This window comes from Pygocentrus nattereri, chromosome 11, assembly GCF_015220715.1.
Source record: "Pygocentrus nattereri isolate fPygNat1 chromosome 11, fPygNat1.pri, whole genome shotgun sequence".
Taxonomy (NCBI): Eukaryota; Metazoa; Chordata; class Actinopteri; order Characiformes; family Serrasalmidae; genus Pygocentrus; species Pygocentrus nattereri.
Window position 1 is genome coordinate 20777907 of NC_051221.1, and position 131354 is coordinate 20909260.

The 131354-nt window shown below is 38.3% G+C and overlaps 2 protein-coding genes across 20 annotated transcripts; both read right to left on the reverse strand.

The window, feature by feature from the left end:
• Positions 1 to 20123: 20123 nt before the first annotated feature.
• osbpl5 (oxysterol binding protein-like 5) lies at positions 20124 to 58203 on the reverse strand. Of its 2 annotated transcripts, none has more exons than XM_017717534.2 (22): positions 57508 to 58203; positions 38439 to 38592; positions 36853 to 36923; positions 35973 to 36053; positions 35609 to 35710; positions 35289 to 35492; positions 35003 to 35087; positions 34265 to 34427; positions 32075 to 32285; positions 31475 to 31659; positions 31177 to 31258; positions 30596 to 30694; positions 29657 to 29753; positions 29450 to 29548; positions 29268 to 29365; positions 29070 to 29159; positions 28604 to 28740; positions 26428 to 26607; positions 26097 to 26226; positions 25874 to 25988; positions 21845 to 21947; positions 20124 to 21677 (listed from the first exon to the last, which is right to left on the reverse strand). In XM_017717534.2, exons 2-22 carry the CDS (start codon positions 38572 to 38574, stop codon positions 21548 to 21550), a joined length of 2598 nt encoding a protein of 865 aa, XP_017573023.1. In that variant the 5' UTR covers positions 38575 to 38592; positions 57508 to 58203; the 3' UTR covers positions 20124 to 21547. The 2 variants fall into 2 exon arrangements, with proteins under 2 accessions (XP_017573023.1, XP_037398736.1); XM_037542839.1 differs by having other exon boundaries at positions 36853 to 36962.
• A 1410-nt stretch (positions 58204 to 59613) lies between these two features.
• LOC108439259 (receptor-type tyrosine-protein phosphatase eta-like) lies at positions 59614 to 117022 on the reverse strand. Of its 18 annotated transcripts, none has more exons than XM_037542546.1 (50): positions 116642 to 117022; positions 101699 to 101831; positions 96032 to 96247; positions 95208 to 95252; positions 94764 to 95024; positions 94031 to 94291; positions 92981 to 93241; positions 92248 to 92508; positions 91779 to 92039; positions 91046 to 91306; positions 89996 to 90256; positions 89263 to 89523; positions 88794 to 89054; positions 83996 to 84256; positions 83615 to 83878; positions 83262 to 83522; positions 82884 to 83144; positions 82531 to 82791; positions 82150 to 82413; positions 81797 to 82057; positions 81416 to 81679; positions 81063 to 81323; positions 80685 to 80945; positions 80332 to 80592; positions 79951 to 80214; positions 79598 to 79858; positions 79220 to 79480; positions 78867 to 79127; positions 78487 to 78750; positions 78134 to 78394; positions 77688 to 77948; positions 77317 to 77577; positions 76964 to 77224; positions 76590 to 76850; positions 75141 to 75401; positions 73171 to 73437; positions 72523 to 72672; positions 72244 to 72439; positions 71848 to 71960; positions 71529 to 71619; positions 68504 to 68548; positions 68173 to 68181; positions 67947 to 68034; positions 67520 to 67610; positions 67150 to 67223; positions 65446 to 65580; positions 64923 to 65039; positions 64451 to 64611; positions 62968 to 63103; positions 59614 to 62784 (listed from the first exon to the last, which is right to left on the reverse strand). In XM_037542546.1, exons 1-50 carry the CDS (start codon positions 116705 to 116707, stop codon positions 62653 to 62655), a joined length of 10371 nt encoding a protein of 3456 aa, XP_037398443.1. In that variant the 5' UTR covers positions 116708 to 117022; the 3' UTR covers positions 59614 to 62652. The 18 variants fall into 18 exon arrangements, with proteins under 18 accessions (XP_037398443.1, XP_037398442.1, XP_037398444.1 ...); XM_037542545.1 differs by lacking the exon at positions 95208 to 95252 and adding an exon at positions 95310 to 95468 and having other exon boundaries at positions 94764 to 94865; positions 95987 to 96247; XM_037542547.1 differs by having other exon boundaries at positions 94031 to 94075; positions 94809 to 95024; positions 95208 to 95468; positions 95987 to 96247.
• Between the last annotated feature and the right edge of the window lie 14332 nt (positions 117023 to 131354).

Sequence of the window (131354 nt, forward strand, 5' to 3'; positions counted from 1 at the left end):
CCCATTAAGCTGGGTTGGGAGCAGAGTTGATTGTCAATATTGAATGAAAGGGGCAATCATAGATCAGTAACTGTCAATGAAACCATATCACATGAATAGAAATGGTATATTTGACATTGTGTGACTTTCATGTTTACTTTCTGGGCCTTCAACAACGGTATTTAGAGAAGTGGCCTGGGAATATATGACTCCAAGGCCACTCATGTGTGAGAAACAGGAGAGAGTGTGTGTCTGAGTGTGTGTGTGTGTGTGTGTGTGTGCTAAAGGTTGGGTCCTGAGCGGAAATGTCTCCCTTAGTCCATATCTCTGTAGATAAGCCTCACCCACAAGGCTGCTCTCAGATCCTGGGAGTCATAATTGTACATGCCCTCATGACTCACCACTAACAGGTGAAAGCATTTGATTTCATGTATAATTTTGCAGTTAATGGCAAATAGTGTAATAAATATCAATAGGTAGTTTAAAAAAAGGTAAAAACTCTTTGGGTTTCCTTTGGGTGTAGATCAGTAATAAGACAAGCCTCATCTCATGTATTTCATTTTTTCCCCAGCTTTTCCAGTTTGTGAGTACTGTGCAAAAGTCAGAGATCCTCTTTCCTTTATTTTTGATTTGTCACAATGGTCATTAAGTAAAATTATAGTTTTTTAGTGTCAGGACAAAAACAGCAAACATATTTATCAGATATTTATCAGAAAATAATAGCAATAGTTTCAGTGTTTAATGTATCCACACTTTACCTTTTAAACTCCAGGGATATTTTTCACACACCCAAAGTTTGGTCTTAGAAGCTTGTTGTATTTTTTGGTACTTACAATCCAAACAATCCCAAACACATTCATTTATGTTGAGATCTGGACTCTGGGGTGGTCAGTCAGTTGTTTTTTTGCCTATTTGTGTTGGTCATGGCTTCCTGACAGCTACAGAGCTTGTTATGTGAGAATGGACAGATGTGGAATTTTTAAGATCTCAGAGACAAAAGCTTTGAGTAGTGTTTTGCTCCAGCTTTGGAAATTGTTCTCTCTTCAGAAATAACTCCCAATTAATGAATAGCATGTAATTAATGACTGTAAATTACATAAATGAAGGGTGATCTCTGATTTTTGAACAGTTCTGTATATTCTGAGGATCCACAAAAGTAAATTTATGAAACAGAGGGGAAAGAATTGCTTGATGTATTGGGCCTGTATTGGGATGTAGTGGGCCTCTTAGGGACTGTGTTCAAAAGTTTAAAAATAAAATGATTTTGGAATTTTTTTTGCCTAATGAAATTTCAGATTTCCCATGTTGTTCTTTATAATCAACAGTTAGGTGTAATTTGGTTATAACAAGATTTGTGGTCACATCAAACAGAGCACAAGTAGGATGAGTGAAACATAAGCGAATGTGATGCATCATCCTGTACGCAGTAAAAAGTGGGTGAATCTACTTTACTCACCAGAATCGTGTGAGTCATGAAGGGCCTTCTGGTCTCCAGTAAACCAGGCCGCCACACTTCTAGGCAACAGTGCTGACGTAAAAACCAAAGAGCTTCATAAATTTGCTAAACTATTAGCATTCCCACATGGGGCTAGGCTACCAGGAGTAAACACAACCTCCAAATGTTCAACAGACAAAATGCGTGACAGACATTCAACATAGTAAACATCCTGCACAGTGTATTTGATTATCTGCCCTGTGTGCTGAACAGAGTTTATTTCGAGGCAGACCTAGACATCTGATGTTCACTGATGTTTCTCTTTTAGATTACACTGTAAACATTTTTCAGATTTCTTGTATGATTAAGTTAGTCCTAAACTGTCTTAGAAAGTGCTTTGGGTTACTGCTGATTAAACAGGGGGTCTCCAGGGAAGGTAGTTTTAGCTTGGTTAAGTGGTGCATATCATTAATTTTAAGGGACACGAGAGAAACCTGCCCACACGGTCTGGTGACCTCATAGCAGTCACACCTGAACACATTCTTCTCCTCTTAGCTCACACATAGAGGCCTGACAAAGAAATGTGACCTGTGAAGAACTGTAATCTATATATGCCTCTTTTTGAAGGGAGGATAAAGTAAGTACTATTCTGCATTGCATCAGCATTGTTGAGATTACAGGCATTATCAGTATGTCACCTAATATTATTTTCCCTCATTTCACTCTCTCAGTAGCTAGTCTAGCTACACTGAGAATATTTATTTTCTCATAGGTTTTTACACCATGCATTAAGAGACTGAGGAACTGGAATAGCAAAGTGTGGACCCATATGGAAGGACTACCCAGGGAGACCAGATGAAATCTGATTTCACTTCCCTGCCTAAAAAGCACACCAAAGCTTACGTTGTTTATTTACTTTTCCCCCTGTTACGATACAAATGAACAAGCTTGGTTTGGACATTTTCGTTGGCACATGGTTTGGGGATAACTTTAGCCTCGTGTATCGTTCATCTTTCATTTCTTTGTTTATCCTCTCATCTGCTGGTCAGCACTTGCCAGGCTCATTTCCACTTTGACATAATTATATGCAGATACAAAAAACACATTCTGTTTACACTTGTGTTAAATGTGGTTGAGATCCATCTTTGACAACCTCAGAAAGTGGTTTGAGTGATCTGATTGTAATCTGATGAGAATGTGTACTGGGTGGTGTACACCTGGATTTTCATGCAGTGAAATGAAATCCGACCCATCGCCAAAAATGCATGTTGATGCAAGCTGTACACATTCTCTCAGATTTGGCACGTCTTATTTTCTTCGAAAAAAATGTATTCAGAATTTAGTTTTTCTCTTGCATAATTGCCGTTTTGCCATTGTTACACTTTAGCTCAGGGGTGCAGAACTCCAGTCCTGCAAGTGTCCAGCACACTTTTCTAGCCTCCTTACTCAAGCATGCCCACTTAATCTGGCAATTAAGATGAGTGTAATCAGGTGTGTTTGAGCAGGTAAATGACCAAACTATGCTGGAACACTCCAGGACAGATGTTGTGGACCCCTGCTTTAGCTGTTTTGTTTCTCCATTTACTTGAATTGACAGCCCTGGAGAGCCCCAGATTGGACACATCCTGTGCATAAGAGCCACATTTTAGCTGAAATTACACACTGGAATCCAGTGAATGGGGCAGCTTTCAGTCTTTGTTCACTGAGTGAGGGTGAAGCTAAACCCTCGCGCTGCAACAGATAAAGATCTGAACCTTGCAATATGAAGAATGAAGCCTTTACTGCAGCTGTCAGGAGACGTCACGAGAGAGAGAGAGAGAGAGGCAGAGAGAGAAAGAGAGCAAACAGGAAGGCCTGTATATTAAAACATGTCTGTTAAGGTCTATGGGTCAGTGTTAGCTGACAGAGATGTCCACTGATGTGACCGAATGTCTGGCTTCTTCCTGTCTGTTTTTAATAGTAAAAGAGAGAAGCAGAGAAAGATAGAAAGAGGGAAAGAGATCATGCTTCAGCCCAAGTGGGTGTGAGATTAGTTGACGGAGTCTGATGTCTCCAGGAGATCTCTACAGCTCTCCTCTGTGGAATTTTTCTGGAACTAAACACAAGCTGGAGAAATGAAATCATAACACACCCACGGCGTAAATGGAGCAATGACAGACAAGTTCATCTGCCAAGGAAATTTATATCTTCATTAGTTGTATGATGAAAGGATAGCTCACAGAGGACAGAGAAACGAATATTGCAGTGGGTTGTAATATAAATTTATACATGTAGGTAATAACGCTCTGGCTAATATTGCGGTGTAAATACTGGGCATGTCATTTTTAGTATATGACCATGGACCCATGCACAATATGTGAGATAAATGACTGCAGTAAGCAGCAGCTGTAGATGCTCCTGCAGGATGGACGCTCACTTTAATGCCAAGGCTGCTTTGGTGGAGACTCAGGAGAAGACAAGCTTTGACATATTTGCATATTTCAGATAATAACTATTTCACCTTATTAGACACTTATGAAATGGGGAGACACAAAAAGGCAGACAGCAGCCAGAATGATCTGGAAAATTACATTCATATGCAAGGTACAGAAAGATAACACACAGAAGAACCAATAATATGTAATACAGATGACAGATATTGTAAATATTATTGCCACTGTCATACATAAATCCATTGTTCTCATTGTTTATTACTTATTTTTACACTATTTGAAAATGCCAGCTGTTATTTACATTGTATGAACATTACATGATGAATGGACCAATGAAAATGAGCTTAATATGTCAGAATTAAGTCTTGTTACAATAATGAACATAAAAGATAAGAGTCTATTTTTCCTTCTGCTGCCTTTGCATTTATTTTTTCTGAGAAACAATATCTACTGAGGTCTTCCTAAAGGTGAATTCTACCAACGTTTCAAAATTTCTTTCATTTCTCCAGTCTTTGACATGTAAAAGCCATTCAGTGTGATTTGATGACTTTTTAGCTTAGATTTCTTTCCAGTGGTGGTGTTAAGTATCTGGTGTTGTGATGTCTACCATGCAAATATAGCTATTTTATTTATTATCCAAAACCATCAGTGAACCTCAACCTGTCTTCATATGTAATATTGATCATGCTAAATTTCTGTTGTCAGACAAAAACCTCCAATATAGTAACTTGAGGATCAGAAAAAGATCATCTTAACTTTTAACGTAAGTTGATGTAAATAGATTTATTCCAAGTAATTTTGAACCATTCCTATTGGTGCATACATCATGACATTTTCACACAATATAAAGTCTGCTAAAGCCTGAGTAGACTGATAAATCAATGTGATAAGTTATTAATCTGTTACTAAACCCTGCTAAAACCTGAGTAGACTAATAAATCAATGTGATAAGTTATTAATCTGTTACTAAACTCTGCTAAAGAAACCCTGCTGATACATTGACTTCTACATACTTTTTTGGCAAATTACATACATTATTAACTGAAAGTAACATAGCTGCTTTATAGTCTATAGTCTAGATCAGTTCATAGTCATATTTGTAATTTTGTTATTGGGATATGATGAATTATTATCTTAGTTCACAGTACAGCAGTGTGATTATCAACTAGGCAAACAGTTTGACAGCAGTGGATTGAAGCAGACAATGAGAGCCAAAGTAATGCTGAGGGTCTTCTAATGTCATTTAAATAAGTGATTTTTACATGAAAAACATTAACAAAAGAGTCAGATGAGAAAAACCTGTAACAGTGAGGAACAGTGTGAATCCTGCCCATCCCTGTATGTCGTCACTGTTCAGTAGGTGTTTGAATGGAGGAAAGAGGAAAGAACAGGAGTTATGGTTCAGCTGGACTTTCACTGTAGAAAAAGCATTGGAGAACAAGCTGTCCAGTGTGTGTTATGATGGCAAGAACAATGTGAAGGCTTGTGCTCAGGGCTTGCTTAGCAGTAGCATGTGGTTGATGATTTTGAATGTGAAGCTGAAGATTTACAAACTCTCATTTATAATTTAATAATCTTCTGCATTATATTGGCCACCTTTTATGCAGTGTTCGCCAAGAAGCACAGGAAATGTTCTATCCATCCATCCATCCATCCATCCATCCATCCATCCATCCATTTTCTAAGCCGCTTCTCCGTCAGGGTCACGGGGAGGAAATGTTCTATTTGAATGGAATTTAACATCGCATAATTGATTTTGATTTGATTGAATGTAATCTAATTAAATTTAACGTCATTCAACAGTTATAATTAGACCAATCAGCCCAAACAGCTTTCCATGATGAGCCAGTGGCTTCCTAGGACAGAAGATTCTTTGGAATAGTTTTAAATAATGTTCAGCTTTCAAATCTACTTAGAATGTATTTCAAATCAGTTTGGACAATGAGTAGCTTCTCATGTAGTATACTCAATTAAGTCAGCTACACAGCTGTGGTGGGTGCTGATATCTTTCACAGGCTGGCTGGAGACCTGTGAGAAAGCATTAGAGTGGAAAGTCCCTGACACAAGTTTTCTTTTTATGAGCTACTTGACCTCTTGTCCATTAAGCACAAATCATTCTAACAGCATTGAGCACCAGCATCCAGCTCACAGTGAATTGATTTAGAAAACACTCATCGGTGTTTCTCCAGCCTCTTGTCCTCATAGAGCTGCTGATCAATGGTTTGGCTGGTCAATACTAATGGGGCTGATGGCAGGAAGTATTTGCCAAATTACTTCACCAGCAAATACAAGCTGGACCTTGAAGAAAATGATGGTCTAGAGACTTCAGGCTGGAGAACAGAGATTACAGGGTTTCCAGTAGTGTGTCTGGGGAAGACAATACACCCACAAAATGAGCACAACTAGAGCAATATGGGAAACTCATTGCTGTTCTTCATTCTTGTTAAATGAGTAATGTTGACCCTTGATGAAACTATAACACTTACTTACTCTCTCTTTCTTTTACATATATTGTGTATTCATATCTCAGCAGTGCTAATTGTAGAAGAGAATGAAAAAATCTTTTAACTTTTTAATGTTTATTCACAGAATAATTTTTCTGTCATTTCATTTTGGGGCTATTTCTGTTGGTCCATTTTTCATGAAATGTTCTTACAAAGTAAAGGAATATATATACAAATAAAATAGCATGAAAAACAATAAAACTGAAAAGAGGGCAAGAGTTGAGAAGTTTCAATATGGATCATTTTGCTGAATTGGTTCAAAGTCAGAATTAAAAACACATTTTGGACGTTTAACTGATCTGGACATCCTTGAAAGTCCTTTTGCTCTAAGTGACCCCATACCTTAAATATGTTTAGTTAACTAAAACAAATGATTGAATGGTCCATTTTATCACTTACAAAACAAACATTATACTATTGAAACTTTAGCAGTGTCTGTTTCGGTGGTGAAAATTCTAGCTAATTATAATTAAAAAACACTAGCAATTACATGACTGGCAAACGCAGCTCTGAGCCACTGCACACATATAAAATCATGTTTTTATCAAAATAAATAAAGTTGACTTCTTTACAGAAAATGTGTTTCAGTAGTGGCAATTCTTGATGTAAGTGATTTGCAGACCTTGAGACACTTTTACTTCAAAAGAGTGAGATCTAACTACTCATCATGTGGCCATGAGCCAGAGGTTTACTTCCTGATCCAAAATGCAAGGGTGTGGCTAGAATACAATCCCACCTATGCACTAATACTTTATATGGTTCAGTAGTGACATGAAAACATGTGACAGCATTTTTTGAATAAAGTTTTTTTTTTTTTACGCATGAGAAATATAAACCTTTCAATGTCACTTTAAAGAATTCAAAAAGATTTAACTTATTACCTAATATGATATCTCAGTTAATGCCCTGGGTTTAAATAAATCCTAACATAATCCTTGTAAACGTCTAAGGTCCGAACACTTATTTGTTTTTCTTTTCTTTCTTTGCTGTGCGTCTGCAATTTGAACTAATTCATTAATTCATTCATTTATTACAGCTTACATTCCTTTCATGAGACTTGCCTTTGAATTTTTAAAGAAATCTGCAGGCATATTTTCCCACACCTGCAAAGTCCAGTCTTAGAATTTGCATTTTCTGCTTCTCACAATCCAAGTAATACCAAACACATTCAGACTTGTAGAGGTCTGGACACTGGAGTGGTCAATCCATTCTTCTGAGAACACCAGCAGCTTCTTTGATTTTCAGATGTTTATATATTTCCTTTTCTCACTGAGGGCTTCTCAACAGCTACAGATTCTTGCAGACTCATAGTGTTGAGTTGTCTTCTCACAGTGGAAGGATGGACAGAAACACCTGTGGATTTTTCCAGATTTGAAGCAAAGCGGAGCTTGATTTATTTCTACCTCTCAAAGGTCTTGCATGGTTGTTGGGAGTCCTATTTTCTCTATATTCGACTTGTTGACTTTCCCCTTTATTATGCAAGTGGATAATCTCTTCAGAAATGACTGGTTGTTAAATAACTCAAGGGTGGTTTCTGACTTTTACATAGCACTTACATATAGAAGTATGCTTACATATAGAAGCATGCAAAACGACCCCTCTTCAATTCTCTATTGTTTCATTATTTCTTTTTGTTCAGCACTCTGGCAGTGAAACTCCTGCACCTGTGCTCCGCTGCTGTGTTTTTCCCAGGAATATACGATTTACAAGGTCGCTGTTTAACAGAGGCTCTGCTTTGGCCTTAATGACTGTGGAAGCGTAGGTGGTGCATTACAGGTCCAGTCACTGAGGATGTAGTCTATTGTATTCTTGACACAATGGCTAGCCCATTTTCTCCCCTTCTCCACAGCTGAATAATTATGAGACACAGAGCGGAAGTCAAATGTAACATGGCTATGATGGATATCCGAGGCTGTAAAAGTCCAGACGTCTCTTTTCCATATGAATGGCCATCTGTATACCATCTGTATGGATTTGACTGTAACTCAATGTTCTGCTCAGCAACAGTATTTAACTCTGCAGATAAGATCACGGCTTATTGTAGACACCAGAACTTCCCTCATGGGTGAGTTTTGCATAATAGTGTAACCCAATACAGGTGTTTTCATGGGAAAGACATGAGCCAGGCCTCTACCAGTCCATAGAAAACGTCTCGCCTTTGGCTTTTTTTGAAAGCCCATTTATACCTTCACTTAGGCTAAATGGAGACAAATGCAGCCCTTCAGACAAACTAACACAGTTAACACACACAGAGGGCTCTTTCACAGGGGGATCGGTCCAGCCAATTCCGGTTCTGTTGAGCTTGTAACAAAATCTTTGTTCACTGAACCGTAGGTTTTGTGTGTGTGTGTGTCTTATGTATGTGTCCATGTGTGTGTATGTGTGTGTGTATGTGAGAATGGGTGTGTCACATTATGCTTGAGTCACTGGAGCCCTCTTCAAAGCCGGCCGCTGCCCTTCTAGGCTCTGTGGAATCCTGAGGGAGCAAGGGACAGACGGGCAGACAGCACTCAAGCTGGACGCCAGGCTCCAGACACACTCCACACAACAGCACTGATAGGAACAGTGAGCTGAGAGGGTGAGGGATGGGGAGACTCCACACCATTCAGATAAATCATATTTGATTACATTTACTCGTATAATGTCAAATTCAACATAACATTTTTTGGCTAAATCCATTCACAACTGTCCATTGAACGCAAATTATTTGTTTATATATATATATATTTATATTTATATATACTGTGGAAAATACAGTATCTATTATGAACTACTACATAAGGTAAGTATTTATAGTGAGAAATTTAAGTCTGAACCAGAGAAACGGTCTTTAGAGTTTAAGGTGTCAACTAAAACATATATCCATGTTCACCCCTTAATCTTCACTGATGTCTATATGCTAATGCTTATTCACTAACTCCAGGGACAGCAATGAAAAATGTTTGCGTTATTTAGAAGGAGGAACTGAAAGCTGTAAAAATTGAGGGTTAATGTGATTAGATGGGATTAGCTAGGTATTGTTCTGTAATTATAGGGGTGACTGACTGTGAATCGCAGGGAATACCCCTGTCACCTCACACATAGCCCAATAACACAAGAGTATTGTTGGTGCTCAGCTCAGCATCCAACCAAACAGATACAAAATGACTTCAGTGTGAGCAGCATGCTCAATTCATTAGGTGGTGAGGGGTTGTAGAATGTGTTATATAAGAAAGTAGAGCCCAAAGTAGTTCATTAAGTCATACAACACACTGGAATCTATATTTGGAGTTGCTCTTATCATGTTCAGGGTGTGATACTCCATCTCCTTGCTGTAAAAGGAATGGTTGTTCATGAATGTAATGCAGATGTTCAGAAAAGACAGATATACTATGAAAAAATACAGAATTTAAGGCTTCAATGTGTTAATGTATTCAATGTGTCAAGGCATTTAATGTGTTAAAATCAATTTAAAGGTTTAATTATTTTTGTAATTGCTTTAAAGATCATGAGAGTAAATTATGCTAGCTCATGCACATATTGTCTATCATTATTCAAGTCATCAAGTCAAGGTTTTTTATATAGCGCTTTTTACAACAGGCATCGTCAAAAAAATAAGAGCAGAAAATGAGCTTTTCACATTAACATAAAATGTTAGTATTAAAAGAGAAAGGTTCATTAGCTGTTAGTTAGGTGAGGTTGCTGGCCAATTTCCTTCTGCAAATACTAACTAATTATGTTAACTTGCTAGATCAGGCTGCTTATTTGATCAGTTAAGCAAGCACCTAGTGATCCTTTACAACATACACACACAATGAAGCCATAGAAACTATGGGTCACACTGTATTATAGACTTCAAGGGCAAGAAAGGAGTTTCATTTTCATTTTTAAACCAGAAATGCCTCTGAACTGTCACATATCTTGCAGGAAAAGACCTTTTAAAATAATTGCGGATTGAGAACCACTGTCACAATCCAACGCATGAAGGGCTTAGTGATCAGTAAAAGTGCATAAGGGACGGCAGACCCTAAACTGTGTCAGGCAAAGGGCTCCCAGTACTGAGAATCACTGATGTAACATCTGGTTGTTAGGATGGCAATCCATTTCCCGACATGTTATCTCAGAGTGAACATATCAAATCCTCTCCATCTGCCAAGAGCTGGTGTCTCTAAGCCCTTCTGGAGCTGAGAGGAGCTCCAGAAGGCGCTCAGGGATAAGGGGCTCATGGCCCTCCCCCCAGGCTAGTAGTACCAGGGTCAGACTCTACTTTACCTTATAAGAAATGCAATGTAATAATAATGTATAGGAGTATGTAGTTGTTCTCATGCCAAAACTTCAAAATTCTAATTTCTTCTTTCTTTTTTACACCATTTTTCCAAACACCAGCTGTCCTTGACATTGTATCACAAATGGACCATTAAAATTGACATAGAATGATTATTTGGAAAAAAATATTAAAATGGTCTATTTTGGCATAAAAATAGATACAACTGTTTCATATTTTTGCTTTTTTGCTAAAATGCAAATCTTAATTAAATGTAATATTTTTTCTTTCTCCCATAAGGTTACCATTTCAGAGATAGTGATAATATTCTATTTATATTTTGGAATATACTGACATCATCCAACAATGTGTTACATTTTAATAGGGGACCTCGTTCCTCCCCCCTCATGCCCACTCTGATCCTTATTTCCAGAGAAGCACACACACATGGATATTCACTCTCTTTCTCCTGCGTGCATGCACGTGTGTGCACACAGGCACACCACATGTATATTTATATACATCCATGTCCACCCTAGACCCCTCAGCTGTGCTGCCATTCCAAAGGCTGAACGGTCTTGTTTATCAAGCTCACAGCAGCTGTCCTCCAGAGCAACTGCCGAGAACGGACAGCACAGAGAGAGGAGATGGGTGGAGAGGAGCTCAATGGAGGAAAAATGAAGTGTGAAGAAAAATGAGCTTGAAAAGTTGAGGCTACTGCTGATAAAAGAGAGTTTGGTAATGTACAGTTTGGTAACTGAAGTTCTTCTTAAATACAGTATTCAAGTCACATGCACCCTGATTTTTTCAATTCCAGCTTGTAACACGTTGTTTCAGCCATTTAAACAAATAAGCACTTTACCACGAGCTTCTCTAAAAATGACATATCAATTAAACAAAGACAAATAACCTGGACAATTTAGACTTAAATTAAATAAAAAATCAATGTATCAAATTTCCCTCTTACCTCATGTAGTAAGCCAAGACACTTTTGTCTGGAGTTTGGTTCATTAGTTTTGCATTTGAGATACATGTACTTGTTAATGTAACTAACAAGTAATAGAAGCTTATATCATTAAGCATCAAGCAAACTTTGTCTAAATCATCAAGTAGATTATATATCATCTCAAACAGATGTTCATATGTGGTTTCTGACACTGTTCGACATACAGTTATCTATTACAATGGACAAAAAGGACATAGCATTGCTAAAAACGCTACCTGGAGTCATCTTGAAGTCTGAAATTTGCCTGCACTTTTGTCCATTATTATTAATAACAGTTTTTCAAGCAAGTCTATGTGAGGTTACCTGACAGTTCAATGTAGTTTGAGGCAAGTGTTTCATGATTTAAACATAACGTTTGTGTAATATTAGCCTGAAATGGTATACGCTTCCATTACCTGTTAGGTACTTAGCTTCATAGGTCTATTGCAATAAAACAAACTCCAAACATCACAAACTGGCTGTTTGACCACCTTTGGTCAAACAGTTGTAAGGGGGGAAACTGTGGAAATGACTTTAACAAAATATCACTTCAGTTACATCTAGCTCATTACACTGTCTGCGTAAAAGGTTGAGTCAAAAACGACCTCATCAGTATCACAATATTACTGAAAAAAAGAAAACATAATAAGACGGTGTCCTTTTCTTTTACCCATAATCTTCAGTGAATTCAGATGATGTAAGTTCCTGTTGTATATGTGACTTCAGAGGGGTGAATGTGTTCAGGTAACAGGGCTGAGTGAAAGTTGAGGGATAAAAATAAAGCTGTAATGGATGACTCATGAAAAAGTTTCAAGCATGAAATGCTAAATAAAATCACACGTAAAGTATAGAATCTAATTAAAAATAAGACCATTTTTGAGTATATTTATTTCAAAGTAAAGCGAGCTAGGACCACCAAAATCACTTCTCTGTAGGTGCTGTGGAGAAGTTTTATTAATGTTTTATATTATTTGTCTAAAACATGCACACAGGTTGCTGTGAAGATTAAGTCTATGTTTAAAATGTCTTTTATCTGTTCTTTTACACACATAATTATAAATGTAACATTAGTTGAGCACAATTGACCACCTATTTGTGGAATCACCTGTATTCTGCTATGACTCTAGCTGTCATGATGGTGACACAATGTGGTTGATCTGAATAACCTGTAGTTTCCAGGTAACCATGGATGGATGTGTCATGTCTCTATTTAAGCGGGTGTGGGTGTCTGTATGTGTGTGCATGTGTGCACTGGCAGCCTTTGATTCTCTCCATGTATAAAGGCGTCTTGGTCCATAACAAGACCTGACAGGCACACCACAGCCCAGTCACGCTCTGCCCCGCAGCATGCCAGGGCTCAAAGCACACGCTGCCATAGAGACGGTCAAATCAGTCCACCGGCAGCAGTCAGACATGTGTGTGTGTGTGTGTCAGGGGAGAGCAGATGTGTGAAGCACTGGTGTGTTTTTGGACCCTGTCTCCCCTGCTAAAGTGCCCTTTTGAAGTGAGAAAAGCTGACACACTCAAGCCCTGGAGCCAAATTCACTCAACACAGGAGATGTGTGTCAGGAGAAGGCTGATTTTACACATGGAGGTGAAGTGCAGGTGCTGCGACAGAGCACACAGACCCTCTTTCACCATAACTTTATCACCCAGCCTGAAAGACAGAAATATCTAGGACAATCAATCAGCCAGCTGCAGCCTGCAAACCCAATCAATAAATCATCCAGCTACAAATGAACTGCTTTATTTCTTTAGATGGATCATTTCATGTTTCATAGAACACACACACTTTTTCATTTATCATTTCCTTTAATAATTCATGCTGAAAACTAGATATACTGCACAGTTTCTTAAAGGAATCGTTTATCAAAAAATATAATTGATATGATTTCCAACTTATCCCAAATGCAGTTAATCAGCCAAGATGTTTAGTGTCCAAATTTTGCTTCTTTGATTTAGAACTAAAGGTGCTAGTTTAATGTTTAATACTACTAAATACACATTTTATCTCTACCTGCCACCACGGCTAGATTTTAAATCAGGTTCTGCAGACGAGTCAATGTGGTTTGAAACACAAGATAACTCATTATGAACTCTGTAGGTGAAAGAAGGGGCAGCCCTAGACAGCTTTACTGAACTGCTCATTTGTGCACAGTTTGCATGCAGCTGCATCAGCATGAAATCAGTAATGAAATCAGATTTCCTCGTTCTGTTTCTTGCAAAAAAGGGACAACACCTAATTTTCACTTCTAACTCTCTTATATTATCCAAGCTTTAGGTATTACCATGCTTTACCTACATAATGAGATTTACAGCACACCTCTGTGCTCCAGCCTCTCAGAGTTTGAAGGCAGAATAATACCCAAAAGTAAGACATTTGTGGTTAATAATGTAATTCTTATCTCTTAATATCTCTGTAAAAAATAATGTCATTTTATCAAATTCCTTTTTTATGAACATGTTTATGACTTGGCCGATCAACTGTAATTAGGGTAGTAGGAAATAATTGCTAATTAGATTTTCTGCCAAACTGTTCCTTTAATTCTCAGTACATCATGCTAACATTTGTTTGTTAACATGAACAAACGCGTAGAAAGAATTATTGTTAATATTATTGGCACCCTTGATAAACTTGGGGTAAAATGGACCTGGAAAAAATGTCTCACACCAAATATATGAGATATATGATATATGACAATTACTAATCTCTCCAGAGTCCTGGGCCCCCTCTTTTGGAATCTCCTCTTCGGCTCATATCACAGATTTTATACCAGATGGGGTTTTGGTCCAGGGAATCAAAAGCTTGATTCTGTGCCCACTGTACAGTGTATTTTGGACATGTTTTGGATAAGTGTCCTGCTGGAAGTTTTGCAGAGGCATTAAAAATCCCATTTATAAAGAGTTCATGCTGCCATGCATCCTAACAATGTTTGCAGGGCCTTTGGAGGAAAAAACATCACAGATCCTCCACTATGCTTAACAGTGGGAATGAAGCTTTTCTACATGTTAAATAAACTTCCATGTTCTCTGAAATAATTATAAGGGGAGAGTGGTTTTAAACATGGTCAAGAATAGTAATGAGAAAGGAGAAATCGATTGTAGATTGTTTGTTTTTTCTTGCAAATATGTAGATAACACTGGTTTTATTTAATTAATCGATCTACATCCTGACTTCTACAGTGTCTCAGTCAGTCAGTGTTTGGCTTGACTATGAGTGTAACCTGTGATTATCACCACATAGTAAATATCTCTGTCTGACTAATATTACACAGAAAATGTTTCATCCACTGTCTCTGTAGAAGAAAAGAAAAGAGTGTGTGGAACAGAAACTGTGGCTCTTGTTCTCCTCAGTTGTGTGTGTGTGTGTGTGAGGGAGAGAGAGAGGGAGAGCTCTTGTCTACTGTGCATGCCCAGGCATGTCTGTCTCACGTCTGTCAGTACTGCGGATACTAAAAAGGCTTTAGAATGGCAGTAATTACTGAGCAAACATCCGCACGAGGAACCCAACCCAGCCAGCCCTGACACACCTCGACCTGCCTTCGCTTCTTCAGATAGGAAGAGGACCAAATGACCCCACTGTCACTTCAAAGGAAGATCTAGTGGCTCAAAGCCTTCAACTCTGTTCAACATTGGTTATATGAAATAAAAAGAAACAACATTTAAAATGAAAGAATACAAATTCTGTGCTGGAACAAAACTATGCTTTTGAATCTGAAGCTATGAAAAGGTGTAACCACAAGTGTGTGTGCAGTGACACAATGTACCAAGCCTTTATATGTTTTATTATGGCAAATAAATTAGCAGATATTTTCTTAAAGGTCATTATAAATAGTGATGTGATAATATTTTGGGACACACTAAGCTGAAAAGTGAAACAGAATATTTAAAAAGCTGCCAATAAAAGTTTACTAAACTTGTTACAGTATGTAAGGCTACAGTATCTGCCACGAAATCCAACGCTATTGACAACAGAGTATGGCTAGTCATCCAAGGCAATGAATTTTATCATATTTCAGGTGTAGTTTGCAGTTTGGCCCTGATATTTGTGAACAAAGGGAATAAACACACTTTAATCACCATTTCCCATTTTTATTGTCATTAAAATTATTTGTATAGTCTTAAATTTTAGGCCTGTGTAATCATTATGCTTTTTAGTCAAAATTTGGTTTTAATCTTTTATTTAATTTGGGATGTGCTGAAATATTCAGCTGAAAATGATAAAAAAAGACTCATTTTTAGGCTACAAAGTTTTGGTCACCAAAATGTCATTTCTTCCCTAAATACAGACCATTATAACCAAAAATCGATGCAATTGAATCACAAGCTTTTAGACTGATGGATTTTTACACCCCTAGCGACAGCCAGTGAGACAGTAGTCAAAGATGGAATTAGTTTAAAATGTTCTAACATGTTACAGCAGTAAGTCTGTGCTTAGACCCTGGTCAAGACATGATGGCTGCAAAATCATAATCATTTGCTCACTTTCTCATAAACTATCCTCTTATGAACTGACTTGAAGTAATGCTCTCTTAAACAATGAGTCACTATGTCCCCCTCATTTCTACCTAATGTCAGCCTGCATAGCAACACCAAAAAGTCAAAACAGCCCAGCGCTGGCAAAATCTGCAAATGTATGACAGCACAGGGAAACATGCGAGGAGTGAACAAAGGGCCTGTTCAGGCCTGGAGGCTGGAGCCATGCTGAAGAGATGTAGAGTGAGCATGGCAGCATTTCTACAGCACACTACCACTGGGGAGTGTGGCAGCATAGAGCAGCAGAGAACAGCGCTGACCCCTGACCCCACGCACAGACCACAGCCTGAGGGTATGACATCATCCAAACTCCCACTCACATGCTTCTGCTGTGTTCTGTCAGTCAGTGTAGGTTCCCTCACACAAAGGAAGCACCTACAGCGCTTCAAACACTTCACATACCCTACCGGCAAACATAAACAGCGGCGTTCCGTGTTAGCCTGTGCCAAAAAGCACATATATACTTTTGTGGGAGGAAGGAATTCTTTTGTGTGAAGTCCAGCACACATGTGGCCTAATTTGGTCCTGTGGTTCCAGAACACTTCCGCCTGCCCCCGCAAGCTTCCCAGCACAAAGGTCCAGTGTGTGTGCGCCCACTTCCAGCTCTGTGCTCCGGAGGCCCGGGCCCAGTGCCACTCCTCTAGTAGAGAGAAAGAGAGAGACAGGATCAAAACAGCACGTGCTCTCCCTCACTGAACACAGGGCACTGTGTGAGCCTCTCTGGAAGGTGTGTGGGTGTTCATTACAGCATGAACTAATAGTTGGGTAAAATTAAGGAAGCTCAGGAGTCAACAACATTGAGAAATCCAAACAAATAAAGCCCAGGGAGCATGAATAGCTGCTCTAACAGCGGAAAAAATAGACAGCATTTGAAAATGAATGTGGCTGCCTCACATTCAAGGCATTCAGTACTCAATAGATGCACATCTTTCACCACACACATCGACTAAACTCTGTATTAATGTGTATACGAATAAAACAGCCTGTAGTTCACTAGCTAGTACTTTGTTTCATTGTGGGGCTTTTTTAAAAAACCCATTTTATTAGCAATTATATTTATGCAGGCAAATAACTAACATTCTGACAAGCTCCTCCGTTAGTGTTCAGAAGCATTTATTGAAGGATTCATAGTAAACTGAACCATACCAAGGAAATAATATGAAGGATTTCATGAAAAGTGCTGTATAGCCATTTAAAACAATTTTGGCCTATAATGTGGTCTATAATGCACTTTGGAACCAAACTCTTCAGATGTTACTGGAATATCTCACAAGCCTCACAATTCCGGTTTAAAGTAGAGCTGTCCTAACTGGTACCAAAACTAGTCTGAGAAAGTGAATGTACACCACCACTAGATTAGCTCTTACATAACATGCAAATGCCATAGAAGCTCTGCTGCAGTTTTATTTAGTTATTCAGTACTTAAGTAGTTAGTTGTCACTGTTGTACCTTTGTTTAAGTCTTGTTTTGTAAAAGTACATTTACTTTTGCTTGTGCATTTATTTTGCTGAAGTATATTTAGTATATACTTTAATATTTCTATTTGAGTATGGAATTAGACGACTCTACCCACCTGACAGTTGAAAATTCTTAGGTCAATGTGGATCTGAATAGTTCCTTAGAAATCATACCCAGCTGAAAAAAAATCAACCAAAAAATCTGAATTTATGTATCAGGTATCAGGTTTTTAGAGTGATTCTACCTGAAAGGCGTGACATAAGACATGATGTGAAACAGAAATCAAATGAAGTGTAAAATAATGCATACCAATGGACCTTCTTGGCATATTGCTTCATTATACAGAATTTGTTGCAACCATATAATCTAATCGACTGAAAAGCATTTCACTTGTGTTCTTATATCTATGGAGCACATATCTATATACATAGATACTCTTAAATATTATCCTGTGTGCACCATATACTATGTATATATGCCAAAACCTGAATTCCATGTGCTGTTATGTGCTCTTAAGATACTATTGGGATATTATTATGTGAGCACCAGATATTGTCAGGTGTGTCAGGTGAACATCAGATACTCACAGCTATTATCACATGTGCACCAGATACTATATAGAGTAATTACAACGATCAAAAGTATAGTGTTGCACTAGTGTTACATAATAAAATCCATGTGTCATGCTCACAGGATGATAATTGGATAATATCTTGTGAGCACATGATAGTGTATGCTTACCGATTTTTTTTACCTAAACATAAAAAACATCTGATACAGAATGTGTAAACCTCTGATAAAGATTTTGGAGAAAGTTATTACAAATGTATTTAATGTTTGAGGCGTAGTTGTTTTGCATTTTTCTTTACTTTGTAACAAAAAACGTTCCTGTTTCCCTGCAGGGGAATTATTTAGCACATTCTACTACAGCCAAAAATGCTCTTTGGTATGACACCACATCAACATTCCAGGAGATCAGAGAGTGATCAAAGGAACTTTGTTCTGTGAGTTATGAAGGTTAGTCAGATTAAGCATCTAGTCTTACTCACAGACAGTATGGATATCTGGGATTTACTTAGGGTGAGTACAAACTAAACAGTGCAGTAGGCTTGGTGGTTTAAAATCCAATTGGGAAGCAATTACACACAAGCACTAATTGTGCTCACTAAGCTGGGCACACCTGTGTTTGATGGTCAACTGCAAAGAGGACTCCCTCACTGCTCTACCTTCCTGCATGTAAAAGCACATCTCCACCCTCTGCCCAGACTCTCCTGGGCTAATTATAGATCCTAAGGAGTGTTTCCACAAAGACCTACCTCCCTTAAGCTGAGAGAGGACTGTGTGGAGCGGAAGTGGTGCGCACACACATACGCTGGTGGTAACTTGCCAGAACTGCTGTCACATGGCTTATCACATGAAGAGCACAGCATGATGCTCCCTGTCTTTATCCAGCTATGTGCTGATGAAGGAGGGGATTTTCACTTTCTACAACCTCCCCCTGCCCCCCTACTACCCACACGGCCCATAGTGCATTGTCATACACACACCAGACTCAAGGTTCAGATGTGAATTTCACTGCACTATAAAGTAATAAAGTATCATAAAGTAGTACTGATTTAATGTTCACGTAATAAGCACACATACCTGAGCACAGAGAGTCATATCAGATATAATTTATTGTGATGTTTGGCCCTTAATAATTAGTGGTTGACAATAAACTACTTCACCTTTTTATATCTCAAATAAAGTGATGACCATGAACGCGGTCCACAAAATTGTCCTGTGACATTTGACTGTGTCCACCAGAAACTTACTCAAACCCCCCTCACCCAAAGACAGAACAATCTCAGTATTAAACCAAGCATAACTTATTCTTATTTTCCTTTTCAAACTGCCTTTTTGAAGTGTTTCAATACCAGGGGTTCTTAATCCTAACCCTTTGTGTCAGCCAAAGTCCTTCATTTAAAATCATTTGCTTTAACCTACTTAGAACGTTTTTAATGATCAGAAGGCTGCTCCAAACATACCACTTTATCATATGGTACTTAATCATAATTCAGGACTATTAAAACATTTTAGTCAATGACCTAGCTATTAACTTTAGTCAACTTTTGTACTTATGAGGCCACAATAAAGTGCTACTTTTTGTGAACTTTTTTACTTGTAAAAATATATTTGCCATATTTTATACATTTTTAAAAATTATATATATATATATACACATTTTATAAATCTCATTTTTTAAATGTTTTTATTTGACTATGAAATTTCCATCACACTCCTACCATTTCAGGTGTTCCTGAACCGCTGATTTAAAAAAATGGTGGAATGTCATAAAATTGATTATTAAGAACTTAATTTGAAACTTCCTACTGACTTTATTTATATTTAGTTTCTTTCGCCCTCTACCCACCACAAACTTTGCACTTTGTCCACCCAAGACAAAGTCTGGGCACCCCTGCTGTAGCTATACTGCCATCTGGTGGTTACACTGGAGGAAACTCTACAGTCAAATCATGCACAACACATAAAAAGACGCAACTGCAAAGAGTCAAAATGTAAAAGTTTACTGTAGTGCTGCAATATGCAATAACTACTGACATAATCTGTGAGCAACTGGTGTTTTTTTCATTTAGAACAGTTTTATAGAGTGCTGTAAAGTGTAAAAAAAAACAACACAAAGCATTCGCAGCCATCTGTCTCTCCGCTCCTGCATCCAGAGCTTTATGATTTGAGACATGCTTCAGTTGAACAGGCACATTGATCTTACATCAAGAAATAGAATATTTGTGTGCTCAAATTTTAATCACAAATGGGCTCTCAGCTCACCCACAGTACATACTTTATAGAGGCCCAAGAGAGAGCAGCTCATCTTTGTAGCTCTATGCCTCCCTGTTTCCTAGACATTGAGGAAGAACAGCGACCATATTGCTCCCAGAAAACCTGAATGAGTGTGATGCATCATTTTAAAAACTGTATGAAATAAATCAAAAATAAAACAATAAAAAATCAAATAAATACATTCTTGATTTCATTTGAAATGGCATTTTGTTCCAAACAAATATATACAGAATTGTTCACAAAACCTTCCTCATCTTATTTCTAATCATGCGCTTCATCCACAGTTCAAAGCCAAAACGATCCAATCCGATTGGACCAATAAGTTTAAATACCTAAGGTCCTGGATGACCCTGTAAAGACTGGCCAACCCATTAGCTACAGCAGCCTTGTGGATCTGTATTCTGGCCTATGGCTGATTTTGCACTGTAGTTTCATGCTGACACATGACATTTGTTCATTCCTTCATCTGCAACAGCAAAATTTGCATCGCTTGGCAATGTGTATTTACTTTCGTGTATGTGCAGGGTACAGAAACAAGCATGTAAACAGATATTCTAACAACTGAGATATACTGTTTGGTTAAATTATCATTTTAAAGATGAGTCATATTCAGTTTGATCAGACATTTGGACAAAAGCACACAGAATTGCACTGGTGAGAGTTCTTCCACTGATTATTCATCTACTTGTCCTCTTCTATTTGGCGTCAGCATTAAGGCCCAATATTTTGGGGTGGAGTAGGGGACAAATATATCCACACACGCACACACTATCACGCATATTCACGCACTCACACACCATAGCTGCCCAGAGGGCCTGAAATGTGACCAAAAACACAATAATAGTATCGCAAAGGAGTATAAAAAACATTACACGTTCATTAGCAAGAGTGAAAGGGCAACACTTACACTTCACTCTAATGTTTTGTTGTTTATTTTTTTTGTTTGTTTGTTTTCGGTCTTTTTCATGATTTTAGAAAAGGAGTCTCTTTCTCAATTTTGAAGTGCTTAGTGCCTGGTGGTGTAGCTACGGTCAATGGGCCATTCAGAAGCTGTGTGGTGGTGTAGTTTGGCTGTGTTTATTGCTAGGCGACAACTGCCATGTGTCGGTCTCTAAGCAACTAGGTGATGGTCTTTTAAGAGAAGACATAGTTGATGAGAAGTTGCGAAAGCACCAGAATGCAAAGAACGAGGCAGTGGCGGCCACTCAGAGACACACTGTCCTCTGTCCGCCGGGCCAGCTGACGACTCAATGCACTCAGGTTCCTGAAGACATGATGCAACAGAGAAGACGAGCAGTTAGCTTAGACAAGGCCAGCAAAGCAAATATAGACTCATTTTATACTAAAGGAAGAAAATTTGAATCTAAAGTTTGTCTAGTTTTAGGAGTTTTACAATAAATGTTGCCAGTATGAACAGCTAACTGAACTCACTTCTGAATGTCTTGCTGTGTTTTCTGTATGGATGCTATTGAGGCTTCAATGAGAGCAAGGTCCTTCATCTCCTTACTGCATCTGGCACATTGGCTCACAAAACCTAAACACAACATAAGGTGAGATTCTTTTTCTGAAGGAAGTAGAAGACAAAAAGAAGGAAAAAAACAGCTAATAATTAACAATATTTTATATTTAAGTAAAGATGGACATCCTGAGTTTAATCTCAATTTTTAAGTCAATAATATTAAAATCCACATTTTAATAGTACTTGGATAGTTTTGAATATCCCTACAAGAAAATATTTGTTTAATACTGTCATCAGTCAAAAAGGGGAAACACAGAAATCATTCACTGTATCATTCATTTATGGTATGGAACGTGACGGCCGAGCTCCTCACCCTATCAAATAAAGTGTAGCCCGCCCCCCTGCAAAGAAAGCTCATTTCCGCCGCTTGTATTTGTGATCTCATTCTTTCGGTCATTACCCACAGCTCTTGACCATAGGTAAGGGTCGGGATGTAGACCGACTGGTAAACAGAGAGCTTTGCTTTATGGCTCAGCTCCTTCTTCACCACTACAGTCCGGTACAGTGACCACATTACTGCTGCCACCTGTCCCAGCCTGCGGCCGATCTCACAACCCCTCTTCCCATCACTTGTGAATAAGACCCCGAGATACTTCAACTCCTCCACCTGGAGTGGGCATGCCATCCTTTTCCGGGCTAAGACCATGGACTCAGATTTGGAGGTGCTGATCCACATACAAACTGCTTCACACCAGTGAGCGCTGGAGGCAACCATGTGATTCAGCCAAAAGAACAACATCGTCTGCAAATAGCAGAGACGCCACCCTCCGGCATCCACACCTAATGCCCTCCTGACCTTGGCTACACCATGACACCCTGTCCATGAATATCACAAACAGGAGTGGAGACAGGGCACAACGCTGCCAGCGCCCAAAGCTAATACTGAAGGGGTCTGACTTAATGGCAAGTATACGAACACAGCTCTCACTCTGGGAGTACAGAGATCGAATGGCCTGGAGTAGTAGCCCTGGTACCTCATACTCCCGGAGGACCTCTCTCAAGATATCTTGGGGTACCCGGACGTAAGCCTTCTCCAAATCCACAAAACACATGTAGACTGGGTAGACACGGCTGGGATGGAATCCGCATTGTTCCTCCTCAATCTGAGGTTCAACTATTGGTCGGAGTCTCCTTTCCAGCACCTTGGCATAGACTTTCCCCAGGGAGGCTGAGTAGTGCGATACCCCGATAGTTGGCACACACCCTCTGGTCCCCTTTTTAAAAAATGGGGACCACCATCCCGGTCTGCCAGTCCAAGGGTACTGTTCCTGAGGTCCATGCAATATTGCAGAGGCGCGTCAGCCATGACAGCCCCACAATATCCAGAGCCTTAAGCATCTCCGCACGAATCTCACCCACCCCCGGGGTCTTGCCACTGAAGAGCTTGCCAACTACCTCAGTGACCTCAACCAGGAAAATGGAACTTGACATGCCAGAGGCCTCCAGCTCTGACTCCTGTGAGGGAGGCATGTCTCCCGGAATAAGGAGTTCTTCAAAGTGCTCCTTCCACCGACCAACGATATCCTCGTTTGAAGTCAGAGTTTCTCCACCCTTGCTGAATACAGCTTGGGCACAGCCACCCCGACCACTCCTGAGTCACCGGACATTTGTCCAGAACCTCCTTGAAGCAGACCCAAAGTCTTTTTCCATGACTTTGCCAAACTCCTCCGACGCCCTGGATTTTGCTTCTGCCACCTTTGCGGCTGTCACCTTTTTCACCTGTCGGTACCTTTCTGCTGAGTAGGGAGTCCTTTGGGCCATCCAGTCCCTAAAGGCCTCTTTCTTCAGCTTGACGGCCTTCCTCACCACTGGTGTCCACCAGAGAGTTTCTTGGGTTACTGCCCCGACAGGCACCCACAAGCTTTTGGCCACAGCTATGCCTGGCAGCTTCCACAAATGGAGGTTTTGAACAGGGTCCATTCAGATCCATGTCCCCTACCTCCCCCGGGACATGAGAAAAGTTCTCCTGGAGTTGGGAATTGAAATCATTCCGAACGGGCCTCCGACAGTCGTTCCCAGCACACCCTCACTATTCACTTGGGCCTACCAGGTCTGACCATCAGTTTTCCTTGCCATATGATCCAACTCACCACCAGATGGTGATCAGTTGACAGCTCAGCCCCTCTCTTTACCTCAGTGTCCAGAACATGTACACTTATAAACATCCTTGTGTTTGAACTTGGTGTTTGTTATGGACAATCCATGCCTTGCACAGAAGTCCAATAACAATTCACCATTCGGGTTTAGATCAGGCAGGCCGTTCTTCCCAATCACGCCTCTCCAGGTCTCCCAGTCATTGCCAACATGAGCATTGAAGTCTCCCAGTAAGACTATGGAGTCTGTAGGTGGGACCCTTTCCAGAACCCCGTCCACTCGCTCCAAGAAGGCCGAATACTCTGACCTGTTGTTTGGTGCATAAGCACAGACAACATTCAAAGTTTTCCTCTCTGTGATTTTAATTCGCATTGAGGCGACCCTCTCGTCCACCGGGATAAACTACAACTGCACGGCCGCCAGCCGGGGACTCATGAGTATCCCCACTCCCGCCCAGTGCCTCTCACCCTGTGCAACCCCTGAGTAGGTGAGGGACCAACCCCATCAAGGAGTTTGGTTCCAGAGTCGACACTGTGGGTGGAGGTGAGCCCAACTATATCTAGTTGGTACCTCTCAACCTCCCGCACAAGCTCCGGCTCCTTCCACCCCAGTGAGTTTACATTCCATGCGCCAAGGGCCAGTTTCTGCCGCCAAGGGCCCCCCTGCAATCTCCCACTGCCTGTGCAGCACTGCACCGCTCCCCCCATGCTGGACCTTGTGGGTGGTGGGCCCACATGGTCCCCCCACGTTGCCTCTTCGGGCTGAGCCCAGACGAGTTACGTGGGCTGCCCGGCCACCAGGCGCTCGCTGGGGGACACTACCCCCAGGCCTGGCTCCAGGGGTAGGTCCCAGTGACCCTTTCCCAGGCAGGGTACACGGTATTTTGTGCCCGTTTTTCATGGTGTTTTTTTTTCCCCCTTGATATCTTTTACTGTGTATTTTTCACAGAATATTTCAGGATCTTTAAACAAAGTGTAATATATATAACTTTTTGCTTTTACTACGGTTTTTTTAGAGTTATTCTTATATTTTCTTTTTTTTATTCTCTTAAGAGTATATATGGTGAATGGAGGAACAGCAAAGTAAGAATTTCATTGTACAGTGCAACTGCCTGTTCTGCTGTGCACATGACAATAAAACACTTGAATTCTATTAAACACACAAGACCTTATGAAGTCAAACACATTTAACATTATTTTTCCAATTATTTAAGAAGAAATCCTTGCATCTCCAAAATGTAACTTTACAGGAGAAGGAAAAACCTACTTTAATTTTAATCCAAGTCAATGGAACCAGACTTTTTCCCAGTCATTTTGGGTCATTTCTTTTGGTTCAGTCTTCACGAAATTTACACATAGCGTAAAGGGCAGCAGACCATTTATTTCAAAAACTGAAAAACGAGGTTTTCTTCTGACAACAGTGATATCCAGTATAATGTAAATGTCTCCCTAAATTTGTTTCAAGAATTATTTTAATTCTGATTTATTATTAGGTTTAGGCTGTAACACAGCACTGTATGTATTTGTGTTTTAAGGCTGATTGATGAACTTACACAACAGTAATAGTTCAACCTTCGACTGTCTCATATAACATCTTTTTGGCTGAGGGATTTCCATATACAGTTCTGCTTAGATAACCCCCTCCAACATTCTCTGTGTTTGAATATTAGATGCTCAGTCAAAAACATACAGAAATTGTGAAATTATTAAAATGACAAAATATTATAACACCTTATTCGAGTACCAGATTACATGAAAGAATACTAAATGAGTTTGGCCATCCATACAGATGAATTAATGTGTCCATCCCTAATAACATCCCTAGCAGGTACAATGTGTTGCACTTGCCTTCGTTGTCTGAGGACTCATGCGTGGGCTCTGGTGTGCTGCTGCTGCTTTCTGTGTTCTGACTGCAGCTGGATGGCTGACTGCTTGACTTCCTGTGCTTCCCATTCATCTGGCCCTTCACAAAAATGCACATCAGTAAAATATCATCATTATTTACCTGTGCATTTAAATTAGCTCAAAGCTTTTTTGTAGTATTTCCATGAGTGCTACAACTACAGCTGACCTTCTGTTGGCTTGTCCAGTTCTGACTGTAGGTAAAGCCATTATGTTGCCGCCGGCACCTCTCTTTCGTCTGGATGATGCCATCTTTCTCAAACTGAATTAGGCAGCATTCAGGGTCCCATGGCTTAGTGCTGCAAGGCCAATGAGACACAGGACATTTTACCCTCCTCAGATATACTCACTTTTATATTTCAAGGTAACTTTATAAAATGTCATTTGTTTCTCTACTGCTTATTAGTTATTTCAGTGATAAAGATTCAAAATTATTTCAAAACTTTTCAATTGTTGCAATTTAAGCAGTGGACAAGAATGTTGAGTGCACTGGTACATACTCTGCATATTTGTACTGCCACTCATTGGTGTCGGGATTCTGAGTGAAGAAGTGTGGCCTCCAGGGCCGATCACCTCTTTCTCGTGCCTCCTGCCTCTGTGCCTCCTCCAAAACAAATTTTTCCTGTGTAGCTTTGTTCTGATCCTTGGTAGTAATTGCACTGGTCACATGCTGCCAAAGCCTGGAAAAAGCAGACCCATTGCAGTGCCAAGCTTCACAATCTCATCATTTACTCTTTGATTAAATATTCCTGATAATTATTAATCAACACCTGTTGCATATAAACATAGTTTCAACAAGTGCCTTTAAATAGCTTAAAGACAGACAGTAGTGTTAAAAATGTACATAAATGATTAACTATTCATCATCAAATAATGAATTGCTCATGTTCATTTAATTTCCAATAAATAAGTTCCTATTTCAATAATCAGATTTATCATTTGAGTTGAGGAAAATTTCTGAATTGTCCATATGGGAGCACAGTAGGCAACTGGTTCCACTGAATAAGTCTACTAAAAATAAAGCATGCAGCTAAAAACGAAAGTGTGGTTTGGAAACGTATCTAAAAGCAAATATCCAAAATCAATAAAATAGCTATTTTGCCCAAGTGCTCTGAAGAAAAGTGTGACAAAGGGTGAGGAAATTACACATTGGTGCATAGAACTTCAAAATATAGAACTTTCAGCAGCCCATCACTATATATTTCAGTCATTTCTTAATTTTCTTCATTTTTCTTTTTTTGGGTCATATGGTCATTAACATATAGTAGTCCTCAGCTCCTCTATATAAATAAAGCCAGGTTCTTATGTAGTGTATGTTTAATATGGTTTTAGGCTGTTTAACTAACATATTCGCTGGTAACTGGCTCCACCTGTTAGTACTACGTCCCAGTTCTTAAAAGTAACTATTTTTAAAATGTCGGTGCATTAGTACAGGATTCAGCTGATGTATGTGCTCATAATTTTTTGTGCAAATCAGGTATTTTACAACGGCTTTGAAAGTGGCTCACACAGATTTGAGAACTGCAATTATTAATTTTATAACTGATATTTTGATAGTTTGCCTCCTTGATTTTAGGCTTTCTGGTTAATGTTTCATCACCAACCATGCCAGTAGCATTTCACTGCTGACAATTGGTTATCATTAGGAAGAATTTTTGCATCCCTTATTATTAGATTTTGCTCATAAATTATTTACTTAATGATAACAAACAACTGCTGGAAATGTAATTATGAACTCTGTTGATTCACTTCTGCAACACTCCTTTGTGTGAATTTGCAGTATTGGGCCACAGAATTACTTTACACCAGACCTGGGTACTGTACGGCCCACGGGCCACAACCGGCCCTCTGACTATCTCTGACTGAGAAAGGTGCACAAAATACAACTACAATGCTTTTATTTTGAAGGCAACCCTTTTGTTTTCTTTTTTTTTGCATCTGTCCGGTCAGTGCGCTTCACTCAGATGTGTCAGCAAATGTGTTGGACAGCTTTCAAGATAGCTCTTATCCCTTAAATATGTCAGTGAGTCAGTGAATATGAGTTTTTAACAAGACATGGACTTCTAAATATTTATTTACTGAAGTCAAAGGTAAAGCTGTGTGCTTAGTTTGTGGAGAACAGATAGCTGTGTTTAAGGATTACAATTTGAATCGCTATTATGAGAGTAAGCATGCAGAGAAATGCAAAAACGTGACTGATGCAGAGTGGGCACAGCCATCTAAAGATTTGCTAGGGAAACTGCACAGGCAGCAAGGATTTTTACAAAGCTCCACTCATCCAGGGATGCAGCAGTCAGGACCAGCTTAGTAATATCACACAAAATTGCAAGAAACGGTAAGCCATTTAAGTTAAAGTGATGTTGGTCTTTGAAAAATGTGCTATTTTATGTCAGATTGTGATGCTAGTTTTTTTAAACAATGCAAAATGTTTCCAATTTTCTAAACTGAACCATCACAAGTTTATTAAATGATTGTATCATTGTAATGTTTCATTTACTGTTTTTTATATATAAAGGGCTATTATAAATGCTGTATACAGTATATATGTATTGGGCAGAACTGAGTTAAGTATATTAGTCTGGCCCCCTAAAATCGTTCAAATTGCTCATGTGGCCCCTTGGGAAGTTAATTGCACATCCCTGCTCTACACAGTTAGAACTGCTAACACAAGCATACCTTTCAGACTCGAAGGGTCCTTGCTGGTCTAGTTGAACCACTTGTCTTCTCAGCCTTTGCTTGCGCACTTCAGCAGTGGGTTTCCACAGCATCTCCTGGTGGCCAGTCTTCTTTTCATGGAGCAGTACCTCGCCATCCTATCAAAAGATTTTTACACAAATTTTAGGTACATGGGAAAGTCAAATTAGAGCTGAGTGATACTTAATAACAGTTGATAAATATTGCAATTCAACAGGCCAAAAATGACCATCTTTAGGTTTTACTGCAATATTATAACAATTAAAATTCCAGACAATACCCAATTTCATACCACACAAACAACATTACATTGACCTAATCAACGCATTCTACAGAATGTGTGCAGCATGGCACTCCACAAATGGGAATGTTTATCCTTGTTTATGGACCAGAAACAATACACTCAACTGTCAGGATAAATGTCAGGACATGCTGTTTAGATTCATACCCAGTGTCCATCTATTGTCGCCAACAAGTCCTCTCCCATACGGATCTTTCCAGAAATTTGATTAACATTACATGAACTGCCGAGGAAAGGCTGAGAAAGGAAAGATGAGAGAATGATCAATTTAGGCCTGACACAATTTAAAACAACACAGACTATTAGATCATGGTCAACAGAAGTACTAATTTAAATGTTAAGTACCTTCAATTTAAATTCAAGTTCTGCAAAGTACTTTGTCTTTTCACACTCAATGGTCACCTTTCCTCCAAGCTCCAGAGTCATGGTACCATATAAAATGCCTGTAAAAAACAAACAAATGTTGCTTCGTCTCGCTGATAGCTTAATTGTCTGAAGTGGGATTCACATCAATATTAAATCAGTACCTTTGCAGTGAGCATATGGCATGGTAATCACATACTCCTCATCACGACCTAATAACAATAGTTTGGCTTTTCCATCCAGTATAGCTGACAGAGAGTTCCCTGGAGAAAAGGAAAGATTAGTTATTCGTTATCACTCATTGTTTAGCTTTACTTTATTGTTTTAATGCCACTGACATAATGGCCAAGCACCAAAGAGCAATAATGTACCGTAGAACTTAGATTTGGCCAGGATGCTGCCGCTGATACAGAAGCCATCTTTCCTATTGCTCACAAAGAAGGCTGAGATAGGAGGATGGTGAGACACCTATGTATGAACAGAACAAAAGATGGTAAGAAAAGATTACAACTGCAGGACTAAGAGACTGAAACCAGGAAAGCAAAACAAACTTTAGCAATCAGTGCAGATAAAAACTGAAGGCAAGCATGTAAAGTACAAGATTTATAAAGGCCACATTTTCCTGGCTGTGATTGGTGAAGGTAGATAATCTTTGTTAAAAGACTGTTTGTATTGTGAGGGCCAAGTACTGTGATCTTAGTTCTGTCCGGATTTGCCATGTCAATAATTTATATTTTTGCATGATTCTGTGTCAGAAAAGATTTTTAAAATTCTACAAAACTAACTGCAGAACTGTAACCCCAGGTTATACTAGTCCTGTGCAAACTGCTATGCCAGTAAATATTCCACCATATACTGACGAAAGGAGATTTCACTGCATTTCTGAAGCATTTACTTGCGTTCACTGAGGCCCAAATCAAGCAGAAGTGCATTGTCCTACCTCAAGTGCATAACCCAAACATTAAAATATGTAAAATGACAATATGAAAATGATCGATGTTATGCAGCAATGTTGACTTTAATTTTTCAAGCTAATGGCAATGCTAATGACACACTGCTTTCAGCTAGACAGATGGTTAGGATAAACTAAATAAAGATAAAATGAATTTTTCTACTAGTCAACAACAAAATGTATTGCATATACATTTTTGGTGCAACAGCAATGTGTAAAATCAAACATCCACTTCCATCTCCAATGTAATATATCCCAAGATTTCTTATACCATGTGAAACATTGTTCTGTGGTACAATAACATTACCCCACCTCCCAATGTAAAACAAATCCTTTCAGAATAGTACTTCAGACTCACTTGCTCTGCTAAGTAAAAGGTACAACTGTCAGTCTGGGGGTGCAGCCAACAGCAGCGGAATGTCTCCCCAAGGATGGGGTTGTAAGGCTTTTTCAGCCCCTAAAAAACACACACACACACACACACACACACACACACACACACACACACACACACACACACACACACACACACACACACACACACACACACACACACACACACACACACGGGCAGGTGAATCTACCACCTATTACATCAGCAAAACTCTGACTTTTACTTTTTATAGACTGTGTGACGCAAATGTGTCAATCCATAAGAATCAGTCCTTAAAACATATAGGTCAAACCCTAACAACAAGATACACAAACATATGTACACCAGGCATGCACATGTCTTATAAAAGGAAAGAGTTGTTCATCAGATGTCAAAGATATATTACAACTAACCTTTAAAATCAACAGACTTTCAAGACAACCGAAAAACACACCAAATCAGATACAGTAAGCATATGAACAAAGAAAAGACATTTTCCAAACAGTATAAATATCTCACCAAGAGTGAAAATAGCTGAGAATGGAATCACCATGTCAAGAACTTACCTTGGGCTTTTTGTAAAAGCCTGAAAGGTACCAACGCAAAATCTGCTTCATCCTGCAGTACGGGTTTTCCTCTGCGACGGCCCTGATTCCAAGAAAAAAAACATTAAGGATACTGTCTCTGAGGAATAATAATTCTTACAAAGACTACAAATGTCATCCTCACCATAGAAACACCTGAAAACTTCAAAACTGTGATTTGCAAAGATGACAATTAAAAGCCTTAACTAATCAATGTGATATGCTGCATTATAGCACTGGCTCATCTTACACAGGTAAAAATTATGACTTGGTGGCTTACTGGGAAAGGAAATTGGCGTGGTAGTAATAGTCAGAGAGTTTGTCCAGAAAGGAACGAGGCTCCAGGATGAAGGTGGGCAGGACGACTTTGGACAGGTCCATGCCAGGCCTCAGCTGCTTCAGCAGTGTCCAGATTAGCCCTTTATTCTCCTCTGACACAGTTTCCACCTGAGATGCCTCGCCAGGCTGCAGGAACACCACACCTTTTATTTCTCTGGCCACAGACTGTGTTTTTACTACCCACAAGCTGGCCCCACCACTAAGAGAGTAAGATGATTTCAGATAAACAACACCACCTTACTTTGTAAGTTATACAAGGTTCTTGCCATTTTGCTATAAAGAAAATGCATACATTTTCAAGCCTTTTTAAGATTGCTTCTCCAAATTTTCAGATATTCCAGGCTGTTTCCTTAGTATACATAAAAGGTCTTTAACTATGCTGCGGCAAATATAACCATGAAATGTGATATGCATTAGGAAGACTGCAGAAGACAAACGATAATTCCACATCAACAGCTGCCATAAACTCCTTGGCTTCAATACAGTAACAGTGACAGCTATTAAGTCTGCTGTCAGTAGTTAAACAATGTTCAGTTCTTACCTCTCCCATCTCCTCCTGGCCCTGTTCAACATAGGCTGTTGCCTGGAGGCAAGGCGAAAGGTCATCTGATTGGTCCATATCACTCTCCTCAGTTAATCTTCCCCCATTTTCATTGGCTGCATTATCTGAGTCATCATGGGCCTCCCTCTCAGACTTGTCAGAAAGGCCGTCGTTCTCCATGTGGTTGTTTTCCAGCATTGAGTCATTCAACCTACCAACAAGAAATCATGAAGTAACATTTGACCTAGCCATGAAACTACTTGTTAGTTCAAGTATCCATTCACCACAAGAAATACACAAGACTAATATATTTAACCAGATCGATACCTTAGTACATTTCTTTAGAAAACTGGTACCTATCCACTTTTAAGTTGTTTTACTATATGCTCAGAAAGGATTGCAATATTTCTTTAATTAAATGCCATCCAATGAGTCCCAGCTACATTCATAAACAATACAGCCTGGTCAGCCTGGTTGCCTGAGCAACTACGCCGTCCCTCACCTTCATGAGCAATGTGAATGTCACAGCCACCAGTGATGTCAGAAAATAAATGATGTCCCCCTGTGCTCATGAAGAGCTGGAGGTAAACATGAGTCCCTCGTCCTTTATATTTTCTTTAAATTGTCTTATTCAGTAATGTGGTAATCTCTCAAAAGAGGGAAAATCAGCTGACTGCTAGCAGGGAGCTGCATGGCTATAACCGTGGAAGCAAAAGCGAGAGCGAGAGAGCGAGAGAGAGAGAGCGAGAGAGAGAGAGCGAGAGAGAGAGAGAGAGAGAAAGACAAGCAGGACAAATATCGCATGAGACTTGCCGTCAAAAGAAGCACTCAGGCACCACAATAAAAATGTCTTCCCTTACCTTGTGGGTAAAAGCTGCTACACAAACAGATAAGAAATAAACACCACTGATTGATTGCTGTCAACATACAGCTTTGTTTTCGCTTGTTAACAGGCAGTTACACAGCACCACAAAGCTAAAGCTGGCTGCTTCTCAAAAGCAGTTTTTCCTGCTCTACAGCCCCGTCTGCTAAATAAGTGTATGCGTTTATGTGTTGATGGCTCTCTTGGGGTTGTATTGGGTTCATATTCTCCTTGCCTCTTCCTGCTCCTCTGCCTGTCATGTGACCCAGTATGACAGAACTGATTGGCTGGGAGGGACAGGGAGGCTGTAAGCGCTAAAATGACCACAGGCCATTTGGGGAGGGGTATGGAAAGAGGTGGAGTAACAGAGAGAGCTGCCAGCTGGAGAGGATCAGTGGCCTATGGCATACTGTGAACATCAAAAACACATGCAAACATGAGCACAAACACCATAATAATATAAAATGTTATATGCTCTTGGCCTTTGCTGTACAGTGTCTGCTTTGCGTATTCTTTGACCTGTTCTACCTAATTCCATTAAAGAACATAAAGGCTAGACACCTGGGGAAAATGTAAATATATTATGTGCCCTGTCTCTGTCTTCTGGATCCAGAAGACAGAAGTGTACATGCCACACTTTCTACAAAAAAGCAGAGATGACAACTTTGTCACTTTTCTGGAATGATCCTAACTAAGAAGAGGAATAAACAGAGTGGATCAACTTACAGCTTCAGCACTGAGTACCCCTGACATTCAGTGTTTCAAATAATTTACAAATAAAACATTTTAAAAATAAAGAGCAGCACTGTATTCACAAATTGTATTTTAGCTTAAGAGTCTCATGGATCTGTTCACATATATGTCAGATGACACTTTCAGTATTTCAAACAGTTCAATAAGTAAACTAAAAGCAGTACTTGTTTACAATGCAACAGTGAAATTAGCAAAAAGTTGCCATTGTTATCCTCCTTTTTAAACTTAAGGAAACAGCAGTGAAAGAGAGACACCTGACATCAAGCCAAAGTAGCATTATTTCCAGACAGACATTTCACCAGACTGATGAAACAGAGGCAAATGCCGACCAACCTCTTGGCCATGGTTTGTTACGACACTTCTTGTAATTTGATATGAGTGACCTTACAAAAGCTCCCTCCACATTTACAAAAGCTACAATGTTTTATTTGCATTTTATGGCAACAATAATCCTATTCTAATCACATTCTAAAAGCTGAGAATCATCATAGAGAGACTAGACAGTCAGATACTGATCCACGACAGAGTAGCAGACTAGTAAACTGGATGTCCAAGGCGTTAAATGTAGCACTCACTGTAGCAGTTCTTGGTCGTTGAGTGCGGTAGACTGCAGAAGTTGAAGTATATGGGAAGATTCGGATGAGCTGCTCAGGTCCCCATCCTTGCAGGTCTTAGCAGTCAGTTTATACAGGCTGGAGCAGCTGAGGGCCAACTCCAATGCATCCATCCAGCATCGGCCTGCATAAACAGGCAAAAGTCAGGGCTTGAATAACCCAAACAATCATTCTGTTTAATTCTTCAGCAGGTCTATTTTAACAGGAACTGTGTGCTACTACTACTCAAAAACAGCAATTATCTCTTGCTATGCAGCTACTTTACACCTGTGCGCCTCATGGGTGCAAAAATACAGAGATACTGACACTTCAAGTGGAACTTTCTCTGTCACCTCACGATGATCTTTACGCTATGCTACTTTTGGAAAATCATGCCTGAGGCCAAAACTGCACAGCAGACACCAATCAGAGAATATACAAATAATTTGTTACTACTGTACTAAACTTAGTAACAACACACACATATCTATACCAACTGAACCCATTATTAATACTGAGTTACAGGATTTTCAGAAAGAAGTATTAGCACAGAGGGTGTACTAAAAACAGACACAGACACCTATGTCATAATAAGAGCAGCAGGGAAGACATATTATTGTGACAAACATGTCCAAATAAATTTTGAAGTTCATCTTTAGATTATCAACAAAAGTAACAAAAATCAACAAAAATCACAGATATACAAACATGGGAACTCACCATCAGACTCAGACGCAGCTCTAAAGATCAGGTAATTACTAGGAAGAGGCTGTGTGATAGAGCCAACTGTCTCTCCTTTGGGACCCTGGGATTAATTTATCAACCAATTAATTAACCAATCTTAGCAAACCAGTAGAATTAAATGGTCACACTAAACATGACATGCAACTTAATTTATTTAACCACTGTGGGCCATTAAGTAGTTGTGATAAGAAGATTTGATGAGTTAGCAGAGCAACACACATCATTAACAGATATAAACAGAACAGATATAACCAGGTCTAACCTTCATGGCCCAGATGGACTTGTCTAAAGGGTGGTACAGTTTGAAGCAGAAGCCATCTTTCTTTGAAGGCCGCTCAATCAACTTGCAGGCGTTCAGAAGGATGGTGCCTACCCAGTGCTCAGAGCTTGGGGTTTTATAGATCAGGAGAACCCCAGGCTTCAGAGCACACCACAGCTTTGTCCAACTCTTCAGTGTACCCCGGATCTGAAGGACAAATACAAGAACATCTGTACTGATCGAAAGCCTGTGAAAGGGAACTGAAACAATTATGTATTTTAATTACTATTAAGCCAAGTATCATTTACAAAGTGTTAAAATACCTTCAACCAGTTTGACATAATGACCACACTGGGGTCTTTCAGAGCACTGAATAACTCTTTGGCTGCCCTCTTCTTCTCCTGGCGATAATTCTTTTTCTGAACCTGAAAAGAAATTTCAAATGATATTGTACTCAGACAGATGAAGAGAGAGTCATGTATGTATATACAGTCATTATGAAAACCACTAGGGGGAGCCAGAAGCATGGTGCTTTGAAGCATCAACAAGAGCAGGCTGTATCTGAATCCTGCATGTTTTAAGAATCCTGCATGTTTTATTGTTACATGCTGGTTTGAATTCTGAGAAACATTTTTACGAATGTTATCCTAAGCAAGGGGAGGAAATCCGACAGGAAACGCATCCTACCTTTAGAGATTCCTTTCTAGCCAGTTTTTCAGTGGGCGAGGAGCTGTCTTTGTCCAGACCTATGAACATCTTTGATTCTGACTGAACAAGAGAAAGAGAGATACATACAGTTAGTGAGACACAGGGATGGAAAGACAGAGTGTACTAAAGAGAAACAGAATTACACAAAACAGCTTCCACAGGCCAGCATCACTCTACCGCTACCAATTACCTCTATGTATAGACTCACCAGCCCAGTGATTACATGTTATACTGTAACTGAAGTCATCTTTAACTACAGCATTTCCCTTAGAAACTGGCCACAATAGCAGGCAGCTAAATTCAGCAGCTCCGTTTTGTCAGCTGTGGATGTCAGCTGAAGCTCAGAAAGCGAGACGAGGAGCATGGCTGCCTCCTTGGCCCAAAATTAGCTTCATAACTAGAGGACATTGGGAGCTGCGTCCAGAATAACAGCCTCAGTGCTGTAACCTATTTTTCTGCTCCGCACTTACACAGATGACATGTATAACTATTGCATTAGCTCTACATCTTTAGTATATTTTGGTGTCACATATGATGTAACATGTAGTGAGTGATTTCAGGATTGCTCTTCGGGGAAGATTTTGCTCATCAGACAAACATTTGTTCTAAAAAAAGGCTCAATTTGCTACAGCCAATTCAGCCTTAGGGCTACCATTAATTCAGTTATACTGATGAGATGAAGATGATGATAATATGATATGATCACCATTTATTCAAACAACCATCATGACAGTAATACAATAAACACTGACAAGTATTAATTATTAAAGCATGGGCCGAATGGTTGGAACTATTCTCAGATATGCAAAATTTACATACTACAGATGTGATCTGATTGCAAGAAGGGAGGGTGACTCACGGTACTGCCAGGAGACTGAGCTGGGCTGACCTCATCTCTCAGCAAGGGCAAACCGTTTCTTTCCGACTCACCTGCGAAACACACACATGCACGTACACACACACACCCGCCCACACATGCAAAACATATCCGCTTCATGTATCCACAAGACTTGTGAATAATCACTAGAGCTCTGTGAAATGCATATGAATCAATATATGTAAATAGCTGCATTCAATCAGAATTGACTTACAAAGCCAGATATACAGAGCACACTGACCCAACAAACAGCAAACATTCAAAATGTTGTTTTAGAATGTTTACAAAAAGAACTGATAAAGCAAATGAGCGCGAACATTTTAGATGAGTGTAAATGAGAGACAACATTCTAGTATCATGTGAATAGGGGTGAACATTCTAGAACAGTATGAATTGGGCAGAACATTCTAAAACAGGGGTGTGTAGAACAGTGTGAACGAAGGAGAACATTTTAGAGTCTCAACAATCGCACACAGGTATGGCACACCAATCAGATGTTTGGGTTCGTTGGGCTGATATGGTTGTTTGCCATAAAGGCCAGAGCATAACAATAGATATTCAGCAATAAGGCTGCTCTCTGATGTGGGGGAGGGGTCAGTTTTGGTTTATGCAGTGAAGCAGTGTGTGTGTTTTTGGTAGGACAGCACTAACTGACTGTTTGCAAAAGTCATGCCACATTTAGTTATTGCTGCTACTTTCGACAAATTTCCAGTAAAGACTACCTGGTATAATCCTTAACATTCATGCTATCAAACTTAATGTTCAGTAGTACAAAGTAAATTCTAGCACAATTAAAAAAATAAGAAAAGATATTTGAAAAAAATTTCACTTAAAATAAACTGGCTTTACAAGATGTGTGGTGCAAATACACATTTCTAAAAGCTGACAAACATGCATATAAGCAAATTGGATTCTGCAAACCGTAATTACGTATTTTAAATCAGGGAAATCATCTATTCAGTTAACATTAAATTGGTTTTAATATACAAGGATGAGGTGTTAGTGGTGGAAGCTTTTCCATCAGATAAGCTAATAATAAAACTAGCACAGACATTAGTCAGAGCAACATTATATGTTAAGGAGGATTCAATGTCTGTTATAAAAATTAGTATCTATATTCATCTTTACACATAATGTTTTAATCACATTTGTGAGCAGTGCACCATCCTGTACAGTCTGACTGCTTTATGAATCCATCAGCAGTAAGAAAAGCTTACGAGTTAGCTAAGTAATCTTTATTTCAGTTTTTCTGTTTAGTGATAGATTGCTTAAGTAATATAGAAAGTATTACTATATAAGTAATATAGAAAAGATAACGTTTATCTTACTTCAGAGCCTGCATAATTCTCTCGGTTAGTAGTTTTGGCATTACACATCCCTCGGTAACACTTTTTCACAACTTCTTAGCCTAATAATTCAAATTCAATTTACTGCTCTCACTGTAGGTTTGTTCTCACCGTAGAAGTTTTTATTTAGCTTGACAGAGGAGGGAAAGTTTAAGGAGAACCATGACTGGTGGCCAATGACAGTTTTACAAGTGGTCAATTAAAGCCAGCAGTGGTGAATACCTGGGCTGAGCGGGTACAGCTCATTGTCCCCTCCACAGGACAGGTTACGAGTGAGCATGCGTGGGTCAATTTTAGGAGGGGAGGTGGCCGTAGGACACAAAGAGAAGCGCCGACGGAACAAGTTCTCTTCCTTCATTCCTGCCAGCCTGACAGTCTGCAGAGAAGGGACAGGCAAAAAGAGAGAGAGGGAGTAAAATATTATTAATATATTTTCACACTGGTCTGAAAACACACAACTACCTATGCTACCTAACGCTCATCTACATGCCCTAACCTTTTCCTTATCTCTGCAGTACGGTTTTAGAAATGCTATTTCACTGAGTCAATAAAGCAGCAAGAGAGCACCCTTTTGTGCTGTGTGAGTATATTTGTTTTCCTGTACATGTCCATGCAAGTGTGCAAGTACTGCCAGTACTAAATCTGTCATGGAGTAATTATGTATCACAGAAAAAAATATGAAAATGGAAAAGAAGAATGTGCAGAAAAATACAGAAATGCCAGAAAAAATACAGTTAATATAGAAAAAATGGCCATGGGGAAACCTATGTGAGCTTATTAAAGTGCCTACTTTGCAATGTTTCAAAATCATTTACTGTCTGAAATGTGATGTCATAAGATATTTCAGTTTTAGTACCTTTTACTTATTATGAGAGTACTCAAACATTTATGAGCCTGCTTAAATGAGTGTTTGTGCATGTGAGTCAGGTTATTCCAGACGTCATTTCTGCTCTTGGAAGGGTGCTAAAAATAGCCCTTCTGCTGCAGTGAGGGTATGAGGAGGGGCGTGGGAGCCTCCAAGTCTTTCAGGTGCAGTGTTACAAAACCTCTCTCTGGTTCTCTCTCCTCTGCTTCCTCTCTGACACTACAATAAGCGTCCACCGCTTGCATGCTGACTGGACGTCAGTGGACCAATCACAGATCAACAACACAGCTGGAGGGCGGGACAAAGAGGGATTACATGGATTCGATTGGCCCAGCATCTGGCTGCTCATCTGCTGTAAGGATTACATGGCTGTGAGCAGCAGGGAGGTGAAAAAACACCCTGACCAGACTAAACAAATGCACCATGTGGGAACCAAGTGGAAAAAAAAGCCATGTTATGTAAAGAGGTTTTTCTGCCCATGCTGTGTGCAAGTCACTGACTTGAGCTATCCCAGACAATGAAATCAACTGTGTTTCATAAGCATATTTACTGTATGTGCCATTTTCAGCAGTGTGCAAATAAAAGTCAACTTACAAATGCAAAAAAAAAAAAAAAACGTTTGTTGGCATACAGAGACACGTCTACTTGAATTTTAACACTGATGTTAATGAGAAACGGACAATGAGTGTGTGCCTGTGTCTATTCAAACTGTTACTCAGAGACAAAGTATACAGAATCATGACAACATGGTAGAATGCTTCTTCCTTAATGCATCAGGCCTGTAAACAAGTCTAGTCTATGAGCAAGCACAGACCACCAGGACTGCTGATAGTCATCATTCTGTTGGTGTGGGTGTTTAACCTTACATTCCATTGTCCAGATGCAGTCATATAATTTTTATATAGGTTCTGGTAAATGAATGCAAGAGTCATGAAACTGAGCAATGGGGCACAATGACAGGTAAACAGACCAGTGGTGGTAGAGTGAGCACCGTTACACATTTTTCAATCTGATACCAATACTAGTACCTTGACTTCGATAGTAGTTCCTGGAAAACAGTTCTTTCTATTCTTTTCTATTCTTTACAATTACAGAAGTGGGCGTGGCTTACACCCAAAAGGAATATGATATGGTGGTATATAGTGTTGTGAAAAAGTATTTGCCCTCTTTCTAATTTTCTACTTTTTCATGGCATATTTATTACAATTAATAATTTAACATTTGCAGTTCTCAAACATTTTAGTCTAAGGCCCCCATTTTAGACAGTAAGTGAGTTAATGCACTTAACAAAGGATGGCCACTTAGCGAAGCATTGTCTATTCTGCTATCTTTCTCTGCAGCTATTGCTGACAGAGCATGGTGCTATTCTATGACATTAGAGACAACTCACTACATGAGCAATGGATGGCTGTGTAGTATGATTGGTTGGCATGTGTACTAAATTTTTAATAATGTGTAAAAACATCTACCATTTTTAGACAGGGCAGGGCCTCTATCAAAGCAGTTCAAACTCAAAAACCTAACAATGTATTTGAATAAAGCACTTCTGCAAGGTAGAGTAAGCTCAAATTCCTCTACAATAATGTGAAAGGCTGATATCAAATTACAGAAAATACTGGTAGCAATTACTAATGCAAAGAGTTATGAAAAGTGTCAAGGGTCAATTTTAAGAGGTTGAATTACTTTTCACATGGGTGAGTCACAAGTTGGATATCTTTGCTCCTTAAACACATTATAATTTAATATAATATTAATATAATATTATATATATATATAATATAAATTGTTATATATCGTATTTAAAGTTCTCTTTGTCTAACCTTTCTTTCTGACTGAAACAAGACAACACTTTAAATCCCTCGCACTGAACCACCCATCCCTGGATCTAGCAGAAAAATAGAGCTTTATCCTGGCAGCTGACATCTTTAATCGGTTACTTGTTAACAAAACCAAGCACTGAGACTGCACTACGAGTGGCAGGCACTTGGATCCTGGCTGACAAATCAAGGAATTCTGCAAAATATTATTTAAACATATAGGTGGTTGCTGTTTAAATCAGTTAAGATCCTAAAAATAGTAAGGCTCACAACACAATAAGTAAAATGATAAAAGCATCACAATACAATATGTAATATACATGACAAAAACAGATCAGATGTCCAGCTGCCATTTTTATGGTCAATATTAATCCTAAAATTTGTTTTATAACCTACAGTAATAATTAATAAATAAATACGTCTGGAAGAAATGATAATTACATTTTTTATATTACAATCTTGACCTTTTATTAACCTTGCATACTGTGGGATATTATACTATAGGTGTGGGTTAGTTATAAAGGCTGCAGAAGCATGCGTGGGGTCGATGTAGATTTAATCCCAACGTCCACATTTCATAAACATTTTATGTATTGGCATTGTTATCGACATCAACTATGCACACAGAGAATCTGATAGAACTTAAATGCTAATGGATAATCACAGCACACTATAAGTAATAACTCACCATAAATATACATTTTTTATTTGCCTGATTCATTGAAATCATGGTGAACTGATAAATCTATTATGGAAATAACTGTTAGTGACAGCTCAACTGAAAAGCTTTATTACTATATTCCATTTTTAAATGGGACTGTCTGTAGCGGGTCTTAACAGAGTGGTCTGATGGCATACAGACATCTAAACACAACCAGCTGTCACTACACTTACAGTGACATCCACTGCAGCAACACATCTTAGCCCTCTCAAATCACTCTCATCAAATCTCTGTTAAGAAGGAGACAGGGCAGAAACCCAACACCCGCTTATGATGGCGGACAGCAGAAGAGGCATCTACAGCACAGCCCATGCCCAGTCAGGGGCCAAGGCGAAGCCCTCCTGACCTCGACCCTCACAGCTTGCCGGCTCCAGCTGATTTCCAGCATAAGAGAGGATTAAAATCCACTTCTCACACTAGTGAACTAGCCAGCTGACCTAGTTTATTGCTGCTGGCACTGCTGTGGTGCAAAAACGTCAGCCAATCTGACGAGATGCCCTACACCATGTCGCAGCAATCATTTTTTCCATTCTGCATGTACATGCAAAGCCTCCATTCATGCGTGCAAAGAAGGCCATACACCCGGGTCTGTGCAAGTCTGATTCATTAACAAGTGGGAAATAAGTCACACAAAAGTCAAGGTCAGTTAAAGAATGAGTTAAAGAATCAGTTATGAAGCTATGGAGAGTGACATTTAAATGACACTATAAACATAAAACCAAGGACAAAACTCCCTGCCATCTTAGCAGCTGTTAAAAAGAAAAGATTTAGCATTAAAGACTCCAACATTGTATCAGTGCTACAGTGTATAGAGCAAAGATGTAAAAAAGAAACTCAGCAAGATTTGGCATTTAGACTAAAAACAATAATATTAAATGGAGGGTATACCATATAAAGAGATGGGGAGCAGAGTTAGGCTAGTGGAAAAATATGACATGGGGCTACAGAAGGTCAAATTCTAATTAAGTCTGATTCTTAGAAAAGTATATTCTGAGGTCTTTTATAGCTATGAGTAGAGACTGTTTGGCTATTTTAGCTCTCTTGCAAGGGGAAAGTATGAAATTCCTCCTTCATGTTGAAGATTCTCCTTAAACAGGCTCTAGCAAGGCTCTTGTATTATCCTGCCTCGCCTAAGACGTGGTCTGCCTTATGAACACCAAACAGCAGTTACAAGGTCTAGTCTGTCCTCTTATGCCTTCTGCTAAAAGGGGCCATCAATGCCACATTCTTATGTGAGAAGCAGAAGGGATTAAGGATATGCTCAAGAAGATTTGAGATTCAGGCACAAAACCTTCACTGAAGAACAGGAACTGATCCATTTTCATCCCTCAGAATATGACATGTATGTGGGAAATGGCAAAAGACCACAAACACACCAACATAACAGAAGAGTATTTACAGGTGCATCACTAGATGAATACTAAAAGTAAGCTGACATTTCCAGAGAGAATACATTTCACAATTCAAAATTATACAATGTGCTGGTTAACCAGGTAAGAGTAGAGTGGTTTAGGGGTGAAAGATAAATCGTTTTTTATGCCAATTTGAAATAGCTCAGTTTTCAAATGGCAAGAACCGTAATTCCACAGCTCCTTTTAAGAGCTTTTTCTGTGGGGGGATTTTTTTAGCCAAATAACACAGAGCTTGTGAGTTACCTGCTAGTACCCCTGGAAGATGAGATGTCCAGATGCCTGATCATTTCATTCTAATGGATAAAATGTTTTTGTGACATTTTTTGTTCCCAATGCATGTCACTGATTTGAATTGTGGAGAACAGAGGGAATAAGAGTGTGTGTTTGTTTTTTGAAGGCCCGCCTACCAAATATTTATCTTCAACCGAACTGCACAACCACTAAAAGGTAAACATGGCCTAATTCTGAGTAGTCCAAAACAGACCTTTTTGATACTTGCCTGCAGGTGGCCTAACAGTTGCATGATGTACCAATAGCTCACAGCTTCAGCAATTTATACTAGGCTACTTACAAATTGGTAAACAAGCCAAACAGCCTACACAAAAACATATTTGGACCTCATACTAGCTAAATGGCAGCTGGTCTTGAGGGGCTCAGCTGAGCCACTTTTTCCCTCCTGACATGCACCAGTGTTCCACTAAAGGGAGCAGAGTTTCTTTTCCTCCTCTAATTTTCAGCAGGTTAAGAGTGTTGCGAACATCTTGCACACTCTGTTTCACACTGACCTTAATGCTTTAGACAGGTCAAAGCAAGTAAATAGAGTTTGCAAGTATTGCTCAAGAAGTGACTCATCCCCCCTCCCCATGGAGACATAGCCTACTTTCTCAGGGCCAGAGAGGTGGAAACAGTGCTTTGTGTTTTGTGGGATTACTGCTGTTTTAGGCTATTTCCTTGCCACTGAGGCAATAATTGCAACCTAGGGCAGTGCCAGCTAACAAGTCTGTCTTGAGAGGGTGTTAACTACTTCTCTTTCACCCCAAAAAGTGTGTGAAAAGAAAGCAACACAAAGACTTTCACAGAGAAACCAAACTCTTAACAAAAACATAAGAAGGGAGAAGAGAGGTGTGAATACTACATCATGTCTTCAGAGTTTCTCTTGCTGAAAAGCTATGTTGAAGTATGGGCTGTCACTCAGCATGAACTAGAAATGCATCTGTATCTGATAGCTAAAGACTACAGCTGGAGCAGTTTATGCTTAGAGGATTACCTGTAGCCTATATTCTCCAGATGTTTGAATTATGCTCTAATGCAAATGAAGCCCTTTCCATGTTTTTTTTCTAAAATCCTCCTCCATCAGTAATGCTCTCTTCTGTGTACTGTTTGACTTTGCATTTAAAATGCAAAGTAAAAAAGATTACTAATGCCTTCACCAAGATGGGAAACTGGAAATGTGCTATGATGATTGCAGGTGCTTTGGAAGAATCTGAAGTGGAAGAGCACACACACACACACACACACACACACACACACACACACACACACACACACTTTTTAAGCCATTTCTCCCTCAGGGTCGCGGGGGAGTGCTGGAGCCTATCCCAGCGGTCATCGGGCAGAAGGCAGGATACACCCTGGACCAGTCCATCGCAGGGCAGTGGAAGAGCATTATCATGGAAAATCTTTTCTTACTTTTAAAAAAGATAAACTAAATAAATTAATAAAAGATGTTTTGATGTGGTATGAAAACACTGTCTACGTTCACTCCCGAGTCCATACATTACATCTACGTACACTAAGCTGCCAAATGTACCATTTTAAATGCATCGTTTTAGTGAAGTCAAGAAAACCAAATAATTTACATACACCTGCCTATTTATTCTACAACACTTCAACCCCACCCCGGGACTGTTTTTTGAACAAGGCACATGGCAGCCAATCAGAATAGAGCTTGTTTACATACCTCAGTTATAAAGGAGCAGTAGGTTTTCTTCATTTTCTTCATTCTGCCATCACCTGTCCCGATTCAGTTCATTTAGCAAACTGAATTTGGACAGGTGATGGCAGAAAACCTGATGGTTCTACTACATGCTTAGAGAGAGAGGGGGTAAAACAAAGGGGTATTCTGCAATTCACTGCTAGATGTCACTATGCATGACACACTGGTCCTTTAAAGGTTCAGAAACATAAAGAGCCCGTTTAAGTCTGAGGGATAAAGAAAGGCCGGACAACAATCATTCAAAAATAAAATTAGGACTGCTTTTGGTACATAAACCCATATAAAATGTTATATGTGGACCTTCTAGGAACAAAAAATGACATACAGCATTTGTTTGTAAGCTTTAAGTTCCTCTGATAAATATGCATACAATTTTTGAAAGATCAAACCCAAAGCTTATATATGGACCATTTGGTGTAAATTTCAACCAAACAGAACGGCATAGCAGATAAAGCCTATTCAATAAATAAAATGAGAGATAAAGTATGATTATCTCAGGTCACACAGGGTGCATCTATATTTGCTATCAATATTAAAGACAAATTCATTAAAAAGAACACTCCCTTCCTGAATGCCTGAATGAAAATGCCAGGTACAGGGGATTAAGATGGATTTGCAAGCAAGTTTTGTCTAACAAATAACAAGTTAAAAAGAGATGCAGTAAAATTGATGAAAATGCCAGGATTTAGCTTAATCTGAGTTCAAAGTGTTCTGAGGTGACCATCACTAAATGTGGCCATCACAGCCTGTGGAGCAGAAACTAAGTGTTAAAAACAAAACTGTGCCTCGTGACTTTGACCTTTACTGCCCTTTTCCCATCCACGCATAGTTATATTTGTCCTGCCACCCCCGGGGTTATTGATTTAAAGATAATCTATATGCTTTGGCTGTGGACTCTAACTACCACATAGGATTTGGCTTTGTGTACTAACTATGAAAAAATCCATTAATTAAACATAAAAGGGAAATTGATGCAGAAAAGGAAGTGAAAATGAGAGCCTTGTATTTTTCTTCCTCTTTGACAGGGTAATGTAACTCGTTCCAGTTTGCTCTGCTCTGTTCTGTTGCTACTGCTTCCACAGAGAGTGTCCCTGATCAACCTCAAATAGACACACTATCACACCTATTATTCATATGAGACTGGCTGATCCTCTGGAAATTTGAAGCTTCCAGCTTCAAGCTGTGACAGGTACAGAATCCTGCTGAGATTTTCTAATTCTGACCTTTTCTAAAATCTTGAACTAGTGATGATTCATCCCACCACAACAAACAGCTCCCTAATACACTTCAGCTCTTTCATTGAGCTCTGGTGTCACCCTGGCCAGCAATCAACAAATATCAATATGTTACATCACAGCCAACACTGAGTTTCAGAAAGAGTGTACAGAGGACAAATGGTGCGGTATGAACAGGCACAGTCAAATGAACGCATTTCTCTTTCGGGAAAAGCACTGTTTTCAGAAAATGCCATTGGATTCATACAATACTGTGTAAAGTTTTCTAAGATAAGCTGAAAAATCTGATATAGTTGAATTCTGATATGAGCTACACATGCACATTATTGCAAAATATAACTGCAGACAGCTATTTTTTCAAGACCACATCCTTGCCTTAAGTTGAAAACTAATCCAGGTACAATGAACATTCTTTTAAGTAACTACAAATCACGTTTGCATAGACAATGATTAGCTACTACATCAGCCACTCCTTAGAACTCCAGGTCATGTACACAAACCACACTGGGGTCAGAGCAAAAACTCGGAGAGCCATTCCCTTAAATGGATCGTCAACATTTTAACTTTTCAGCATGCAAGAAGTATTTTTTTTTTCTGTCACACAGTAAAAGTCCATGTACAATTTGCTGAACTACCTTCACCTCTATTCCAGTGTCTGTTTACTTTATGACTTTATTTCAAAGACCCATATAAATAAAAACAAAGGATAGTGTGAGAGACTGGAGCAAAACTGATAAGCAAAATGCCCCGTCAAAATAAATCTTAAGCGGAAAGAACAAAAAGAAGGAGGGAAAAAAAAGAGCAAAATTCAAACAACATGTAGTGACTAAAGAGGAAACCCAATCTCTGCTGGCCTGCCCTCCTTATTTAGTCTGTTGGCAGTGGGGAATCTGGTGACATTCCCCCATTCAGCATACTTAACAATAGAGCTGGTCTGTGTCTCCTTGAGTCATTAAAAGCCCACCACTTCCCAACGGAAGCACAACCGTTGAGTACAGCTAACCTAAATAAGTAGTGAAGTGAAAGTTATTCTTGTGGCCAATGGCATAGACAGGGGGAGGCAGGGGGAGGTGAGGTCAACAACGCTGTCTAGCCTACCAACGCTCTTTAATATACATTCAGCTGCCTGAATGGTGTTGTTTTCTGCTATTGAAGGCAGTCATGTGTGATGTATATGTGTATACAATTGCAGGTTTGAGGTGCAGTGACATAAAAAGACAGAAACCTAAACCGGATATTTGCTTAATAAACTGAATGCTGACCTAAAAATGAGTAGAGAATTCAATTCAGATCTGCCCAACTAGATAAATGTGCATCAGAGGAAGTTTCACAAAGCAGATATCCGTCATAAGGCTTCCATTAAGAACCAAGAAATAAAAGGTAGAACAAATGTTCCAGAGGAATGAGCATAAAATTTCAACCCTAGAACAGTAGATGTAAGAAAGCTTGACAAGTCTCTCTTACTTTTTTTTTCAAGAAAAAGAAAGCCTTCAGCCCACACTGCCTACTACCAGCTGGTCAATATGGTATTGGATCTGTTTTTCTTGTAGACTGGTCCAATTTCCCACATGCAATTGTTCAACAAAGTAATGGAGAAGCTGTTCTGAAGGCAACAAGCAGCCCAGCACCTCTGCTGAATGCTGAAATCTTACATTGACGTATAAGAACTCAACTTAGCTTCATTTGTGCAGCACTTTTTACATTTCTTGAGACGCAGAGGGTGACAATGGCAAGGAAAACCTTTCAACTACCAGTATTGGCAATGGGGATACTGATACTCGTGACTGATACCACGAAGCAATTTCAATAGTCGGCACTGGCCATTCCTAGTAACAACACATGTACCAATAAATTAATCAGAGACTTTCACATCATCAACCAGCGTCAGTATTCACCTGCTGCATAAATAATCCAACATCAGTTACTTGAACGAAGCTGAAGTTGGCTTCTTACTCATTGCCAAAGCCATGAACAAGAGTGTTTGCCTTTTGAAAAGTGCACAGACACAGTTCAGTATATAAAAAAAAAAGTACAAAACTCGACTGGGTTACACATTTAATTCTTGGTTTATGATTGCACTAACCAAGTTACTAGTCAGTGTTTCTGCAGTATGATGAGGAGTGGGCAGTAAACGTGATGGTCTTTGTTTTTTAATTGTTCCGCGCTGCTATTTATTAACAGTATTATTTTGCCAGATAGTCGAGAGAGTCTGAATATACTGCATCACTTGATGAAGTGGCCTACAGTGTTCACTAGAAATTATGCACACATTGCTGTAAAAGGATAACGTTTTTTTGTGTATGCGATGTTGATAATAGCAAAATAATGCAAGCAAAACAAACACTGCCCTACATGCACCTCTCTTCAATGTATGAATTTTAGAAATATACTTGTTGGCCAAAACTATTGTAAACCAGGCATGTCTCAGGCATCAGGCAATGTATTCATAACCATTTTGTATAATGACTTTCTGTGAGGTGGCTTTCAGAGGCATTAAATGCTTCCAGTCACCACTGTTATAAACAATTCTAACTCTGTGTTTCTTTATAATGGTGCATTTTACACAACAAACTACTCTGAATGACCTTTGTTTACATTCTAATGATTTAACAGGAAAAGAAAATCAGTGGAACTCAAAAAGGGTTTAAGATGTGAAAACAGGGCAGGCAAGACATTGAGCACATGGCAGATTAAGGCCATCAAAAAGCAGGTTAGGAGTTCATGCAGGTGTTGGCAGCTCCATGAGGCTGATTAGGCATGAAGAATTTCAGGAATTAAAGAGGAATGTTATGGCAGATTATTTATTAAAATGAGAGATAAAACTGAAGAACAGGCTGCAATTCAAGTGAAAGCTTTTTAGTGAAATGTTGGTTTCTAACACACAGTTCCTGATTCTGCTGCAAAGTGCAACTGACCTCCCTTTGCTCCACATCTCACTGTGGGAAGTTCTTTTATGCAGCCCACACACACACACACACACACACACACACACACACGCACACACACACACGCACACACGCACACACGCATACGCGCACACACACACACGCACACACACACACACACACACACACGCACACACTCCTTGCCAACATTAGAGAGGCGTGCCCCTAGAGAGGGCCAGAATGGTTTGTTTACACTCTGTGTGCTGGTTGCCAAGGTAAATATAACCTGGGAGACTTTAGAGAACCTGTGTCTTTTTTCAGTTTCCACAGGGATGAAATTTCTCCTGCTTGTGTCCTCTCTAGGGGTCGACACTGCCTAGTGCCCGATGTCCCTGGCTACAGCTTTCTGGCCATTAAAAATGCAACCCCCTTTTTCTATTTTAATAAACCACCAGACCAGTTCAATCTTCATACATTTACAGATATTCACCATTAATACTTTTCACTAGATCTGGGAAATAAAAATAAATAGCACTATATTTTCACACAATTTAAACACAATCTGCTGCAGCTTTTACCTCCTTTTTATGCTTTTATCTTTAAGTACTAGCTAATTTAAGGAAAATTACACTTCAAATGATCTAATATTTACGGCATTTGGCTGACGCTCTTATCCAGAGCGACTTACAATTTGATCATTTTTACACAAGTAGGTGAAGGTGATGTTAGGAATCTTGCCCAAGGATTCTTATTGGTGTAGTGTGCTTACCCAGGTGGGGGATTGAACCCCAGTCTACAGTGTAGAAGGCAGAGGTGTTACCCACTACACTAACCAACCAATCTTCATCATTTGGTAAAAAACTATTTCACTTCTCATTTTAAAAGCTATCAATGCAAACATATCTGTTTGTGATCTACTGCTAGTGTGGGTTCATTCCTGCTTCTTCTCATTAAATGACTCACACAAAAGAAACTTGCGATGCCAATTGCGCCCCCTAAAGGAAAAACTGCATGAGTATGTTCTTATTAAATGTTTTTTATAATTATAAATAAATATTTACATAAATAAAATTGTTCATTTTCAAATAAACACCAGACTATCTTGGTACAGAAACATGATGGTTAACTCTAAATATTATGTACATAAACACGTTTCCACAATTCTGACCACAAATTCTTAGTTTTCGTGACCTGAGTGCTTAGTGCTAATATTTTGTATTATACAAAGGCTAGGGCTATAGTTATATAGAAATTTTTAAATGTTGCACTACTATTTTTCTATTGTCTGTTACAACTTATCAAACATCAGTGACATAATTTATGTCAAATATACTGTAATATTATATTTTTGCCATATCGCCCAACTCTACCAGAGTGTCTGTAGATGGGAGATTTCCTGTAACGTGTCCCTTTACATTAATGAGCAGCCTGAAGTTTCTCGGGCCTAACCAGACATATTATTGAACCTCATTTCAAGTACAACAAAGTCAAGGAGCTTTCTCTCCTCTCTCATGTTGACGGTTTTAAATCTTGTTCCAGCAAATCAACACTAAGTGGTTGGGGTTGGGAAGGACACTGCAGTTAATCAAAGCCCCAGGTCTGAAGACACTCAGTACTACTACTACACAGAACAACTATAAATAACTAGATTACTACTGCCAACCTTGGGCATGCAGAGATGATTCTGTCCTGCGAAAGGGTAGGAGTGGATATTGACACTAAATCAAATAAGCTATTTTCTTCGCTAGCAAATTGTAAATAGTATCAAAATGACCAAATCAAACAAAGATAATAACGAGGTGATTTGATTTCTTTTAGCTCATTAACCCTCAAAAAACTACAGATAGGTGAAAAACAAACTGCAGAGACACGCTCAGGAAAGTGGGTTAACGAAATAGTTCAGATAAATAATGACTGAAAACATGCAGAAACCCATAGAGATGCTTTTGACTGATGGCAACCATTGGAGAAAAAAAATGTCACATTTGCATCATTTAATCTGTTTACCATAACCAAATAATGGCAGGGACTTCAGTACTCTCAGTGCCTTACAGCTTTGAATTGTACCACAGAGTGTTTGTACCTCAACATGTCTAGCGGGACCAATTACTACACTGCAATTCCTACTCTCTGAGGAAAATGCAAGCTTCCACTGTAAATGCAGTTTGGGTTTCTGGCTATGTGGAAGAAAACCAATGCATATGTCTGGCACCACAAGTACATAAACAGCACAAACATGTAATGATTTAAGATTAAAAAAAAAACAGTACTCCTTAGCCCTTAGCACACGTTTCATGTGTTAGTCTTAGCAATAACAATCTCATCCCAGTATGTGTATGTGTGCATGTCTGCACACATCAAGCTAACTGAAAGACTCAAGCTCACTTAAAGAAAGTTGGCAGGCTCTCAGCAGCTCTACCTACATGCCTTCAACCTTATCTGATTCCGAGCAGCTCATCATAAATATCATAAACACCTTTCAAGGTCATTTCTATCTGCAATGCTTTACATCAGAAATGATTCAGCATGCTTGCTCCAAGAGACTCAAACTTTCATACATGTCAGATTTCTTGTCATACTGCATTACCAGCAATATTACACTCAAGGAACAGACAGGCATGACTTTCTCCCTTCAGTCACCCTATCTTCTAAAAAATCCTAGCCACATTTGCGATTTGTGCAACCTATTCATTTAAAACGTCCCACATAAAGTCATAAAACAAAATATATAAATTCAGAGTGTATATCACTACTTGCGTGTCAAAGATTGTGATTTTACTGCAGGACGTAAAAGTAGCTGGCAATTAAATCATGAGGTCAGCATCATATATGAACAGTATCATAATCCAATGTTAAAGATTTACAAAATGGTTATTTAGAAAAGGGCAAAATAAACAATAAAAAACTGGTTACCTGATCATTGAAAACTTTGAACTGATTAATATCAACATTTCCAACGCACTGGCTTATTGACTTGTTTGAATGATAAACAGAGTATCCACAGGTCATTATGAAGCTGTATTCAGCAGACTCTCCACAAAGAGGAGCAATCATCACTCAAGTCACATTTTGTGCCTTGTAGTTGCAAACCAAAGTAATACCAGGCATACACTGTGCGATTAAAGCTCATTTAGGCTGCAGCCAAGTGAATCCCATGATCTGACCAAATTTCCATTTCATCGGCTGCCATTGCCATGGGAAGCAATGCCCAACTGCCCAAATGAGCTTCGATTGAGCAGTTAGACAATCATATGGATTTCTGACACAACAGTTTGAGTTTGAGCAATCTCACGAACGCAAACATGTCGAAACATAGATTTTTTTAAAATTGTATTGTCGGTTGTACAGAGACAGTGTTGTCTTACCAATGCACATTATCTCTTGGTTTCCGTTTCAGTGCACAGTATGGCAGACATAACATTCTTGCTTCTGCATTAAAATAGTGCATTATTTGTCCACAATGCAACTGTGAACACATGACTGAATCCCCAAAAGCCATTTATTAGACATATTACGCACCGTGTGGATGCAGGAGCCAGTATTTAAATTCTTACATATTGTACTATGTAGACAGCAGGGAGTCATTTGATATTCATGGTTTTGCTTTGTACTCGTGTAACGTTTTCTAGGAAATTGTCCAGAGACAGAGTTGTCTGCTGGTCTGTTTCACATGCAGTGTGAGTATCCACATTATATCAAGTTAATCAGGTGATGTGCTCGTAAAGTGTGACTATATAAATTGTTTGCTTTGTCTGAACATAATGGGCAAATGTACATGTGAGTTGCTACCAAATAGCAAGGTTTCTAAAATTGCACAAAGTATGCCTGGCATAAAACTAGATCTGGACAACTAACAAGCTAACAGCCTGTCCAATATTATTCATAATTAGGCTTTAACAAAGGAATCATGCTTTATTACACCTAGCACAATGTTTGTGCAATTTATTCAGACATCAAAAAATAAATTTAAACACGCGTGTAACTTAGTTTGTCCTGGTGCTAGAATCTCCAAAAGCAGCCTCAGACATCCATCTTATGGTTCAACATGCTCAAAGTTTCACCTCCTGAACAGTGGGGTTAAACTCTTCATGCTCCTTTGCATCTCCAAAATGGCCTATTCAATGTCACCCTGTGGCCCTTTGTGTGAGGAGCTTGAAGACATTCTGCCCGTTTGATTGTTTCTTTCACAATGGGAAAAAAAATGATGGAAAAAAAAAAGTTTCCTAACATTATACTTTTGCGCTCCGTTTTTGCATTATGTTTGATGTGTAACGGCCTTAAAACAACAAAATATGAGGTAAACAATGTGCCAAATAAATGTCTGTTACACGTCTCAAATGCTCAAAATATCTTTGTTTTAAGTAGAACTGGCCTCCAACTGGATTGAAACAGGGAGTAAAAAAACTAGATCCGCACATCTCTACATTTCACATAACATTTTAAGTACTTAAGTGCTTAACTGGAAAATTATGATTGAGATTTACAGTTACAATCCTCTCTAACATCATTTGTTCCTGCTGTTTCAGCCTGAGTCTTCTTTGTGATGTGGAACACTGCATGCATGCTCATATTACTGCAGCAGCAGCACAGAGAGTCTTGTGGCTGCACTGCAGCCTCAGTGGAACAGTAGGGAAACTAGGGCAGGGCGTTTTCCTGCCTCTCTGCCTCTCAAGGCTGCAGGCCTACATCAAGATCAGGAAAAACTTCAGGAGAAATAGCCTGAAAAATGTGATGCCATACAACTTTGTGGAGTGTACCCGAGTCAGACGAGAGTGAGCACTGCTCTATTGTCAGTCTCTGAGTCAACAGCATTGAATCCTCAATTATAGCCTAAATCAATAGTGTCTGATTCAGACATTATGGGCAGTACTTTATATAGAAAACCTAAAAAAAAGAAAGGCAGAATGGCACAAGTTAAAATTACCTGCAAATCCTTCATTTTCTCTTTGTTTTTATACATTGTTTGTAGCACATGCACCCTCAAGGGCATGATCAAGGAGAAAGATCCTTTCTTATAAGCATAAGCATGTGAATGCACACAAACATGCAGGTATACACATATGCACACACACATACACACACAGACCACTCCTTTCTCTCCTGAAAACAAATAAGACATAACTGCCATTACAACCCAAAGTAAAGAATTAGCACCACTTTAGGGCACAGATCCAAGATCAAAACAATAGTAAAAAGCTTAAAAAAGGCTCTGCAGCAGGAAAGCATGGGCTAAATGTGAAAAAAAAACAAAGACTATTGATTTTAGCTGTAATGTAAAAACAGCTGCACACAGCAGAACTGTCTCTGTTGTTGATTTTTTTTCCTTATGCAGCCTAAATGATGAATAAAGAATGAGAGAAGCATATCAGCTTCTCCCCCACTTCAGCGACACAGCAGGAAGATTGCTCAGACGTCTCACTGTTCATCACTCAATAGTAGCCATTCTTACCCTTACGACAGACTTGAGATAATACAGGACATTGTGGTGTAGCCTCTTTATCTCCCAGCCTAGAACTGCAAATGTCTTTGCGAGTATAGTTTAATATTCTTTATTTTATACATGTAAATTTAACTATGTTTTATATCAGTCATGTAAAAAAAAACAATGCTGGTCATTTTTTTAAGAGTTTGATGTACTATGTAAACACAATTAAAATGTCATATCTGTCCATACAGTCCATATATGGGAATCATGCTGAAAAACAATACACTATTTGAATACAGTGTCATGAAAACCAGTGCATTTGGCCTACAGGAATTTAGCCCCACCTATTCAAATTTTATAAGGAAGGTTTCAGTTTGGACTGCTTTGTGAATAAGACACAGAACAGGGCAGCCAATTAGAACAAAGCTCAGAGGCTTGGGATGAAGAGAAGTTTGAAAAGGCTCATGTAAAAAGAATTAAAACCATTTTTGATACAGAAAGCAACACACAGGCCTACAATTTCAAATCACTCCAGAGAACTGCCAAAAATGCTGTCGGCTATGATGCAGTCAACAAACTACTCACATTTATTGCGGCCTTTCATGACTAAGTGCATAAATTGAATCTACAAATGAAGATGCGATTAATTGTGGCATCCTAATCTCTAGCACAGTGTCACAGTTCTGCTGGGTCATTTCCTGTTTTGCAGACTCTCTACAAGAGCGAGGACTCATAGCATCTGTGTTAAACTTTGGAAAAGGGAGACTGGCATGGTGAGCAAGGATTACATCATGGAAAAAATATACTAACAGTGTATACTAGTGTGGATTTGTTAACGCTGAAGCTGTATCTGCAGTGAACAGCACTCAAGGAGGTGGAGAACGCTCCTGTCAGCTGTCATACAGTAATAGAGTCCAGCAGCCCTCCCCTTCTGTCTCTAGTTATCAGCCTAAAAATAGCCTAGAAAACCTTTCCAAACACTCGTTGAGCTCTATACCTTGATATAGAATGAAGACTTGAACAGCTGAGCCCAGTTGTCTTGTACCTGCTCCTCATTCCAACACACCACAATAGCAGCGCAGCTGTTCCTGCCCCACTAACTTGCTAACAAATTGTCAAGTTGCAGCTCATTAAATGACTGACACACCATTTTCAACACATACCATCTACATAAAAGATAGTTGTGCTTACGCAGACTACAGTATATGCAACAGAGTCTACCTTCTCATCCCAGACCAGAAAATGACCTTTCAGATTTTCCAAGGAGAACAAACTAAGGTAAAGTTATTAGTCGACCGACCACTGTTTGGTTAACACTGGCCAATAATACACAATAAATTAATACTTAAATTAAATAAGTACAAATATCAGGAGATCTAGAATCTCTAGTATTGCAAAGGCTACGCCATGTAAATATCAGAACACTAAAAAATTGATGCAAAGCCTGAAAGCATACAGGCAAAAGTTAATTATTTCCCTTTCTTGATGTCTGAAAATACATTATGTATTGTTTCACCAAATCAGGGGCTATGAGTGGGCTTATTTTTATTTACCTTTATTTACCCAGGATGTCCCTTAAGATTAAAATCCATTTTTTGAGGAAGAAAGTATTAAAGTTATCAGAAAGGCTAGTGTTTTGGAGCTAACAAGTCCTTTTGCAACTCCATTAAACGTCTCCATTCCTGTAGAAATTTGGGATCCAATACAGCTTTTTTAAATCTTACAACTATGCAGACCTCAGCAAAAGTCATCTTCACCATCACTGTGTGAAGCACAAGTCCTGAGCTGAGAGGAAGAGCCTGTTAACATCACAAAGCTTCATATCCAGGAAATACTTTGCAATTGACCAGCCAGTCCCCAGTGGACTCCATCCATCTGCTAAACTCAGACGCACAGGAAATGCAAAATTAGTGTAATGTGAAATAATAAATAAAATAAAATAAAAAGAAGCGGGAAATTTGTTTTCATTCATGGTTTCCTAAATGTCACCGGGCATATCGTATCTAACTCTATGGGTCACTTTTGCTCGCAAAGCTCATTGTTCTTTAAGATCACAATCTCCACAGGCTGGAGCACCTCCCAGAGCAAACTCTGTCCATTTATTGGCTTCTTTTATATCACAAGCAATCAGATGACTTTGGGTGAGGTCATCAGGGCATGGCAGGCTTCAAAACCAAGCAGGCAGAGACCTCACACAAACCTATACAGCTGACAAACAACACGGACCACAGCTGCAAATTCACGTACACGTATACACGATGCACTTAATAAAAATGTTCCCCCGTTCCAACGGATTAGCAGCTTCGACTGTCAACAGCGCTGCGATCAAGGATTTAAAGCACTGAGAAAAACCGAACTGAGGGAACAATGTGGAATAAACACACTCTCATAAATAATACAGCGGGACCCGTAAAAGGAACTACAGATTGAGGACTTTGTACCAAGATGTGTGCAAAATACAGATGTAACCACTGGCGCAGTCCGTTCCTGGTCAGGCTCTTCATCTGCTGAGATGCAGATCGAGTCCCTGAGCAACGTGGCTGCTGGCATGTAACAGCGACAGGCCAAATAATGACCGAATGCTCTTCAGCTATTTCAAACACTGTAACAGCTGTGAGAAATAGCTGAAGGGGAACAATCGCTCGGTTTATTTTCCAGCCTTTCTGTCTGACCTAAATGTAAGAGAGGCTGAATTACATTATATGGATTTGTCTAGTAGATGCATAAGCTCGTACAATCAACCCGCCAGACCGCGGTTTAACGTCAGCACTAAAATGCTCAATGAAATGAAATGAAAAGGCACAACTGTTGCCGAAAGCGTTCAACCAGAATAGACACGAAAACGGACTGGCTGTCTCCTTGTTAACCCCACAGTGTCCTAACTACGGGGCTAGCCGGTAACTGTGGGGAGCAGTCGGCGTTTCCAGAAGCTTACCTTTTTTTCTCTGTCGTCGATGTTGATGTTGCAACTTCGCCCCTTGCAAACAGAAACGAGGCTAGCAGGCTAGCTAACTATAGCCGTATCCAAACGGCTCCATCCCAGTTCGCCACCACGCTGCTGCAGCGTTAAGAGAGGGAGAGACAGAGACCGATAGAAGGGGAGAAACGGGACTTCACGCCACTTTACTCCTTCCCGAGGTCTGTTTCCCCCTGAGAGACAGATATGTCCGTCGACTAGCCAGTTAACCTATAACTGACGTTAGCTCGCTGGTTTTGGGGGGTAACGGTCCCAGTGTAGCTGCTGTACTGTGTGTACAAATCCTTCGGTCCAAAGAGGGTTAAAAACGTCGGAGAAACGTGTAGTTCCTGTTACAGTGAAGCTCTATCTCACGAAAAAGTTATCTGAATAACGTTAGCGGTTTCTCTAGCCAGTTCTCCTCAGTAACCGCCGTAGTGTTAAAGACACGAATCCCCGAAAAGAGCGTTAACGTTAGCCAGCCGCGCTCGTCCCTCTCGCCCCTGACCGACCGGACCAGCAAAAAAGCGCTCAAGTCCAGCGCTAAGAAAGCGAGAGCAGCCAAGCCGAGCACACGCTTTTCTGGACATACGGGGAGAAGCGCTGGGTTGTATGTAGCGGTGCTCTCTAACGCATCCAGCTGCCTCTCCGCATCCAGCTGTTGAGTTGAGCGGTGGCAGGAAATGCCAGTGGAGCGGGGAGGGCGGGAGAGAGGACAAACACGGACAGGAGCCAGGAACGGATTCGCTCCGGGAGCCGAGCCTTTTCTTCTGCGTGTCCGTTCCCAATGGTCAGATTTCTCCTTAATGTACATCACCAGCTTATCTGACTTACTTTAATCTTCACCAAGTCTAAAAATATATATGAAACTTTTGCCCTCATTCAGAGTGGTTTGATGTATAATGGTTCACTGTAGAGTAGCTTGCAGACTCTGCTTTCCTTTACAGTGGTGGTGATAGGAACCAGGAGTCACGCTGACTGCAACGCAAATATAGCCATTTTATTTACCGTTCAAGTCCACCAGTGAACCTACACAGTTTTTCCATGGTTTTATATTTAAAGTTGATGATGGTATAATAGTCATAAATCTAAAATAAGTTTTCGTTGGATACTATCTTGCCATACAATGCTTTGCTTTTACCCCACCACCATGAATGGATTCAAATACGTTTTGAGCAAAAACATTATCATAAAAAATATCATATACCAATGTGTCAGACATCAGGTAGCAATTATCTAACCACTCCATGTAATGACTTTCTGTGAGGGAGCTTTGAGGGGCATTACACTCTTCAGACGTCTGGTTCCTCTCACTTCCCCTGTGAACTAGAGTTTCTCTAGAATGGAGCATTTCACACCAAAATACCCCAAATGACTGTATTTTCATTATAGTTATTTAATTATACAGAAATTGTGAAAAAATGGTGATGTTCCCCTTTAACTGAATGCCAGCTTTGCTAGTAGCATTACTGCGTGGACTGCTTCAGTTTAGAGAGGAGCAACAACAAACTTCATCTTTAAACATTTTAATGCACTAATAACAAAAGATTTCAAACTAGTTTCCACAGTAGCCAAAAAATGCCATTTCTGCCTGTTTTGGATGAAAATTTATGAAAATGTTTTTTTTTAATTGTGGCAATTACATGACTTTCTAACATTGTTTTCACAGCAGGGGGAGGTGTTCTCACCCCTCACTGCTCACTAGCAGCTCAACACAGACATAGCCAAATATGTGTCCTTGTTAATCCAAATACAGAGTTTTGGTCAAATATATTTTTAGTTGATCACATGAAGGCGATGTCCATTCAGGCCACTAAAAGGGCTGCAGATAGGGGCAACCTCAGTGACTCTGACATACTATGGTTTAATCTTAAAACAACCTCCCACTTATCTTTTCAAGACATATGGCAATCAAGTGACCTAGTTTCCCATAGACATATGTCTTGTTTTGTCTCTAACACCTTTAAACCAACTCAAACTACCCAAGATAAGAGTAAAGAGTCACTCATGCTCTTACATTTTTGACTTGAAAGCGAGCCTTCAGACTGCACTAAACCATTGGCAAAAATAATCCTTCACATTATCTGATTGATAGAGCAAAATACACTCAAATTTATTGCCAGTTTTCATTACAAATATTAACAGGCAGCCTTGACAAAAGAGCTTTGTTTACTGTTTCCTATTCCTGCAGATCTCACATCATTTATTACCATTACAATTATTTTCAAGATAAAGTAAAGAAGGTTTAGACAAATGAAATAATAGTAATATTAATAACACAAAAATAATCATTATACAAGCTTGTTATGTGCTATGTCAATAAAAATACATATTGCTCCAAATTCCACTCTCTTCATATTGCTGTGGGGGAAAGTATATGAAGGGTTTCATTGCAAAACACATTAATTAAAGACCATTTTTTCATTATATACATTACTTGAAATTGGCTTTACATATACAAGAAATATCATTGTTATACCATCTTTAATGTGTATTTTCTATTAACATCAGCTGTTATTTGTTTCAAAAGTTCCCTATATATTTAAAATTGTATATACAGCATTTTGGAATGAAGCCATTCGAACTTCAACAGTTCGATAAAACAGTAAATCCAGTAGAAAACAATAAATGAACAGTTCAAGTGCAACATACAGACACACACACATTTTCCAAGCTGCTTCTCCCTCAGGGTCGTGGGGGGTACTGGAGCCTTTCCCAGCAGTCATTGGGCGGAAGACAGGATACACCCTGGACAGGTCACCAGTTTATCGCAGGGCAGTTCAACATACATAACGGGTATAAATATTTATCTTAACAGAACTTCATTTAGTGGTTTATATGTTCATTTAATATCAAAATATTGCACAAGCCTGTCCAAATCACGTAACAGTACAGACAGCATTAACATGATAGGCAACCAATGTGGGCTTGTTAGCAGTACTTTAGGAAAAAAATATGCATTGGCATAAAAATTGCATAAGCATATCTTATAAAATATACATACCTAGTGCCTTATTTACTTCCAGTACCTTTTATTACAATTCCTGTTTAACTGGACATTTGATCCTACTTTAACAGAGAAAGAACAACCTTTAATATGCACTTAGATCCTGATTTACTCTACTTTGCACATCACTACAGTTTGAGGCTAAACCTCTTGAAATGCTACAGCAAAATAAATTAATTAGTTTAGCTCAATCAACCCAGGAAAGAATGGCGCCACCCAGTGTTTGTAAAGCTAAAATGCATGTGAGGTCCAGAAGACATTCTAGGTGGCATTTTGTTTCTGTGCCCATATGCAAGATAAACTCATCTGTGACAGAACAAAACGTACATTTAAATGACAGTTAAAAAAAAAACTATACAAATCTACAGTATGTGTCATGAACCTACACAGATCTTCCCAAAGCATGGGAAGTGCTACTTACCAATTCATAATCTTTGTGCTGTGACTTATATTATTACTTACATTACTTATATTGTGCTTCATATATTTCAGTGTCTATGGAATTCCACCTTTATTCCCAATTTCTGAATAATTCAGTTGTTGAGATGTAAAAAATCATGGAAACCCTTAAAAGTGCCTACTGGTTTCTGGTGGTGAGTAAAGGATCTAATGGTTTAACAGGAATTCTGGGACTGATTCCAGATACACATGATGGTTTGAAAAGTCATTCATGTTTGAAAAGTTGTATTAATGAAAGGTGCTGATAGGAACCAAAGTTGTGATGCATACAACTCAAATATAGACATTTATTTACTATCCGAAATGACCAGTGAAGCTGCAAGTGTCATCTTTGTGGTTTTATATGTAATGTTGATAATGACAAAGTAGATGTAAATCTGTAATGTTTTAGATACTATTTTGCCTTAAACCAACCTGCATGTAACTTGTTGGGAATGAATAGATGTTAGGCCAAGCACTAATCTCAAAACTATTTTAAAGTGATATCTCAGACATCAGGCACTATACGCTTAACCATTTTATGTAATAGTTTTCTTTGAGGTAGATATTAGAGGCATTAAATGCTTTGGATGTCTTGTTACCATCAACATTGTTGTGAATAATTCTGACTGTAGGTATTTCTAGAAGGGCACATTTCATATAGAACTGACTTTGTTTTTTAAGAACTGGTGGACTTCCCTTTTACCTTCATAAACTCACTCTCAGATTACATAGTTGTGCAAATACATTGTGTAATATGCCTCCCTCTGAATGCCACCTTTCCCACCTACATCATGACCTCTTGGCTGTTAAGTGCTACATCCGATTTCTCATAGGACAGATGAACCACCTGCATCTTTAATGTAGAAATTAGAACTTCAGTCTGTCTCACCAGAAAGCTAGCAAAAAAACCTTGACTGTCCTGAGTCTTATTCATAGAACATACAGCACCCATCTGAAATTCTGTCAGATTAAATGATCTGCAGATCCTTACTTCCATAACTGCTGTTCTCTGTCTCACTTCACATTTATAATAACAAAGAAGGCATGGTTTACTCTTTATCTCCTGCAACAGAACACAGATTTACCTGCAATGTTATGGGGATCAAGTAGCAAAAGCAACAAGAATGCATCACATACATTTTCTAATTTAAGATTCTTACTATAATGTACAGTGTGTTTAAAAAGTTAAATTTTTGAGAAAAAATAATAAAAAATAAAACTTTTAAATGTACAATATTTTTACACATACATGTAATTTAAAACATGTTCCAGCATTGAAATAAAAAAGTTCTAAACATTACATTTCTAATTATAGATATATGCAGGTTTTAATGCAGGTGAATTAACTGTATAAATGTTTTTCTCTTTTCATATATTTTATAGGCGGTATTGTCTTTAAAGGAAAGTTCAGCTTCATAATGCTCCTCATCATTGTTTTATAGTCTGAGATGATGCCTATCATATGTCAAAAGCATATCAGAAGCACATTTTCTGCTGAAAATATAAATTTGTAAGATAGGCCCTTACAATATACCATTTATATGAAATATAAATATATTTCTTTATGTGAGTGACATTCTGCTAAGTAATGAAATGGCTCGTCAAGCTTTTACTAAAATCTATATTTCTCTCAAGATTTGATCCTAAGGTGAATGTCACCTTGAGTCCAACTTCGCCTATTGCCATTGCCGGTCCACATTCCCATAGACACTGAATGCTGCTGCATTTTGGTAAATTAGGTCCACATTGGTTCCCATCCTTGATTTGATGATGTCTACAGCACTATGGTTCAGGAAGACATATTGGTCCTGTGGATAGATATTAGCAAAATGTGAAAAGCTCCCAAAATGTACCATATTACCATATTATGAGTCTAAGATTGGTCATCACTGAATATATATATATATATATATGTATACATGTATAGGTGAAGGCCCTGGAAAAGCAAGTTTATTCTGTTTTCTGTGTATTTGTTGTCTTTAGCCTCTTACCTCTGTCTGCACCATTAGTGGTCTGTGCATGCGCATGTCATAGACAATTCCGAAAATGTCCACCATGCTTTCCCTCTCAATCTGGAAGATTAGGTGATCAAGAGCAATAAAAGTCCCAGTCCTGCCCACGCCAGCGCTATTGAAGTGAGGGACAGAAGCATTTAAAATGAATTATGATGAGGCTAATGACTGTAAAAATACACAAACAATAAGAGCTGTGTTTTGACTTTAAATAAGCTACTTTGTGTATGACCACAAAGCTCAGAAACACATGTAAATGTTGTTTCATTTGTTCATTACATCAGTGTTTGTGATGGGTATGTTCAAATCTTTCAGAGTGTATGGCAACAGCTCTGTGAAACAATCAGGTAAAGGCAGTGAAGAATATGATGTACTCTTTATCTCCTGCACCTGAACACCAATTCATCTGCAATGTTACAGGGAGCAAGCAACGAGAGTGCATCACGTACGAGTATGTTTTCTACTTTGAAAGACTTAAACTGTCCAGTGTGTTAAAAAAGCAATACAATTCTTGAGAAAACTTTTAAATGTACAGTATTTTTACACATGTACATGTAAATTAATATTGATTAATAGTGAAATTAGTGCTGAAATAAAAAAAGTCTAAACATTACATGTATAGATAAAATATATGCAGGTATTGCTGCAGCTGAATTAACTATGTAAATGTTTCCATGTCTTCCATGTATGCTCTTAATTCAGAATGAGAAGCCTGGGTCAACTTCAGCTTCAGTTTAGATGTCTTCTCAAAAATCATTTATCTGTCCTATATTGTAGATGGGAATGCCTTGTAATTGCTGGAACATTCTGCAGAACATGCATTAAGCATACTGAACAAATATTATACGTGCACACAGTCATATGGAAAAGTTTAGGCGCCCCAGTCAAAATATGTTTTATTGATTTTTTTTAAAGTGAAAAAATAAGCACAAATGTTCCATGTAGAACATGCTTCAGCACATTTTAATGCATAATTATGTTTTATTTTCTACTTTTAAAAATTCTGTTTCAGCAAATAAATAGAAACTGTGATCAAAAATTAGCATAAAAAATACTTAAGTGTGGATAAGAATAATACACTCTAGGCACCTAAGATTCCTACATTTGAGTTATTTTTAAGAATCATATGAAGAAACCAGAGCCCAATGTCTAAAAGGAGTTAATGTTTATTTAATGAGGAGATTACATTTTTGTGAAAAAATCTCAGCAATGCTTGCATCTCATGCGCTGGGCACTGTTAAGTTATCTCTATATCTCATGACATGTCCGAGCATTAGCCTGCTGTTGCAGTCAGTATATCACCATGTCTACAAAAATGAATGGATGCATATGCCGTCTCCCCTATGTGAAAGATCTGTCTTCTAGTATGTGACGTTATATTATTGTGATGCTACGATCTTCCTGTCCACTGTCACATATTGCACTGTGTAATTAATATCTGACCATTCTATTTTAAGCTTACCTGCAGTGCACCACAGTAGGAGAATGGCGAGAATACTGGTCCATGTGCTCTCTCACCAGGTGCCTGAAGTTAATGAGCACCTCTGTTGTCTCTGGCACACCGTGATCAGGCCAGGCCGTGAAGTGAAAATGACGGACTTCGCGAGACTCCGCTGTCTTCACCTAAGACAGTACTCAAATTTATTCCTGACCCAATATTTTTAAAGATTTCATCGCTGTTGTAACAAAACGTCAAGCCTCTTAAACAGCACATTTGTAGAATAACACAAAAATGCTCTTAAGTTTAATATATGTAAATACAACAAGATTTTAAGTAATTCCAAATTATTTTCAGAGCAGCTGACATTTTCAGATGGTTTTCAGTTCATTATCACACATGTATTGGAATTTTATAAAAGAGAAGAGCCATCTTTTAATACAAACATTAGATAGCACAGAAAACAAAGACAACTTATGGAAGACGGTGGCCTTACATTCCTGATGGTGAAGTCTGATATGGTCCAGTCCTCCAGGGTAATCTCTGACATGTTTGTCACTGTAATATTACTGTACATCTTGGTTTCAGATGGCCAGTATTTCTCACATTTAACCTAAAGAGAAAAGGTTAGAGTCAAATGATCTCTTTAGGATAATAATGGCTAGTACTTGAGAGTATTTGCTGGTTTTCAAGGCAGCTTGCTGCTTGATAATGAGAGGAATAAGAGGGACATCCCTAGTCAATATTCCTGGTATCCAGAGATATGAAGTTTTTAGTACCTGAACTGTCTTGTGTGTATAGAATTGATACGTAATAGCAGCTAAAAGGAGCATGCAAAACAAATTTCATACAAACATTTAAATAACAGTGCACTACATCAACAGCAGACATTGCAAGTGTAAATATAGGTCTGCATCAGTTGTTGGATATATGCACCACTGAGGTGTAATAATAATGCCGATTAGATTCTTTACTTTGCTGTAGTAAAAAGTCATTTCATACTGAAACACTAAACTCACACGTCCTTGCTCGTTGCATTTGGTCAGCATCACTATGGTTTGGACATGCTTTTCCCAGATCATCCTCCAGAACTCATTGACAGTAGCAGGCAGCGGGCCCTGAGCTGCTATGTACTCCTTCTTTGAGTTGTAACCCTAACAGACAAACATTCATGTGTACAAATATTCATTGCAAACTGTTTGCTGGTCTTTGGGAGGTAAGCAGAGTTTGAACATTTGTTTTCAATGTATTACTTGTTATTGAAATCTCAGGGAGCATTGTAAAATATTACATATGTTTATATGATACTTAAATTGAGTATTATATGAAACATCCAGCAAATCTGATGAAAAAAAAAACACTATTTAAAAAGCACTATTTGAGAACTGTTTAGTCCTATTATTCTAATTAGCATGCTTCATTAACATCCCTCAGTTCAGCACTCCCAGTCTGCTATACTCCTCTACGAGGACAGGCCGTGTTGTAGGCTCTGCTGTGTTTGCTCAATAAAAACATGATGTAGCATTTTGTATGTCAAAGTCTTAAAGAAGGTAAGGTTCTCACTCACTTTACTGCTACATACAGGAAACAATGATGTGGCTGGCTGGACGAACGAATGAATGGATGACAGCATAGTTAGCGTTCTAGCTCAGTTATGCATGCTGGTTAGTTTTTACTCTCAGACTGAAATTGAGACTGTGCGGAAAAACTGTTTTGATATAGCTACAGAGATTAGGCAAACTCCATTAGCCTTAAGATCGGGCGGGGGGGGGGTGTTGAGCACTTCATTGTATCAACACCGGCTGTTCATTTTATGGTAGTGTATATTGATACTGGTATGACACAGTATAACACACGCTAGGGGGGCAGTCGTGGGCTGGAGGTTAGGGAACTGGCCCTGTGACCGGAAAGTTGCTGGTTCAATCCCCAGTGCCGACAGTCCATGACTGAGGTGTTCTTGAACAAGATGCCTAACCACCAATTGCTACCCAGGCACCATGGATAGGGCTGTCCACCGCTCTGGGCAAGTGTGCTCACTGCCCTGGATGGGTTAAATGTGGAGGTGAAATTTCCCCATTTGTGGGATTAAAAAGTGTCTCTTAATCTTATCCACCTGCTGTCCACTCTATTAGACACGCATAACTTGTAGGTCCACATTGGAGATGTAAAGTTAAGGGATGATAGCTCATCTGTTGCTGCACAGAATAGTCATTTTTCTAGTCCTTCATCAGTGGTCACATGATGCTGCCCACAAGACGCTGTTGGCTGGATATGTTTGGTTGGTGAATTATTCTCAGTCCAGCAGTGATACTGAGGTGAATGTTCTACAACAGCACTCGTACCAGCGTAACACACACTAACACACCACGACCACGTCAATGTCACTGCAGTGCTGAGAGTGATCCGCTAGGACCTGCTCTGTGGTGGTCCTGTGGGGGTCCTGACCATTGAAGAACAGGATGAAAGATGGTAACAAAGCATGCAGAGAAACAGTTTTATAATTACAGTCTGTAATTATAGAACTACAAAGTGCACCTATATGGTAAGTAGTGCTGGACAATGAATGTACATGCAAGTAGGTGTTCCTAATAAAGTGTTTGATGAGTGTATATTATGTGGTCAAGACAGCAATATTAACCAACCTAGAAAGAAAACATGGGTTTAAATATGAGGAAGGTAAACCCACTACATTTTTATTTTCATGCAAGTGGATAGCAACTCACTGCAATGTAGTTTGCATTGATGTAGTCATCAAAGGGGCTGCCATGTGTTGATAATTTGACTCTTGAGGAATCATCTAAGTGAAATAAAGAATATAACTGAGATCTGCTGCAAGACAAATCATATTATAAAGAAATTATGAAAATTACCTAAAATCTTCAGATACACAAGAAACAATGGCAAAATCTCAATTTCAGCATGTTTTCATTTGTACTATCATTATTTGATTGTGTTACTATTGTTAGTACTAATACTACAACAACAACAACAACAACTACAACTACTACTACTACTACTAATAATAATAATAATAATAGTAATAGTAATGATGATGACGCCGATTGCAGGGACAAAGTATCTATGCATGCTTACAAGGTAGCACATTGTTGTAGCGATTCTTCCCCTTGTTTTCCAAAGCAAGAGCATTAACCTTGCTCTGAGCAGTTCCCACTACTTTCAGGTCCTACAGATGAAAATAAGTTCATTTATTTGTAGGAAAAGGCACAATTACCAATATCAGAGCAGTTAGATATTTGTTTCAGAGAAAAAGACTTTTAGCATAGGACAAAACTTATTGTGGACTCTTTGTGTGGAGAAAGCTTGAAAAAGAATTTTGAAACGTCTGTTTAAAATAAAGGCATTTTGGCTTGACATTGGGCTTAATACACTTTAACTATTTAAATTTTTAACAACTGTCCAAATACTTTTCATGCTCTTTTCTTGCTTGTGTTTCATTTATATGTAGGCCTAATCTTTCTTTAAATGTAAAATCATGCAGATTTTATAGCGTCTGCCACACCTCGTACTCTTCAGCAAAACCACAATTGGAATCCGCTTGCTGCTTCTTGAAATAACCCTCGTAATCCAGTACTTTCACAGGAATGCTACTGCATGGCAGAAAATAAACAGCATTGCATGGTATAACTACATCAATTACACATTAACTGTATTATTGATTAGCTAAAATCTATGAAGTTCAATGATATCTCAGTGCTAAAATGTAACTTGAGGAGAGTGTTACTTACATTTTAGTTCTGTGGAAAAAAAAAGAGTGAAAACAGAGAGCTGTTCACTTGCAGTGATAAAATAATGAATGAGCTATGAAGAAATATTTATTTTACCTAGACTAATGCAGCATTGTGAACTGTGATATTGTTACTGCTGCTTTTCAGTAAAGTAAACAATAAAATGCTAAGATAAAGCAGCTGGTTTCAGCTTCATGTGTAGTAGTTTTTACCTAAATAATGATTTTACCGGTAGTGTATATTTAGTTCTGCTGCATTACTCATGGTATTTTATACACTATGATTAAGAACACATATACAGTAAATTCATAATATATAACTAAAAACTTACCTTACGGTGGGGATAGGAATGTCTGTATCATTCTTCTTTCTTTGTCTGAGGGGAAAAGTCCATAGTCAAATGATTGCATAAAAAAGTGCAGTGATGTTCAGGAGGTCTAACTCATAATATTATTATTATTATTGTCAATAATAATAATAATAATAATAATAATAATAACTACAGGATTACTACAAAAGCTTATTCCAGGTGCAGCGAAGTAGCTTAAGGACAAATGTATTGTTTATTGTATACACAAGTCCCATAGGATTAAGAGACCTTATTCCACGAGGCCAGTTAGCTAAAGACGTTTATCTTTGTCAGTTTGGAAAGAGAATATACGCCTTGGGCTGCTGTACAATATATCATAGTGTAGGGATGCATCGACATGGGAAATACAGAAAAAACATGCTCGTAACTGATTTATTCGTGTACACATTTGCCAAAATCATCACTAAATTCACAAAATATACTGTGATAGCAGCGTGAGACCTGAGAGAGGCGCTGCTGTCGCTCTAACGCAGTGCTTCCTCTATAGCCGTTTACCGCCAGCTCAGCCAATCATATCAGACCTCGTAAGCTGTAAGCCAATCATTTCGCACCTGGGGGCGGGTCTCTGTGTTACTCGCTCTGCGAAGTGAAGTAAATCGGCGACCGTTGAAGGTGAAGACAGGAGTTGGGCTAAAACCTCACGACCATAAACACAAGACTTTATTCAGAGTAGTTACAGAGTGAAGATACCAACCTATGCGTTTGTGGCAAATTACGGTCAGTTTAGAAGTCTATCGGGTTTTTACCCCGTTGCTTGTTAATTAGTTTAACTAACTTTGGGTTTACGTGAGCCAAAAAAGAGGGCTAGGCTAACGTTAGCTAACCAGCTAACATAACTAACCTAGATGACTAACCAACTAACTTAGTTAAAGAATTAAAAAAAACTTCACTTCATAGTGAGAGTGTCGGTGAGCGACAGAGGCAGAAATAACAGCATTGACGGCTCTCTATCCTCTGTACTAATACCTCTCGGCAGTATTTGGAAACCATGACACCTCTATTTGTTATAAAGAGTTGTTTACAGTAAGTTAATGTCAGTGAAAGGATCACTCAGAGTTGATACTAATGCAATTTTAGATCCCTCAATTCCTCAGAATATTGCTGGAAATGAAGGTGGCTCTGTTGAAGGCCACCTGATTGACTTTTACCAGTTGAAATAAGATTATTAGCTGTTAAATCAAAAATCTTGTGAATATGAGTTTAATAAAAAAAAATATGTTAACACAGGAGGAGGGACAGAAGCTGATAGCGACTAACAGGACTGAAGGAGCAGATCTGCTGAAGGTTAGTGATCAAGAAGAAAGTGAGAGAGTTGTAAAAGCTTTCAGTTAAAATTGGCACTGAACTGAACTTAACTGAGAAAATGTATCTGTCACTATGAAATTCTGTGACTTACTTAACAAGCCTGCAGAGCAAAATCACACTCTTTGTGATGGCACCAACTGAGACAGAACTAATCAATGATCTATGTAATTAAATAATATATTTAGGACCTTGTCATACCTAAGAAAGGAGATAGCATTGCTTGACCTCAGGTCTGTTGCTTGACCTGTGCATGTTATAAGATGATGTATCTGGAGATCAAACCATTAAAAAATTGTTTCTAGGAGAAATTTGAAAGTTATGTCATAAGGTTGCAAAAACAACCTTATGACTTATTTAAGACATATTTGTCTTGCATATTATCTTTTTTCCTTGAGGGACATTTGTAATGTTTGTGTGGCTTTGTGTACATTAAATTAAATTATTTTTACAGTACCTTTTCATCGTACTCTATCCCTTAGAATTAAACACGCTGTTTTAGTCACTGTGTCTTTAGGAGTGCTATATGTAAATGACCTTTGTTGTGACTGGATGGTCTATTCTTCATTAAAAAAAAACAGACTGGATTGAAACACTCCTTCAGTGTGAACTGGAGGAACTAAACTGCTTTAGGCTGAATAGGTGTACGTATGTAAATAGGCTGTTTTCTGAACGTTTTTACTTCTTACTTGGCGGAGAATTAACTTAATTAGCCAGAAATGAACCCAATACCATTCGCCAAATGTGTAGTCTCATCTTCACTGAGGCTTGACTGAGCCATAAAACTGCCGCAATAAAAGGCAAAAAAAGCTACTCAGTGGTGGTGACAGTTTGGGAGTTTAGTGTAAGGAGCTAGAGAGCGAACTGCTGGTTGTGCAGCGAGTGAGTGGGGCTTGTTGACGTAGGAACAAGCTGCTCATTAAGCAGCTATAATTTGACGGAAGGACTTGCTGACATTAAAACACATTAAATGACAAGTTCACGTTCAAATTGATTAATTTCTTACTTTAATTATTTAGTTGTATAAAAGCAATAGAACACTCAAGGTCGTGTGTTATCACTATAATTATTAAAATACTATTATTTCACGATAACACACTCCCTCTCGTGTTCTATTGCTTAAATACAGTATTGAGCTGCATGTACTGGGGAGTGACCAGTACGTTTTGAAACTTAACAATCTTTATGTACTACATAAAACTCCTTTGCTTAAAAAAGTAAGTTAGATGTTTTTTTCCAAGACAAAGGCCCTATAATCCAGTAGAACATAGTCCTTATTTCTTGTGTTTGACCTTTTCAGCTGGCTAGCAGGACAGGGCTTTGGTTCCAGATTTTGTACAGATTTAATGAATTCTATCTGCAGCACACCTGAACTAATTTAATGAAGTAGTGATTGAGTCAAACCAGGTGTTGGACAATAACTTCAAACAGCACTGGGCTGCCATGAGGAGAGGTTTGGACATGGTTAATCAAAAACATGAACATACATGAAATCAGTATTATTTGTATTAATTTGGATTTATTCTAATATATTGTAAAAATAAATGCTTACTGCCCAGATAAATAGCTTTTTAAATCTAATGTTCCAGGCGCCTAAAACCCTTGCACAGTGCTGCAGGTCTCAGTCACTGCCATATGTGTGGGTGTGTATGCTTTCAGCTGAAGGATTCACATGACTGCTCACCTCTTCAGTTTGATGAAGACAATGATGACGATGATAAGGATGATGATGATGAAGAACAGAACCCCCAAAACAATGCCAACTGTGTTCAAAGCTATAAAGGTCAGAATGAAAAGTGAGTGATTTGTCAAAACACCACAGAATCTCTTAAAAACTATTTACTCATTTTCCCTGAAGCACTGAATTCTTAAGAACATCTTTATCGTTTGACAGTGTTTACAAAATTATACTTTTTCAGCTGTTTACAAATAACTTTCATGCAGTGCTGCTTCTGAGAAAGTGAGCTCTGACTACATAATAAGGATTCTAAAACATGATTTACGGTTATATATATTTATGGTGTCAGGGGCAAATGGTGTTATGCTGAAAAAAGACAGGGAGGTGTCTACAATCCCGTCGCTGATGTACAAGTACGTGAAGACAACAACTGCCACCCTGCAAAGAGAAAAAAAATCAACAATAGTATTTTATGAAAATAGTAAATGCTACTGAGTATTTGTGTATTTTTCATTTAGTCTGTTAAATTATTTTTCACTGGTTATATACATTTTAGCAATCATTAGTGTTTCTTTTTAGTTTTATTGTATTTTTGATTAGCTTTACATGTCAGAATCTTTCAGCCAGTTTCTAAAATGCACAGATCCCCCTTTTTAAATCCTGGAAATGAACTCAAATTAGCTTATCTTTTTCAAACCTTCCAAACTGTTTACTGCCTTACCTGTACTGATTAGGCACCAGAGGTGCATTTTTGTAATTCGTTCCATTGGCAAATTCATTAGTTCCGATCTCAATCTGAATCGTTTCACTCCTGGTAACTCTTTTTGCATTGAGTTTCAAAACTGTGAGATAGGTCTGGCTCGTCTTTTGTTTCCAATCGTCATAGGTATATTTCAGGTCTGCGGCGCTGGAGTTACCTGAAATAACATCCCAGAAATACTTGTAATGTCAACAATATAAGCACTTCACACCAACTGAAAAAGAACGGGAAAAACCCTACTATTGAAATTAGTTGACAGTAGAACACCATAGGCTGTAATGTCTCCATTTGTGCTATTCAGAAGACTGTCACCGAACTGAACAAATGTTCCTTTCTGATCTGAACTCAGCTTTATCCCCAAGTCTGCCGGGTTGGTTCGAACTGGTGGATCTGAAATAACAAAGAATAAAAGTGAATTTGATTAATTTCTACCATGAAACCGGCATACGACGACAGTATGCCATGACAAAACAAAAACATAAAATCAATTTAAAAAGTGACAAATCTTACACTGGTCACTTACACTTGCCATATGGCACTCCACAATCTCACAGTGTTGCAGGTATCATGCATATTTAAGCACTTTATCATAACAATAATCATTTATATGATATTGGATGAAAAAAAATCACAGATCATATATTTGGGGGGATGAAAAATTCCTTTCTAGGAGAAATTGTCTGATGACGAAATTTTGTTATGCATTCATTGCATCATGACGCACTGAGGTTTTAAAACGCCCATCAGGAAACTGGGTCGCCAAATAAAAGCTTTTTATTCAAACTCCTCATTATGAATCCTTTCATTGTTATTAATTCATGGAAAGTAAGAAGGATGGCTTTGTTGCCCACAGGCAACACAGTGCAGTAGAGGGGTTAAATCACATACCTGTGAATCCTGTTGTGCAAACAAAACTCAGTGTGCCACTCTGACCACATCCAACAGTTGTAATAGTCACATTGTAAGGGATGCCATATTGAAGATTAGAGATGGTGTGATTACATTCAAGATCGCAGGTTATTGTTTTGCTGATATAGGTGCCACTGCTAAGGTTGAATCCCTGGTTGGAGCCGTTGGGTTTCTTCCATTTTATGTTCAGCAAAGCATCTGTACGATTTGGTCCTTCACACTTGTAGGTAAAAACCGGGCTTGCATCTTGAGGGGAACAAATACGGTAATTACTACACATGTAAAAGTGCCACAACATTAATGAATAAGGACAGACATTTAACCAGAGGTGAGTAATTTAGCGCCAGAGAAAAAAATCCTCCCCAGGATTTTTTGTAACACATCCATGGCACAAATATAGCCCCAAACTGACAGGGAGAGGCATAGCACATTCTTTCCAAGCACATTTAGCCGTCCATGTATTATTTCTACGAAAAAGTACAAGGGTTTATAAAACAAGACGGGTACTTGTACAGCAGCCCTGGAGGTTTGGTGAATTTACTGCTCACACTTCAGCTCAGTAGTTAATTGCCATTTTTTCTTATATCAGAGCTGAGAAATCAGAAAACTGGACTCTCAGTTTCCCACCAATGCCCTGAAATAACAAACAATTACACTCCATAGGCTTCTGTATGGCATAGAAAGATTGCTTTTAGAAACACTTGAATACACAGCTAACTGAGTGGGACAATATTATTTAAAAGCCATGCTTTTCCCATCTAATTGTAAGACTCCTTCTGGAGTGCTGGAACCTATCCCAGCTGTCATTAGGCGAAAGGCAGGATACACCCTGGACAGGTCGCCAGTCCATCGCAGGGCAGTCTTTTTTTTTTTTTTTTGTACATCACTTCTAACCCAAGCTCTGATGCAGCTCTTTGCCCTATGGAAGCCTGTGGGAGACATTTGAGTGTTCTGAAACCTTCTTGGTGCCTGCGTCAAGTTATAAATCAAGAAAACCTGAAATACAGACTACATGTTTTATATGTAAGTTTCTTTAGAGGCAGAATGCCAAAAAAGCCTTTAGTTATTGGCTGTGCATTTCGAGGTCAGCACAGAGTCAAAGGACCATGTAGGAGGAAACAACCAATAAAAGTAAATGGCTGAAACAATTTTGCCACAATAGTGTGAACACTGCTTTAGTCAGGAAGAATAGACAATAGACAACAAAAGACATTAGAAGTGCTCAGATATCACCATTATTTGCTTTTAAGTGTTTTTAGAGTGTCATTTGTTTCTGCATAGTTGGTTAAATACTAACACAAATCAAGTAAACACAGTGCACCAACATATGCTCTCAACTTATTTACATAAGAGTTATTACTTAGTGAATTCACAAATTGTTAGCTGACTGTTGAACTGATGTAAAACACCTTTCCAGCCTAGATACCAGAATTTATCTTAGGTCCATCTTAAGCATTCAATAAGGACAATTAAACAAACAGTAACACTGAATAATCCATATAAAACATCCAGCCATTGTCTAAGTTAGTCATGTCTGGCAGCAGAGCAAGGCCACTTTAGAAAGGAGGGAAATTTGAATATAAGATACTTTGTTCGCTCATAAAACATTTTATTAATGAGGTAGCGTGGAGTATTATAACACACCCACTTTATTTAAGCTGCTTATCCTCTTGGATCCAGGCCATCACAAAGTAGACATACAGACATGTATGTGTTCACACACTAGGGTTAACCCTAGGTTAAGCCTAACCTCCTATTCACCTGACTGCATGCCTTTACACTGTGGGAGGAAACTCACGCAGACATGGGGAGAACATGCAAACTCCACACAGAAACCCTGGTCGCCCAGCCGGGGAATTGCTCTGAGATGACAGCACTACCCACTGCACATCAGAACACTGCTAAACTGTGTGAATAGAGAAATCACTCAAAATTTAAGCAAGACTTACCTGTACACGTGGAAAGGCTAGCTATGCCTCCTTCCGTAAAATTATCATCAGCAATAGCAGAGACTTTAAATGTGTAACTGACTCCAGGAGTAAGATCGGTGATGTCAGAGGATGTTAATTTAGTTGTTTTATTGAAGATTACACTGCCATACTGCCATAGCACTCTAAAGAATGCACTCTTTCCTGTTGGTGCAGTCCAGTTCAGAGATACATTTGTTGTGGAAATTTGGAAGGCAGTGAGATTTCTGATGATTTCTGGTACTGTGGGAAGAGAAGGCACATGGAAAAACATGTAAGGATATAAAAAAGACTGAAAAAAGACCTATTAGTCATTCATTTTCTGGCTAATTTATACAGAATCTTCAAATAATCACTTGTATAGTTTGAAAAACCATCTGATGTAACTTCTGTCATATTATCTGCAACAACAGCAGACTGCTTCAAGAATAGGTTCAGTGAAGTTAAAGAAAATAACTTTAGTTGGATCACTAAAAAGCAAACTGCGATTAGTCCAAAGTACACTAAAGAAAGGTCTCGCTTCTGATTAGTGTTGCACCAATACTGATACTGTATCGATATCTGCACCAATACTGGCACTTAAACGCAATATCTGTGACAGGGATATTGATAGCTATGATCAACACTACAAAGCAATACGTGATGTACACAACTCACTGCCAGTAAACCAAACAACATGTCAGTGTGGGCTTACAAGAGCAGTATTTTATGTAAAAACACGCTAACGGGAGCTGCTTACCTGGCTGGCTCAGCCAGTCTACTTTCAGTAATCACTCATCTGCTGCTGTGTTTCACTTACAGCTTTAGTTAATGTTTTGAGGGAGCAGAAGGAAAAGCATAATAGCCTTGATTTAACATAGCAGTCTGCTAGTCAGGTTTGTGTGTTCACTGGCCTTGCTGGCAGTGCACCTCCACGACATTTACAATTAAGTTGTTAAATGTGATTCTTATTATGAATTATATAATAGTAAATACTAAATACAGCTATATAAATAAATTATATATGCAATCCAACTAGTCAAGCTAAGTATGTTTTATTTGTGACATGGAACATAGATTTTACCAAAATAAAATATTTTTAATATGTAATAGTATAAATATGAGGACTTGTATGTTAGTTCCATTAGATAAAGTTAGTATTGGTATTACTACTCTCTATCGGCATGTATTTAAAGATCAGGTACGGTATCAGTATTGGTGCATCTTTGTCTCTGACGCTCTTATTATCTTCATGGCAGTGAGATTTGTGAGCTCTGTGAGACAAGGTAGCCCACAAGGACTGGAAAAACACACAAGGAATAATTCTAAACAAAACACATTCCTTTAAACAAAGAACAAAAAGATGATGCAAAATACTATGAATCCCTTTAATTCATGAATTCATAATTGATTCATTCATACCAATGGTCCATTGAAGATTACTCAACTTACTTGTGTATGGTGAACAAGTGATCACTTCACCTTCAGTTTTATTATCTGCTGCTACAGCAGATACTCTGATGTAGTAATATCCTCCAGGAATAAGATTAGTGATGTTAAAGAAAGTTTGACTGGTGGTTGTATTGGAAGTTACATTGTAATTGGTCCACTGTACTTTAAAGAAAGATCTCTGTCCTATTGGTTCAGTCCAACTGATTAACAATGAGGTTGTTGTGATTTCTGTCACAGTCAGATTCCTTATAACTTCTGGTTCTGTGAGTAAAAAGTAAGCAGAAGTAGTTTCAGATAATTACTAGACAATGAGGAAACAGCTAAATTTTAAACTACATGTGCTTTATATGAAACATTTCCCATTTATTTCTTACTTGTGTAAGTAGCAATGTATCCATAACTCCCCTCAGTGCTGTTATCTGCAGCTACTGCAAAAACTCTGAACATATACTGCACTCCAGGAGTCAGATCAGAGATGTTGATCATGGTATTTTGAGTAGTCTGATTCAGAGTCTTATTCAAACTGTCACATTGGACTCTGTAATAGGAACTTTCCCCCACTGGCTTAATCCAGCTCAGTAATACCGAAGAGGTTGTTACACCAGTGACAGTGAGGTTCTGAACAATGTGTGGTTCTATGAGTGAAAAATGTGCAAATTAGGTAAACACTGCTCAGAGATTCATTTAAACATCAAACATGGCCACAATTACAGGCTCTAAAACTTACTTGTATAGGATGAAATCCTACTTAGATTTCCTTCAGATGAATTATCTGCAGCTACAGCAGAGACTATGATGTAGTAATTCACTCCAGCCATTAGATCAGTGATATTAAAGAAATTTTGTCTGGTAGCTGCATTGGATGTTACATTGTCATTGGTCCACTGTACTTTAAAGAAAGATCTCTGTCCTACTGGTTCAGTCCAATTGATAAACAATGAGGTTGTTGTGATTTCTGTCACAGTCTGATTCCTTATAACCTCTGGTTCTGGGATTACAAAATAATGGGTTCAGAAAATGTGTTAATTCACATGAAAGAAACAACCGATGGTACATTTACATGTGCTTGATATTATACATTTCTCTGTTATTTCTTACTTGTGTAAGTAGAAATGTATCCATAACTCCCCTCAGTGCTGTTATCTGCAGATACTGCAAAAACTCTGAACATATACTGTACTCCAGGAGTCAGATCAGAGATGTTGATCATGGTATTTTGAGTAGTCTGATTCAGAGTCTTATTCAAACTGTCATATTGGACTCTGTAATAGGAACTTTCCCCCACTGGCTTAATCCAGCTCAGTAATACCGAAGAGGTTGTTACACCAATGACAGTGAGATTCTGAACAATGTGTGGTTCTATGAGTAAAAAATGTGCAAATTAGGTAAACACTGCTCAGAGATTCATCTAAACATCAAACATGGCCACAATTACAGGCTCTAAAACTTACTTGTACAGACTGCGAAACACCAACTAATCAAAGAAACAGCTGAAGGTACATTTGCATGTGGTTCATATTAAGATGTTCTTATTTATGTCTTACTTGTGTAAATAGAAATGTATCCAAAACTCCCCTCTGTGCTGTTATCTGCAGCTACTGCAAAAACTCTGAACATATACTGTACTCCAGGAGTCAGATCAGAGATGTTGATCATGGTATTTTGAGTAGTCTGATTCAGAGTCTTATTCAAACTGTCATATTGGACTCTGTAATAAGAACTTTCCCCCACTGGCTTAATCCAGCTCAGTAATACCGAAGAGGTAGTTACATTAATGACAATGAGATTTTGAACAGTGTCTGGTTCTGTGAATGAAAAAGAGCATGACTTAGGTATACGAAGCACAGAAATTAACCTGACATTAAATATTCACACAATTGCAGGCTGTGGAACTTACTTGTATAGACTGAAAAAAGACCAAACGATTTGCCTTCAGTTGAATTGTCTCCAGCAACAGCCGATACACTTAGATTATAATTTACTCCAGCAATTAGATTAGTGATGTTAAAGAAAGTTTGGCTGATAGTTGCATTGGAAGTTACATAGTTTTTGGTCCACTGTACTCTAAAGAAAAATCTCTGTCCTATTGGTTCAGTCCAACTGATAAACAATGAGGTTGTTGTGATTTCTGTCACAGTCAGATTCCTTATAACCTCTGGTTCTGTGTGTACAAAGTAAGCAGCAGCAGTTTCAGACAATTATTAGAGTTCACATGAGGAAACAGCAGAATTTAAAAGTGCACATGCTTTATATGAAACATTTCCCATTTATTCTTACTTGTGTAAGTAGCAATGTATCCATAACTCCCCTCAGTGCTGTTATCTGCAGCTACTGCAAAAACTCTGAACATATACTGCACTCCAGGAGTCAGATCAGAGATGTTGATCATGGGATTTTGAGTAGTCTGATTCAGAGTCTTATTCAAACTGTCATATTGGACTCTGTAATAGGAACTTGCCCCCACTGGCTTAATCCAGCTCAGTAATACCGAAGAGGTTGTAACATTAACGACTGTGAGATTTTGAACAGTGTCTGGTTCTGTGAGTAAAAAGTGTGCAAATTAGGTAAACACTGCTCAGAGATTCATCTAAACATCAAACACGGCCACAATTACAGGCTCTAAAACTTACTTGTATAGGATGAAATCCTAATTAAATTCCCTTCAGATGAATTATCTGCAGCTACAGCAGAGACTTTGATGTAGTAATTCACTCCAGCCATTAGATCAGTGATATTAAAGAAATTTCGGCTGGTAGTTGCATTGGATGTTACATTGTCATTGGTCCACTGTACTTTAAAGAAAGATCTCTGTCCTACTGGTTCAGTCCAATTGATAAACAATGAGGTTGTTGTGATTTCTGTCACAGTCAGATTCATTATAACCTCTGGTTCTGGGATTACAAAATAATGAGCAATGTGTTCAGAAAATGTGTTAATTCACATGAAAGAAACAACCGATGGTACATTTACATGTGCTTGATATTATACATTTCTCTGTTATTTCTTACTTGTGTAAGTAGAAATGTATCCATAACTCCCCTCAGTGCTGTTATCTGCAGCTACTGCAAAAACTCTGAACATATACTGCACTCCAGGAGTCAGATCAGAGATGTTGATCATGGTATTTTGAGTAGTCTGATTCAGAGTCTTATTCAAACTGTCACATTGGACTCTGTAATAGGAACTTTCCCCCACTGGCTTAATCCAGCTCAGTAATACCGAAGAGGTTGTTACATTAACGACAATGAGATTTTGAACAGTGTCTGGTTCTGTGAGTGAAAAAGAGCATGACTTAGGTATACGAAGCACAGAAATTAACCTGACATTAAATATTCACACAATTGCAGGCTGTGGAACTTACTTGTATAGACTGAAAAAAGACCAAACGATTTGCCTTCAGTTGAATTGTCTCCAGCAACAGCCGATACACTTAGATTATAATTTACTCCAGCAATTAGATTAGTGATATTAAAGAAAGTTTGGCTGATAGTTGCATTGGAAGTTACATAGTCTTTGGTCCACTGTACTCTAAAGAAAAATCTCTGTCCTATTGGTTCAGTCCAACTGATAAACAATGAGGTTGTTGTGATTTCTGTCACAGTCAGATTCCTTATAACCTCTGGTTCTGGGATTACAAAATAATGAGCAATGTGTTCAGAAAATGTGTTAATTCACATGAAAGAAACAACCGATGGTACATTTACATGTGCTTGATATTATACATTTCTCTGTTATTTCTTACTTGTGTAAGTAGAAATGTATCCATAACTCCCCTCAGTGCTGTTATCTGCAGATACTGCAAAAACTCTGAACATGTACTGTACTCCAGGAGTCAGATCAGAGATGTTGATCATGGTATTTTGAGTAGTCTGATTCAGAGTCTTATTCAAACTGTCATATTGGACTCTGTAATAGGAACTTTCCCCCACTGGCTTAATCCAGCTCAGTAATACCGAAGAGGTTGTTACACCAATGACAGTGAGATTCTGAACAATATGTGGTTCTATGAGTAAAAAATGTGCAAATTAGGTAAACACTGCTCAGAGATTCATCTAAACATCAAACACGGCCACAATTACAGGCTCTAAAACTTACTTGTATAGGATGAAATCCTACTTAAATTCCCTTCAGATGAATTATCTGCAGCTACAGCAGAGACTATGATGTAGTAATTCACTCCAGCCATTAGATCAGTGATATTAAAGAAATTTCGGCTGGTAGTTGCATTGGATGTTACATTGTCATTGGTCCACTGTACTTTAAAGAAAAATCTCTGTCCTATTGGTTCAGTCCAACTGATAAACAATGAGGTTGTTGTGATTTCTGTCACAGTCAGATTCCTTATAACCTCTGGTTCTGGGATTACAAAATAATGAGCAATGTGTTCAGAAAATGTGTTAATTCACATGAAAGAAACAACCGATGGTACATTTACATGTGCTTGATATTATACATTTCTCTGTTATTTCTTACTTGTGTAAGTAGAAATGTATCCATAACTCCCCTCAGTGCTGTTATCTGCAGCTACTGCAAAAACTCTAAACATATACTGTACTCCAGGAGTCAGATCAGAGATGTTGATCATGGTATTTTGAGTAGTCTGATTCAGAGTCTTATTCAAACTGTCATATTGGACTCTGTAATAGGAACTTTCCCCCACTGGCTTAATCCAGCTCAGTAATACCGAAGAGGTTGTAACATTAATGACAATGAGATTTTGAACAGTGTCTGGTTCTGTGAGTGAAAAAGAGCATCACTTAGGTATACGAAGCACAGAAATTAACCTGACATTAAATATTCACACAATTGCAGGCTGTGGAACTTACTTGTATAGATTGAAAAAATACCAAACGATTTGCCTTCAGTTGAATTATCTCCAGCAACAGCCGATACACTTAGATTATAATTTACTCCAGCAATTAGATTAGTGATGTTAAAGAAAGTTTGGCTGATAGTTGCATTGGAAGTTACATAGTCTTTGGTCCACTGTACTCTAAAGAAAAATCTCTGTCCTATTGGTTCAGTCCAACTGATAAACAATGAGGTTGTTGTGATTTCTGACACAGTCAGATTCCTTATAACCTCTGGTTCTGGGATTACAAAATAATGAGCAATGTGTTCAGAAAATGTGTTAATTCACATGAAAGAAACAACCGATGGTACATTTACATGTGCTTGATATTATACATTTCTCTGTTATTTCTTACTTGTGTAAGTAGAAATGTATCCATAAGTCCCCTCAGTGCTGTTATCTGCAGCTACTGCAAAAACTCTGAACATATACTGTACTCCAGGAGTCAGATCAGAGATGTTGATCATGGTATTTTGAGTAGTCTGATTCAGAGTCTTATTCAAACTGTCATATTGGACTCTGTAATAGGAACTTTCCCCCACTGGCTTAATCCAGCTCAATAATACCGAAGAGGTTGTTACATTAATGACAATGAGATTTTGAACAGTGTCTGGTTCTGTGAGTGAAAAAGAGCATGACTTAGGTATACGAAGCACAGAAATTAACCTGACATTAAATATTCACACAATTGCAGGCTGTGGAACTTACTTGTATAGACTGAAAAAAGACCAAACGATTTGCCTTCAGTTGAATTATCTCCAGCAACAGCCGATACACTTAGATTATAATTTACTCCAGCAATTAGATTAGTGATGTTAAAGAAAGTTTGGCTGATAGTTGCATTGGAAGTTACATAGTCTTTGGTCCACTGTACTCTAAAGAAAAATCTCTGTCCTATTGGTTCAGTCCAACTGATAAACAATGAGGTTGTTGTGATTTCTGTCACAGTCAGATTCCTTATAACCTCTGGTTCTGGGATTACAAAATAATGAGCAATGTGTTCAGAAAATGTGTTAATTCACATGAAAGAAACAACCGATGGTACATTTACATGTGCTTGATATTATACATTTCTCTGTTATTTCTTACTTGTGTAAGTAGAAATGTATCCATAACTCCCCTCAGTGCTGTTATCTGCAGCTACTGCAAAAACTCTGAACATATACTGTACTCCAGGAGTCAGATCAGAGATGTTGATCATGGTATTTTGAGTAGTCTGATTCAGAGTCTTATTCAAACTGTCATATTGGACTCTGTAATAAGAACTTTCCCCCACTGGCTTAATCCAGCTCAGTAATACCGAAGAGGTTGTTACACCAATGACAGTGAGATTCTGAACAATATGTGGTTCTATGAGTAAAAAATGTGCAAATTAGGTAAACACTGCTCAGAGATTCATCTAAACATCAAACACGGCCACAATTACAGGCTCTAAAACTTACTTGTATAGGATGAAATCCTAATTAAATTCCCTTCAGATGAATTATCTGCAGCTACAGCAGAGACTTTGATGTAGTAATTCACTCCAGCCATTAGATCAGTGATATTAAAGAAATTTCGGCTGGTAGTTGCATTGGATGTTACATTGTCATTGGTCCACTGTACTCTAAAGAAAAATCTCTGTCCTATTGGTTCAGTCCAACTGATAAACAATGAGGTTGTTGTGATTTCTGTCACAGTCAGATTCCTTATAACCTCTGGTTCTGGGATTACAAAATAATGAGCAATGTGTTCAGAAAATGTGTTAATTCACATGAAAGAAACAACCGATGGTACATTTACATGTGCTTGATATTATACATTTCTCTGTTATTTCTTACTTGTGTAAGTAGAAATGTATCCATAACTCCCCTCAGTGCTGTTATCTGCAGATACTGCAAAAACTCTGAACATATACTGTACTCCAGGAGTCAGATCAGAGATGTTGATCATGGTATTTTGAGTAGTCTGATTCAGAGTCTTATCCAAACTGTCATATTGGACTCTGTAATAAGAACTTTCCCCCACTGGCTTAATCCAGCTCAGTAATACCGAAGAGGTTGTTACATTAACGACAATGAGATTTTGAACAGTGTCTGGTTCTGTGAGTGAAAAAGAGCATGACTTAGGTATACGAAGCACAGAAATTAACCTGACATTAAATATTCACACAATTGCAGGCTGTGGAACTTACTTGTATAGACTGAAAAAAGACCAAACGATTTGCCTTCAGTTGAATTGTCTCCAGCAACAGCCGATACACTTAGATTATAATTTACTCCAGCAATTAGATTAGTGATATTAAAGAAAGTTTGGCTGATAGTTGCATTGGAAGTTACATAGTCTTTGGTCCACTGTACTCTAAAGAAAAATCTCTGTCCTATTGGTTCAGTCCAACTGATAAACAATGAGGTTGTTGTGATTTCTGTCACAGTCAGATTCCTTATAACCTCTGGTTCTGGGATTACAAAATAATGAGCAATGTGTTCAGAAAATGTGTTAATTCACATGAAAGAAACAACCGATGGTACATTTACATGTGCTTGATATTATACATTTCTCTGTTATTTCTTACTTGTGTAAGTAGAAATGTATCCATAACTCCCCTCAGTGCTGTTATCTGCAGCTACTGCAAAAACTCTGAACATATACTGTACTCCAGGAGTCAGATCAGAGATGTTGATCATGGTATTTTGAGTAGTCTGATTCAGAGTCTTATTCAAACTGTCATATTGGACTCTGTAATAGGAACTTTCCCCCACTGGCTTAATCCAGCTCAGTAATACCGAAGAGGTTGTTACACCAATGACAGTGAGATTCTGAACAATGTGTGGTTCTATGAGTAAAAAATGTGCAAATTAGGTAAACACTGCTCAGAGATTAATTTGGCCACAATTACAGGCTCTTCCCTTCAGATGAATTATCTGCAGCTACAGCAGAGACTACGATGTAGTAATTCACTCCAGCAATAAGATCAGTGATATTAAAGAAAATTTGGCTGGTGATTGCATTAGATGTTACATTGTCATTGGTCCACTGTACTTTAAAGAAAAATCTCTGTCCTATTGGTTCAGTCCAGTTGATAAACAATAAGGTTGTTGTGATTTCTGTCACAGTCAGATTCCTTATAACTTCTGGTTCTAAGTAAGTGGCAATTCATCACAAAATTACAACTGACATAGTAGAAGCACAATTATAAACCTGGATTTCTTCAAATATTTCTGTATTATGTTTTACCTGTACAAACAGGTATGTCACCAGAATTGTACTGTTTTCTTCAGTAAGTTCAACAACCTTGAATAAATCTCAAATAGATGCAAGGTTTCAAAAAATCTGAGACCACTAATGAACATGATTTTATTTTGCATTCTTTTACAAATGATATTATCTGCACAGCAATTTGGATGAAATGAGACTTTTTAAATATTTACAGAAATTTCAGTATTTCCTAGTATTTGATATTTCCCTCTTTCGTTTTAATGATTGTGTGCACTCGAGCTGGCATAGACTGTATTAGTTTGTGCAAAAGCCTGTGATGAGTTGATCAAATCTACCTGAGAGTCGTCTGACCATGAGCTTCAATAGAAAAAAATGACCTTTTTGTCTTACTATGGTCAGTTATTTCAATTTGAATAATAACCTTTAATCATATTCTTCTTCTTCTTTCGGCTGCTCCCTTTAGGGGTCGCCACAGCGGATCATCTGCCTCCATCTTGCCCTATCCACTGCCTCCTCTACTTTCACACCAACCATCTCCATGTCCACCTTCACTACATCCATAAACCTTCTCTGAGGTCTGCCTCTTCTCCTTCTACCCGGCAGCTCCATCTCCAACATTCTTTGACCAATATATCCACTATTCCTCCTCAACACATGTCCAAACCATCTCAACCTGGCCTCTCTGGCTTTATCTCCAAACTGCTCCACCTTCACTGTCCCTCTGATCTGCTCATTTCTAATCTTGTCCATCCTTGTCTCTCCCAACGAAAATCTCAGCATCTTCATCTCCGCCACCTCCAGCTCAGCCTCCTGTCTTTTAGACAGAGCCACAGTCTCCAAACCATACATCATAGCAAGACACACTACTGTCTTGTAAACCTTCCCTTTCACTCTTGCTGCTATCCTTCTGTCACACATCAGCCCTGACATCCGTCTCCACCCACTCCATCCTGCCTGCACCCTCTTCCTCACCTCTTTTCTACACTGTCCATTCCTCTGGATGGTTGACCCAAGATATTTGAAGTCATCCACCTTTACGACCTCTACTCCTTGCATCTTCACCTTTCCACCTGCATCCCTCTCATTCACACACATGTATTCCGTCTTGTCTCTATTGACCTTCATTCCTCTCCTCTCCAGTGCAAACTTCCACCTCGCCATTCCTCTTTCTCTTCTCTTCCACCTCCTCTCTACACTCACCACAGATTACAATGTCATCTGCAAACATCATGGTCCATGGAGCCTCTTGCCTGACCTCATCTGTCAACCTTTCCATCACCATTGCAAACAAGAAGGGCCTCAAATCTGATCCCTGATGTAACCCTACTTTCACCTTGAAACCATTTGTCACTCCAACTGCACACCTCACCACTGTCTCACTATCCTCATACATGTCCTGCACCACCCTAACATACATTTCAGCTACACCTGACTTCCTCATACAGTACCACAATTCCTCTCTTGGCACCCAATCATATGCCTTCTCTAGATCCACAAAGACACAATGTAGCTCCTTCTGACCTACACTCTCAATGCAAAAATTGCATCTGTGGTACTCTTTCTGGGCATGAGACCAAGCTGCTGCTCACTGATCTGAACCTCTTGCCTTGCTTCAACAACTCTTTCCCATACCTTCATGGTTTGGCTAATCAACTTTATACCTCTGTTGTTACTGCAGCTCTGCACATCACCCTTGTTCTTAAAAATGGGGACCAGTACACTACTTCTCCACTCATCAGGCATCCTTTCACTCTCCAGTTGTTAAACAACCTGGTTAAAAAGTCCACTGCCTTCTCTCCTAAACATCTTCATACCTCCACAGGTATGTCACCTGGACCAACTGCCTTTCCATTCTTCATCCTTTTTAAAGCTGCTCGCACTTCCACCTTACTAATTCTCTGCACTTCCTGATCCACTATCTCTCCCCCCGTTGTCCTCCTCTCTCTCTCGTTTTCCTCATTCATTAGTTCTTCAAAGTACTTCCATCTACTCAACACTCTCTGTTCACTCACTAGTACATTTCCCTCTCTATCCTTTATCAGCCTAACCTGCTGTACATCCTTTCCAGCTCTATCTCTCTGTTTAGCCAAATGATACAAGTCCTTTACTCCTTCTTTACTGTCCAACCTCTCATACAGCTCATCATAGGCCTGAGCCTTTGCCTTTGCCACCATTCTTTTCGCTATGCGACTAGCCTCACAGTACTCCTGCCTACTTCCTTCATTCTCTGGTTATCCCACTTTTTCTTAGCTGCCATCTTCTTCTGAATACTCTCCTGGACTTCCTCATTCCACCACCAACTTTCCTTGTCTTCTTTCCTCTGACCAGACGAAACACCCAACACATTCTTGCCAGTTTCTCTCACCACCTTAGCCTTGGTTTCCAGTCCTCAGGTAGCTCCTCACTGCCCCCAAGGGCCTGTTGCAATTTTTCCCTAAACTGCCTGCAACCATCCTCCTCCTTCAGCTTCCACCAACTAATCTTTGGTTCTGTCTTCACTCTCTTCCTCTTCTTTGTTTCTAATCTCATTCTACAGACAACCACCCTATGCTGCCTTGCTACACTTTCCCCTGGTACCACTTTACAATCTCCTTTAGGTGGCATCTCCTGCTAAGGATATAATCCACCTGTGTGCACCTCCCTCCACTCTTGTATGTCACCCTGTGTTCTTCCCTCTTCTGAAAATACGTGTTCACCACAGCCATTTCCATTCTCTTTGCAAAATCTACAACCATCTGACCTTCTGCATTTCTATCTTTCACACCATACATACCCAGCACCTCTTCATCCCCTCTGTTCCCTTTACCAACATGTCCATTGAAGTCTGCAGCAATCACTAATCTCTCCTCTCTAGGGACGCCATCTACCACTTCATCCATCTTACTCCAAAATTCCTCTTTCTCCTCTAACTGACAACCAACCTGTGGTGCATATGAACTGACCACATTCAAAATTACACCATCAACCTCCAACTTCAGGCTCATGATCCTGTCTGACACTCTCTTTACATCCAGAACACTTTTCACAAGCTGTTCCTTTAGGATTATCCCTACTCCATTTCTCTTCCTCTCTACACCATGAGAGAACAGTTTGAATCCACCTCCAATGTTCCCTGCCTTGCTTCCTTTCCATCTGGTCTCCTGGACACACAGAATATCTACCTTCCTTCTCTCCATCATGTCTGCAAGCTCTCTGCCTTTACCAGTCATTGTCCCTATGTTCAGAGTCCCTACTCTAACCTCCACACTCCTGCCTTTCCTTCTCTCTCTCGCTGCCTTCTAACCCGCCTTCCTCCTCTCCTCTTTGATGGTCTTCGACCTACAGTAGTCCAATTTCCACCGGCACCCTGCTGGTCAACAGCACCGTAGGCGGTCGTTTTTAACACCGTAATAACCTTTAATCATATAATTTATTTAATAAATTATCATTTAATAAAAATTTCACAATCAAAAAGTTTCTGTTATTTATTTTCAGATTGCAAGGGTTCAGTGGTGGTCCCAAAGTTTCATCACACACTTCTATAACCTAAAAATAGCTCAAGCAGTTTGCAATGAAGTCTCTGTATTTACTGAAAAATGAGTGTTAGTATGTAATAATCCTGGGATTTTAAGGAGTTATACTAAGAATTGATTTGAGTGACTATACACTGTAAAGACGAAAAACTAAACAAAAATCACATGGAACATGAAAGAGAAGGAAATAATGATAACTGCCATGTTATCAGCAAATTATCGCAATATTGGATAATTATGGGCATAGTAGCCCAAGGCTACTAAGCACTTATGCTTTTGCTTAAAAAGCTTAAAGTTTATGCTTAAAAGCTGTTCTGAGTTAATAAAATAAAGATGGCAGCACTACAATTACTCCATGCAGAGTTGCACAATAGTTACTGCATTATAGTGAGGTATAACTCAGGGAAAAGCATTCTAAAAGCTTTAAAATAGCCTGGATAATAGACTACTTTAGTGCCAATGTTAAAAGGAAGGGACTTGTAACTGTAGCTAATTACTGAATGTGTGCAGTGATAGTGAATGCTAGCTGGGATTAGCAGGCTGCTATAGGTGAGCGGCGCTTCGCATCAGTCACACTGTGGTCTTGTCGAGATGTACAGAATGTTGTAAATTTCATTACAGTACCTATACTGCAGGACTTACTTGTGAATGCTGAGACCTGAGTTGGTGCTCCTGCAGTTACTCCATCTGCAGCAACTGCAGTGACACTGAATGTGTAGTTCACTCCAGCAGTCAGATTAGTGACTGTGTAAGATGTGTTGATGATGGAGGTATTGATAGACATGTTGCCATTAGTCCACTCAACTATATAGGAGGAACTGCTTCCTTGTGGTGAATTCCAGGTGAGAGATACGGATGTTGTGTTTCTGTCAGATATGGTGAGATTGGTGGCAACGTCTGGTTCTGTAAGCAAACACATGAGGTTTTACTTATAAACTCAACCCACACAATGTGCTGTTTTGACACATTAGGGACATTACTGGAGAATTCTGTTGATTTTTCATGTCTTCTGCATTGCATCTTTTGCACAACAAAAAAGGAAAATATATTATTTACATACTTCAAAAATCAACATATGTTAAAAGGACATTACCTGCACTAAAGGACTTACTTGTGAATGCTGAGATCTGAGTTGGTGCTCCTGCAGTTACTCCATCTGCAGCAACTGCAGTGACACTGAACGTGTAGTTCACTCCAGCAGTCAGATTAGTGACTGTGTAAGACGGGTATGAAACGTTAACTTTGTTAGAACCGTTTACACCAGGCCACTCTACTGTATAGGAGGAATTAATGCCTTGTTGTGAATTCCAGGTTAAAGACACCGATGAAGTGCTTCTATCAGAGACAATGAGATTGGTGATGACACCTGGCTCTGTAAACAGAAGTAGATGAGTGAAATGCAAGCACGTGCTTGAATAGCTTTGAGAACATGCAGATGGTGTATGTTATGTTTAGAATGAGATTAGGTCTACCTACAGTTTCCTATGTGATTTATTTTACACACAGATGTGCAGTGCAGGATTAACTTGTGGATGCAAAGTACATTAAGACCTCTAACACATTAATCAGTCCTTGAAATGACTGTGCTAGCATTTAGCCTCCAAGAGGGTTGACTAGTCTTAGGAAAAACCCTGTCCTGAACAACTTGCACATTGTTAGATTAAGAGTGAAAGATGTCAAAGATGTGCAAGGTGTGAGAATAGGTGTACCTCCCCAATTCAGATCCAGAACTGCATTTCAGTTTGTCTGGTATACCAAAACAAACTAAACCATCATTCCCATCCTCACCCTTATTAACATTTAAAATGTTGGTGGGACACCAGGATCTGCAGTGCAGCACTTACTTGTGAATGCTGAGATCCGAGTTGGTGCTCCTGCAGTTACTCCATCTGCAGCAACTGCAGTGACACTGAATGTGTAGTTCACTCCAGCAGTCAGATTAGTGACTGTGTAGGACATACTTGAAGTGTTAACTTGTTTAGAAACATTGCCATCAATCCACCCTACACTAAAGAAGGAACTATTTCCTTGTGGTGAATTCCATGTTAGAGTCACAAATGATGTGTCTTTGCCAGAAACGTTGAGACTGTTGACAACATCTGGTTCTGTAAGCAGACACATGAAGGAGGTTTACTCTCAAATCCAGTGCTGTTTTGACACCTTATGAGGCATTATAAGGGAGTTCCACTGATTTTTCACTTTTTCTGTATAATTCAATTGTTGACATTTAAACAAATTTGTTCAAGGTATTTTGGTGTAAAACGGGCCATTCTAGAGAATTGTACTTGATGCAGGTCACCATGTCTACAACCCAAATAAAGCCTTTTTATTTACTATACAATACCACCAGTGAGTCTTTTAGTCTCTTGGGTTATTCTGAGGATGGTAAAATAGGGGCACATTTGAAACTTTTGGGGGTATTTTGTCTTACAACACATTGCATGTACCCCTCTACCATGAATGTAATTAGAACCATGTGTTTTAGGCCAAGATGTTATTGTAAAACTACTGTAAATAAATGTGGCAGTCATAAGGTGGCATACTCCATTATTTTATGTAATAACTTTAGAGACATTAAACTTTTTGGATGTCTAGATCCTATCAGAACAATCTGACTGGCTAAACTTCTCTTGAATGGTGCATTTCTCATTCTCACAATCACTCCAAATGACATTGTTTGTCTTAACGTGTCTTAACAATTTCATTACATAGAATTTTTTAAAAAACTGTAGAATTCCCCTTTAAACATGGAATGAGATTATGTATACTTTCCTAAACCAGAACCAGAATTTAAAATCCATTTGTTTTGCACAACAAAAAAGGAAAATATATTATTTACATACTTCAAAAATCAACATATGTTAAAAGGACACTACCTGCACTAAAGGACTTACTTGTGAATGCTGAGATCCGAGTTGGTGCTCCTGCAGTTACTCCATCTGCAGCAACTGCAGTGACACTGAACGTGTAGTTCACTCCAGCAGTCAGATTAGTGACTGTGTAAGACGGGTATGAAACCTTAACTTTGTTAGAACCGTTTACACCAGGCCACTCTACTGTATAGGAGGAATTAATGCCTTGTTGTGAATTCCAGGTTAAAGACACCGATGAAGTGCTTCTATCAGAGACAGTGAGATTGGTGATGACACCTGGCTCTGTAAACAGAAGCAGATGAGTGAAATACAAGCACATGCTTGAATAGCTTTGAGAACATGCAGATGGTGTACGTTATGATCAGAATGAGATTAGGTCTACCTACAGTTTCCTATGTGATTTATTTTACACACAGATGTGCAGTGCAGAACTAACTTGTGGATGCAAAGTACATTAAGACCTCTAACACATTAATCAATCCTTGAAATGACTGTGCTAGCATTTAGCCTCCAAGAGGGTTGACTAGTCTTAGGAAAAACCCTGTCCTGAACAACTTGCACATTGTTAGATTAAGAGTGAAAGATGTCAAAGATGTGCAAGGTGTGAGAATAGGTGTACCTCCCCAATTCAGAACCAGAACTGCATTTCAGTTTGTCTGGTATACCAAAACAAACTAAACCATCATTCCCATCCTCACCCTTATTAACATTTAAAATGTTGGTGGGACACCAGGATCTGCAGTGCAGCACTTACTTGTGAATGCTGAGACCTGAGCTGCTGCTCCTGCAGTTACTCCATCTGCAGCAACTGCAGTGACACTGAATGTGTAGTTCACTCCAGCAGTCAGATTAGTGACTGTGTAAGATGTGTTGATGATGGAGGTATTGATAGACATGTTGCCATTAGTCCACTCAACTATATAGGAGGAACTGCTTCCTTGTGGTGAATTCCAGGTGAGAGATACGGATGTTGTGTTTCTGTCAGATATGGTGAGATTGGTGGCAACATCTGGTTCTGTAAGCAAACACATGAGGTTTTACTTATAAACTCAACCCACACAATGTGCTGTTTTGACATGTTAGGGACATTACTGGAGAATTCTGTTGATTTTTCATGTCTTCTGCATTGCATCTTTTGCACAACAAAAAAGGAAAATATATTATTTACATACTTCAAAAATCAACATATGTTAAAAGGACATTACCTGCACTAAAGGACTTACTTGTGAATGCTGAGATCTGAGTTGGTGCTCCTGCAGTTACTCCATCTGCAGCAACTGCAGTGACACTGAACGTGTAGTTCACTCCAGCAGTCAGATTAGTGACTGTGTAAGACGGGTATGAAACGTTAACTTTGTTAGAACCGTTTACACCAGGCCACTCTACTGTATAGGAGGAATTAATGCCTTGTTGTGAATTCCAGGTTAAAGACACCGATGAAGTGCTTCTATCAGAGACAATGAGATTGGTGATGACACCTGGCTCTGTAAACAGAAGTAGATGAGTGAAATGCAAGCACGTGCTTGAATAGCTTTGAGAACATGCAGATGGTGTATGTTATGTTTAGAATGAGATTAGGTCTACCTACAGTTTCCTATGTGATTTATTTTACACACAGATGTGCAGTGCAGGATTAACTTGTGGATGCAAAGTACATTAAGACCTCTAACACATTAATCAATCCTTGAAATGACTGTGCTAGCATTTAGCCTCCAAGAGGGTTGACTAGTCTTAGGAAAAACCCTGTCCTGAACAACTTGCACATTGTTAGATTAAGAGTGAAAGATGTCAAAGATGTGCAAGGTGTGAGAATAGGTGTACCTCCCCAATTCAGAACCAGAACTGCATTTCAGTTTGTCTGGTATACCAAAACAAACTAAACCATCATTCCCATCCTCACCCTTATTAACATTTAAAATGTTGGTGGGACACCAGGATCTGCAGTGCAGCACTTACTTGTGAATGCTGAGACCTGAGCTGCTGCTCCTGCAGTTACTCCATCTGCAGCAACTGCAGTGACACTGAATGTGTAGTTCACTCCAGCAGTCAGATTAGTGACTGTGTAGGACATACTTGAAGTGTTAACTTGTTTAGAAACATTGCCATCAATCCACCCTACACTAAAGAAGGAACTATTTCCTTGTGGTGAATTCCATGTTAGAGTCACAAATGATGTGTCTTTGCCAGAAACGTTGAGACTGTTGACAACATCTGGTTCTGTAAGCAGACACATGAAGGAGGTTTACTCTCAAATCCAGTGCTGTTTTGACACCTTATGAGGCATTATAAGGGAGTTCCACTGATTTTTCACTTTTTCTGTATAATTCAATTGTTGACATGTAAACAAATTTGTTCAAGGTATTTTGGTGTAAAACGGGCCATTCTAGAGAATTGTACTTGATGCAGGTCACCATGTCTACAACCCAAATAAAGCCTTTTTATTTACTATACAATACCACCAGTGAGTCTTTTAGTCTCTTGGGTTATTCTGAGGATGGTAAAATAGGGGCACATTTGAAACTTTTGGGGGTATTTTGTCTTACAACACATTGCATGTACCCCTCTACCATGAATGTAATTAGAACCATGTGTTTTAGGCCAAGATGTTATTGTAAAACTACTGTAAATAAATGTGGCAGTCATAAGGTGGCATACTCCATTATTTTATGTAATAACTTTAGAGACATTAAACTTTTTGGATGTCTAGATCCTATCAGAACAATCTGACTGGCTAAACTTCTCTTGAATGGTGCATTTCTCATTCTCACAATCACTCCAAATGACATTGTTTGTCTTAACGTGTCTTAACAATTTCATTACATAGAATTTTTTAAAAAACTGTAGAATTCCCCTTTAAACATGGAATGAGATTATGTATACTTTCCTAAACCAGAACCAGAATTTAAAATCCATTTGTTTTGCACAACAAAAAAGGAAAATATATTATTTACATACTTCAAAAATCAACATATGTTAAAAGGACACTACCTGCACTAAAGGACTTACTTGTGAATGCTGAGATCCGAGTTGGTGCTCCTGCAGTTACTCCATCTGCAGCAACTGCAGTGACACTGAACGTGTAGTTCACTCCAGCAGTCAGATTAGTGACTGTGTAAGGCGGGTATGAAACCTTAACTTTGTTAGAACCGTTTACACCAGGCCACTCTACTGTATAGGAGGAATTAATGCCTTGTTGTGAATTCCAGGTTAAAGACACAGATGAAGTGCTTCTATCAGAGACAGTGAGATTGGTGATGACACCTGGCTCTGTAAACAGAAGTAGATGAGTGAAATGCAAGCACATGCTTGAATAGCTTTGAGAACATGCAGATGGTGTACGTTATGATCAGAATGAGATTAGGTCTACCTACAGTTTCCTATGTGATTTATTTTACACACAGATGTGCAGTGCAGAACTAACTTGTGGATGCAAAGTACATTAAGACCTCTAACACATTAATCAATCCTTGAAATGACTGTGCTAGCATTTAGCCTCCAAGAGGGTTGACTAGTCTTAGGAAAAACCCTGTCCTGAACAACTTGCACATTGTTAGATTAAGAGTGAAAGATGTCAAAGATGTGCAAGGTGTGAGAATAGGTGTACCTCCCCAATTCAGAACCAGAACTGCATTTCAGTTTGTCTGGTATACCAAAACAAACTAAACCATCATTCCCATCCTCACCCTTATTAACATTTAAAATGTTGGTGGGACACCAGGATCTGCAGTGCAGCACTTACTTGTGAATGCTGAGATCCGAGTTGGTGCTCCTGCAGTTACTCCATCTGCAGCAACTGCAGTGACACTGAATGTGTAGTTCACTCCAGCAGTCAGATTAGTGACTGTGTAGGACATACTTGAAGTGTTAACTTGTTTAGAAACATTGCCATCAATCCACCCTACACTAAAGAAGGAACTATTTCCTTGTGGTGAATTCCATGTTAGAGTCACAAATGATGTGTCTTTGCCAGAAACGTTGAGACTGTTGACAACATCTGGTTCTGTAAGCAGACACATGAAGGAGGTTTACTCTCAAATCCTGTGCTGTTTTGACACCTTATGAGGCATTATAAGGGAGTTGTTTGTTATTATTAGTATTAGTATTAGTAGTAGTATTAGTATTATTTACATACTTCAAATATCAACATATGTTAAAAGGACATTGCCTGCACTAAAGGACTTACTTGTGAATGCTGAGACCTGAGTTGGTGCTCCTGCAGTTACTCCATCTGCAGCAACTGCAGTGACACTGAATGTGTAGTTCACTCCAGCAGTCAGATTAGTAACTGTGTAAGATGTGTTGATGATGGAGGTATTGATAGACATGTTGCCATTAGTCCACTCAACTATATAGGAGGAACTGCTTCCTTGTGGTGAATTCCAGGTGAGAGATACAGATGTTGTGTTTCTGTCAGATATGGTGAGATTGGTGGCAACATCTGGTTCTGTAAGCAAACACATGAGGTTTTACTTATAAACCCAACCCACACAATGTGCAGTTTTGACATGTTAGGGACATTACTGGAGAATTCTGTTGATTTTTCATGTCTTCTGCATTATTCAGGTGGTAGTATACAATGGTGTAAACACAGTCATTCAGAGTGTTTCAGTGTAAAATGGTTTTATTTACTATACAAAACCACAAATTAACATGTCTTCTGAGTTTTTATGTGTATTATTAATTATGGTAAAACGAGAGAAAAGAAAAGCTTTCTGTGGGGACAGTTTTGCCTTACAACAGACTGCATGTATCTCTCTGCCATGGATGGATTTAAAAACATATTTTAGACTAACACTTCATTATAAAAGAGCATCTAACTCTTTGAATGTCTGTTTCCTATGAGAACCGTTGTGAATTAAATCTCAACTTTTCAATTCATTCGTTTTGCATGACAAAAAAGGAAAATATATTATTTACATACAACATATGTTAAAAGGACATTACCTGCACTAAAGGACTTACTTGTGAATGCTGAGATCCGAGTTGGTGCTCCTGCTGTTACTCCATCTGCAGCAACTGCAGTGACACTGAACGTGTAGTTCACTCCAGCAGTCAGATTAGTGACTGTGTAAGACGGGTATGAAACGTTAACTTTGTTAGAACCGTTTACACCAGGCCACTCTACTGTATAGGAGGAATTAATGCCTTGTTGTGAATTCCAGGTTAGAGACACCGATGAAGTGCTTCTATCAGAGACAATGAGATTGGGGACGACACCTGGCTCTGTAAACAGAAGTAGATGAGTGAAATACAAGCACATGCTTGAATAGCTTTGAAAACATGCAGATGGTGTACGTTATGATCAGAATGAGATTAGGTCTACCTACAGTTTCCTATGTGATTTATTTTACATGCATTTGTGCAGTGCAGGATTAACTTGTGAATGCTGAGATCTCAACTGGTGATCCTGTAGTTACGTTATCTGCAGCAACCACAGTTACATTGAATGTAAAATTCATGAGAATGTAAAAATATCAGGACAGCTACTGAAGTGACATCTGTATTTTGATCTATAACAAACACATCAGCTATGCAGTGCTGTTGCAGTGAATAAACCCCTCATTACAAAGACAAACATGGTGTAAAATGCACAAGCATTGGTCTACAGAGATCTTTCACCATATTCCCCACAAGCCGGCGAGTGCATGTGTGGTGTACACTAAGAGAACAATAGCTAATATGACCATATTTTATGAGTATTTCATCCAGTGACTCTGCTATGCTGCACAGGGGCACTTTGCTGGCATGATTTGTGTCTACCCTCCCCCTGGCCAATTATAGGGTTGTGCTACAAAGTTGTTTTGACTGGTCACCTCTGTGAAAAAACTTGTCTATCCTGATGGGAGTGATCTTATCCAGAATGACAATGCTCCCCTCCACAGGGCACGAGGAGTCACTGAATGGTTTGATGAACATGAAAAGCAAGTAAATCGTATTACTATCCTTGCCAAGGCATGCTGAAGCTGTTCTGGTGGTTCCTGGTGCCCCAACACCTTTCTAAGAAACTTTATATGGGGTTTTCCTTCTCTAAGGTAAGTCCAGTGAAATAATGTTATATGTTATCAGTTAAAACTAGCATCCCCAGATGCAGTCCACATAGACCTGAGCCTTATCAACTACAGTGTCCATCAGTATCTGACTATATTGCTTGGCAGCATTTATGATACACGCACTGAGGAAAATATGAGCTCCACTGGAAGGAAAAGGTGGCTCCCAATCAAGGGTGTGGCTCTCATTAAAACTAAAGAATATGTCTGATCACGTGCAGTGAGTCTTGAGTCTTGCAGTGAGAACTGATGCAGGGTCTTTAGATAATAACTCTGATAGTCTGTACTGTAGTCCATTTAGAAAAATAAGCCTTAGTAATAATGCAATAATGTAATAAGCTTAGGATTGTACACAGCCTAGTAAGTCCTTTTAACTTCATATTGCAGAAACCTGATGATTTGACAATGTTAAATTCTGAGTTTTAATTTCAAACATGCAGTAACACACAAGTTCAAGCATGTGAACATGTGATCTGACAGAAGATGCGGTTGTATTTCATTTAAAAAGTGGTTCTACATCATCTGCATTACCAGTAGGCTTGAAATACTAGAAACATGAACCTGCGTCTGACAGTAGATGGGGCTGTTGAGCTTTTTGGGGCTGCAGCAAGAAGAGCAGGAAGCAGAAAAGTTTTAAGCTGTATACTACCACACTAAACAGTGTAAAACTGCAAACCACCATTAGAAGTCATTAATTAGTATAATATTGGATGTAACACGAGTCTTAAGTGTAACAGATTTGTTTGGTTTTTTTTCTTTTCATAGACTTTCCACACAGTTACCCTGTTTTTTTTCTAATGATGGTTCTCTGCTATAACACTGTATATTGATCCTACTGCAGTTAATGATGTTACACCAAAATCTGGTTACTGCTTTTCTTCACTGGAGCTTTAAAAAGACAAATGAGAAACATAAGATGCCCATTCGTTTTGAAAGTATTAAAGGAGACATATTTTATTTTGTTTATCTCAGTTTAATAAACTTCCCTGTGCACTTTGAAATACATCTGTCAGGAGTGGGGGCACTTAAATTCAGTAGTTTAATACTGAGACAGCATAAGTTTTTGTTGCCAATAATCATCTTAGCAATGATGCACAAATTCCTTTTTTGGTCATCTTGGATCTAAATGCAGCTTTTGATACCATTGATCACAAGATCTAATCCACCATATTAAATACTGTTTTTGCCTCTCAGGCAGTTTTAGAGTGAACTAAATCATATTTAATGAACAGATGCTTCTTGGTTTCACTGGAAAATCATTAATCAAAAAATGTAACATTTCTTGTGAATCCCACAAGGTTCAGTTTTAGGGCGTTTGCTTTTGTCTTTTTGTACATGTATACTGATGATAAGCAATTGTACATTTCCATTCCTTCTGATGACCAAGACTCTGTTGACAGGCTTACCTGATGTGTCTCAGACATTTCTCAGTGGATGTCACAAAATTTTCTACAGCTGAATGAAGAAAAAAAATTAAATATTGATCCTTTTTACTAAAATTCAGAGAATTTTTTTTCTGTGAGAAGCTATGTTCTTTAGCATATGTTCATATACCAAACTTGAAATATGAAACCTGAGTGCCTTTTTCTGTGTAAATTTCAAGCCACGTGTGATCTACTCTGGCTTTCTGTTATTTCCATATGGAATTAATTTAATTTATTATTAAATGCTGAGTGGGGTGCTGAGACAATGAATAGTGCTTAGAGTCATTTATATCGTTTATAATTTTTGTACATTGTGTGACACATCTGGCATACAGTAGACTTATATAGTTGAACTGGAGTCAGAGAACACATATAGAATGCTACAGAGGGCCAACCACCCACCAGGATTCAACAGAAAGTTAAGGGTTTATGTTTACATATCAATTTTTTATAGCCATGTTGATGACACACAATTACACATTTCCATTCCTTCTGAAAATCAACACTGTTGACAGGTTTAGATATTGTATGCCAGATATTTCTCAGTGGATGAAGTCTCAGTCATTTGAGAAATCTTGCTATTATTCGTCCTTCTCTAACTCATGCAGAGAAGGTTCTTTACTTGTTGATTACTGTGATGCTCTTCTTATTGGCCACCCTAAGAAAACAATAAATCCCTTACAACTCATACAAAAATGCAGCAGCATGAGTTCTAACAAAGAGAGCTCATATCACCCCATTTTAAAAGAAAGACACTGGCTGCCTCTGTCTTTTAGGATGTATTTTAAACTTCTGCTACTAGTTTTTAAGGCTCTAAATGATCTTAAAGCACTGTTTATACCACAGAATGTCTGTCTGTTTATGTTCCAACATGTGTGTAATGTTGTGAAAGACATAGAGGCAGGATACAAGTTCTTACTTTTATTGCAGTCCATGACAAAACAGGGTCCACAGAGGTAATTAAACAAATAAAGAAAACCACTAATAGAAATATTAAAGCGGAAAGAAGACAACACAGTCAGAAATTATACAGAACAAAGACAGAGAAACCAAAACAGCGAGAAATCACACAACAAACAACCAGGAGCCATATTACAGAAGCATCCTAACTCTGTCTCTCATCCTAAATCTTATCTTCTCCGTTTAATCGCATTGACAACTTCAGTTAGGACTGGAATTTAGGAATTTAGGACAGTAGCTATTACAAAACAACAGTTCATAATCTTACCCTAACTCAAGATAAGAAAATAGTATTACAAAATCATCCTAACTAGGATAAATTTCCTAAATTATGTTCTACCTTTAAGAAAATCCTAGTGGTGTCCTAACCTGTGTTTTAACCATCTGTTTCTGTTGGTTTTAGGCAACTGTTACAGGCAGCATAGATTTAGCATAATGGCATTTAATTTATTTATACTGCAAAATGGTCATTTAAATTGTGAGATGTTTTTCTTTCCTAACTCTGCATTTTAAAAAACTAATTTTTGAAAACTCAAATAAAATATTGCAGTGACGTGAGTCAAACACGTGGCTGTTTGTTTATTGTGGCTCACAGACTGGCTAAAGTGTTGTAAATGAAAATAATTGAAACGGTGAAGTGGTGACACCCTGATAAACCACATGGGGAACACTAACAGTAGAGAAGGGTATTGTTAGGACTTTATCACTACTGATATCTGTTCTTATCAATACTATCATCACTACTACTTTCCATAATTTGGTGCTTAAAATAAAGACATGACATGAAAAGATGTGAAAACATTCAAAGTGAAAAGCTGTGAAAATGCTGCCATCATCGAATATCACCAACTATAAGCAATATAAAATGAGTTACCCCTGGCTGTCAGGACAGCTCACACCAAGTTCAAACTTAGACTGCCTAGCAGTTAGTTATTTGTGCTCTGCTAGCTATCTAATTTTAATTTAGTACAGACTCAGCTTATTATTTCTACTTCCTCCATTTCCATTCCACCTTAAATGTTGCACCAGTTATTATTACAATGCCTCAGCATGTGACTGCTACACCATTTAAGGTTTTCTGCCTTTGCGTGCAACTACAGTTTTACATATATTGTAATTAGCCGCATTATCATTAAATTTAGTAAAGTAAGCCCACAATTTTGAATGTCTGTCAGTGACTGAAGAGCACAGAATGACAATAAGCATTTAAAATGTTTTAAAGTGGTCAGAGGCATGCAAACGCTTTTGTCCCACGCAGAAGAGCACCATTCTGCTAATACAATCTAGCAACACCAACTGAAAATGGCTGCTATGCAGGATGAATTAACGTTACGATAAACACCAACAGCAGCACTTTCATTACTGACCAGTCAGGAACCCGTATCAGTTTAGTTCCGGTTGTTAATACCCATTCCTAACTCACAGTATTTATAATCTCCAGTTTAATGCACTTTAGTTTTGTTTTGACCTCACATTAGTAACGGTAGCTGTAGCATATATTTTTAACATACTTTACACATTTACCATTCAGCTGTACATGTATCGTCGGTTGCTCAGTAACAGACATAACAGTTGATTGTATATACACATGGAAAAAAACAGAAACACCTGGGACTAGTGAGAGGGCGGGCTACAGACTACACACAGGTGTGACAGATCACTGGGAGGCAGGACAGGCAAAGAGGCAGAGGCCACATACAACAATAAAAGCACATGGCAAGACACACTTCGAAGAAATATTTGAAAGTGTTTCATTAAAATTCTACGTCTCCTTTTTATTTATCTTTGTAATTTGATCTGTGTCATTGTTTTACACGATTTTAAATTAATACTCATAGTTTACTGTGTTACTGTTAAACATTATCATTATCAAATTGTCATAAATAACTACAAAGCAATGTTGTTGTTTTGTTGTTACATTTAATGAAATAAAACTTTCAACATCATTTATCTAGTCCAATCAGAGTCAGAGAACAGAAATAGACTGCTGCAGAGGGACAACCACAGATGAGGATGCAGCAGGACGGTTCTGAATGGTAAAGGTTAACGCTCACATGTAGAAGACAGAAATAAGAAAATAATCTCAACAGCCTATTAATTCACACCCCTGTTTTGAAAGGAAAATCTGCTTTTTCGTGATAAGTAACGCATACATGAACTGCCAAAAAAATACAGGTTTGTTTTCATTCTCTCCTTTGATAACAAATGAAAAACATATAGAATGACTAAACTACAGCACTTACTTAAATTCTCTTGAGTTGTTGCAGGACTGTTTGTGGATGATATTTCTGAAGATGTCTGTCCTGCAGAATCGTTTAATGTGGAGTTTGGTACATTTGTACTGGACGTCGTCTCTGCTGTTAGTGAGCTGGAGCTCTGCAAGTGAGACAAAACAATTCAATTTAGAGAGAGCTAAATAAAAATAATAGCATAAACAATTCACCCAGAACAACAATAAATCATGAACCTTGTAAACAAATATTACAAAGGCTGTACCAGGTACATAGATGCATAGCTTCCAGTCCCTCAGAGTTCAGGGATTACACATCATTCTACCTCTCAAAAACTCCAGTCAAAATGAAAGTGCCAGTTAGGGAGCGATGAAGCTTATGAAAAGATAGCTAATTTATGGAAGAGACTCAGTAGTGTTATTCCATAAAAAGGCTTGACTATATCAGTTTTAATAGATTATTAAATAGTTTTATCAGCAGTCAGTGCCAAGCTGAGAATGGCATGTTTTCTAAATATTTGGAGTACACATTGTTCTAAGTTTCAACATAGATATTGGTGCTCTTCTTCATGGGTAGATATTTGCTGAGGTTTTGCATTGTAAATTGTAATAGCTGCAGAACTTCTCATTTTTTTACTTACTGTTCTGACGCAATTGTCTGTGCGTCTGCCCTGCAGAGGACTGGCAGCCTGTCCACTAGGATAGGCACCAGCAGCCCCTGCAACCCAGAAGGATAAGTGTGTGTGTGTGTGTGTGTGTGTTCTGTTGTAGAGGGAAGAAAGACTGGTGATAACAGTGTTTTTATTAGTTAGTCCCCATTATTTTATAAGATTTCCAGTTATTTTTGAAAGCATGTGGTGTTGTTATAAATCCAAAAAGAAGTCAGATTTTAATGATACATGATTCTGAATTCTCTCCTTTTTTGTAGCACTGCAATTGAAAAAAAATTGCTACATTCTTGAGAATCCTTGTGTGCAAAACAGTTTCTGACTGGATAAGCCAAAAAAATGTCCCACCAAATTCAGAAGGTTAAATCTTTATTTAACTGGTTATATGACCTATTATTGTCCTAATCTTGCTTCCTAAGGCATAGGGGATTACTAGATTACTGTACCCACTGTATATTGCACAAAAAAAAAAACTCAAGGTACATTTAGCTCTATTATATTTAAATTCATCTGGTGAACTAAAGTCAAATATATTAAAAGAAAAACTTCTATAAGGAAATTCTCACATGGTGGATTTTATGTTCTGGATTTCCCATCATTAAATAATGTTTTAGAATCTGGCTCAGGCAATATTTAAAAATAGCAATTTTCAATAGGTCTACATGTCCAAATTTGTCTTTAACAGTGGTTGATGTGTTTGTCTTAGGTTAATATTTGTGCATTTCTCATAAATGATTAGGGAGATGTTTATTCTTTTTTATTCTTTTTAAGAGTTGATGGGTAGAATGAAAATTATAATCATAAAAGATTATAATATATAATCAGGGTAGGCCCTGACATTCCAATAAAAAAGGAATTGGACACATTCTAGCAGATTATTTGTTTATAATAAGGTCAAAACAGTACACTTCAACATTTACATAGGTTTTATCCACACAATGTTTTACTAAACAAGTTTCTTAATGTTCCCATTAACTGCTCTTTCTGCTCAGATCAACATGACTCTATGGAACTACTGCTGCCTTCTAAGTGTTAATGTCCTTAATAATGTGTCCATGGCAACACACTCACATTATGGCACTCATGTTTTGGAGTAGCAAAGTATAATATGTTATACGTATTCTCAAATACACTATTTATTACAGTATTCAAATACCGGCATGACGAACAGTTAACTTAGTTCTACCTATACTCATCCCTATTGTGTAAGTTTACACATAAACAACTCATAAGCCTAGTGTACAAATATTACTGTCAGTTTCAATGAAATTTAAGTAAAGAAGATGTCCTGTGAAAGTGAAGGTCATGTGAGCCTGAGTGACGTCACCTGGTGAATTTGTTCGTAGTCTTCACATCTTTGTTTCTCTTCCTTGCCTCTTCACAGGAAGGAGCTAAGATGCACACAGTTTCTATGATGCTACTGGCTGTTTGCCTATCCATAACCTTTTCCTCTACCTAGGCCCAATGTTATTTTTTTTATATTACAACCTATGTACCTCATTGAGAACCTTAGCAACAGGGACCTGCTGTGTTATGTAATAGGACATTATCATGAATATATTGTTCATTATCTATCAGTACTGTAAAAGCTAAAAATCTGTATTGTTGTGACAGTAATACTGCTAGTAGACATCACATCATTAATGAGCAACAAATATAGTACATGTACAAAGATACATGTGATTAGTGTATAAATATGCCATATGAAAAATTACTAATGAACCATGTGTCTGATTGTTATATGATAAAATAGCTGAATATCACAGCTACTGAACTGTACTCAAGCTTTTTACAGTAACCACCATTTAACTCATTAGATTAGATAAGCGGCTATACGAAAGGCACATAAATTCAAAATGTGCAAAATATTAGCACGGTGGCGCGGTGGGTAGCGCTGTTGCCTCACAGCAAGGAGGGCCTGGGTTCAATTCCCCGGCCGGGCGACCGGAGTCCTCTCTGTGTGGAGTTTGCATGTTCTCCCCGTGTCTGTGTGGGTTTCCTCTGGGTTCTCCGGTTTCCTCCCACAGTCCAAAGACATGCAGTCAGGCTGATTGGACATGCTAAATGAGTGACTGTCTTTGTCTGTCTGTCTGCCCTGCGATGGACTGGTGACCTGTCCAAGGTGTAGCCTGCCTTCCGCCCAATGACTGCTGGGATAGGCTCCAGCACCCACCCGCGACCCTGACGGAGAAGCGGCTTGGAAAATGGAATGGAATTAGCAAAGTAACTTCGTTTCAGAGTCTGCTAATGTTTTGCATACTTTGTTATTTTTGCCATTCTGCCTTTGAGATTGTCAGACTGCTATACTGGTTTCAGGTCAGAAGCATGAAAGAGCCATGTAAGTTGCAGTGATTTAAACCTCAGGGCTTTGCCAATGGTAAAAAGCTTAATTTCACAGATATACCTTCTCAAAAAAAAAAATCACAAATTTCACAGATTTCACAAGAAAAAAGCTGCATTTCACAGCAGTTACATAAAATTGCACAAGACATTAACCACGGCCTAGCCTACCAAACAAATTCTAAATTTCACTGCATTTGACGGAAAATGATCAATTATATAGAAAAAGGCTTATTCATGGTCTGTGTACATTAACATTAAAATAACATTAAAATTAAACATTAAAATAGCCATTAAAAGAACACATCACGGGGATGTGCAGGGCTTACAATGTTCATTCAATATACAAACTACTCTTCTTAAAGTTTTTTACTGTTGATTCAGCCCTTTGCTAAGTCTCATGCTACCTAATTGCCAACACAAATAAATGCATCAATGGAAATAACAGTACATTTTGTGATGGGCATAATACAAATGAGAGTGACTTGACCTAAATGTGACCTTGACCTGAATATTGTAATTTCAGCACATTAGGCCAAATGGGGAAGCAAAATTCTTTCTTCTAATGAGAGGTAAAACTTTAATACCAATATATAACAGCTTTCCCCTCACAAACAACAGAAGCACTCTTTGGTTTTAATCATTAATGGAAGCTTGGGTGGAAAGGTATTTCACAAACATACCAAGAGTGTCTCATCCAATGAGCTGTATCGACTACTGTTTACTAAATGTTAAACCTCAACTATGAAACTGTTCTGTTGCTACTATTTTTAAAATGGCTCTCTTTGAATTGTGATTATTAAAGAAGCCATTTTCTCATTACTTATCGTGTGAAGAACAGTAATCTGATTATATACTTAATAATAATAATACAGATCATTATTCAGATTTTATACTTAATAATACAAATTCCGTTCTTAAAAACCTGGCCCTAAATGGCCATGGCTCTTTTTGTGACCTGGTTATTGTAAGACCCAACAATGGGCCTGCACCCTAGCCTTGGCACTCAGGGAGCAGGAAAAGCTCCATACTGAGCCCAACAATTACCACTTCCCACTCAGACTATCCTCAAGGGGCCTCGCCCCTACTCCTTACCCTTTTAGCACTGGCCTGTCTCCACCTCACTACCATATTCACTGTGAAGGTCACAGAATGAGCTGCCTATAATTTTTATTTGAAAACAGCATTTTCATAAAGACTATTGCATATATCTACAATAGTTATAACAATCCCTACATTGGTGTTACAGTGCATGCAGCATCTTCTGCATAACTGCAAGCACATATTAAAAACAGAATTTAAATAACAGCAGCTTATTTGTGATGTCAGTTTGAATAACAATAAAAGGTGAAAATCTAATATTATGTTCTTTGTGTGAGTTTGCCTACACAAAACAGTAGTTATTGATGAAAATCTGTAATTCAGCACACAAGAAAAACTTGCTTAAACATAATGTTTCAGGCTACAGCAGCAGGACACCGTCATATTTGCTCATGCACAGAATAGCTGCCATAGGCATCCCTGTCTATGATTACATTACTTCATAGGAAATGTAAATTAAATAGCAGAATTTACCATTTTCCTTCTGCATAAAGGGGTTAATTAAAAGCAGCAAAGTGAGCTTTTACATTTCTAAAATTAAATTCCTTCTCAATTCAGACAACATACAGTATTGTGCAAAAGCACTTAAGCACATTTTCATGCAGTACTCACATTTTTAATCATCTAATCAACATATATCATTAGAATACAAATTTTTAATATATTTTTTAATGAATTTTTAAATATTTTTAAATTCCATTTTAAATGGAATTTTTAAATGTATTTAGTCAAAAAGAGTTGTAACAGTTGAAAGGCATTCAAAAAGAACTGTTAATTTTGGTAGCAACAAATATATGGTGCTTGTGTTCAACATTCAGACCAAGACCAATCACCTCTCCTAAAGCCACAAGATCTAACTACTGCTCTGATTTCTGTAATTCCACCACAGTGAGGCAAAGTGCTCTAAAGAGCCTTCCTATATTTTTTCACATTTAGAAGCCTTATAGCCCAGGACTCTTCTTAAAATGTACCCCCTTTCACTGGAAGCTACTACTTCAAGTGGTCACTACTTAAGCCCAATCCCAAATTGGGCAAAGTGTTAGGGCTATATGACCCTCCAAATGGAGATTTTTCAGAGGCTCCCTCCAAACGGAGTGTTATTAGAAAAAAACAAAAACTGGAAAGATGGCTGCATGAGCAAACAAAGAAGCCCACAAATGTATTTTCTCCATTAAAAAATCACTATAACCATTGTATTATCTTAGTTTAATGTTGTTTCAGTGTATTATGATCGTTTTCTTCATAACAAGCGTATTATTTTTTATTTGAGGTTTGTCCCATTTCGTCAGGCAAGATTTCAACCACTACCTCTTGTAACTCAGCTTAAAGGGGTTAGGGTGACACTCAAAAACAAGAGGTACGGGTAAAAAGAAAAAATGGGACTGGGCCTTAATTTTGGTCTCTTTAAGTCTTAAACGTAACGTGACATTATAGACAGGCCATGAAGAGTCTGACTATGGAATGATGAATACTGTTTTCACAATATGCTTTGAGGTTCACCCCTGTAGTTTCATCTTCATATGTGTATCAGTATAATTTTTTACACACAGAAGCTGACAGAAGCAAGCATGTCTAATAGCATGTCTTTTCTCAGTTAACCAACTGAAACCTGAAATGCCAGGAATGGCAATTGTTACCATTTTCTTTCATAGAAACAGAACTGTTAGCAATTTCACATCTTCAGAGCGCCAATGGTTTTTCCATACAAAAAGAAAAAAAGTGTTGCAAGGGCACAGGAAGTTCATTGCAATTGCACTTGTTTCTGTTGTAATGGTGCACATACTTTCAACAGTTTCTCTGCTGTGGCAGTACAAAACTCAGCAGCAGGCTTTGTTCATGTGAAAATCAATTTCCATAAAGATTTGCCTGTGATCCTTTATGCATATTTAGTTTCCTGAAACTCTACCCCGCAGTTTGCTGTTCTTCATGCAATTTTTTTAAACTGGCCTTAAACACATATCCATTTCATATATGTATTGTAGTCCAACTTTTGCAACACTAGAAAACAACTTTGTAGGTTATAATGACTATATATGTGCTATCCAAATGCAAAAATCTTTGATGAAAGTAGTATATAATAAAAGTACCTCTTCCTGTGGAACATCATCTCAATCAGACACGACCAGTCAAGACTGTTCATCATACTGTTTTTGACCCTATAAACACACTAAATAAACATTTCATATTATATAACATAAAACCATTGTTAACCAGGCCCAACAAACAACCATTCCATTCATGCTCATCAGCACATACAGTTGCTTTGAGATCAAAGCCAATTGTTTGTTTAGGCAAATGAGACATGCGTATATATGCTGCACACAATATATGGAAAGCATAGTACTGTAATAGGATGCCACCGTTGCAAGTCAGCAAAATTTCTTCTTACTCCATGTTCGTCTGGTCAGCAGAGTGTTGGCAACTTTTATGCCCTGTGCGCCTCAGCATTCAGTGACCCCGCTCTGCAACTCAGCCATGAAGTGTCAGACCACGTGAAGTTACAGCGCAGGGTCACCTCCTCCCATTAACATCAGCACAAAAACAGTGCTCCGGGACTTTTGCCGGGTCTCCATGGCTGTGCAGCTGCATGCAAGCTTTATACCACCAAGCACAATGCCAGGCGTTAGATGTAGACGCCACCACTGGACTCTGGAACTGCAGAAACATATTTTGTGGAGTGACAAATTATACTTATCTATCTGGCTGTCTGATGGACGAGTCTGGGTTTGGCGAATACCAGAACTTTACCTGCCTGACCACATAGTGCCAACGGTAAATCTTGGTGGAGCAAGGATAATGCTATGGGGTTGTTTTCAGGGATTGGCCTAGGGCCCTTACTTCCAGAGAAGGGAAATCTTAATCCTTCAGCATACAATGACATTTTGGACAATTATGTGCTTCCAGTGGAAGAGTGGAAGCTGTTACAGCTGCAAAGGGCGGACTAACTCCATATTAATGCCTATGGATTTAGAATGGGATGTCATAAAAGCTCCTGTAGGTGCAATATAAACTGTAGTATTGAATATCAGGATCTTCTGTGTCAATTATGTATCTGACAACGCAAAGGAGTACCCCCAAGTTCTCCCAGTATCTCCCAGTTTGCAAGGTATACCAGTCTAACGGGTGAACTTGGTTTACATTCTGACTAACTGTAAGCAGTCCATTAAGCATTAATTTGGAAAAAAAACACCAATAATATAAATACTTTTTTTTGTTTAATATATTATAATTGTATGCCTTTCAGCATGTTAGTGAATCCTTGTCTAAAAGATCTAAAAGATGTCTAAAAGAGCCAGTAACTGAACAATGGTTCAATGTCCGCCAACAAAGTAAAAAAAAAACTCTTAAAATATCTTCACATCTTTGTGAAAGATGTTAATTAATCTATGCGAAAAATGCGTATGAGAAAACTGTAGAAGAAACAACAAATAGGTGGCCAAAATGTAACAATGCATTTTTCGGTCAAAATTCAACTTAAAAATATTGGTCTGGGAAATTAAGCCGTTAGTATAGTAACCCTGCCAGACTGACTGTAAATTAGCACTTCAGGATAGCTATCTACTGTTCAACAGAAGAGCCTCTGTTCCTCTCCCTACCACTTTTGCGTAGTCACTGGGGTTAACAGCATAAGTGACGTGATAGCTGAGGCCACACTCTGATGGGTCCACAAAAAGGTGAAGTGCAAACAGTGTACAGTTACATAAAATCGTCACATCCCTCAACAATGACTAAACTGTCTCTAATCTCCACAAGGTTGCTCATTCTGAACAGGAAAAAGATTCCAACCAAGGACTCTGACAAAAACTCTGCCATGTGGAATAAGACCACTTGCTGAAGTTTTGATCAGACTTCCTGGAAGAATCCAGTGCCGATAAAATAGAGCTATGACATTTTTTTACTTTGTTTATGGATAATCAAAAACCTTCCTGGATCTCACTAACAAAAGACACACTGAACCAGTCAAACTAGTATAAAGTGACATTGGTAGCTTCCCGCTAAAATGACAAAAGCCATTATTCTACTTCCTACCCTGCAACTGAACGGTATCTCACGATATCACTCTCTATATCCATGTTAATGTTCTTACCCATATTTAGCAAGTGTAAAGACAAAATGGCCCTTTATAAATCAAGACCGCATGCTGTCAAATCTGATTATAAATTTCAACAACAGTTTTGTTATTTTAATTCATTTCATCTTTGGCATATCTATGTGATCAAACAGTGCAAACCTGAGTGTAAATGTTTAACAGCCTGAACAAAATGTCTGATTTGCAGTAAACTAACCAAAACCATTATCAGTATCATCTATAATATAATAATAATAATATAATATATAAAATAACAATTTATGCAAATGACAGTCCAGTGGAAAAATGGATGTACTTATTTTATATGCACTATAATGCAATATTTACTACTGCTATTTTAGGAAAATAATCACACTACACAATCAAATAACTGCAGTCTTAAAAAAACTAAGCTGTTTTGTGTATTTCACATTTTATTCTTTCTAGTGGTCATTATTTAAACTCTATAAAGTTTGATCATGGGGATAAGTGCACTTCCTACACAACCTGTAGCACTTACAAGCAGAGCCATAGGCTCACAAGTGTGGAATGCTGTCACTTTATTGGCTTCCTACTGAAATGAATTAAGGAGTGCCTTACATAAAATGATATGTAAGTGTGGTGCTGGCGTGCTGGCGATTGATTTTTCACACTGTAGACATAGTAGTTTGTTCATCACTAAAAGTGGCCTGATCCGTACTTTTTATGCAACTTTGATAAATGAGGGCAAATATGTTTAGGTCATTTTCCATCTTAAAATGAGTTCTTTAATTAATAATACACAGCTGAATTATGTTGCTACTCAAAAAGCTTTGCTTTTTCTACCTGTATTTGGTCTAATGCTCGTCCTCTCACGCATCAGACCAGGACATGTAACGAGACACTACTTAATGTGTCCTCTAATGTAAATTAACTTCCATTATGTGTGATATGTACCAATAGCCAACAGCGGAAAAGGCTTTAGTTAGAATTCATTTTTGATCCCAGAACTGATTACTCTAGCTAATACATTCAAGCTGTTTTTAGATATGCTTTGCAATTTCAGATATTGAGTGAAGGCTAGAAGATAGTTTAATGCATTTGTAGTATTTCATTAACTTGGCATGCTGAAATGAGAATTCTTGATATTTGCCACATATATTCTAGGGATGCACTGATATGGGACGTTTGAGCCAATGCTGATATGTGATATGCATCATGTACAGTTGTAAGGGTGAACCCCTGGTCAAACTACATGTTTGGTTTGTTTTAAAGTGAAAATAAGTTAACACATCATCTACAAGGAACAAACGTATTTTTTTGTATTTTTATATTTAACGTGTTGGAAAAAATCCCACAGGAAATATACACGTTTCACAGGCCACATTTTAATACAAACAGCCTTTCTTGACTGCAGCCTTTTTATTTTATCTGTCTATATTAAAACATGAGGTTTTGAAAAGGTATAAATATGCATCTTTCCCTGAGAAAAAGAGAAAAAACTTATTTAAGGGACATAGTTAGACCTTAAGACCACTACTGTACTTTCGAGGATACAGTGACATTGTATCTTGATGAACAAAAATGCACCTGTACAGTCCCTTTTTTCTGACAGTGTAGCTACTCTTTTTATTTGTTGCACTTTAAAACCACACATGGTTAAACATCAGCTAGCCATTAATGTGGTCTAGAGACATTAATGTCCTAGATAAATAATCTTTGAGGGTAGGCCTACCAGAACTCAGTGTACCCACACATATATTCTACTCCATTTCACGGGTAAGGCCTTTTTTGCTTAATGTTTCTACCCATCAGTTAAATAATAATGTCTACATTCTAGTTTAAATAGCAGTTTTTTAACATTTTTTTAAAATAAACCATCGGATAGCATTTAGCAGTGACCTAGCTGTTATATAAAAAACAATAAACTGCAGACCATTACACATATACAAGTATTCCAAAACTGTTTAAAGCTGTAGAAATGCTTTGGAAAATCCCATTTAGTTTAGTATAAACTATTCCACACAAGACACTAGCAGTTAAGAGCTGGCCATATCCACATGTTGAGCCTAAGTCAGTTCAACATAGCCTGCAGAGTGTTAGTATATGCAAATTCACTAATTCCCAAAATAGCTGTGATCTGTTTCACTTGCAGATAGGCAGCTTTAGACTGATCGCCTCAACAAAGCATGCTTCTTCAGCAATATCCACAAAAAAAGGACCCTTACACACTGACTTCCTTAACTATGACTCTAAAACAGCACTGTTGCTGCCCATTCTGTTTGTTTAGGCAAATGTAAGACAGTATTGGGTGAAAAACAAAATGCCACGCAGAAGTGTTTTGAACTGCTACTTTGAATGTGTTGCTACTGAGGACATTGCATTCTGCGTGAATGTTGCCCTTTTATGCTGGTCCAAAAGTGGTTTGCAACTCACCAAACCTGAATTTGTTAAAAAAATGAAACCATAACACAGGTCACTGATGGACATAAGATATGCTCAATACTGCCAATTACAGCATCTTTTTAAATGACACAGGCAGTTCTATGAACAGAAAAATAATGTCAGTTACACATGGAAAAAACTCAGGTGCCCTGTTTTGGTGAAATCATATATGAACAGATAATTATGCAAATGAGAAATGCAAATGAAAGAAAAAAGTAATAGCATAAAAAAAAGTTGGGTCATTGGGACAAATTAAGCCTAGACTGTAAATGTTTGTCTCGATTTGTTTTTATTGAGCTTTTGCTATTTTGTTTTTTGTTCTCTAAATGCCTCTTATATATACACATGCAAAGTTCACATGTTCTGAGAACGCAAGGTGATCCAAATATATGAGAACAAACATGAACTTCCCTGCACTGATGACGCAGGATTCTGAGTGTGACAACATCCTTTCATAGGGCAAATATGCAAAGCAATGTACTTTTTCCTCTCTGACAAATTCCCACATCATGGTTTACTGAGTATCGCTGGACTATGATACCCAGGGATTAAAATGAGGTAGAAAGACTGCCATGCCTCCATCTTTGGAAAACAGATGAGATCATAAACATAAACAGCTCCTCTTCATAGAATGGCAGGTATTTTCATTTTACTTGAGAGTGCTTTTGGTCAACAATGACCAAATACAGGAGAAATGTGTTTTAAGCTAATAAGCACCATATAAAGTCATATATAGCACATAATCGGATGATTTCCTTTTCATGTGCGACCCACCCAACTTTCACGCCTATCAAAAATAATTAAGAGAAGCCTTAATATTTTTCACACTTGGCAACCCGCCAAATGCTTTTGTAGACTCTCATATGCTAAACATGTCAGCTAAGAGGTCTGAAAGCAGGCACCTCCAGACTGGGAGGTTGCAACAAGACTGAAAAGAGAGAGAGAATAACAGGAAAGAAGTGATGTAAACTCCTTGAGATTTTACCACCCTTACCAGTGACCCACCCCAAATTGTCTGGACCCGGTCACAGAGGTGGCCAATGTTTTGTTTTAATACTGATTTCCTAGACATTGATAAACCCTAGTCTTGGACTGAATTCTAGCGCCAATGGTGAATCACCATTGGAAAACCTTCTTAGTCTACACTTAGGTGTAATCTGGGTCATGGAAAATAGTTCCTAATGTTTAACAGTGATTTGAGCAATACAGTGTATTCTGAGATCAGATTATAAAGTTAACTTTAAAGACGGCACAGACCCAAAACCCAGTATTGGTATTGGAGCAGAAAGTGCTGGACTGGATCTAAAAAGAAAATGATCAAAATCTGTAAAAACTGAGCCTACAAATGCTCGTAGTGCAGCAAAACATAAAGTGAAGAGGGTCACGTGATAACAGTATCCACATATTAACATAAGAACTAAGGGTAATTAATTAAGAATAAAATGGGATTACAATTCCTTTACTTTGAAATAGAGATGGCATATTGGTGGGTATTGTTATCATGTTGATATCAGTAGAAAATGCTGGATGGGGTATCAGAAGCTAAAAAGAAAAAATGAATCCAGTCCAATTGGTGGGTGGTTTGAGCATGATAGCCTATTTGCTTAAATTAAAAATTGCTCATTTTAAAGCTGCTAAAGGTTTCTATTAAAGGTGCCAGAAAAGAAGAAGTGGTATCACACCTCCTCTACCTTAAATAGTCCAATTTTCTCCGAATATCTTTTTAAACATTTTGTCTTTTGAAAGAATTTCAATGAAATCAAGACAAGTTATATTTCTGTAGAAGTCATGATGATGGCTATGTATGTACTCCAGAGTAGAGTGCCTGTTTTGGCATTTTCAGCATGCTACTTTCATGCAGTTAAAGCTGCACTGTGTAAGATGTTTACCTACTTTTGCATATTATGGAGTTAGAAAAAAAACACACTAAAGTATGAGTCCAATGGCTGCTGCGATCACCCTGTAAAGCCTGAATTAATCATTTAAAAGTCAGATGTGTCAGTTTGGATTTGGGGGTGTTTTTCATGGCCACGTCTTTACTTTCATCCATACATCTTTACAAATTAACATCACATGTGCTTACTAATAATATATGACGACAGTGGTACACTAGATAATTCACTCACACCCACATCCTTTTCCAAGTTTTGACTGAGTTGTCTTTCAATACTTTTTCAACATGCTCACAATCATCAGATTGAGATCTGCGAGAGGAAGGGGGCCAAAGCACAACCAACGTTAAAAATGTCCTTCCATTTTTGCAATTACACATTTCGACCAGATCCTCAAAACATATCGCTGCTGTTGGAAGAAAATCTCGTATCTCCATTTTTTCAGTTTTTGACATAAATTGAAAATGCCTGTTGGCCTTGACATTGTGTGTGAATTTCATGATGACTGGACCAGAAGAAACGTCCCAAAATGATTTGGAAAAAAGTCCAGTTCCATTGACTTACATTAAAAGCAAAGCAGTTTTTTCCTTCTCCTGTAAAGTTACCATTTTGGAGATAAGAGGTTTTCTTCCGATAGCAGCGATATGTAGTACAGCCTTAAGTGAAGCATTCCAAATAAGGGCTATTCATTTTATAGCTTACGATTTTAGTAAAATAGAGAATATGGGGTGCATTATTCAGAGAAGACCCTGACAAAAACACACCAGCAAGGTACCTGAGGGGTGAATGATTGACAGTGCTTGACAGCATTTACACCAACCTAACATCTAAACACAGTGTGATCCTGCTCACATCCAGAGGATGTGACCACATTAATGTCTGGTATCATCCTGTGTAAAGTGGACTGAACTCTTTCCATGTTAAAGTTTGTAAAGTCATTTACATTTTTACAGCACACCCTCCTTTACTCTTGAAGATTACATGCGTTAGATGCTGTATTTTCCAAACGCAACAGTCCCCTCTCTTAAGAACAAGTGATTTTATCTGAAAGCATTTCCTGCTGTCCATGGGGAACGAAACTAAATAACTCCAATTACTGGTCTTACACAATGGGTGGTGGGGGTTACTATATTTATAGAAAAATGATTCAACAGTTGCAGAAATCTAGGAGCATTCCCTGAAGTATTTGTGGACTAAATAAGGAAAACAGTAAACAAAGAAAAGAACGATTTAGGAGGAGTGAGCACATGATAGCTTTTGGTGTAAAAGGACAGTTGTAATGAACTTATTTATGGGGTCATGCAGCTGATGCAGGACCATGAGTGAGTGCTACAACTGAAATGAAGTGTTTCAGTTCCTTAATCTGAAGTGGATTTGAGTAACCTTCAGTAGACTCAAGTGACTTCAGTACTTCATAGCATGTTATAAACCCTCACAACAACACAGCACGGACTAACCCTCATTCAGTTGTCTTTCTGTGATTATGGACTGACATGACGGAGACTGTACATGCGCCTGTTTCCAAAGTGCTTCACACAGTTTACATAAAACACAACATTTGTGCAAGTTCAGATGAGAACTGTTTCTCTTTCACCACTACCATGGCACTAAACATGAAATCATATTTAGTAGGATATAGCTTGTTTGCTTGCACTGATTTTAAAAAGCAGTCTAATGTTAAAGTGGGAATTGCACCAATTGATTAAAACTGGTATAAAACTCCATGATAAGCACTGTCGTTCACAGTGGCCTGATGTGAAATGGTGCATTGTAGAAAAGTTTAATTACTCAGACTTCTTTAGTGGTGATGATGGGAACTGATGGGATCTAAAATGATCGGTGAACCTATATGTGTCTTCTAAGTTTCTATATGTAATGGCAATGATGGTAAAACAGTGATAAATCTGAGAAAAAAAGTTTTCTTTGGGGTCTGTTTTGCCTTACAACACTCTGCCTGTACCACCATGAATGCATTCTAAAACCATTTCAGGCCAAAATCTTCACTCAAAACTATCGTAAAACTTGTAATAACTTTCTCTGAGGCACCTTTTAGAGGTATTTATTGTCTGGTTCCTATCACCACCAGTGTGAACAGTTGCTTGGTTTGCCTCAAACAAAGCATTTCACATCAAACCACTCTGAATGATTTTTTGCTTACATCAGAACAATATAACTGCAGAAATTCAGGAAAATCCCCTTAGACTGGGATTCTGCTTTAACCCGAGCCTGTCCAGAGAAAGGTCAGTCTAATGTTATTCCAAAAACAACAGACTGAAAGTTCAGATTTGTCCCACACTGAAACTTCATACAGTGAATTTTTACCACAGGACTTTTATCAAGATACATGCAGGACGGTTTAGTCTGGACTCTGGTACCTGGTGTAACAGGTGCAGCACTCCAAACGCTGAACGGCGCTACACGGTTAGCCCCTCGAAAAATGTTAGACACTGAAAAAGCCGTACCTGGAGAAGCACACAGAGACCCAGGAGAGCTCTGTGGAGCGTCCACCTGAACGAGTGCCGCCTCATGGTGCCTTGGTCTGTTCCTGCTGACCGGCGAGTCTCACATGTCCATGTCCCGCTGCGCCTCCTCGCCACAGTGTCTTTCAGATGGACTCGGTCGAGTTTTAAAACTCTTGCCGTGAGAGTCTTTTGGCCTGAGTTTAGCGAAAGTCAGCTTGGTAAAACGCTGTGAAAGTATGTGTGACAACTGACTCTCACCCACATGAGCGGTTCCGAGACGTGCAGTGATGCGGCGAGGCGGCGTGAGATGAAGGGGGAAACGTTTTTTTTTTTTGTGTGTGTCAGTTCTTAGTCCTGGGTGGAGCGGCCATCTACCATCAGTGTCACTTCACGACCCGAAGGCGTTGTTTTTTCCCCACTCCTATTCGAATAAGTCCCGCCTCCCGCTGTTCAACAATTGGCTGATCGGATCTCGCTTTCTGCGCTGGGATTGGCTATTAGTAGGCGGACCGCGCGAGGGTGTGAACTACTAGCCAATCCTGGTGCGGGAGGCGCATTTTTTTTTGTCTGAATACGGGCGGGAAAACAAAACAACATAAGAAGAAGTCCATCAGTTCCGCCTGTTTCAACACGCCGTTCAGCTGCCACCAGAACAAACTCGCTGATTTGTCTGTTTTTTTAATCCACTCAGCTTTTTTTTTTTTTGAATGTGCATTATTAGCGCACGCAAAGCTTTAAAGCAAGTCATATCGTTAAAGAGTCGTTGTTAAAGCTTCTACGGAGCCCTGCTCGTGACATCCCATAGAATGAAAAATAATGCGTATTATTAACATATGGGAACGAGATCATAATGCGTGGACACGACTTAGTAAGACATGGGAATGAGATCATGCCTTACTAAGTCATGGCCATGCATTAGGATCATGTTCCCACTCCTTACTAAGTCATGGTCATAACTTAATCATCTTGTTCCCACTCCTTACTAAGTCATGGCCATGTATTATTTTTATTTATGCAGGATGTCACCAGTGGGGCCCCACAAGCTTCCAGAAAATGAGCAAAGATAACCATTTTTTCAAAATCATGTCGTAAACAGTGTCTTTTTTATATTGTCCTTAACGGTTACCGTGGATGAGGTTCTCTCCTATATGTAAAGATTTTTCCCGTCTTTATATCTTCACATATAACTGCAGAGGTGTAGCCAAGGGGTGGTTGCAGTGGGCAGTTTCACCCCAGAAAGAAGCATGGCTGCCCTTCTTGGCCACTTACTTAGAATTGGTGAAAGTGAGACAGTCCGTCATCACCAGTTAGCCATTATGAAAAAAGCACCAGTTATGACTTTTGATGATAAAAGTCTGATATGATGCTGCATTTAATAGTTAATGTATATTGCTGTGATAGGCTAATGTCCTGAGCAAACAGGACTTTTTTCACTTTTTATGTCAGTTTAATCCAGTAATGCTATTTTTTCCCTAGCAATGTGACACCACAAGATAATCTCTTCCCTACCCTATTCTAGCTTTGCCCTTGCATTCCTGCTGTAATTTTGGTGACATATAAATATAGCAAGAGTTGAACAAACTTTGTTAGAGGATCATAAGCCTATAGATATTTCTTCAGATTTCTTCATTTAAAGCTGTTAAAGAATATGGTCAAACAACAAAAGAACTGACGATGCATAAAGTAATAGTCGAAACCCTAAAGGACTGGTTTCATAGTCAAGGATGATGTATAAACTAATAGACTGTGCTGTCATTGTTGTGTTTCACAAAAATGGATGTTTTATTTAGTCTTTATGACTAATTTGGATCTGGAAATCTGGCCCAAAATGTGGCAACTGTTTGTAATTAAAAAATATAATAAACATTTTAGACCTTGTGATAAATTCAGTTTGTTGTTGTGGTTTCATATCTTTAGTTTCACTATTTCTAGGCCAATGTGTAGTTCCGCTCTAAGAAAGATAGCTGGCTGCTTCTATTTTTGTGGCTTTTCTGTCTGCTGCAGTTTAGCTGCATGAAGCACTTCCTGCTACACCACTGCTGGTCAGAGTGACCCACTCTGATGATTATATAACCCCACATACTGTACATAACTGCAGCAGACATGCCGACAATGTTCCATCAATGCAACAGATGCGGTGACTCACTCTGTAATTGCCATTCAGATTCACTGGTAGTGCACAGAAGAATATTCAAGTAGTTCAGCTGTGAGTCAGTCTGTAGTTCCTGTGAACCCAGCTAGCACTGATCATGAAATTGAGATACACTGTTTGAGTGAAAAGGGCCCGTCGGTGCCTCTTTGATTCTCGCTCTGTATCACAGTCATGCATAAGAAGGAGAAACCTATAATTTCTTTCTTTTTTTTTGTACTACAGGAACCTTATGTGGCTCTGTATTGTATTGCAATATCAACTTCAATTTACAGTGAGCTTTGTGAAACATGTGGAACCATATGTATTGTTTTCTTTAGTGCAGTGGTTCCTAAAATTTTACAGTCCTGTACCCCCTCAAAATTTAAACTTCCTGCTGTGTACACTCTATAGTTCCGTACACACATGCACATGTGTTTATTGCCATGGTGCATATTTAAGACATTTAGGCTCAACTAATCCATCTTACATTTACATTTATGGCATTTGGCTGACGCTCCTTATCCAGAGCGACTTACAATTTGATCATTTTACACAAGTAGGAGAAGGCAGTGTTAGGAGTCTTGCAATTTTATATATATATATATATATGTGTGTGTGTGTGTGTGTGTGTGTATTTAAACATACAGTAATTACACATTCCCCGTTCTCTAGGATTTTTACTTTATTTTGAAATCAAGTTTATAAAGAGGTGCATATTTCCCCTGGAACAGTGAATGTAGTGGACCGTTATAATGCTTTAAAACCATTACTGTATCTTTGATGGTATATTTACACTCTTCCTTGGTAAATGAAGGTGTACTTACACAGAACCTTTTTTTCTGACAGCGTGCAACAGACAGTTTTAATAATGTTTACCTCAAAATGCTTAATACATAAATAATGCTTGGGCTGTTTCTGTATTCTAGCTGTGAGTCAGTCTAGAGTTTCTGTCAGAGCTCAGGGTGGCAGATGAACTTTCTTCATTTGTAACCATAAAGGCTTCAGCATTAATATGAGGGCGCACACACACACACACACACACACACACACACACACACATAATATATATATATTAATATCACAGAAACCCAAATACACAAATAGCAAATATCAAACAGACCTTAATGACACTTAGTAAAGGATTTTCACTTCAATCAGGCTCTTCATCCAGTGCATGATAAATTGAATTAAGTCTACTGTTAGTTTCTCCTGAACGCATGGTGCTCAGAAGAGGCCTCAGTGAAACTTTTTACAATAAAAGACTAAATTACCAAACTATTCAAGCACAAGTTTGCTGTGTGATGGAAGCTGTTTGTGTCGCCCGAGAGGTAACTGTGTAACTGTGCTGATGAATTGTGCTTATCCTTGTCGAAAAGTCCTACTGTAGTGCATATTTATAGGCAGCTCCCTACGTAAAACTGTAGGTAGGGTATTTTGATAGACTGAATCACTGTATCTCAAAAAATGCTGCCAGTGTTGAGATGGGTAGGTACGATTGTGATGGCCTAAATCAAAGTAGCGATGTTAAGCTGAGTCTGTACAATAGATAAGGCTGAATTTACATTAAAAACACAAGTTACTACGCTGTAGTTATGATGTGTACATGCACAGCGGGACCGCTCAATGGGTAAGACAGATTGTTAGAACACCTGTAAAATTAAATTAAAGGAAAATTAATGTCAGAATTTTTTGACATACCCTCAATGTCATTTGATGTCCCCTTGGGGGTACACATGCTACAATTTTGGAACCATTGATTTAATGGATTACCTGTTAGTGTTTTTATTGTTACATTATAATTACATTTATTTGTGGTATTTGTGGATACTGAATCATGCTGAGTGATAAATAATGCACACTCCCACAAAGACACTGAGTGAGTTCATTTTCTGTACAAACAAATATTATATTTGATTATGAAAAATATGGTTCTATTTTTAAAAATGTAATTTGAATGCCATGGCTGGAGATATCCCAGGTAGTGTCCATGATGTGTACATATTCAAACACATTCGATTTTTGAAGAACCGACATCCATTTTATCTCAAAACAATCATAAATCAATGTCTCAGACATCAGGCAGCATATTCATACTGATTAGATTTTTGAGGCAGCTTTTAGAGGCATTAAGCTCTGTTTTGATGACATCTGGTTCCTGCCACTACCACTGTGAACAATTTTGACTTGTTAAGTTTCTTTAGAATGGAGCATTTCACACCAAACCAGTGTGAATTACTTTAACATTTGAATAATTTAATTATCCCAAGATTTTGAAAAATATATATCTAGTCACTGAGCTCTTCAATATTTTACATCTTCTTCTATTATAAACTTGAATAAAACTGAATTGAGCTGAGTTGAACAACATTTTTGGAAGCTCAGTCGTGCACACTGGTTCACATTTTCGAATCCCAAAGTTATTAAGTGACAACTACAATGTCACTGTGTCCTTATCCAGGACAGCATAGTCTGTTTGAAGTCTTTTATTTAGCAGCTCAAGAATGAAACCTGTTTAGTCACTTTCTAAAAACATCAACAAAACCATTTAGAAAAGTATCTTTGGCCAATAACAATAGACAGAGAACTGCTATCTCCTCAATTCTTAAGAGATAAAATATTGTTCTTTCTGAACAAAATTCACTGTGATATGGGATAAGTACATGTTTTATATTGGAAAAGACATAATAAAATGCAACATATAGAAACATTTCATAACTGGCTCGCACAGCTGGAGGAGCCTTGCAGAGGTGAGGCCATAAAGGAGAGCTGTATGTACACTAGATTGTCAAAAGAATGTGAACATCCTTGAAAGTCCATTTCCATTTTTGTCGTTTTTCAGTTTTTTGCATAATTTAAAAGTGCCTGTTGCTCTTTACATTATCTGTAAATTTCATGATAAATGGACCAAAAGAAACGGCCCTTTTTTTCCCTTCTCCTGTAAAGTTAACATTTTGGTGATACAAGGTTTTGTTCTGACAGCAGCGATATATATGTAAGTACCATTTATATATTCATATAACTACAAGGATGTTCACACACTTTTGACAATATAGTGTACATAGCTGTCCATTTGTAAAGGTATTAGTTAACCAAGATACAAGATATGGTTGTTAGTGCAGTTTGTGAAAGGTGCATCATTGTTTCTATGTCGCTTGTCACATGTGATCACAGTCTGCTACTCCTAAGTAGATTGGCCTTATCATTGATTAACATTGGCCGTATCATTGGCCTTATCATCCAGACAGTCTAACTGGACACAAACAACTTTGTCCAGGTAACCTGAGATTGTCCAGAGAGGTAATGTTAATGATTTGGTTTATTTAATTATTAATAGAGAAATCTACATGTAAAAAGTTGGCACAGTATGTAAATTACTAAAAACAAAAACAGGGTTTAGGAAATTCTGACCTGTGTTTGTTTAAAAATGGTACTTAAAGATAATTTTTGATGCTTTACCTCATAAACGTTATTATAATTTTACAACAAAAAAATATTTGTTTTATGTAAATATATATTCCATATTTGGTACGTGAAACATGTTCCAAAACGTTGACACAGGAGAGCACCACTGTGTTACATCACCTTTTTTTTAACAGTAGTTAATTGTTTAGGAACACAAACTGATCTAGTTTTCAAAGGGAATTTTTTTGTCCTTTTTTATTCCACTGTTACACAAGTCTTCAGATACACAACCGTACAGGGCCTTATTTGTCATATTTTTCAAAATGTGCCACATTTTTAGTGAGATACAGCTCTGGACTGCGATCTAGCACCCACACTCTCTGATTATGCAGCCATGCTCTTGTAACACGTGCAGAATATTGCTCAGTGTTATCATGTTGAAATAAGCATGCATGTCTCTAAAAAGTGGCATCTAAAAGGCAGCATACTACCCATTAAGACCACATGACAGATGCTGGCTTTTGAACCATACACTGAACACAATCTAGATGGCCTTTTCTTTCTTTGGGTCGGAGATCACAACATCCATTATATCCATAAATTATCTGAAAGGTTGATTTGTCAGACCACAATACATGATTCTACTGTGCATCAGCCTGTTTCAGATGAGCTGGAGCCCAGAGAAGGCGGCAGTGTTTCTGCATATTGTTGATACAAGCATTTATGAATACAGGGATGGACGGTATTTGTTGATAGCAGTTTGTCAACAGATTCACAAGTGGTGATCTCTATCACATTTTGTAAGGCTGTGTTTTCTGAGGGTTTAAGGCATGTTTACACATGAGAATTATATTAATTAATTAACATTTCCAGCACAGATGGTGAAATACATAAAACCCTTGCAGTCACTGGTTGAGGATCATTATTTTTAAACTGTTGGATCATTTGTTGATTATTTAAATCGGCCAGTCCCAATTTCAGAAAGAACATAAAAAAAACAAAACAGTGAAGTTGATAAGGTAAAACATGTCTTTATCCATTTTTCAGTCAAACACAGGTCAAAGTTGATTTATGAATCATGGCTTTCTGTTTTTATTTGCACTTTACCTACTGTTTCAACTTTTTTGTAATTGAGTTTGTAGTTTTTTGGCTGAAGATGACTGATTTCTACACCAATAAGTTAATTTTTGTCATTCTATGACCTGTAGAAATCTGTGTAGATTTAAGATACCAACCAGGTATCAACATCTGTTGTCAGTGATAAGATAATAATATAAACCATCACCCTATGTGTGCAGCACTATTGTGTTGACATAATGCTCTTATTTTAAATCAGGACCTCAGCTAGCATTTAACCATATTCAAAATTCCTTTATTGGCCTACACCTGGTACAGAATGCGGATCCAACCAATTCCCATTATTTAATTTTCCACATGACATGTGGAACAATATGCTTCCTATTTGTTGCTTTGTGGTAAATCATCTTAGCATACTACTGTGGTAGATGAAAAGATATCTGTTAAAATCCATTTTTCCTGAAAATAATCATGCTTATAATTAATTGTTCAATCTACACCTGTATTTTGAGTATTACTTTTTTATAGTCCCCTAACTTTTGGTTGTTAACAAGGAAAGAGTGAGGTACAAACTCAAAGCACTAGAGATTATTTTGGGTAACTTTATTGCAAGTTGCAAAACAGTTTAATTAGTTACGGTGAAATGGCAAACGGGTTCTAGGAATTCACCCAGTAAGTGTAAGGGTACAAAGTTCACAGTACATGTGCTAAAAAGTGATGTGTTAAATATCAATATGCATACTGGTATTATCTGTTCAAACACATTTTGTGCCATATTCATTTCTCTTCTAGCACAATCTGTGTTAAAAGTAGTAAAAAGTGTCTTTAACTGAGCCCATAAATGGGTGTAGCTAAGAACAGAATTGTGTTTTTAACACATCTGTTTTAAGGGTGGAGCGTCAGTCTAAAAAACAGTCTAAATTACACTGAAGCAGGTTTTAGCTATTAAGCTAAGAAAGTACATAGTGAAATATATCATAAATATTTGAAGTAATAATGTGGTAAATTGAAACATAGTAAGTCAGAAAACCCCCAAGTACTGGGCAAAATAAAAGATGGTATAAAGTATAAATACTTTACAAATCTTATAAAGTACAATGTATTGTGAAGTGAATGCTAAGATCCCAGAAAAACTGCAGTGCTAGAGTAAAACTCACTGCTTTTTTTGTACAGCCCAGATTCGGTTTCTATTCTTAGTAATAACAGGTACATACTTTATGAGACTCTTATTGCTTTATTTGTATAGAATCTTTTTAATCTCATGGAACTACTCAGTACCTTTTACTCAAAATATCTACACAGTACTGTGAAGAGGGTACTTCACACTTTCCCAGGTCATTTCAGTGTTGAAACATACCATCATGTTACCCAAAATAATTAGCCAGTACTTTGGAGTTAATGCTGCATTTTTGTATAACTGAGTAAATAAAGTATTTCTCCAAATGGCAATTTTCTCCACTTTTCCCCTTTTGTCTTTACAGCTACCACATGGTTGTGTAATAGGTTTCACTCCAGGCATTTAATTACATTTGGCAAGTTCCTAAGCTGGCTGCTGTTCTTCATGTAATAATGGCCGTGTGTATATTTCCTCATTCTGTACTTTTGAAGCCCAGCTAATAGAGCTTCCTTTTTGATATATTTGCATAGAATGACGCTGATCCTTTTTTGAACTATGGCAGATGTGTGAAGATATGGCCTTGCTAATGTTCTCTTGAAAGACCAACAAGAGAACATGAGTAAACTGATAAAATATAAGGGGGAGTTTTTCTGATTGTGTCCAGCAGTAATAGATCATTCATATGTCCAGCATCATTTTCTGTTTCTGTTTTTTGCAGTACCCTTTACTCATTCTAACAGACTTGTGAAAAAAAATTGTGCAAGAGCACGGCATTTTGTCATTATATGAAAACCTTGGAGCTTTTTGGTTTTCATTTTTTTACACCATATGAAGATGCCAGCTGCTCTTCACATTATATTCTGGCATTAGCATAGAGTAAGACATCGGGGAGGTCCCACCATGGGAAGTGCTCTTTATTAAACACCAAGGCAAAAGGGCACAAGCAAAGTACAAAACTCACACAGGAAGTCACCACTAGCCACACAAAACACCCACAGGCCCTGAAACAGACTAACACAATAAGCGCATATCACATAGCTTTTACTAACAAAGACACCAACAGCATTAACATCTTTCTAAAGATGTCATTGTAACTTACTGTTAATACACAGAGAATCAGGTCTTTCTATAATTAGAACAGTGGTGAAACTGCTATGGTTGTAGCATGCAAGTTTGTAGGGTTGTAATGATACACTCAGCCCATGATTCAATTTGATTCTTGATACAGGGTTCATGATTCAGTATTCTCATGATATTTTGAACTAAATTTGAACGATTATCATATTCATATATGACTTATTAGAGCTGGGAGGCCGGAGGAGTGCTGGAGTGAGGTGTTCATTGGTGCTGATTTCTCACAAACTTTGTTGTTCAGATGATGCAGTTGCACTAAATTACATAATTAATGAAATGTCCATTTTCCACAATACATTGTCACATCTCCAGGATGGATGTTGTGACAGTTTTGCATTGCATGATCATAATGGCACAATGCAATGTCACAAGGGATAGATTGTGGTATCGCAAGGCCCCTGGAAACAAGGGTCATTGAAAGTCCCCCAACACTGCACTCTGAAAAAAAAATAATGGAAAATAAACTTTAATGAACAGCTCATGTTTGTGTGTGTATGCACTGAACAGAGCTGTAACAAAACTGTAATGTAAACAAACGAAATAAATATTTGTTGATTAACTTTAACTACAACTGGTTGTCCCTAATGCACTAATACCAAAGAATATCTGCTCAGTGGTGGTTCTGTAGAGGTCACTTTTCATGAATGGATGTGTACCTTGTAATTGACTAATTGAAATCTGACCACAGGATCACTGCTGGTTGAACATTTTTGATTTTTTAATTTGGTGGACTATTTTGAACCCAGCAGTGACATTGACATGAGTAAAAACTCCAGCAGTGCTGCTGTTCCCAGAGATGTCAAAAGTATCCAAGTCCCCTACTCAAGCAAAACCACCATTACTCTGTTAAAAATACTATGGTAAAGGTATTGGAGCATGTTTAATAAGGATTTAAGTAAACATATAAAAGTGAATGCTCCTAAATAGTGTTAAACTACAAAATTACTACAAACTACAAAATTAAAAATGATTCATTTAAAAAGTGTTACCAAGCTTTTTAACAGTCTTTACATCATCCTAAGTCTGTGATTGTAAACCTATAAAAGTGTAAATATATGGTTGGTGTCTCTGACAAGATGGCCAATAAGTGCAGGTACAAGGTACCCAATAAACTGGCAACTACACATTTAAAACAAAAAAAGCACAAATTTTTAAAAATGTAGTTTTTTCAATTTTCTACAAAATTGCTTGGGATATTTTTTTTCACATTTATTTTAAATTCTTTTTTACACAATGTACCTTTCAGGTGTTCAGGTCTAGCTGTCACCTGACAGGTTTAATTCCTAATCTAAGACCTCTCTCAAGGACACAGCAAGTTGTGTGCCAGCAACTTTCATATCTTTCCTAAAAGTGTAAAGTGGACTTAATGTCTTTCTAGTCCATAGTTTATTGGTTAATTATTCCCTCCCCCTAATCCCTCTTTAGTCGTCTCTGTCCTTGACTGTTTACAATATCCAAATCATCTTGATTGCATCCACCGGCTCTAACAGTAGATACATAACACAAACAAGGGTATTTATGTCACCATGCTGCTTTCCTGAGAATGTTTGAAGCTGCTGCGTATCAGCTATCTCCCCTCAGCCATCGGTTGACCCTTAGTCACGGCTGTGTGTCAGTGCTGGTATTTGTTGTTCTGGGCTCATGGCACTGTCACTGGCCTGGGTCTCTTGGGTGTGGGTGGATCTACTCAGGGAGCTCATTATCCTCCATTAAAGACCAGACTCTCTTCTCTCTGCTCACAGCACTTCCTATAAACACAGGCTTCAAGCATAAACAAGCAGATATACATCTGTTATATAGCCCTTTATTTCATCTTTCAACTGTGTCCTCTTTCTTTGCTCCAGAACATGTACAAGACACATAGATCTATAATACTAGCATCCTTGTCGTACTGGTTAACTGGCTCTGGTACTTTTAGTGTGAGCATAAAACATAAAACAGTCTCATCTTTAATGAAATGTGCCCAATTAAATTACAATGTTTTATGTGCTACTAAACTTGTACTCCTACTACCGCTACTAAGTCCTAACCTTAGAATCCCTCCAGATCCTGAAGACTGTTTCTTCTTGCGTGTCTTCCAAATAGTTTGTTGACATGGGGGTGACAACTGACTGCAGTTTTGAAGACTTTGTGACATCAAAATGAAAATGGTCTTCTTCAAATTTCAAACTGTGGTCCTTTTGCCTCTCTAACCATCCTCCTCGTTGAACTGGGGGTGAAATAAACAAGCATCCTCTTCCACACAGGTTCTCTACAGCTCCCGTTGTTTTAAACTTCTTAATTATTGCCCTTAACTTTGGATAGAGGCATTTTCAGGCATGTAGCTGTTTTTAAAGCCATTGCCCTATTTATGAAGATTGATGATGAAGGGTTAAGGGAATTTGACCTCTGTATGACCTCATACTTATACCCCAGTGAAAGAGGAAGTCATGGGTGACCGCTTAAGAGACCACTTAAATGGACTTAAAAAAGCTAAATATATATGGGAAGATGCTTCAGTTGCGTTTTTGCTAACAAAACGAATTGCTAAGGTTGATAAACTTTGGGGCATATGGTTTTACTTTGAAAAGGGTTGTTGTTTTCTTAGACCAGAGGTACTATTTGTCTCGTATTGAGTATGAGATTGAGCTGATAAACCACAAGCATTTTTTTTTTGTTTTTGGTATTTGCCTTTTTACCCATCTTTAACAAAGGTATCAATAATTATTTAGCTGACTGTATGTGTCTTCTATAACACACAGGTAAAAAGTGTTCTTCTGATATTCCATTGTTTTTTTAATAATATAGCACACTGTAAATACATATTTTGTCCAGTCTTTTGAGCTAAACATTTTATTTGAGGGAAATAATTTTTTAAAGTGAAGTAAAGAAAGCTAATGGTTCAGATGAACAACAAAAAAGAATGTTGGTTATCAATCCAAATCCTACAAGAACTTTAAATCAACCTCATTCATTCTTATGATACACACAATAGAGTCTGTAATACATCGTTGTGAAGACACACAGGTACCAGTCAGTACCTCCATACCTCAGGGTGCCAAAGCCAATGCTAGTATGACATTAGGACATGCTGATAACTTATTGTTAGGGCATACTGACAGTTAATGATTGGGGTAAATCTGATTACAACTAAAAATATACCATATGTTTTCCTGTGGTGACTCTAATAGCCAAGGAGCCTGAAATCTGAAATACACTTTTTGATCTTGTACTGATGGTTATATTATTGTTATTTGCATATGTTTTAGGCAGCTCTACAGCTCACAGTGGTATAATCTTGTTCATCAGGAAGAGGTCTGAGCTTGTGGTGAACAGCCCAAGGCTGCAGAGTATCGGGCTTTCTCTAGATCATTAACCCACCACTCTCTGTGCTTGCTACATTCTTTCCCTCACAAAAACCTCACATAGCAGCCTTATGCAAAGAAGGAACTGAAAGAATGCATTTTAATATGGTGGTAAATTTGGTGTTTGAGGTCTCAAAGTTAAGTTCAGTCATTTGGGTTGAGTTAAAAACGAACATGTAATCCTTCTAGAATTTTTGTTTATTAATATCCAAATGAACTATTCAGTAAATAGAAGCTAAGTTATGTCATGTAAGAATGACAGGGAATTGAAATGTGGGCCCAGTTACAGACCCTTGGGGAGTTACAATGGCTTATGTAGCGAGCGGAAATGTTTTCTGACTAATGGTACTTTGGGAGACTGCGGTTTCATCTGTATTGACTTTGTTTATTGTTTGGGCTTGGTTCCTGGACATTTGTACAGCCTGGAATTAGTAAACCAAAAATAGTTTGGCATCTGGTTGTATCATGTTGGCTGTTATTAGCCTGAGTTTTATCATTAAAAATCAACTCATGAAAATCAGAAACTAGATCACAAGTCACACTGGGCTGCTTCCAGGTGATAATGAGTAACCCTTGGTGGCTTGAACTAAGACTAGTGTTTCATTTGACCTAACCTGCATTTCCAGTCAGTTCCAGCATTTGCATGTCATATTAGCTTGTGGTTGCATCATTTGATTATGCTAACACTTTTGGTTCCCTATAACACATTACGTAAAATATGTTTACCAGCAAATGGCAAAAGTTATATTGATCATTTTCAGACATATCTAGGATCTGTTCTACCAGGAAATTGTCATTGCGTTAGCCGCTGAAATACTTTTTTCCTCCATTAGAGCAAGTGTTTCACTCAGATGACTGAAACGAATTGAAATCATACAAATGAATTTAACTCCTTGTTCTGATTAGAATCTCAGTCTTTTAAACAGGATTGTTACCATAGCCAGGCCAGCATTATCATCTCGCCCGAAGAATCAGTATGACAGTGAGGTACTAGAGGCATGGGCCAATATTATAGCATGTACAGTATTTAAATATTTCAGCATTTCATTATTGCAGTTCACTGAACCAGAGAGTGCAAAAGAAATGGTTCAATAAACTGAAGCCAACTTCCCTCCAGTTCTAATTTAGAATGACATGCTGAGGTGCACTGATAACATAGCACATTCAGTCATATGCAAAAGTTTATATATATATATAATGTCAGGTTCAAATTATGTGCTAAAACATTTACAATAATGTAGATACATTAACGATAGTAGTCCATTAAAATGTACAATGTACTCTTTGTGGAAATTTAAAAAAAGAGACATACTCGCATCAGGTGCAAATGTTCTGCATGTATCAATATGAACAAATTCATCTGGGGCTATTTTGCATGTGACTTCTGAAGCTAAAGTACAGAGGAACGACTGCAATAAACCTGCTTACATCCTTATAAGCATGGTTACTATGCACATTTCAGCTTTTGGTGATGTAACTTATAATGAAATCTTAAATTTGTTCGTCTTTTAACATAATTAAGTATGTTTTATAGGATTTAGTTAAAAAGTAATGAAATAAAGAATTCTAGACTATGCTTAAAGAAGTCCCTTGCACCATTTAAACCCACCTTTGTCACTAATAAGTCCAGTTTTTCGTTTTATTTTAGAAACGCTATGAAGAATTTCAAGAACTGATAAGCTTTTGGATAACATAAGTACTGCTTTAAGGAAGATTCATCACAAAACATTGAAACTTGGATCTATTATTAACAAAATCATGAAAATTTCAACGTTATGCATTTAGACGGCCCTTTGGCTAAGTGGACAAGGTCAGTGTGCAGTGCGACTGTAGAGCCGAGTGTGTGTGTGTGTGTGTGTGTGTGTGTGTGTGTGTGTGTGTGTGTGTGTGTGTGTGTGTGTGTGTGTGTGTGTGTTATGCATTTAATTAAAGCATGTTCTATCTAAACTAGCTGACTGACTGTATCATTCTAATTAAGACTTTGTCATTCTGCAATTCTACTATACTGCCTTTAATGTATAATTTTAACAAAGCTATCTTAATTTCAGTCAATTGATGTTTGTACCATGCTGTAATCCCATATAAGTTTAATAATCTTTAAGTTCAATTTATATAGTGCCTTTCACAAACCCAAGGACACTTTACATCATCATCAAAATCAAATTGTACTACAGAGAGGAAGAAAGGAAGATTTTAACAGGGATTTGAAGGAAGACAGAGAAGAGCAATTATGAAGAATGGAAGGTAGAGAATTCCAGAGTTTGGGGGCAGCAGCACTGAAAGATATGCCACCCATAGTAGAAAGTCTAGTTGAGGGAACTGTGAGGAGTCCAGCATTAGAAGATTGGAGAGCACGAGAGGGACAGTATAAAGAAATGAGATCAGAAAGGTATGTCGGAGCCAGACCATGTAAAGCCTTGAAGGTAAGAAGAAGGATTTTGTACTTGATCCTAGAACTAATAGGAAGCCAATGCAGCTGTCGAAGAACAGGAGTGATATGAGCTGTGC

What these genes read in the sequence shown, in the direction of transcription:
- LOC108439259 (XM_037542541.1), bottom strand. Translation starts at nt 116,707, where the DNA reads ATGAGGCGGCACTCGTTCAGGTGGACGCTCCACAGAGCTCTCCTGGGT. An exon ending in TAGGATTTCATCCTATACAA is followed by an intron (nt 82,792 to 82,883) that starts GTAAGTTTTAGA and finishes TTTTACTCATAG; the next exon opens with AACCACATATTGTTCAGAAT. An exon ending in TAGGATTTCATCCTATACAA is followed by an intron (nt 79,128 to 79,219) that starts GTAAGTTTTAGA and finishes TTTTACTCACAG; the next exon opens with AACCAGACACTGTTCAAAAT.
- osbpl5 (XM_037542839.1), bottom strand. Translation starts at nt 38,574, where the DNA reads ATGAAGGAAGAGAACTTGTTCCGTCGGCGCTTCTCTTTGTGTCCTACG. An exon ending in GCTGTACCCGCTCAGCCCAG is followed by an intron (nt 36,963 to 38,438) that starts GTATTCACCACT and finishes TTGCATGTGTGG; the next exon opens with GCGGGTGTGTGTGTGTACGT. An exon ending in CGACAATAGATGGACACTGG is followed by an intron (nt 28,741 to 29,069) that starts GTATGAATCTAA and finishes ATCTTTTGATAG; the next exon opens with GATGGCGAGGTACTGCTCCA.